This window comes from Marmota flaviventris, chromosome 19, assembly GCF_047511675.1.
Source record: "Marmota flaviventris isolate mMarFla1 chromosome 19, mMarFla1.hap1, whole genome shotgun sequence".
Lineage (NCBI taxonomy): Eukaryota > Metazoa > Chordata > Mammalia > Rodentia > Sciuridae > Marmota > Marmota flaviventris.
The window spans coordinates 33,826,723-33,953,238 of NC_092516.1; the positions used below are offsets into that span (position 1 = coordinate 33,826,723).

General features: G+C 47.8%; 3 protein-coding genes and 1 long non-coding RNA gene across 8 annotated transcripts; 3 read left to right on the plus strand and 1 right to left on the minus strand.

Annotated features, from left to right (window-relative positions):
• Window positions 1-2,350: 2,350 nt before the first annotated feature.
• LOC139702956 (caspase recruitment domain-containing protein 11) lies at window positions 2,351-74,984 on the minus strand. 5 transcript variants are annotated; one of them, XM_071605739.1, is made up of 30 exons: window positions 74,729-74,978; window positions 73,711-73,775; window positions 63,530-63,610; window positions 63,316-63,443; window positions 60,928-61,025; window positions 43,284-43,417; window positions 40,068-40,249; window positions 34,098-34,386; window positions 31,943-32,080; window positions 30,185-30,510; window positions 26,588-26,767; window positions 25,576-25,728; window positions 25,019-25,144; window positions 24,253-24,450; window positions 22,640-22,816; window positions 21,770-21,821; window positions 20,101-20,177; window positions 18,931-19,028; window positions 17,834-17,886; window positions 16,070-16,202; window positions 15,131-15,332; window positions 14,701-14,827; window positions 12,358-12,598; window positions 11,695-11,791; window positions 11,221-11,316; window positions 9,707-9,842; window positions 8,500-8,679; window positions 6,731-6,855; window positions 5,146-5,261; window positions 2,351-4,089 (listed from the first exon to the last, which is right to left on the minus strand). In XM_071605739.1, the coding sequence occupies exons 8-30, from the start codon at window positions 34,294-34,296 to the stop codon at window positions 3,885-3,887; spliced, it is 3,435 nt and encodes a 1,144-aa protein (XP_071461840.1). In that variant the 5' UTR covers window positions 34,297-34,386; window positions 40,068-40,249; window positions 43,284-43,417; window positions 60,928-61,025; window positions 63,316-63,443; window positions 63,530-63,610; window positions 73,711-73,775; window positions 74,729-74,978; the 3' UTR covers window positions 2,351-3,884. The 5 variants fall into 5 exon arrangements, with proteins under 5 accessions (XP_071461840.1, XP_071461837.1, XP_071461839.1 ...); XM_071605736.1 differs by having other exon boundaries at window positions 18,931-19,031; XM_071605738.1 differs by lacking the exon at window positions 43,284-43,417 and having other exon boundaries at window positions 18,931-19,031.
• LOC139702957 (uncharacterized) lies at window positions 58,887-60,932 on the plus strand. The gene is made up of 2 exons (XR_011705526.1): window positions 58,887-59,241; window positions 59,982-60,932. It is a non-coding gene; the product is annotated as an uncharacterized lncRNA (long non-coding RNA).
• Window positions 74,985-81,417: 6,433 nt separating the features above from the next.
• Window positions 81,418-91,667, plus strand: LOC114078713 (speedy protein E4A-like). Its single transcript, XM_071605500.1, has 7 exons — window positions 81,418-81,774; window positions 85,426-85,758; window positions 86,591-86,649; window positions 87,254-87,339; window positions 89,144-89,312; window positions 89,475-89,579; window positions 91,322-91,667. The coding sequence occupies exons 1-6, from the start codon at window positions 81,747-81,749 to the stop codon at window positions 89,532-89,534; spliced, it is 735 nt and encodes a 244-aa protein (XP_071461601.1). The 5' UTR covers window positions 81,418-81,746; the 3' UTR covers window positions 89,535-89,579; window positions 91,322-91,667.
• Window positions 91,668-114,218: 22,551 nt separating this feature from the next.
• Window positions 114,219-117,613, plus strand: LOC139702938 (archaemetzincin-1-like). The gene is made up of 3 exons (XM_071605618.1): window positions 114,219-114,363; window positions 115,218-115,394; window positions 117,068-117,613. The coding sequence occupies exons 1-3, from the start codon at window positions 114,271-114,273 to the stop codon at window positions 117,611-117,613; spliced, it is 816 nt and encodes a 271-aa protein (XP_071461719.1). The 5' UTR covers window positions 114,219-114,270.
• The last annotated feature ends 8,903 nt before the right edge of the window (window positions 117,614-126,516 follow it).

Here is a 126,516-nt window from a genome sequence, read left to right on the forward strand (position 1 = left end):
TGTGGCCCAGGGTGTGTCTCAGCCCAGGTGGGGGCAGGCCACCCCAGGTGCTGAGAAGAGGGACAGCGTGTGTGTACCCAGAAGCCAGAGGAGAGCAAGATGGTGGCGGGGAGTGGTGGGTGGCATGAAGGGTGTCTTTGTGGTCCCAGGGGTGGCTGGGGTTGGGGAAGAGAAGGGATGGGGCAGAGAGTTAAGAGATCAATCAATAGGGTGGGTGACAGAGGGTGACAGGGTGAGGCCTGGAGGGAGCACCGAGGGAAGGAGAGAGAAGGAGGGGAGCCTGGTTCTGGCCTGGGGAGCCACTGAGGGCTGAGCTGGGTGTTAGTGGGTGGACTGGTGTCCCTCAGTGCAGGGGAGGAGGAGGAGGGCTCAGTCTGTGTCTAGGAGAGGTGGAGGTCCCAGCCTCAACTTTTCACAGAGCTGGGGCCCTCTGAGAAACTGAGGCACCATGAAGACCCCCCTCCTCAAACCCAGATTCCTGTGATTAAGTCAGAAAGATTTCAGATGTGTCACTCAGAGCAACAGGCAGGGGTTTATTGAAGGGCTAGGAAAGGGGAAAGGGGACATTCTCAAGGGGGAGAGTGGGTCTTCTCAGAGAGGAGAGGGACAGCATGCGTCCCTTGCACTCCCATTTTATTGAGGATCCCAGAGAAGTTTCCAGAGAGTCCCTCCCAGGTCCACCTCTTGACTTTTGACTGACAGCAGGGTGACATCAGACTTTCAAGTCCCCACTGTCATGGCAACTCTACATCACCTTGGTCCACACTGACTGGTTCTAACAGGATTCTTAACCACACATTCTTACAGATTTTAAGGTTAAAAGGAACTACCCTTATCTCCCAGAGTTTCAGGATCTGGTCACCAAAGTCTCCCCCTTCAGGGTAACTTGGGTTCCTCTTATCAACGTTAATTTGGGCCTGCATTTCTCCTACAGTGAACAGGTAGTTTGCTGAGAAATGTGACATATCCTGTCCACTGAGGCCAGGCAGGGCTGCAGGTAAATTTCTTCTTGGAAAAGAAAGCATGTGGGGGTCAGCACCGTGGGCCCATTTTACAGAATTTCTCTCTCTCTCTCTTTGGTACCGGGGATTGAACTCAGGGGCACTCGGCCACTAAACCACATCCCCAGCCCTATTTCGTATTTTATTTAGAAGCAGGGTCTCACTGAGTGGCTTAATGCCTCACTGTTGCTGAGGCTGGCTTTGAATTCGTGATCCTCCTGCCTCAGCCTCTGGAGCCACTGGGATCACAGTCCTGTGCCACCGCGCCTGGCTATCTATGCATTTTCAAACAAGAACAAAATCTTGCCACCCCACCCTCCTCTCAGAGGTCCCCCATCCCTGCAGTTTGGGCTTTGTGACTTCTATGATGGAAGGGTGTGTGTTCCATTGCTGGCTTGAGAGATGACAGGCTCGATGTCCCCATGTCCCACAGCCACTGGGGCTGGGCTGGGGCAGGTGTCTACTTGTGGCTTCCTCTAATCTCATGACAGCCCCATGTGGTCAGAATCCCTCTCAGGGCCTCTCTTCTGCTTTCCCCAGCAACCTGCTGACCTGCTGCTGGGTGGGTGACCACAGCCAGGATGGGGGGTGGGGCGGGGGCACTTCCTGTTGCTCAGTTTTGGTTCCTGGGGTTTGAGGTGGAATCAGAGCCCAGGTTCAGCTTCAGTGGGGGCAGCGCCTGACATCTGCAGACCCTGCCGCCCTCTCCCCTTGCTAGGGTGTATCTGGCCCATGCCCTGCCCTCTGGAGCTGGAAGGCAAACCCCTCTGTCGTCTTTCCAGATCTTTCCCCAGCGCAGCCCCCCTTCACCCTGGGCCTCCCAAACGCTATGCAAGCCAGTTTAGCAATTCTGCACCGCAAGCCTGAGGACCCTGAAGTTAAATAAATAAATAGAAATAAATCAGCAGGCCTTTTATCCGGGTCTCTTTTTCCAGTCACGTCTGTCCCCCCCGGCACAGCTTCTAAGTGGAAATGCGATGGCCTCGGCTTGGGGGAAATTTACTGTTTAACTTCAGGCTTTGACAAGGCGCCTGGCGGTATCTAGCGCCTTAAGTAATTGCAGCTGGACCTCGGGGTCCCCGCCTGTGCAGACCCAGAGCACCCAGCTTGAGTGCAGGGGCTGTTTTGGAAAATGAAGCTCTGGCTGGCTGTGGGGGTCAGGGGGGTTGGTTTTGGTTTTAAAGGTCCCAGACTCAGGGGTGGAGGGATGGAAACCCAAGGAGGGAAGAGAGACCCAGGCACCCTCCTGCGACCCGCCCCACCCATCCATTCCCATCTCCCAGCCTTTGCAGGGCTAATTCGTCTTCTGAGAGCCAAAATGCCAGAAATTGCTGTAGGCTGCGCAGGACTGTTTTTTAGGAGGAGATATTTATTAATACAGTTCTTCTATGAACAAATCCCATCTTGATTATGTGGCAAAAACCTAGCAGAAGATCAACCCATGGCATTTGCAATCATAAAGAAAAGGGGGTTTCCTGTGTCTGTTCGGAATTGCTCTAGGCTACGGGTAATGGAGAACTGAAATAGCCACTTAACACAAGATAAAAATTGATTTCTGTCCCATGTAAAAGAAACCTGGGCAGCGCTGGGTCCTGGGCTCTCTGGTGTCACCAGTGACTCTGTCTCCTTCTATCTTTCGGTTCCACCCATTTACGTGGTCACCTCAAAATTCCAAGATGACTGCTGGGGCTCCAGTCATCATGTCTGCATTGCGGGCAGAAAACTGGAGGGAGGAACTCTTTGTCTTGTTTTTCCCCCAAATCTTTCCTTGTTTCCTTGATGAACCTTAGCTACAAGGACAGCTGGGACGTATGGATATTTAGCTGTGCACACAGATTCTCAGAATAAAATCAGGATTCTGTTAGGGAGGCAATGGGGATGCTGGGTTGTCTACTCGCAGTTGCTCCCCTAGTTCCTGCCTACTCCCTGCTCAGCCGAGGACACCACCTGGCCCGGTGTGGTTGTGCCCAGTCAGGTTCAGAACTGCAGGGCATTAGCTGCTGACAGTGATGGGAAGAGCTGCCCTCTTGCACCTCCAGCTCCTGGGCCCGGGGGGAGCAAGCCCACTGGAGGGCCTCACCCCCAGACCCCTCCTGAACCCCAGGATGCAGGAACAGCAAATGCAGAGGACAAAGATGCTGGTGGTGACTCTCTGAGGAGGAGCATGGCCTCAGTCCTTCTGGGCCACCTGTGGGAAGCTGGGTCCTTCCCAGAGAGGACCCTGCACTCTCCAGACCAGGATGCCCTGAGTCCAGGCAGGTGCTCTAAGTGAGGACACCCAAACCTGGCTGTGAATCAGGAGTGTCCAGGGGACAAGGCCACCGTCCTGCACCCAGTACCTGAACGCAGGGCCTGAGCCATTTCTGTGCCTATGCTGAGCTTGCTGGGAGTGGTGTTCCACTGAGGAAAACCGTGAGGGACTAACCTCTGAAACATTTAAATTTAAATTTTTTTTTAAATGAATAAAAGGACTAGAAATGTTAATGCAAGAAAAATAACCACGTGGCACATGTTGGCTCCCCCAGACCTGTCCTGCCCAGGAGGATGCTTGTGCCCAGGGCTGGCAGCCGCCCTGCTTGCCGGGCTCTGCCCTAGGGTAGCGCACCTGTCCCATGCGTTACGTATTACATTCACCTGCTGCTCTGGTTTCTGAGGGGCCTGCTGGCCTCGGGCAGTCCCTCTGCTAATGTCAGCAGGGCCTGACCACTGGGCAGGACGGCCTCGGATGGAACGGCTATGCCCTGCACCTCCCCAGCTGTGTCTGTCCTTGGCTGCGTCTGCACCCAGGGCTCCCTGGAGGGACACCAGCACACGGCCCCAGGCTGGGGCAGCGGGATGCCCCCTCGTCTCCTGCGGCACTGCTCAGACTCGGGGCGCTGGGCCTCACAGCTGGTCCTCGTCCACCCAGATGGTCTTGCGCTGCTCCTCGCCAATCTTGTCCTTGATGACGCGCAGCAGCTCCTCCAGGTTGCCCCACATCTCAGCCTCCACCGTGGCGTAGAGGCAGGGCAGGGCCTCCAGCTCCTTCTCCTTCAGCCGGCACACGCGCAGGAATTCCTCCTCCGTCTCCGGCCGGGGCAGCAGCTTCCTGGTAGAGGAGACCCACAGGGGCTGTGGGGGAGGCTGTGGGGCTGGATCCCCATGGTAGGGGACAAAGGCCAGCCCAGGGGTTTGCACAACTGTCTGCCCATCCCCGAGAGAGCCTCCAGAAGCAGAGAGGTGTGCGAGTTCCACTTTCCCAACAGTGAGTGATTCCTGTCTCAGCCATTCACTGATGGATCCTCCAGGGCCTGTTACTATGGTCACTAGGCTTGTTCTGCAGCTGCCTGGAGGCAGGCGGGGACCCTAGATGATGCCAGCACCACCCTGGCTTCCTGTCCAACCTCACAGCTGACCCTGTGGCAAATTCTCCAGGCTCAATGCTGGGCAGGATCCAGAATCACTTTCTTTGTTGTTGTTCTTTCTTTTTTTTGGCACCAAGGATCAAACTCAGGGGTACTTAACCACAGAGCCATGTCCCCAGCCCTTTTTATATTTTATTATGAGACAGGCTCTCCCTAAGTTGCTGAGGCTGGCTTTGAACTAGTGATTCTCCTGCCTCAGCCTCCCAAGCTGTTGGGATTACAGGCGTGCGCCACAGTGCTTGGCCACAGCCACTTTCTCGTCCCCTCCTGCCCAGAGTCTCGGCCCCCACTATCCTCCTGGCCTGGGTTATCCTACTGTGTGTTTCAACAGAGGCACGGAGAGGAGCCGTTTACATCCTGAATTAGACTGTCGGGCTCTGCCCAGAACCTCAGTGGCTTCCTGTCTCCCTCGGAATTAGAGGCCACATCCTTCCTTCTTGAATTAGAGGCCACATCCTTCCTTCTTGTGGCCGATAAGCTCCATGTGGTCTGGACCTTCTCCGACCACTGCCCACTCGCTAACTGTCCCTGCAGCTGCATAGGGTCTGGATGGCTCACCTGCAAGGTCTCCCTTGGGGGTCCTCCTAGTACCTGTCCTTACCAGCTGTGTCCTTTGCCATGGATTGGGGTCTTGTCCTGGATGAGGACTTACTGAAGGGATGTATGGAGGGACAGGGCATGCCGGGGAGACAAGGAGGTGGGGCAGGCTGTGAGGGAGAGGGGCAGGTCTCGGAGCCTACCTGAACCTCTTGGTGTTCTTCTCGGACACCCGGATGAAGAGCACGATGGGGTAGATCTTGCACTTGATCAGGTCTCGCACGCAGCTGATGCCCGCCTCCAGCAAGCAGTGCTTATTCTGTGAATGCAGCAAGCCGCCAATCAGCAGTGCCCCTTCCCGCCCGCCCAAGCCTCTATGGTGCCAGGAGCAGGGCCCAGGAGCAGGGCCAGGCTTCACTGGACAGATGCCAGGGCCATGACAGTGCTGAGCGCCACCGGCTGAACCAGGGAGTAACCAAGGTTACAGGGTGATGCACTGGCAGGGACCAGGACCCAGGATGGTTTCAACAAAACACCAGCCATGCCAGCCGGTCTTCCAGGCTGGGGGACACCGGAAAGGCAAGGTAGGAGCCGGGGGTGGTGTGGTGGTGCACACCTGTAATCCCAGTGGCTCAGGAGGTGGAGGCAGGAGGATCACAAGTTCAAGGCCAGCCTCAGCAACTTAACGAGGCCCTAAGCAACTTAGCGAGAACCTGTCTCAAAATTTAAAAAAAATCATGAAAAGGGCTGGGATGTGGCTCAGTGGTTAATCACCCCTGGGTTCAATCCTTGGTACCAAAAAAAAAAAAAAAAGTCCAGGCTGGTGGGTAGGAGCCTCTGAAGGGCCCATGCCAAAGGACAATCCAGGGCTTGCTGAAGGCATCAATCACCTCAGAACAAACACTAAATTCACATCTGGCTGGAATATAACTGCCCTAAGTGTGCAGTTTCACAACCTCGAACGTCTAGCATGCAGGGACAGGCACCCAGGCCCAGAGGCACCCGCAGCCCCATGCTCCCTCCTGGCCACTACTCATGTGCCCCTGTCCCCAGCACTGAGTCCTTGGGAATGGGATTGCCAGAGGACGTGGTGGGCTCAGCTGCCTGCCTGCTTTCTCTGTGCTCTGCTGTCAGAACTTCCAAAGCTGCTTGGCCCAGACTTTAAAAAACACAGCAAATCCCCCAGGCTGCCCCAAAACTCAGCCTCTGCCTTCCCGTGGGGTGGGCGCGGGAGTAGTAGCCAGCTGGGGGGTGGCGCTGAGATCCTGGCTGGGCTCCTGTCCTGGACCCCGTGGGCCCATCCACCAGGGCTGAGCCCGGCCCTCGCTGCTGCAGGCTGAGCGCTTTCCTTCCATCAAGCACTGGGAGGGGAAAAGACTCAGTGCTCAGGCCAACGAATGAAGGGCACCTGGCTCCCAGGGCCACACGGCCACCTTTGCTACCCTGTAGCCAGTGACTCTGCTGGTGGCCCATTTTCTCCCCGTCAGGTGATGTGACAGCTGTCACCTGTTGCTTGCCCTGTCTCACACCTTGACATGCTTGCTCTCTATCCCTGGCCCTTGTTACAATGACCAGACACACATGTCCCCAAACAATGCAGATCAGCTCACTTGCACCAGGACACCACCGAAGACAGAAGCCGAGTCCAAAATACAAAACAGGGATGGAGGAAAGAGGGAGGGGCAGAGCGAGGGACGTGGGGAGGTGACAGTGACCTGCACCCATGGTCTGGGGCCGCCCAGAGATGACCAGGGTGCCCCAGGCCCGTGTAGCAACCCAGCCCCTCACCTTGGCTGCCACGGCTTCGATGTTGGCGGGAACGATACATTCAAAGGTGTTGGGGTTCTTCTCCCGGGAGTAGATGATGGTTTCTGTCTTCTGCTTTTTGAGGAACTCATCTCTTGTGACAATATCTGCAGAGAGAGGGGCCAATCTTGAGGGTGGCACATGGTGGTCTTGAGTGGATCAGTCTCTTCAGGCCTTGCTGTCGCCCCCTGGACTCTACAGAACTTGGTGTCTGGTCCCTCTCCAGCCACACAGTTAAATGACTCTTGTCTCCTTCACTAGACTGTGAAGCGTCTTGAAGACAGAGCGGGTGTTTGGCTCCTCGACAATAAACTCCACTGCACAAAAGAGCTCAGGTGCTGGGTGCAATTCTGCCCAGCAGGTGCCAATCATGAAGAATCTTGCACATTGATTCATCTACCCATCACCTATCCATTCACCCACCTACCAGACACCCATCTATCATCCATCCATTCATCCATCTATCTATCCACCCATTTGGCTGTCCATCCATCCACCTTATTCATCTACCCACCTACCATCCATCCATCCACCCATCACCTGACACCATTAAGGGGTACGGGGAAGGGGTATAGACAGGCTTCCTGGAAGAAGATAGGCTTCACCTACTTGTTGGGTGACCCTGAACATGTCTTTTATTTATTTTTTTATTTTTGGCAGTGCTGGATGTTGAGCCCAGGGCCTCCTACATGCTAGGCAAGTGTTCTACCCCCGGGCTACATCTGGAGTCCTATTTTTATTTTATTTTATTTTTTGTTTTGAGACATGGTCAAGTTAAGTTGCTGAGATTGGCCTTGAACTTGAGATGCTCCTGCCTCAGCCTCCTGAGTCGCTGGAATGACAGGCCTGTGCCAAGGTGCCTGGCTCTAAACATGTCTAACTTCTCTGGGTCTCAGGTTCTCTGTTTGTGGAAGGAGGAGCATTAAGTCAAGTCCAGGCCTAGGGCATCCCACACCAGCCCCCAGGGTCAGGCTGTAAACTTGGTACAGGAAGTTGAGTGGGAGAGGCCTGGCCTCCTGCCCAATGAAGACACCAGGGGAAAGATGGGATATGTCTGCAGAGGTCAGGGCTCAGTGGGATCTTCAAATAGGACACAGAGCCTCCCAGTGGCTGGAGGTCAGCTGATAAGTGCTTGGGGAAGGCTGTCCTTCTCCTCAAGCCTGTCCTTGGAGGGGCCTGTCCCAGGGGTCAGGTGCACACCCTCAAAAGGCTGCAAGGCCCAACTGCTGGGCTTTGAAGGGAGGCACCGGGGCCTTGCTGGGCGAGGAGGTGCATGGCCAGTGCTCAAAGCTGAGTGGACCCTTAATGCTCCACCTGGAACCTATGCTGGGTGCTGCTTGAGGGCCAGCTCTGTCCATCCATGAGCCTCTGTCCTCTGGGAGGAGCAGCTGCCATTGTCCTGGTTTTACAGATGTAGCAACAGAGTTTGGTACCTTATCCTGGATCACAGACAACAGATGAAAGGGAGGCACCGGGGCTGGGATGGGGACCGGGGCTCTCCTTAAGGTGACCCTGCCCTCCTGCCAGTTTCTGTCTGCAAGATGAAGAGCTCTGGATGTGGAGATGGCTGCACAGTGTGGATGTGCTAGCAACGCCTCTGAACTGTGTGCTGGGAGACAGCTAAGACGGTGAGGTCTGTGACGTTAATTTAAGGAAGCCCTGGACATCTGACATTAACTGGTCCTGGGCAGGCCTGGACATCTGTGCTTTAAATACAGGTGACTGCAGCGGCAGATGCCGTTAGGGCTCACCTGACTTGCATATCGTGAACTCCATGGCGCCCCCGGAGTTGAGCAGCTTCTGCACCAGCGTCTTGGCCAGTATGGTGGGCGTGAAGAGGACGGGCCTGCGGCGCTCGCAGTAGAAGGCACGCACCAGGCTGTAGGGGATGAGGCTGAGGCCCTTGCTGAGCTCGCTCTCGGGGTCCATCTCTGGCAGGGGACAGGAGGGGCTGGCATCAGAGCCCCACCCTGCCCACCAGGGGAAGTGTAAGGGAGGCCCTAGCACCCCTGCTGGCCCCACAGAGCCTAGGGGCCCCCTGGGGATGTCAGGACACCTGGGGCTGTTTGCACGGGCAACAGGATGCTCCAGGAACCCAGGAACCTCTCCCAGGAAACTGTGCCCCTGCGGGAGGTAGAGGGGTGTGGGACATACGCACGAGCCCTGGTGGTTTATGACATGGCCTGGTTCTGGAGGAAGGGATTGCTTTAGCAGATGGTCCATGATGGCATTTTGGAGGAGGGGCATGGACTGGGACCAGGAGAAGAGCCAGGGCATGGTGGCCTGGGCAGAGGGAGGGTGAATGCATGGGAGAAAGGGAGACCACCAGATGGCAGGAGGGCAGGGTCACTGAGCAAGACCTTGGGGGTCTCTGAGAACTTGGGGAGCCTTAGCCTGCAGGCAGAGTGACCACACGACCTCAAATCTGCCTTCTCCAGTCCTCTCTAGCCAAGGTGTGGGAGCAGAGCAGAGCCCCAGGGGCGGCTGTTGTAAAGCCAGCTCCAAGCAGTCTGAGGACCCACTTCTTGAAACCAAACACCTGTCCCTTTCCTTTGTCCCCTGGCCTGGCCTGGCCTGGCCAGCCTGGGGAGGAGCCCTGGCTTTTCCCTGATAACATGCATGGTAGCGTTGGCCTCCCTTCTTAAGTGAGGCTGGCCTAGCGGGGGAGGCAGTGAGGGGCTGGGGATGGGCACGGGGTCCTGGTGGCCCCTCACGGGCCTGACGAATGGCGAAAAGCATCCAGTGGGGAGAGGAATTGATCAACACATCCCAGCAAACAGCTCCGATTAACATGGGCATCTGGGTGGACGTGACCGTGAGGAGGGTCAGCCACAGCTGGGCTTGGAGGCATCCTCCCCAGAAGGCCGCTAGGTCCCCTGTGGGGGGGGCAGTGCGCCTGCACGGTGCAGACCCAGGGCTGGCCGGGCAGCAGGGTGGGGCCTGGCGGTCTCCACGCACCCTCGTGCTTTTCGGTCAGCAGCTTCGAGGCATCCAGCGAGGACCGGGCCAGGCTCCCCATAGGGCTCCCCGAGATGATGCGGACGCGCTCGTTGCTGTTCATCCGCTTGTACTTGTTTTCTGACCTGCTGACGAACTGCAGGGACAGAGGGAGGGCGGGGAGAACCATCCCTTGGCTTGTGCTTCTGGCTAGACGGACAGGCAGACAGGTGTGCAAACCCCGGCTCGCCAGGGGCCCAAGCGTCCTTCCCCTTTAGAAATAGGACACACCCCAGCAGGTGGCAGGATCCTTCAGCTTTTGGGTACGTGCCCTTAGGCAGTGGGCAGATGCCAAGTTCTCCCCACCATCTGGGGACCCATCCCACTTTCCCCCGCGGAATCGGCAGGCAGCCCCTGCTGGCACTCAGGCTGGCCTGCTCCAGCTGCCGAGGAGCCCTGGACCCTCCCTCTCCCCTGACACTGTGCTCCCAACAACCCTCAAGCCTTCTGGGGAGCGCTGCTTGGTCCACAATTCCCAGACGCCCCGAGGTGAGCACAGAGGCAAGCTCACATCGTACTCCCAGGACTCCTTAGGGTCTCTCCCGCCCTTCCCTCTGCAGGGACACAAATCCAGGGGGGCTGGCAGCTAATTTCAGGTCCTTGCAGATGTGTGGACACAATGGTGTGCCATCTCACAGGGTCTTGTCCTTGGGACCGCTCAGATTGGGCCTCCTCCCACCTAGCTGTCTCTCTGCTAACCATTTCTGAGTCTTCTCTGTTCCAACATCAGGATGGAGCTGTGGGCCCCACCATCCGTCCCCTGGGGTCTAATCAGGCAGCACCTCCACAGGAGAGTGTCTGGTGCTACACTCTACTATCATTCTCTTTGCTTCTGTCAACTGGTGACAGAAGAAATAGTCACGAGGTGTGCTTCTGTATTTATGTGAAGTCACCTCTGAAGATATCACTCAGTGTGTTGGTCAGGATTCCTCACATAATGATCTAGGTGAGAATTTTATTTTATTATTATTATTATTATTTTTTGAGATGTACAGGGACAAATCTTTTCTGGTCCTGAAGACCTGAAATGTTTCCACAAATGGATAAGGTTTAAGAACCTACTGGGGTTCTCTTTATTCCTTGGCTGCCAGGATGCTCAGATAAATTTAATGCTCAATTTGAGGACCTGAACTGGCTGAAATATTTGGAATGATTTTCTTTTCCTGATACATTACTTCTGAGTTTTCTATTCAGGTTTCGACAGCCAAGTTGCTTAAGCTCCTTTCGGCCATAAGTTTCCTGAAACCTTTTTTTTTTTTTAATAAAAATGGGAATTGCTTCTAAAAGAAGCAGAGACTGTTTACTGACCTGTCCCCAAGAGGGCGAGCTGGGATGGGAGACGTAAGGCACCGTGAAAAATCGCACGTGATGTAAAACCACGAAGCACAGCTATTTGGGGACAGGCCTTTCTTCCTAGGGGGGAGGCAGAGCCACAGCAATGACCGGAGAGTCGGGAGGCACCTGGTGACCCTCACCTGAAGCAGCTGACCAAAGAGGAAACTGGCTCTGGAGAGGCGGGGGCTGACCCGGGGGTCGCTGGTGGCCAGTGGCTCCTCGGGCTGCAGGGTGTTCTGAAATGAGTTTATCCATCAGTCAGACCCAGCCGGGCTTGGCAGTATGCGCAAGTGTAATGTCACTGCAGAGAGGCAGAAACCTGTCCCCGAGCCCCATCCCTGTCGGGTGTCGGGGAGCAGATGGGGAGGCTCAGGGAAGGTGACCTGCTCCCACAGAGACCAGAGGCGCAGAGCAAGGGCACATTCCAGCAGCCACCCTCCTCCCCTTGAACGTGGGAACTCAAGGCGGGCACAGGAGGTGGGGCTCCTTGGCTGGGGGTGATGGTGTGTGTCCCTCCCTGAGGAACCCAGTCCCTGGATTCATCAGTAATGTCAGGGGACGCTATTAGAACAGGTGGCCATTCCTGCCACCCTGCAGGGCTGTGCCACACCTACCCGGAGCGCCCTCAGGGTGTGGTGGGTGGTGTCCGGCTCATCTCGGCTGCCCCGGTGCATCAGTCGCTGCAGCTTGACCAGGAGCAGCTGCTGGGCCCTGGGGAGGCCAGACAGGAGGAGCCTCAGGGGCTAAGACAGAGTGAGGGCCAGCTCTGGCTCTGGAGTAGGGTGTGCCTAGCCCTGTGTGGACCACAGGGGCTGAGCCCGAGGGACCCCTGGGAGAGCATGGGGCTGGTGCTGTGTGTGGACCGTGCCTACAGGCCCAGGGCTCCTGTCTCGTCTGGTCTGCTGATGGCCACCTTGCCGGGCTGGCCTCAGAAGCTGTGCTAGAGCCTCAGGAGTCACAGGAGGGGACTGCAGTGCTGAGGCCTAAGAGGGCAGATCACACTGCTAAGGAGAGGATGGCTGTCAGGTTGTGGCCCGTGGGACAGCAATGAGGAGTGATTACAGGAAAGGGCAGAGTGTGGTCATCACAGACTGAAAGAGGGCGCTGTGAGGCTCCGTGGAGGGCCAGAGCACAGAGGGGCCCCACGGTTCAGCAGGCAAAGGGGGGGTCTTCTCATCTGGAGGCCCAAGCCCCTTGCAGATGATCATGGCAGTGCCAGCCCTGTCCACGCCTCCCCCTGGGCTGGGAGCAGAGGCCCCGCCAGGCTCAGGACTCACCGGCTGTAGCTGGGTATGGTGCCCGTGTCCAGGTCATGGTCCGTGAAAGGGTCGACCCGGGCACACAGCCACTCGTGCCTGTCCTGGTACATGGTGTCCCTGACGTGCACGACGTCGTCACACCTCAGGGACATGGAGCAGGCGTCCAGCTGGCTGCAGATGTTCAGGTTCAGCCGGATGTAGAACGAGTCCCCCGAGGTGATCAGACCCTCCTCCATGTCTCTCAGTAGCTTCCGGTACCCTAAGAAGCAGACATCCCAAATGCAGCAGATTTACTTCCTGCCACCCCCTCAGACAATGTGCCTGTGTGGCACCCTCCTCTCAAGAGCTCCTGGCTGGGAAGAGCCCTACTCCCTGGGCATTGAGCAGCCTTGGCATTTATGGGTTTCCTTCATTGTCTTGGCTGCTAGGGAGCTCAGAGCTACAATGTGTGCCAAGTTGCAACAATTATCTATAGTAGCTTTCTGCTACAATCTCCATGCCTTCCCCACCCTTATATGGTTCTTTTTTTTTTAATCCTTTTGGTACTGGGGATTGAACCCAGGGGTGCTTTACCACTGAGCTACATTCCCAATCCTTTTTTTTTTTTTGAGTCAGGGTTTTGCCAAACTTGCCATCTTGCCTCAGCCTCCTCAATTGTTGGGATTATACATGTGTGCACCATGATGCCTGGTTTTATTCTTTATTTTTAAATGATGCATAACTTATATACAGTAAACCACATGTATCTTTAATTCAGTACATTTTCACAAATGTACAACCCTCTCTGTCAATACTTTTCCTAAGGTTTATCTTTATCTTGAATGCTAACACCATTGCTAAGATGTACCTCATTTCATATCAACAGAGATTAATAGTATAAGTTCTTCTGGTTTAGCCACTATGCTCAATGTTATGTCTGTGAGATTCATCTGTAACGTCACAACATAGCAGCAGTGTACTGGCTGTATACTATTCCACACTTCCTCTTTTCTCCATTCTCTTGTGTGCAGTTTGGGCTATTATGAGTAACTGCTATGAGTTACTCTTATACATTGCTTTTGGTGGACATATGTACTCTCTTCTCTTGGAAATCTACTTGAAAGTGGAGTTATCAGGTAGCTACATATTTTGTATCTATATATTTTGCTTTGGTAGATACTGCCAATAGGTTTTCTAAATTGGTAAGACCATACTGCATGCCATTTCGACCTTATTTAAATGTCACTGTCCTTCTGAGTAAATTTTTGCCAGTGCAGTAAGCGCTAAGTGAATATCCATAATGTAAGTCCATGATGTAAATCTCTAAATCGGCTCCACAGGCAGATGACGAATAACACAGTGGAAGCTAAAGCCGTTCTAACAGTTCTAACAGCCAGGCCCCGGGGAACTCATCAGGTATCTGCATCACAAATTCCAGGGACATCTCAGCTGGCTGGGTCAGCATCCTGCTGAGTGGGCACGGTGGGGCCTGGTCTCATGCAGTGCATCTTAGAGCCTGCTGCAGTGAGCCAGCTCTGCCTGGAGTCCCAGGCTGCAGGACACCCCTGTGCACAACTTTTAGGGGCGCGGCTCCCAGCGCACTCTGTGGGGCTGCTGGCCAGTGCACAAGGCACAGACTTTCTGTGGGGCTGGCCAGGCCACAGGACCGGAAAGGAGCCTGTCCCACATGTGGGGCTACTTGGCCCTCTGTTTGGGGACAGCATCATCGACCCCCGAACTGGCAGGGCACTCTGGGAAGGGACGTGACAGCGGCTGGAGAAGCTGGCTGTTTATGCTCTGCTGAAACATTCATGAGCCTGCAGTTAAAAATAAGACCCAGCTGCAGAGATAATCATGCAGGAAACCTGGAGGTGAGAGAAGAATTCAGACTCTGGGAAAGACAAAGCTGAGCTTACCCTGCCCAGGAGCATGGCCAAGAGGTGCCGTGGTTTAAACCACTGGGGCCACACCAGAAGGGAGGTCGAAGCCCGCCTGCCCTGAGGCTGGGGGACCACGGGCACAGGGCCGGGGGGCTGTGATGTGCTCCAGGGCCCTGCCTGGCCCAGCAGAGCCACCCCAGGGCTGCTACCTGTGGCACAGCGGGAAGCCCAAGAGATGAAACTTCCACCCAGAAGGGAGGGGCTAACTGGACCAGGCTGGGGCTGCCGTGTCCACCCTGATGGGCAGGCATCTGGAGGTACCCCAGGCAGGTCATCTGCTGTCCCTGCCTCCTCTCTAAGGCCTGCCCATCAGACCCTCTGATGGTGCTAGGAGGGGCTCCTTCTTCCCAATGCACCAAAGAGCAAGTAGAATGCTGGGGGATGAGGTCACTTGCCCAAGGTCAGGGGCCTTTGAGTGGAGCTGGTCCAGCCCAGACCTCACCTTCTTGGTTGACCTTGTAGTGCAGGGTGACCGGGCCACTGCATCTCTGGATGGTCCAGCGGGCCTCCTCCTTCGTGCACGCGTCCAAGGGGACACTCTGCCTCTCGCCTTTGATGCAGCCTTCCAGCTAGGTGGCAAAGACACATGAGTGGAGTCACGGGGCTGAGACTGCTCTACACAGGACACCAGAGCACCCTCCCCAGCTCAGGGCCAGTGAGGGGGAGAAAGCACGAGGGGTGCATGAGCCTCTGTTAGCTCCCGGGAGCACAGCGAGCCAGTGTGCACAGGTGACCAGTGAAGAGTGGGGAGGAAAGGGCTCGAGATCCTGACAGCATGGCCTCCTTCCCTCCAGCTCCCTGTTCCCAGCTCCACCCAGGCCCGAGGCACCCCTGTCCCCTGTCCACACAGCCCTGAGCACCCAGCCCCTCACCAGCAGCAGCTGGTGGCCCTCGCGGAGTCCTGCCTTCTCGGCCAGGGAGCCCGGCTTGACCGAGTGGATGAAGCTGCCGCGGGCGTTGCCCCCCAGCAGGGTGAGCTGGGTGATGAGGGTGTCTCCGTTCAGCGTTGTGTGCTGCACTGAGGGTCCAGGGCCCCGCACGTGCCCCACGGATGTGACCGAGGGCCGGAAGGGTCTGGGGTTAGGAAATGAAGTGGGGGTTAGGGTTGGAGGAGGGGGACCCTGGTGGCATAGCTGCTGGTGTCTGTCACATACTGGGTGTTGCATGTTGTGGCTCCAAGAGAGTCGCCACTGAAGCCACCTTGCTGGCCATGTCAAGTGAGGGCTCACCACTGGCCCTGCTGGAGACGGTGGTGCACGCCTGTAATCCCAGCATCTCGGGAGGCTTTTAGGCAGGAGGATCATGAGTTCCAAGCCAGCCTCAGCAACTTAGTGAGGCCCTAAGCAACTCAGTGAGACCCTGTCTCTAAACGACATACAAAAAAAGGGCTGGGGATGTGGCTCAGTGGTTAAGCACCCCTGGGTTCAATCCCTGGTACCAAAGAAAGAGATGCAGAGCTGAGTTGCCCTCTGTGGAACACAGAGAGGGTGTCTCTGGTGAGACATTGTCCAGGGCCTATGGTGGCCACCCTGCCCTGCCCACTCCTCACCACCACAGGAAGAGCCCTTTGAGCCCTGCTCTCTGGGCTCCAGCAGGTCACCCTGGGCCCCAGGCAAGCCCTTCCTCTGTGGGCTTGGTTTCCCTCCCTGGACAGTCAGGGGGTCACAGGGGGTGATTTCTGACTTGGGAATGCTGTGATTCTAGGACTAGATCCCAGGACAGGGGGTAATGCAGGTGGTGAGGGGGGACAGATCTTTATCCCATGCCCACCCGCACACCCCTGGCTTCCCCTTTGCTGCAACTGTCTGTACCTTTCAAGTGAGAATTTCCTAAACATGAGGTTGACCTGCTCCAGGTCATAGGCATCCAGGCCTTCAGACTGGTGGGACGAGGAGGAGGAGTGGATGGACGGTGGACCAAAGGAGCTGCGCTCATGACTGTCGTCTGCAAAGGAGCCAGGGCTCATCAGGAGTGGGAGCAGCCAAGAGGAGCCTGGAGGGCTGCCCCGGCCCCCTGGGAGGGCTGAGCAGGGGCAGGTCCAGGCTCTGGGGCACTCAGAGCCCCACAGCCCTGCTTATGCCTCAGGCTAAATGGTCGAGTTCTTGCATCCTCTCTAATGTAGACAGTCCCCTGCCTCCAGGAATCCTCTCTTATTGTGAAGCCTCACCAACTATCATTAGGAATCCTGTCTTATGTCTGCAAGGGCAGTGTGCCATCCGGTTGGTAGTTTTACTTTGAAATTGGCTCCCTGGGTTTTCATTTTGGGGCCCTCCACCCCTGCTGAGGTCTCCCTATCACCCACCAGTATCACAGACTGTGGGACTGGGCTCCTCCCTGTCTCCCCACCTCAGCAGGACCCTGAAGAGCCCGGGAAGACGCCCACTCCACACAGCACCAGGTCACTGGGTGGAGGGATGCCTAGATCCTGCTCTGGGCTGATAACAAAGGCTCTCTGCATAGGGAATTTTTCCCGACACTGCAAAATACTTTGGACAGATGCCCAGGATTCTCTTCCCAGCGTCCCCTTTCCAAAACTCTTTCAATTCTTCTCATTATCCAGCCTCGATTAGGTGCTAACCTCTCTTTAACACTTGATAGCTTCTGATGGTCCCAATTAAGAGGGACCACTGATCTTTCCGTTTTATCTGCTGGCAGCCTCTCCTGGCAAGGCTCGGAGGCAGGGTTGGGGAGCCCTGGAACAAAGGGGGCTGGCAGGGCACACCCGGAGGATTCTGAGCCATGGTCTCCCAGGCTGCCAGCTGTGCAGGGGCCTGGGGATGCCGTCACATTTCTGGGCCTTGGCGCTGTCCCCTGCGAGGCCATCTCAATGCCTCTTGCTCCCCTTTCCCTGATGTTCCAGACTCGAGTTTGTGGGTCTGCGTCCATCCACCCAGCTGCTGCAGAGCTGGGACCACACAGTCTTGCCAGGCAAGGCCTTGGGGACTGGAGTCTGTGTCCTGGGCACCAAGCACAGCCTGGTGAGGTGTGCTGGGCTCAACCAGACTTCCTGGCTGGGAGAGGGTGGCTTCTGGGAGAACCTAGGTCTGCAACATCTTCCTAATACTGGCTCTGCCCACAGGGGTACTTCAGGACCATCTCACAGCCTGGGTACCCCATGTCTGCCTGCCTGTACCTGCACCTGGATGCTCACCCTCACCGTTCTAGCCCCCCTTTATGCATTCTGTGTAAGGTGGGAACAGCATGATACATGTCTCCAGCCCGGCTCCACCTACTGCACAAGACGATCACAACTGTATTTCTGAGGACAGCAGCAGAGATGAGATCGAACTGGCCGGGTGCGCAGGGCGTGGCTACGATTCATGAGAACTATTCTTTAAAAACCCAGATCTAATTCCAACCCTTGCTTTGCACCTGGGGGGCCCCTGAATACCTACAAGGTAAGCACTAGACCTGGGCATTTCCTTGCCACAGGTGAGCTCACCTGATCTCCACGCCAAGCCTACTCTCTGAAAGCACTCCACACATTTCCTGAGGCCCTACTGTGTGCCAGGCAGACCTTGCAGGGGACCAGGTTGCTGCACCTGTGAAACGGCTCAGATCCGACTGGTACCTACCGTCTAGGTCCAAGGCGTCGAACCCGCCACTGTCGTTGTCTTCTTCGACTGTGCTGCGAGACACGGGGAGGGTTGGGGAGGGTAGTCGTGAATGTGTGTGCAGGAGGGCCAGGGAGGGGGAGGCTTCTGGAATGTTCTGGCTTTCCAAGAGGGCAGTATAGGAGGGAGAGGAAGATCAGCAGGCAGGTAGAAGAGATGGGCCAGGAACTGGGCTGGGAGGGTGGGTGGCCCAGTATCTCCAGCAGGTGAGCAGAGCCCAGGGGCCCCTCCTGCCGTGCATTTCCCTCTCAGCTTTGGACATGGTGAGCACCTGACATCCCTTTGTGCTTGGATGACTCTTGAGAGAGCCGAGCGCCCTCCAGATGAGAGTGGGTGGGCAAACCTCAACTGCCCCCAGCTCTTGGAGTAGATGACAGGTACAGGTGGCTCCCTCACAGCCGCCCCACATGGCTTCCCCAAGTCCCTCAAACACCTCTCCTAGATGGAGTTGAGTACCACTGTGGAGACAGGTGATCCCACAGCTGGGTGGACAAGGCTGGGGAGGGACCCAGGTGGTCTCTGGAGCTGCCAGCACAGGTGGCTGGCGAGGTCCAAACCTGGCCCCACAGAACTGGGCTGTGAATCCAGCTCCTGGGGCCATGTCTTCCTCTTGGCCCTGACACGTGAGTGTGCTGTGTGCTGGCCTCGGCCGGACTAGTGACCCCCGTCTGTGAGTGCACCTCTACTGTGGTTTTCCTGGTCAAGCGCTCTGGTGAGTTTTGGAAGATAAAGAAGATGGGGACAGGAAGTGTGGAAGCCATTTTGGGGGTCTTTTGCTCTTTGGCAGAAAGAGCCCAAGCTCTGGGGTCACAGGACCTAGGAACCTGATTTCGGGCAGCATGGGGACAAGGGACTCAGGCTTTGCCATCTGACAGTTAGCAGGTAGCCTTGGGAAGAAGGCTGCTTCCCTTCTCTGAACTGTGGCTTCCTCATCTGTACAGAGGGTCCCTCCTGCCCACCTTTCGAGTTGGCTGCAAGGACTGCTAAGTTAGCGAGTACACAGTGGCCTGGAGACGACTGAGGAGCTGGCCGCGGCCCCTCCTCAAACTGCCACTCACCTGCGGAGCGGGGCATCCTCCTTACAGCGCCTGACGATGGAGTCGTTTCCGGGGGGCTCGGCAGTGATGGACATGATACTGCTGCGGCTCCGATGGGGCTGCTTCAAACACACGGAGCAGAGGTGTCATGGGAGGTGGGGAGCTGTGTGCTGATGCCTCCGCCGGCATCAATGTTGTATACACAGGGACGGAATCTAACTCGGATTTGTTCTCGTCCCCAGCTCAGGCAGCACAGGCACAGCAAGCTGGTCCTTAGCGGCGACCTTGGCCAGAGGAGGCCTGTGCTCAGCCCGCGGCGCCTGCTGAGCTTGAAGCACATCTGCTCTCACATCTGCTCACGGGAGGATGCTGGCGGGAACCACAGAGGCCGGGAGGCCAGGGCGGGGCCTCACGACCCTGCATAGACTGAGCTCCGTGTCCCCGGATTGTGCCTGCTCTGGACATGATGATGATTGTGGGCTGAGGAGGGTGGGGACAGCTTGGGGGTGACCTGGGAAACCAAGCCGGCAGGCTTCTGGCAAAGGCTGCCTCAAATATGAGCCTTGGATTCTGTCCCCAAGAGCTGCCACCAGACAGGACTCATTCATTACAGCATCTCTGCCTCCCCCAGGGCCTGATTTGGGAAGCTGCGCTGACAAGCTTCCTGGGGCTTCCCTCGGGGTTAGAATTTCTAATCCTGCGCCTTCTGCTGCCTGGCTGGGGGTGAATGACATTGGATCTAGTGGCTGGGACCCTGGCGGCTCTGCCCAGGGGGTCTACAGCCAAGGAGTGGAGGTGTTGGTCAGGGGAGGGGTGCAAGCATAAGTAGTTCCTGTCCTGCTCACCCTTCCAGGCTACACAGCTCACCCCGCTGCAAGGTTGCGGTGCGGTGCGGCGTTCTCAGCCCTCGCTGTGCTACAGCCCAAGGCCCAGCTCCTCCCCCTGCCAAGTGTTAAATTGGGGAAGGAGGTGCAAGAGAGTGCAAATCCATTGTGAGGCTGTAGAAACATCTTTAAATAAACGCAAGGAAGACCTGGGCTGCAGACCAGGGTGGACAGGGACTTAGCTACCAGGCCTGGGCTTGGGAAGGACAGAGAGGCGGGTTGGGGCCTTCAGGTGCATAAGCTGGCAGCCCGGGGGACAGCCTTCTGGAGGGGTGGGGGCTGACCAAGTGGAGCAGCCCGCACTTACCATCTTGGAGAAGGAGCTGGTGATGGGCAGTGAGTGGGAGGAGCTGGGGCTGGCATCCCTGTCTTCATGTCCCTTGCCTGTCCTCATCAGAGGGGCACCAGGGAGGGGTGAAAGGGTTGGAAGTAGAAACAAGAGAGGAGAGAAAAGGGAAGACAAGGGAAGTCACAGGCTCCGGCGGGTGCCCCAAACCTCTTGCCTCCTTCCCCTTGGGGACCTGCCCTCCCTTTTCTGGTACCTGGAGGAGCAGTGCCCCCAGTATTCTCATTTCCCCTCCCAGTTACAGGCTGCTGCAGTTGGGACCCGTCACCAACAGACCCTGCCCCCATCCAGGCCCGACCCAGATAAGGCTGAACAGTGTCACTTGTCCTTGAAGACTTTCATGGCATTCCCCACACGGGGTCCCTAGTGGGAGCTCTCTGTAGACAGGGCCCCCCTTAAGGAGCAAAAGCTTCGGGGGAGCCCAATTAGTCCTTCGTCCTGACGGATCACCATATCCTACTGATGTGGACCAAGGACAATGGGACAAGTCTGTGCCGCCCCTGGCAGCCCTTGTCTGACAGCTCTGCTACCCCATCTCTCCACCTCTACCTCACCGAGCGTGCACACAGATACACAGACACGCAGCCGGTCTGTGGCCACCTCCAGGGGAGGAACTGTGCACTAGGCCCTCATCAGGTCTGGTGAGGGACAAAGAAGCCCCATGACCTTGCAGCGCCCTTTCTCTTCCTTTGGGGGACAATACTCTCTGCTTGCTGCGGGCTCCAGGCCCAGTGCATGTCCCTTTAGATAAAGAAGGCTACTGAGATACCGGATGTAGTCACGAGGGACCTGGATCAGGCCTCCCCCTCCTCCCTCCATGCCCCAAGAGACCTGCCCAAAGCCCAGGTCTGAACTGTTCCCTCAAAGCTACCTGGAGGTCGTCACCAGGGCAGGGTGAAGCCCTTGGTATAGCCTGTGGGCCCCCTGGGGGTTCCTCTCTATCCTCTGGGATGGCAGAGCACCTCCCACACGGCACCCCACCTGGGCTCCTCCCCTTTCTCTCTGCTGCCCCTCTGCAGAGTGGTCCTTCCAGACACTGGGACCATCCACCCAAATCCTCCCTTTTCAAGGCCCAGTTGAAATGTCCCATGCCCTTAGCTGTCCCCCGGGTGGCCTGTGACGCTTCCTCCTGAATGTGGATGAGCTGTGGGGAACATCCCAGGACATCTTCCTGAACCTTCCTGTACATGGTGGGTATGCATTTGCCTAACAAACCATCCGCAGCTGATCATCACCCTGATGTGTGGCGAGGACAAAAGAAGGATCTCCAGTCAGTATGTCTGGGAGACCCAGGGGCTCCGGGAGGAACCGGCAGCCTCCCCAGCCTGGGCTCTGCCCAGCCAGGGTGTGGAGGAAGGCCAGGAAGTCCCCGGCTGGCAGGCCCTGAGCACAGATGCACTGGGTGGGGGAGGGAAACCCAGGGCGAGGTGGCGGGCAGGGCCCCTGTGCACTTTGGATAATGATGAACATTAATCACTACCTAATGGGCTCTCACCACCCTGAGACCCCCAAGGTCCCACCCAGGTCGGCCCTGCAGGGTTGATGGCTGCAGTGGGAGAAACAGATGGACCAGGAGAGGCAGTGCGACAGATGAGGCAGGGAGAGAGGGATCTGGGTGTCTCTCACTAACCTTGAAAATCTGACGCTCGCTTCAGGCTGATGGGGGATTTGGCTCTCTGCAGCTGAAAGAGAGGGGAGGGGAAGAAACAAGACAGAGGACACAAATCAAACAGGGCCCTAGACACATGTCATTGGCACTAAGAAAAAATAAAAACCAGGCAAGACTATCCTGCCTCTCAGAGCACGGTTGGCGTGGTTACTCAGGTCGTGGGTCTCCTGCCGCTGGGATGGGACACTGAGGGAGCTCCCCTGGGCTTTGACCAGGCAGGTGTTGGCCCAAGTTCCCCAAGGCCTGCCCCATAGCTCTCAGCGTGGCAGAGGAGCTAGGATGGGGCACAGCTGGGTGCACAGGGCAGGGGGTTTTAGAAAAGGATGAGGCTGCCCACCACCCTTGGCCCCAGGTGTTGCCGCCCAGGGGGTCATGGTGAGAGAGGCCAAGGCAGGTCAGGCCTGATGACATGGTCCCATTTGTTCATGCACTTTCTGGCTCATTCACTCTTCATCGAGTCAGCCATTTGAGGGGGACTGCGCTGGGCACTGAGCAATACAGTTGGGATCAGACTGTGACAGGCACTCAATGCTTATTTGGTAAATAAGCAAATGAACTTGAAACTAATGCTTACTTGACTTTCTTTTCCTTTCTTTTATAGGAGAAATGGGATCCGTGTAAACAAAAACAAAACAAAAATAAATAAATAAAAACCCTAACTTGGCATCATTTCTGTTTCCAGGGTTGAAACTCGTCAAGTGACACCTGGATGCCCAAGACCTAAGCAGAACCAGGCACAGCCTGGTGGGGGGGAGTCCAGCCCTGGCACCTCCCCCCTTGGGGGGGTCTGACTTGGTGCCTGCTCTGCTGTGGGCCCCTGCGCCCAGGTACCTGGATGCCCTTCAGGTTCATCCTGCGCCGGGGCGGGTGGTAGGGCAGGAAGTACTTGCTGTCTTCAGGTGACTCCTCCGAGGTGGAAGAATCATCAGCCTCTTGACCGTTAACCCTGGGGCTCGCGTCCCCAAAGTTCTGTGAGATGATGGTGGCTGGCAGGTTCCTGGGCAGACTCTGGAGACAGAGAAGCCAGTGATGGAGACAGGTGTGACGAGCAGCTGGCCGTCAGCAGAATAGTGACCAACGGCACCATTGTCCCCTCTGGCATCCAAGCTTGACACCCAACGGCTCCTCCTCTTTCCTGACCTGGCGTCTCCCTGAATGCCATGGGCGATATCCTAGCTCCACACTCCTCTGACCTTACCAGGGCCTGGGCCGGGCCCCCACCTTCTTATGCAGTGGTGAAGGGGTCACCTCTGCCCCTTCACCCCGGCCTCCCTTGCCTTCCAACATCTAGCCCCACGCCTCAGCTAAAATCATGGGAGTACCGCACAAGACCCCTCAAGGTCCCAGAACAGCAGCAAACCCCTCAGGACACTCAGGGAACCCTGACTTGACTGTGCTCTCTTCTGTCCACAGATGGCCACTTGCCTGCAAGGCCTCATGTCTGGGGCTCTGCTCATGCTGTCCCAGTGGCTCAACATGCTGGTCCTGCCCAGCATCATGCCTTGGGCAGGCACTCACCAGGGCACTAGGTTGGTGATGGGAACAGAGAGGGCGTCACTCAAAGGCCACATGAGAGCTCATCACAGGATCCTGGTCCCCCTGAGAGGGGCACTCAGCAACACCGGGAGGGGGCCTGAGGCTGTGCCGGGATCCTTCTGCAGGGGTCTTCCTATAACCTAGAAGGGACTCCTCCCTGGGCTCCCATGGCAACCTTGAACTTGGAATTCACAAGTTCTGTGCTGAGAAACCACGTCCCTGTATTTGCCTCCACTGGGATTCTGTCTGCTCAGGGGGAGAAGGGATTCCGATCAGTCTCCCCAGGGCTCTGGTGAGTCACAATGACTCAGCCCTTGCATCTTGGTCCCTTCCATTGTAAATAAGTACAGCTTCCCTGAAGGACAGTTCTGTGGGCTGCGAGGGACCTGCATTGCACCTGCCCAGGACCGTGCCCAGCAGGTTCTCACTACAGTGAGCATGATCTCATCTGGCCTGGTGCAGCATTCACTCATTTCTGGGTGCCTGGGGCCTGCTGGGAAATGCACTCTGCCACTCACCTGCCCATCAGTGGGTTTACTCAGGGGCACCGGCAGCTTTAACAAGAGCAGGGCATTTTAAAACTGAGGACTGTGCAGTTGGCAGAGGGAGCCCAGGGGAAGTGGACTGTGGTCAACTGAGAGGTGCCAAAGCTCCTAATGGTGGAGCTGCCTGTCTGAGCCAGGATTCTACCCTCTACCTTCAAGATGAGGCGAGTGGCTTCTGCTCAACACTACAGAGACACACATGGAAGGTTCAAGGACATAGGTTATTCTATGTGGGAGGGAACCGTGTACTTCTGCCTTCAAATGGACAAAAAGCCCCTTCACAGTGGTGGTTCCCTGGCCAGCCATCCCTGGTGTCAGGAGGGCAGCTGGCGGCAGGTTGAAGCCGCAGCCCGCCTGACCCACCTGGTCGAGGCTGCCGTTGTCCTTGGAGAGGCGCCGGAGCTTGCTCTCCAGATTGACGATGCAGGCTTCCCGACGCACCATCTCGATCCTCATCTCGTCGTTCTTCTCCTCCAGCTCCCGGATCTGTTTCCGGTACTTGTCTTTCTCGATCAAGCACTGCGAGTACTGAGTCTGCGCTTCGTCTCGGGAATGGAAGGCCTGTGGGGGGAGGCGAGACAGGGGCCACTTGGGTGCCTCATCCTGACCCAATCAAAGTGGGCTGTAATGTCCGTCACTTCTTTCCTGGCCCTGACTCTTGGGTGTCGTCTCTGCCCTCTTCATTAGTGCCATCCCAGGGCCGTCTGTCCTGCCTATGCTACGTGCCGGCTCTATGGGGCGGTGCTGTGTTAACAATTCCCCTTTTACAGACAAGGATGGAGGCTTCAGCGGGGCAGCTTGCCTGTGGCCACACATCTTATGAACGATGGCTTGCCTCTGAACCTCTCCTCACTAAAGAGTCCAGGCATTTGAGCACCGTATTATGGGGCCCACTGGACCTGGCTCTCTTCCCTACCCCCTGCACCCTGGTCACCAAATGCCATGGATCTCAAAGCCTCTTGGGATAGAATTCATGTTTGGAACAGAAGTAGGAAAGACAGAGTCATGAGTAACTCCCCATGTAGTCAGTGACATTACACTGGTCAAAACTCTCTGATGGACCCCAGTGGCTGGGCCGGGGGCCTATAGTGCAGCCTGTGGTCCCCCACTCTCTGGGTGGCACTCATACCTGGTCTCGCTCCCGCTCCACCTCTTCTAGCTGCAGCATGACCGTGTTCATACGGTGCTTGTACATTTCACAGTCTTTCCCCAGGGTCGAGCACCTGAGCTCCAGGTCTTCCTTTTCCTCCAAGTACTGTAAGCAACGTGGAGAAATCAATACACATATCGAGCAATCAATAGGTCAGGGCCAACAGCTGTTTCCTGGCTGCACCTCTCTGAGCTGGTGTGCTCAACCTGTCTTTCTGGGGTCTAGCGATCTGACTGAAAGGCACCAAGCTAGGCCAGTCAATCAACTGTGGACTGCTGAGGACCTACTATGTACCAGGTATTATGGGGGAGGACATTGTGGACACGGTGCCTGCCTTCCTGTGGCTTCCTCGCTCAGGAAGGGGAAGACAGATGCTAGGCTAAGCTCATACTTAAAACTCATAAAGGACTCCAAGGGAGCAGAGGAACTTTATACCAGGGGCAGATCCAGTCCCTGGAAAGAAACGTGGGGCTCCAGGTAGCACTCATTGGTGCACCCTGGTAAGGAGGGGACGCTGCCATGGCCTTGGCTCCCACCTTGTCCCGCAGCTCCTCTGCCTGGCGGACCTCCTCCTGCAAGTTGTAGATTTTATTGACGAGCTCCTGCCGGTCCTCCAGTGCCTCTTTCCGGTCATGCTCCAGGATGTCCAGGATGGCCTTGTCTGAGTCTGGCAGGCTGCGTTTGCCGGCCTGAGCGGACAGGTAGCAGGGGTTTGATGGTGTCAAGGTTAGGGGCGGGGAACAAGGTGGACACGGAAGGCGGGGACGACAGACTCAGCCACAGATGCTGAGAGAACAGAAGGTTCTGTTTCTGCAGGAAAGCAGAGGCAGGCAGAGATTTCTCTTGGGGTCTTTAAGCAGCTTATCACTTAAAGAAGTTTATCACCTGGAAAGAAGCGTAAGACCCACTTTTTCTCAGGAATACCCTGAGCCTATTGTTCTCCCAGCTCTTATCAGAGCCAAGCCGACACTGGCTGCTCCTCAGAACACTTCAGAGCTGACAACAAAGGGAGGCCACTCTGCCTTCCAGACACCACCCTGGAATTATCAACTCTGCTCTGATAAACTGGGCTAAGCCTCTGCTCGGAAACAGAGCCCCAAGCCCTGGGTGGTAGTCCTGGGGGATCACCCTAGAGAGAGCAGGGGGGATGCATTTTTTTTTTTTCCTTCTCTGCAGATGCACTTTGGAATATGATTCCTCAGTGATGCCCCTCCTCTGTCCAGACAGGATTCTGGGATGACCAAGACAGGAGGTGCATGCACAGAGCGCATGGTTGAGGTTTTTGGAATCTTTAAGAGCAGGGAGGTTTTTTGATATGCTCTTCCCTCAGCATCAGGACACTGATTTCCATGTGGCTTTCACAGAGTGCTTCCAGGAAGGAAATGTGTTTGTAAGTATGATCTCCCATAACAGGACATCTCTGACGGGGAGTGGCTTCGTCACTCCCACCCCACAGAGGAGGAGAGGGTGGTGCCTGGGGATGGCACAGGTCATGTGCCGTCAGCAAGCCGAGGCTCTGGACGCACACCCAGGTAGGCACGCCCTCACCTGGATGATGGACTGCAGCTCCTGGATCTTGGTCTTGAGCATCTCATTCTCCCGCTCCAATTCCAGGACCTGCTCCTTCTTGGGCCGATTCTCGATGTCATTCTTCAGTTTCAGCGACTGATTTCTCTCCAGCTTACATTCCTCCTCCATCTTGTTCAATCGGTGCTTGAGTTGATCGATCTGAAACGCCCAAGAGGGTGAGGGGAGAAGGCCGTTGGCAAGAAACAGAAGAGGCAACGCTTTTCCAGATCCCACTGGGCTTCCAGCACCAGCTAGGTTCTGCCCCCTCCTCCTCCTTCCAGCTGGAGGTGGGGAAAGGCTCACAGAAACTTTCTGCAGGAAACCATATCATCATCTCCTTTGTGATGGAGAGTTCCTGATGAGTTAATTTTTTTTTTAATCTGGAATTTTTTAAATTGATTTTTTTAAAAAACAAATGACAGTGGAATGCATTATAATTCTTATTACAGCACAATTTTTCATGTCTCTGGTTGTATATAAAGTATGTTGACACTAATTCTTGTCTTCATACATGTACTTTGGATAATGATGTCTATCACATCCCACCATCCTTGCTAATCCCCTGCCCCCTCTCTTTCCCTCCCACCCCTCTGCGCTATCTAGAGTTCGTCTGTTCCTCCCACGCTCCCCCTCCCTACCCCACTATGAGTCAGCCTCCTTATATCAGAGAAAACATTCAGCATTTGTTTTTTTGGAATTGGCTAACTTCACTTAGCATTATCTTCTCCAACACCATCCATTTACCTGCAAATGGCCATGATTTTACTCTCTTTTATTGCTGAGTAAAATTCCATTGTGTATAGATGCCACATTAGAATACTTCTAAAGAGCTATCGTCCCTTAGAAAATTCTCTCCGAGAAATTTGTACGATAGAACAGGTTCCAGATTAGGTTACCCAAGCGGGTGTCGCCCTAGCATCTGCTACTGATTTCAGTGGCCTTTTATGATGGGTTTCAAACGGGTCCTTGGAACTCAGGGCTTCCCTTGGAGAACCCCAGGGTGATGGATGGGAGGCAAAAGATGGCCGAGAAGCCAGGGATCTGGCCACCATCCTGACTTCAGTCCTCAGAGCAGCTCTGCTCTTGGATGAGTCTGTCCTCTTGGAATCCACACCAGACTTTATTTGAACACACTGCACTACTGCTAAAGACAACGAAACAAAAAGCAGCTTGAAACTCAGGGGAGTCTAAGTCTTCGGGACCTCTGGCCTGAAGGACCTGTCTGGATTTAGTATCAGGAAGAGTGGCCTCCAGAAGAAGGCAGCCGCTGCGTCTGAAAAGCATGACTGCAGCCATGCCGAGCGTCACCCTCAAGAGTTTAACATCAGGAACTGGGCTCAGCAGGTATCTTGAGCCTTTGTGGCTAAGCTTCTCTGCTTCCTCAAGCTAACCGACCTTGCGCTGCACTCAAGGGCTGCAAGGAAGGGAGACGCCAGAGGAGCAGGTGTCATTTTTCAAATCTAGGCTTGTAGGGAGAACAGCCTCAAGAAATCTGTCAGGTAGCAAGGAAAGGGTGCTACTGCACAGTGTGGCCTGAGACACAGGAGAAAGGGGTACACAGGGAAGCAGCCTGTGGCAGAGAAACGACCTAGGGACTCAGCTCACTGGGTGTTCTTTCAATGCTACACACACTTTCTCATTATTAATATGTCTTCAAGGAAACATTATACAGCAGGAAGTTCTAAGAGAGAAACTTTCTAAGTTCACTTGCTGCAGGTTAACTTCCCCCTGGCCCTGCGTAAAACAGCACAGAAAGCTCTCCTCCTGGTCATGCAACAAAATTCCCCTTTGAAGACCAACTGAAGCATCCTAGGCTGGGGCAGATCCCCAGTCTCACAAGTACAGGGCTTACTCTGCCAAAAACATAGGGTGCAACACCTCAACAATCCCAGGGCACAGGTTTTATCTTCTTCTTCTTTTTAAATATTTTTTAGTTGTCACTGGATCTTTATCTTACTGATTTATATGCGGTGCTGAGAATCGAATCCAGTGCCTCACACATGCTAGGCAAGCGCTCTACCACTGAGCCACAACCCCAGGCCAGGCTTTATCTTCTTTATCACTACTTACAAATAAAAACTGAGGCCAATAGCCAAGGAAGTGGGGGAGCCAGAAGCCAGAATTTGAACTCAAACCCATAGGACTTCACAGTTCACGTTCTTAACTGAAATGCCCTATCGCTATGGACTCAACTCCCCTGAATTCTTGAGGATTGTTTAGTGATCTGTCTGCCTCACTAAATTGTAAGTGACCGGGGCAGAGCTCAAGTTATTTATACCCATGTCCCCCACTGTGCTTAGCACAGTGCCTTACACATGGCAGGTGCTTAATAAATATTCTGAGTCTATTTTCCACCCAGAAGCCCGAGCGATCCTTCTAAGATATAAATCAGCTGTTACTCCTCAGCTCTCAATCCTTCAGTGGCTTCCTATCAGAGATGGAATAAATTCCAAATTTCTTACTATGCTCCTATGATCTGGACCCTGGCCACCTCTCCCACCTTCTTTTTATTATACCATTTGCTCATCTGGCTGCCCTGCCCTGCTGGCTCCCTGATGTCACTCAAAACAAACAAATAACAACACCACCACCACCATCACCAACAAAAAAAACTGCCAAGCTTCTTCTCTACTTCAAATTGGGACCTTTGCATTTGCATTTCCTCTGACTTTCCAGGTTCCTCCCTTTCTTAGGTGTCCCCTGCTCAGAGACCTTTCCTGACCACCCTAGATAAAACAGCTCCACCATTCTCTATCCTCATTCTGTCTTCTCCATAGCACTCAAACTATTTATGTATTTGTTTGCTGATTATAATGTACGTTCCATGACAGGAGGACCTTAGTCTTGAGATTTATATTTCTGGAATAGAGCAGATGCACAGCGGCGCTCAATAAATAGAAGAAATGAATGAAGCAAATTTCCTTTCTCTTTCTGCATTTAGGAGACAAACTTCATTAATCACGTCAATCATGTGGCTGGTGGGTCGTTCACTGGTACATGCACTGATTTTCCCACTATGCCAGGAACCACGCTGAACTTTGTGGATACAAGCATGATGGACAAAGAGTCCTAGCCTTGAGAAGTTCATTCCCTAGGAGCAGGGGCTACGCTCATTTCGTTACTAATTTCTCTAAGCATCATAATCTGGGGCCTGGGTCTCGTATTTCTCCTCTTGCCACTGAAACCCTAGTTTCCCATTTCTTTTCTTTCTTTTTTTCTTTTTACCTTGGGGGCGTGGAGCCTGTGTGCACATTTCTGCACATGTGCAGAGCATGCACAGTGAAGGTCAAGGTTGTACTAAGCTCTACTGCGTCATTATGCGCAAGTCTGAATATACACACAGAGGATTTAGTTGGCTGAGCCCGAGGCATCAGTGGGTGCGAGCACGCATGCACATGGTGGATCTGGGAACCTGGAGCCACTGGCCCCTTGGTTCCCTGTCTCCCACCTGGGCATGAAGCTCTGAGGGCGTTGTGGGTATGTGTGCACATGCATGCGTGTCGGAACGTGCCCGCTGGGGTCCTGAGGCCCAGCTTCCCCTTGGCTCAGCCTGGGAGGAGCCCTCCGAGCCCCTACCTCGAGTTGGAGGTCCCGGCTTCGCATCACCGCCATGTTTTTCTCTTCGCTGAGCTGGGCGTAGCGCATGGCCAAGGTGTAGTTGTCGTCCTTGACCTTGACCAGCTCCTCGTTGTAGCCGTCCCGCTCTTCCTTCATCTTGTAGTACCGCTCCTGGAAGGTCAGCAGCTCCACCCGGGTCAGCGTCAGCTGCTTCTTCTCGTCCTCCAGCTGCCGCGCCTTGGCCAGCAGCTCGCAGCGCTGGAGGTCCTTGGCCTTCATCTGCTGCTGCAGCTTGATCACCTCGTTCATCAAGAAGTGCGTGAGGCCCTCGTGGCCCTCCTCCACTGCGCAGAGGGGCACCCAGTCAGGCCCGAGGACCCGGCAGGGCACGGAAGAGGTTCCCGACGGGGCAGGTGACATTCGCTCACTCATTCACTCACCAACATCTTGCTGGCTCTTACTACCCATTAGGCACTGGGGACTCAGGGTGAGCAAAACAGTCGAATGATCACACACAGGTGTCACTAGAGTCAAGACACAGGCAGCCCTGAGAATTTATAATGACCGACCAGATCCAGGCTGGAAGCTAGAGGGGGTGGAAGGTCCCTGTTGGCCAAGCCGAAATGTTCAATTCAGGAGGGAAAGGTATTCTAGGAAGGTGGAACAACATTGCCAAGGCCACATGGGGAGGAGAGAAGGTCTTGGCATGTTTCAGGAGCTAAAGGAAGACCAAAGTGGCTGAGCCCAGCCGGGCTTGGTGGCGCACACCTGTAACCCCAGCGGATGGGGAGGCTGAGGCAGGAGGATTTCGAGTTCAAAGCCAGCCTCAGCAAAAGTGAGGCACTAAGTCATTCAGTGAGACCCTGTCTCTAAATAAAATACAAAATAAGGCTGAGGATGTGGCTTGGTGGTTGAGTGACTCTGAGTTCAATCCCCAGTCCATAAAAAAAAGTGGAGAGCCCAAAGAGAGGGGAGAAGAGGGCAGGCGAGGGGAGGAAGAGGAAGAGGAGGAAAGAGAAGAAAGGAGAGAGGAGAGGGAGGGAGGGGCAGAAAAATGAGCCTGGGAGTCTCAGCAGGGCTAGAGTGTTAGTTAGGGTCCTTGTGAGTCCCATTAAAGACCTGAGTCTTTACAGAGAAACAATGGAAAACCACTGGAGAATTTTAGGCAGGGGAGGGTGGCATGAGACTGGAGAGAACATTGGAGCAGACTGAGAATGGATGAAGGGGGTTGATGGGGCTGGAGGGTCTGAGACAGGGAGAAGACTGATTTAAAAAATGTTTAGGCAGGGGGGCTGAGGTTGTGGCTCAGAGGTAGAGCACTAGCCTAGCACGTGCAAGGCACTGGGTTTGATCCTCAGCACCACATACAAAAATAAAATAAAATAAAGGTATTGTGTCCAACTACAACTAAAAAAAAAATTTTTTTTAAATGCTTAGGAAGGAAGATGAAGAAGATGAGATGCCCAAGGACCCTGGGACATTGGAAAGGGAGCAGAGAAGACAAGGAAAAGATCTCGAGGGCAGAGTGGACTTCTGACCTGCTCCCATACCATGCACGGGGAGGCTCCACCAATGCTCACTTCTCTTGGCCCCTGCTTCAGTCTGTCCCTGTCATCTACCTTTCATTCCCAGGCAGATTGTGTGATGGATAGCCCCAAATCCCATATATCACAGACTTGCAGCTTTAAAACTGTCCTGCTGTGGGACACACACATACACACACAAACACACACCCTTTCTTAGAGTCCAGGTATCCTCGATGGCCAAGTTGCTTACCCACAATGGTGGAGAACCTCCGGGTGGGCTCCTTCCCCGTCACCAGCTTGTACAGTTCTGGGTAGTAAAACTCCAGGCTCTCCAAGAAGACCACATAGCCTCTTTGCCCTTTGGTGTGTAGAATGTCCAACAGTCGGCCTAGAGGAAAGTCCAGATCATCCCATGAGAAGAAGAATACATGTCTGACTGGACACAAGTCTCCATGGCCAGTCTTATCCTGGACTTATGTTCCTCAGTAAGCTCTAAGAAGATGCTCACCAGGTTTGGTCACTCCTGGGTTGTATCATGGAATCCATATAATGTCTATAAAGGGCCAGACCCTCAGCAGGGATAGAGTGAGTGCCCCCCTTTCCTTTCTCTAAAAATTGCTAGAACTGGGATGAAGGGAATTGCAGCCACATGAAACCCGCAGAACTCCCCAATGGACCAGCGTTAAAATGAACCATATGGGTACCAGCCTTTCTGGGTGAAGGAGGGTAGAAGTATAGGGAATCATGCAGGCTTCTCTGGGATTCAGAGCAGGAAAACAACTTGGTGGGTGGGAAGCTTTTGGAGAAGTCATAGGAAAGAGGCACTGCTCCCTGTTCTTCTTTGGGATTATCACACAGTCTGGAAACATCTTTATCCTAGATGGAATCTGCTAGCAACTTCCAGTTTCCATCTAATTTCTGTGGTTTGGATGTTGTTTGTCCCTAAAGGGTCATGTGCTGAGAGCTTGGTCCTTGGTGTGGAGATACTAGGTGGTGGAGACCTTTAAGAAATAGGGCCCAGAGGTCAGTCCTTAGGTCATTTGGGGGTGTGCTCTTGGAAAGGATTGTGAGATCTCAGTCTTTCTCTGATTTCCTGCTGGGCATTGTGATCTCTTCCTTATTTACTCCTGCTGTTATGGAATGTAGCCAAGAGGGTCCTCCCCAGAGCTGAGTTGATGCTAGTGCTCTGCCCTCAGACTTCTAAAACTGCAAGCTAAATAAACCTCTTTTCTTTATAAAGTTGTCCTATGTCAGTTATTTTGTTGTAGTGATGAAAAAAAAAAAAAGGCTTAAGACAGTAGTCATTCCACTTATTGTTTATACTTCCTGTTCCTTCCTTAAATGTTTTATTTTCAGATATTTCTTCCATTTAGGCCCTAAAACTCCATCTTTTCCCTAGGACAGATATGATAAATACATTTCATCTTGTGTGAATCCTGATGGTTTGAGGAAGCTGCCTGGAGCACTGTGTTGAGAAGGATTCCAAAGTTATATCCAAGCTCAGTGGGAAAGCACGCTGTGATTAATTAAGGATGTCTGCTGTGAATGCAGAGGAGAGTCACAGCATATGAGCCACTTATCAGCCATGCTGTGGGACAGGGATTTCCAAGCTTCTTCAACTGTGATCCACAGAAAGAAATACATTTTACACCACGACCTGGCAGGGCCCACACACAAGGATGAGTACAGAAGCATATGTGTACATACAAACAACTAAAACAAGTTCCAGAAACACACCACCTTTACCGAGTATGGTCAAGTCCCGTGCCCCTTCCCCCTGCCAGGCACTTTAGAAAAGGCTGAGGATCCCTTTCCAGAATAATAGTTTTAAGCAAATTAAATACCTTGGGTTACAAAGGAAACCAATTGTAATAAAATCCAGGTATCAAATATTAAGGAAACCAATTGTAATAAAATCCAGGTATCAAATATTAAACACATGTGTGATTTAGTAATAGATGTATTTCTTTGTTAATGCATTAAATAACAAGATCTCTTGGCAGGTCTCATAACTACTGTAATTTCAACAAGAGAGGAGTGCAAATGGTATTTTAAAACATCTGCAAAGCTGTAATGTGACATAGAGATACCTGTAATTTTTACTCTTGACAGAGTCAGAGGTTACCTATGGCTGCTGCGGTCACCTGCTGTCATTCGTAATTGAAGGCAAGGCTAAATTTCAGTTGAAGTTTATAAAATCAAGATGTAATTCCATCCCTTCCCCAAGTTCATGGATCCTCGGAGTTTTATACACAGACAGGTTCGGGAGGGGACAGGAGTGGGCAGCGGCCTCTGGATGTCAGGATTTTCGAACCCCACTTTGGCCCAGTTAAGTGGAGGGTAAGTCCTGGGGCAGCCTGGCGGGATGGCCCGGCCTCCTCCCTACCAGCCTCCTCCTGCCTTACCGGCCCGGTTGATCTTGGACGGCAACATGGGAGCGTTAAGCACTTCATCTTCGTCTTGCTCATCGATGACCTTGCACTGGCGCAGGTAGGGGGTGAGCTTGGCCGGGTTGATGTAGCGACTCAGCATGTGCCGGTTGCACTCCACGTTCTCCCACAGGGCGTCCTCCTCGTCCTTGAGGGTCTCCATGTCGTCATCCATCCCCGGCCAGCCTCCTCGCCAACATAAACCCCAGCGAGGTCAATCAAAGAGCCTCCCAGGACCGCTCTCCACGTGCTTCTGCAGTGGTCTCTGGAATATATTAAGTTTAAAAAAAAAAACCAGTCAAGTATATATGGCATATTACCTTTTATCTGAGAACAGATATGAATATTAATATATTAATTAAATTATTAATATAATATTAATTATTAATTAAGTATATTAATGTTAATTCCTTATATACTAAACATAAACAATGGAAGGATAAGCCATAAAAATTTTAAAAGGTTGTTTATAGGGAGAGTGAAAATGCTGCCACTGGAGTTACACCTTTTCTAAGCTTTTATCTTACTAAGAATATATTTTTCTCAAAAAGACATAATACTATTTATTTTTTTAAAATTTCACATAAATGATAGGATAGTGGTATAGTGTTTGCTTTCTTTCTCCTCTTGCCTTCTCCCCGCCCCCACCCCATGTTGCCTTGAGATTTATCTAGGTGGATACATACTGATCCAATCCATTCACTTTAAAAAAACAGTTTTAATGAGATATAATTCACATACCATACACAATTGCCAATTTAAAGCACACATTTTTTTAATGCACTCATGGGTTGTGCAGTAATCACCGCAGCCTAATATTTTAGCATATTTTTTTTCCTCTGTAAAAGAAACCACAGATCTATTAGCAGTGGCTTCTGATTTCTTCCCATCCTCTCTCTCACTGGCAACCACTAATCAATTTACTTTTTCTTTATGGATTTGCCTATTCTGGACATTATATATATATACATACACATACATACATATATATATACACACACACACACACACAGACTCATATAATATGTGATCTTTGTGACCAGTGTCTTTTAGCATAATATTTTCAAGTTTTATCCACTTTCTTTCACATTTTTAAAAAACAGCTTCATTGTGACATAATTCACATGGCTTACAATTCACCTTTTAAATGGTTCACAGAATTGTGCGAATGTCTCCACAAGCAATTTAAAAACATTTTCATCATTTCAAGGAGAAACCTCATAACTTTATCAGCCATTCTTCATTTCCCTCCAGTACCCTAGTCCCCGGCAACCACTAATCCAATTTCTGTCTCTATGGATTTGTCTTTCCTTGATGTTCCATACCAAAGAAATCACACAATTAGTAGAGTTGTCTTTTTTTTTTTTGGTGTGACTGGCTTCTCTCACTTTGCATAATGTTCTCAAGGTTGGTTCATTTTGTAGCGTGAGTCTGTATTTCATTTTTTAAAAAAAATTGCCAAATGATTTTTCCTTCTGTGAATATGACACATTTTTGTTTATCCTTTCATTGGTTGGTGGCCATTTGGGTTCTTTTTGTCTCTTATGAACAATACTGCCGTTATGGTTTGGATGTGAGGTGTCCCCCAAAGCTCATATGTGAGACAATTCAAGAAGGTTCAGAGGACCCAATCTGTGATTAATCTCCTGATTAACTGAGTGGTAACTGAAGTGGTGGGGTGTGGCTGGAGGAGGTGGGACCTGGGTGTGACTTAGGGATATATATTTGTATCTGGCAAGTGGAGACCCCTCTCCTACTTTCTGATCTTCATGTGAGCTGCTTCCCTCTGCCATACCCTGCTGCCATGCTGTTCTGCCTCACCTTGAGCCCCAACGAATGGAGCCTGCTATCCTTGGACTGACAGCTTTGAAACCATGAGCCCCCGAATAAATTTTTCCTCCTCGACAGGTGTGCTGGTCGGGTCTTACAGTCACAGCAGTGAAAAAGTTGACTAAACAACTGCTATGAATGTTCATGTCCAAGTTTTCATGTGGGTATGTTTTTATTACCCCTGAATAGACAGATAGGAGTGCAATTCCTAAGCCATCTGGTGACTCTATGTTTACACTGAGGAACTGTTAAACTGCTTTCCAAAGCTGCACCATTTTACATGCACACCAGTAATGTCTGAGGGTTCCAGTTTCTCCTGCTTCTTGTTAACACGGGTTATGGTCTGTCTTTTCCATTGTCACCATCCTATTGGATGTGAAGTGGTATCTCACTGTGGTTTTGATTTGCATTTCCTAATGACCTATGATATGCATCTTTTTATGTGCATATTGGCCATTTGCAAAGGGAAATATCTATTCAAATCCTTGGCCCATTTCAAAACTGTTCACTTCTGTTTTCATTCTTGAGTTGTAGGAATTCTTTATATATTCTGAATGCAAGTCCTATATCAGATATAGGACTTGCAGATATTTCTCATTTTTGTTACTTGCCTCTTCACTTTCTTGAAGACAATTTTTGTAATGCAGAAGTTTGAAATTTTGTGTAGTTCAATTTTTTTTCTTTTTGCATTTGTTTTTGGCATGCATCAAAAAAAATCACTGACTGACTCACAGTGGGGAAAAAGTGATGAAGATGTACTCCTATTATTTCTTAGAGTTTTATAGAGCTCTTATAGTCAAACCTATGATCCATTTTGAGTTAGTGTGTGTGTGTGTATGTGAAATAGGGGTCCAAGTTCATGTGGACACTGAGTCATTCCAGTGATATTCTTTCCCCAGTTAACGATCTTGGCACCTATGTTTAAAAGTCAATGGACCATAAATGTAAAGGTTTGTTTCTGGACTCTCAATTCTATTCTAATGATTTATATATATATATATGCTAGTAACATGTTGTCTTGATTACTGCAGATTTGTAGTATGTTTTGAAATTGGGAAATACACATGCACCAACCTTCTTCTTTTTCAAGATTGTTTTAGCTATTAGGTGCCCCTTTACAGTTCCATGTAAGTTTTAGGATGACTGTCAATTTCTGCAAGACAAGGCAGCTGGTATTTTGATAGTGAATTCACTGCATATGTATGTAGATTGGTTTGGGGTGTACTGCTATCTAACAATATTAAGTCTTCTGTCCATGAACATGGGATATCTTTCCATGCATTTAAATCTTCTTTATTTTTTTTTTCAGTAATGTTTCATAGTTTTCAGTGTGTGCTATAGTTTGGATGTTGAGTGTTGCCCAAAAGTCTTTATATAAAGGCTTGGTCCCCTGGGTAGCATTACTGGAAGGTGCTGTGGGCCTTTAGGAGGTTCTTAGGTCACTGGGGACATGTCCCCAAAAGAGATTTTGGGAGCCTGTCCATCCTCTGTTCCCCTCTCTGCTTCCTGAATCAAGAAATTGCTACTCATTGGGACATGCACTTCCAACAAGATGTGTTGTCCTCATGGGAGGCCCAAACCAATGGGGCCACCAATCTTGGACTTGAACCTTAAGAACTGCATGACATAACAAAACTTCTCTCTCTTTACTTCATAAATAGCCTGTGTCTTGTTTTTTTGGCCCAGCAGATATCCTGGAGAGTGTTTTATGTATGTGCTTGAAAATATGAATTGTTTTGCTGCTGTTAGATGGAATGTGTTATAGATATCCACTAGGTCTAATTTGTTTATAGTGTTATTCAACTCTCCTGTTTCTTTTTTTTTTTTCCTGCCTAGTCATTCAACCCTTTATTGAAAGTAGGGTAATAAACTGTCCAACTATGATGGCTGAATTGTGTATTTCTCTCTCCAATTCTCTCAGTCTTTGTCTCATGTGTTTGGGGCACTGTTAAGCGTATATAAGCTTATAACTGTTATATCTCCCTGGTGTATTGACCATTTTATCATTATGAAATGTTCTTCTCTATCTCTAGTAATATTTTTGTTTTAAAGTCTATTTCGTCTGATATTGGTAGAGCCATTTTAGTTCTTATGGTTGTTGCTAGAATGATATATATCTTTCTGTCTTTTTACTTTCAATCTTTTTACATCTTTGAGTCTAGTGTGTCTACTATAGACAGTATATAGATGACCTTTTTAAAAACGACTTTTTAAATCCTACTTGACTATCTCTGACTTTTGATTGGTTCATTCTTTTTTTTATTGTTATACATTATTCCATTATAAGAAAACACTATTTATCCATTCCCCTATTGCTGGATATTTAATTTCCCCCAGTTTTTCACCTGAACATTTAGCACTATTTGAAATGGGAAAAATCGCAAACAACCTAATTATTCAGCAGGAGACATTACTGATCCTTTTATACTGTACTAGACCACCTTTTAAAAGGAGGTAGTGATGCGAAGACACCCTCAAGGCACGTTGTTAAAAAAAAAAATTAAATTTCAGAATATATACAATATAAAATCAATTACGTAATCCCAAACAAAGCAAGATTATAATTATAATTATGTGGTTGTTTGTGTATAAAAAAGAGAGGGGGGGGGAAACAGAAAAGAAAGTGAGAGGAGAAGAGAGAGTGAGAGAGAAAATTTGAAAGGATCTGGGAAGAGGAATAAGTTTAGAGGTTAGTGGTCAACACTCCTCCAATGTTTTACAAAAGAGCACGTATTTAGTGTAGTTGGGGAAAAAAGTCATCAAGGGCAAAAGCCATGTCTGGGGCAGCTGATCTGCCCGGGTCCAGTATTAGCCTTCCTACAATTGTCTCTCCAAAGGCCACAGCCCTGATATCTTGTTGGAGCCAAATAAATCCCCTGGCACCCTTGGGACCAAGGAGGACCAATCCACAGGCTGAGAAAGCAAAGGCTGGATACCCAGACCCAGGCCTGTCATATGGGGCCAAAGAGAGTTGGAGGGGTGGGTGCATGTGCTATGGGGGACTGGGCTGGGAGGTGACACAGTGGCCGGGGGGAGGGTACTACGGAGGCTGAGCTGGGTCCTGGGGAAGTAGGGAGGTTGAAGCTATGGGGTAGAGAAGGGGTGAGTGTGCACAGGAAGCCGTTCAACTGAGTGAGGCTGCAGTGAGACATGTGGTCCCATGAAGTGGGGACAGAAGTTGCCATCCCAGGGGTGTAACTCAGTTCCCATCCCCATGAGCCTTGATCTTGGCTCCTGGCTTGTGGTATCTGGTATTTGTTCCAGGCCTTAATAAACTTCCCTTTAATTGAGCTATTTTATGGGACTTTGTTCTATGCAACCAGAGAACCACAGGATACCTGTGAGCTGTATGAGCAACAACCACATCGACAGTGATGGAAACGAGGATTCTGTCTCCATTCAACTTTGCTCCATAGACTTCAATCCTAACCTCTACGAGCCCTTTCTTATTTTTATTTGGTTTTTAATTTTGTACCAGGAATTAAATTCAAGGGCACTTAACCACAGAGCCACATCCCCAGCTCTTTTTTGTATTTTATTTAGAGATGGGGTTTCTCTGAGTTGCTGAGGGCCTTGGCTAAGTTGCTGAGGCTGGCTTTGAACTTGCAATCCTCCTGCCTCAGCCTCCAGAGCCCCTGGGATTACAGGCTTGTGCTAATGGCCCCTGGCTTTATTTTTATTTTTGACAGATTCCTTTATGGTGAAAACATTCCAAATCCCTTTTTCCTAGCTTTTCTGAAATGTGCCATCCATAATGATTATCTAGAGTCACCCAGAACCTTCTGCTGCCACCTAACCCTAACTTAGTATCTGTCGATCAGCCCTTCTTCAGCCTCCCTCCCCTGTGCTCTGCCCAGCCTCTGGTGACCACAGTCTACTCTCAACCTAGATGAGATCAATGTTTTTGGATTCCACGTATGAGTGAGGCCACGTGGGCTTGTCTTTCTGTGCCTGGCTTATTTTCCTTAATGTGATGACCGTCCATTCTTTATGAGTCCTTTTGTTAACACCTGGCACCACCTGGGTCACCTGAGAGTCTGCCTCCGTCTCCCATAACTCCCCACTGCAGCAGCTCACTTTGAAAATGCATCAGGACACAGAGGAAAACGTACTGACCTTTATTCTCTTCAAAGAGTTGACATCCTATGAATGCGATTCAACAGTTCTTTCCCAAGCGTGTGGCAGACACCGCTGTCACTCATCGGCACCATGCCCCTGCTCTTCCTGCTAACAGAATCCCAGTTTTTTTTCCAGGAATCGGGCACCTCATGCTTCAGGGAGGCCGGGCATCTTCTGAGCTGAAAGAGTGGATCTTGTTTGATCTCTACCAGTGTTTTGGGAATCAGCACGGGAAGCATGTCATGGCCCGTGCAGCCTGTATGAAAGTCTGCTCGGGGCAATTGGGGTAGTTTTCCTTGATCTTTGACACAAGGAAAAGGCACCCTGTCACTGAGCTTGCAGATGTCAGTATGATGCTCAGTGTTGCTGCTGTGACATGAGGACTCACCAGAGGGCACGGCGAATACCCTCAGGAGCACGGAGTTGAGAGGAGAGATGGATGTCCTTCTCCCCAAGCTACTGACCTCATCAACCCAGGACCTCCAGCGCCCCCAAGCTCTGTCATGCATATGGTGGGACTTGCCTGCAGCCAGGTGGAGCTGGGCCTACCCCCGTCGGCAGCCCAAAGCCTCCTGTGGTAGATGCATCTACTTTGTGCAAAGACTTGCTGGGCGCTGTGCTCGCTGCAGAGAACTGAATGGTGCTGAAAGCTACGCCTCGTGGGGGCTCAGAAAGCACAAGCCTAGGAAGCACTGCTTCCCAGCCATGAGTGCAGGAGCGCTTGGTGCCACAGAGATGCTCCTGCAGTCTCGGGGTGGCAGTGAGGCCACCCAGGCAGCCATCAGCAAGACAGCAGATGATGGGGGTGAAACTTGCATTGAGAGCACCCTGTGTGCAGAGCTGCACAGCCACAGAGGGGAAAGTGGACCACTCAGGAGCATCGCAAGCACCATGCAGGGCACAGAGGGTGCAGAGATGGGACCCACATGGTCCCTGCTGCCTGAGATGCTCAGAGTTCAGCTGCAAGGGTCAGCCACCTACACAAACTGTTAGTGTGCAGAGTGAGAGTGGCACCCGTGGCCAAGAGAGACATGCAACAAACCCGCTGGCGGAACTGGATGTGCCTGCCTTGGGTGCCACTGTGTGCCAGGCACTGCGTCCAACCCTCGACCCTTTATTTGCCGGGTGCACACTTGTAATCCCAGCGGCTCCCAGAGGCTGAGTAGGAGGATCCTGAGTTTAAAGCCAGCCTCAGCAACAGCAAGGCCCTAAGCAACTCTGTGAGACCCTGGCTCTAAATAAAATACAAAATAGGGCTGGGGATGTGGCTCAGTGGTCAAGGGCCCCTGAGTTCAATCCCTGCTACCCTGCCCCTCCCCACAGCCCCAAAATCATTTCACTTAATTATCACAGTGGCTCTGAGAGGAGGATGTGATCAACCCTGTTTTGTAGACAGGGAAACCCAGACAGTGAGCCAAGTCAAGGTCATACTTAAGGCCACAGAGCAAGTGTGACCTGGGATTCCAGTCCAGGCCTCCCCTCCCTATGGTGCTCCAAGGTTCCTCTCTCCTTGGAAAGCAGGAAGCATTTTGAGCCAGTGTGCTGGGCAGAGGAAGAGGGAAAAGAATGCAGCTGAGCCTCGGAGCAGAGAGGAAGGGTGAGAGGACCCATCTGCTCCCACCTGCAGGCACAGCGCCTCTTTGTCCTGCGGGGCTCGCCCACAGACCTTTGCTACTGGTTGGACAAAGCTTGAGGATTGAAAAAACGAGTCCGCTGTGCCTTGGAGGGTAGAACACACACACCACACAACCCAGGTTTCCTTCCGAGGGACCAGCCCCACGTGCTTCAGGAGGCCCGGGCACGCCTCTTGACTGCAGCCTCACACACTCCAGAAACCAACACCCTAACACAGTGGTGGGATAAATAACCCGTATGTTCCACAGTGGCCTACTCTACAGCAGTGACAATTTAAAAAGCTACAGCTGTATGCATCATCACAGATGAACCTCAGGAACATAATGCTGAGCCACATGCCAGTCTCAGAAGGGCAGGACAGGAGGCATCGAAGCAAAGGCAATAAACAGGGCATGGGCATGGTGGGGAGGCTGGGGCAGGAGGATCGCAACTTGGAGGCCAGCCCCAGCAACTTAGCAAGTCCTTAAGCAACTTAGTGAGGCCCTGTCTCAAGATTAAAAAAACAATCAAAAGGGCTGGGGATGTGGTTCAGTGGTTATGCATCCCTGGGTTCAATCCCCAGGACCAACACACCCCTCCCCCCCCCAAAAAAAAAACATAGGTAATGAAACATTACAGCTAAGGATATATGGGGACTCTTCACTGAGAAGCAAGGGACTGGTAAAAGTCAGAATGGCCCCCTGAAGAGGACAGTCAGATGGCTGGCTGTGACCTGGAAAGGCACCCAAGGGACGTAATAATACTGCTCTGGCTGGGGACATGAGTGTGGTATTGTTCTTTGTCTCATGGATTCACATTACACACGTATTTTTAAGTGTGTGAAATATTTCATGGACAAAGACGACGGGTAGTGTAGTGAAGCTCAAAATAGAACAAAACATCTCTGGGTTTCAAACGTGTTTTCTCTTCCACACACAGCATTGCAACTCGGCCTGACTCAGACTTGTCACTGGGACCAGCTCAGTGGTGAGGGTCAAGCTCTGGGCAATGTCTTTGAAAATCATTTGCCCAGAAATGCACACGTAGATATGGAGGCTCTGAATCTGAACTGCCTGCCGGGCGGACGGTCCATCTCTGACCTCAGTCTCAGCCAGGGCTTCTGACAGCCTTGACCCAGCACTCAGCAGGGCCTGGCTTCCAGGCTGAGTCAGATCACACTGGTTTCTCTACAAACAACCGAAAAACAAACCCAAGGGACCTGAGCAAGTCTCCACGGGAAGGGCCACTCAGCTCACCTGTCCCTGGGAAGTCACGACCAGGTGGATGCATTACCTGTGCCCAAACTCCTGTGAGAGCCCTTTGTTCATCCAGGACATTTATCACGTGGCTTTCTCTTGCTGTTACAATAAATTTCAAAATCTTGATCTTGACCTCCAAGGCCCTGCATGATTTACGTTTTGCTGGCTGCCACAGTCTTACCGCAGCTGTATCCCAGGCTGAGTGGGCTTTTGTCTGATTGTCCATCAAATGGGCTTATGTCAGAACCTGCTCCCTTCCTTCCCAACCCTCACCAAGTCCCAGGTACCCCTCCCCACTTTCTGTTTTTTCAATATAAAAGAGATAATATACATTGAATACCTGGCATGCAGTAGGTGTTCAATAAACAGGAGCTGCTAAGCTACTATTAAAGTCTGCTGTTTATACTTTCTGGCTGGATCTTGTCTTCCCTCAAGCCAGTCTCCCGATGGATCTGGAGTTGAGATAGCTGGGATCTGAAAAGGGAACGATAACCGTACTTGGAGCAGGAAGCGGAGGTAGAGAGGAAGGAAAGCATCTAAAGGCTGAAGATATGTTCTGCACAAAAAGCCAAGGATGTGAATCTTGAGGTGCATGTCTCTCCAGGTGACAGTGACCAGTGGCCCATCAGTGGGGCAGAAGGGCTTCTGTTCTGTTCAGTGGAGAGGCCACTGACCACAGTTTCCAAGACCTCCAGGATGGAGCACAAGGGCAGGTGGTAGCCCTGGGTAACTCAGGGCAGTGTGTGTGGGGGGGTGTCCTCACAGTGCTCTGACCAGAACCTCTTCAGGATGGAGATGTTCTAAGTCAGTTATGAATTCTAAGGCAGCAAACCACGTCCTGACCCAAAAGAGTTCCCTTCACTGTGAATCACATCCTCTGCCTCTATCTTGCCATGGGTCTGGGCAGAAACACGCCATGACTGCATACACTCGGTAATTTCCCAAAGGTGACATTCCTCATGGACCCTGACAAGGCCATTCCTAACACCCAGCCACACGGCTCCAGGAGCCCAGCTGTGGTTGTGAGCTTTTGGGGGAAGGAACAATTCTCCTCCCGGGCCTGGGAGAGGGAAGGTGGCGTTCAACCCTGGGAAGGGGATGAGAGTCCTGCACCTGACCTGGCAGCTGCTCCCAGGGCTCTCTACTTGGGACCCTGGGGTGCTTCTGTTTAATCAGGAACTTGCTTGGTTTTGGGCTTTCAGGATTAATCACAGGTGACATCCGCTCTCCCAGGGCTGACAGAAGCTGCTCCTGTCTGCTGTCGGCTCAGGCTGGAACAAGCTGTCAGAGGCCCTCAGCCCCAGGGAGGTGGCAGGGACATGCATCTCTGGAGGACACCATCTCCTTGGTCTCCCTGCTCGGTGGTGCCTGGGACAGGAGCAGCAGCACGGCATAGGGAAGGTGGCTTACCTCCCTAGGTCAGGGAGCAGGGTCCAATCCCCTGGTGGTATGCTCCTTCCTATTTGGTCACTCTGAGCACCATCCCATTCATCAGTCACAGTGAGACCCCTCCGGGCTTTCCTGGCCACTCTCCCTCCCTTGGGCTCTGCATTGGTGGTGTCCTGACTTCCTCAGTTCTGTCCATGCCCACACTCCTGGGAAGTGAGTCTTTATCGTGGCTGTAATGGCTGAACATACACCTGGTCCTACAGTTCAGGATTCTCCCTGGGCTGAGGTTGAGGTGTGGGTAGGCTGCATTCCTTCTACAGGCTCTGTGAAGAATTTCCCTCCTGCCATCTAAAGCTTCTGGGGGAAACTGCATTCATTGGCTTGTGGACCCTTCCTCTATTCTCCAAGACAGCAATCAGCTCATGTCTTTCACTCTGACCTCTGGATAATGCAGAATAATCTCCCCATCTCAACATCTGCAACTGCACATGCAGAATCTCTTTTGCCATATGAGGTGCTATGTTCACAGGACCCTGGAACATTGCAGGCTTTCAGCTGCCTATCCCTTCCTGAGGCTATTGTGGCACATCCTGAAACCCATTTTATTAGCCCAACAGCCTTGTCAGTGTCCCTGCTTGGCTACTGACAGATCTCAGTTCTGCCAATCAGATCAGCTCCCATGACCCTGGAAGAAACAGCAACCTGAGAAGTTACTGGCCCAGAGGTGCATACTACCTGACTCACAGGCTCAGCCACAGCCCTCAGACCATAGCATGTGGCTGCTTTGAGCTTTCATCTTCACAGCAGATGTTGCTAGCTCACATATGGCTTGGGAAGGGCTGGTCACAGACAGGAGAGGACAGGGCTTGCCTGCCCTGAGCTGGGGCAGGGGATAGGTCCCAGCTACCTCCTGACTTGCAGCCCTATCTCCCCCGATGGCATCCTTTACTTCTTGAAGAAAAAGCTGGGTGGCACACTGTATGTGTGGGTCTCATGCTGTCCTACCTGTACCCCCATGAGACCTGCAGATTGACCTTCCCAGGTTCTTCCCAGGGCAAGTGAGACAGTAGAAGACTGGGTACTTATATATGATGGATAATATCAACTCTCTCCTTTTGGAAAACTTTTTTTTTTTTTTTTTTTTACTTAACTATTGTAAGTAAAATAAAATGCCATACAATTAATACAAAATTTAAAAAAACAGAGAAAAATATCTAAGATCTAAAGAATGAGATAGTAAAAAAATAGCCTTTAAATTCCAAGAATTATCCTGTTAAGAGTCTCATTTTAAAATAGTAGGCAATCTATGTCCTCATTTTTGGCTCAAAGGCAGGTTTTATAAAGTAATTAATTGTAATAGTTCTCTTTTGGAGATAAATGGCGCAGATCTGTAAAAACAGTCCCACATAGCTGGCCCTCCAAGCAAAACAGAAAACAATACCCCCACACTGCCTCCTGGAGAGCTGGGACCCTCAATAAGAATATGTCCTAACACTGTCCATCCTAACACTATCCAAAGTCCCTGGGCTTGAAACACCTAGTGACAATGCCTACAAATGCTGCATTAATGCAGAACGCACACAGACAAAAAGTAAAAGTGGAGTGCTTCAGATCAAGGTTCCAGGAAGACATGAGGCACTGAAGAAGACACAAAGCTATGCAAGCCTTGGAAGGCATCTGCATTTGCACATTCACTTTCCACTTGAGATAAAGAAGCAGAAGTGGACCTGGGGCCTGTAGTAGGTGCCAGGTGATGACCCCCTACCAAGGAGCACAGCTGTGTTGCAATGTCCTCACCAGTCTTCCTCAAGTGACCCATAGTCCTACATCAGGTACAGCCACTGACAGCAGAGCAACAAAGATCACAAAATTGTGGATGTTTCTGGTTCCTGCCGCCATTTTCTATGGCTAGAAATGAGCAAGAGCTCCTGAGGCTCAAAGGCAGAGGAGAAGAAAGAGACGTCTCTTCATTAAGCCAAACATGGTAAATAGCAGCCCTCATCTGTCAAGGGCCTTCTCTATGAGCACATGATAGCAACGAGAATGAACTGTTTCTAGTTAAACCTCTCACACAGGGCCAACTACAGCACCTCATCTCAAATCAAAAAAGAGCCAGGCAGAGTGGCACATGCCTATAAACCCAGCGACTTGTGAGGCTGAGGCAGGAGGATTCCAGGTTCAAGGTCAGTCTCAGCATCTTAGACCCTATCTCAAAATAAAAATAAAAAGGCTTGGGGATATGACTCAGTGGTAGAGCATCTCTGGGTTCAATCCTGAGAGCCACGCACACATGCACACACAGAAGCACACAAAATAATAGAAAAAGAAATGACTACGATAATATCAAGAGTATTCCCATCAAATACTTGCTCATATATATTTATAGAAAAAGAGGATCAACCTTTTGAACACAGATAATAGAATTATATTTGTTCCAAATGCTCCCTCTACAACTTGTGATATTTCTTTTATAGAGAAATATCAACCCAAAGCTAAATACATTGTCTTTATGCTCAAATGATGAATTAATTATTGAGAGGTGACTAATAAAACAAAGGCACAATGGAAATTATACACGTACCAAGAATTACCAATGTGTTAATTATTTTAAAAAAGCAGACTTGAAAGTAAAATTTATAGGGAAAAAAACCTCACTGATTCAGTGAAGGTAACACAAGTAACAGTTAAAAACTGCAAATGGGTCAAGTTGATAAAAACTCCATTTTAGGACTGAGTGGTAGGACACTTGCCTAGCACGCAAAACGTCTGGGTTCCATCCAAAGTACCACACAACAATGATGATGATAATGATAATAATAAATTAAGTTTTAGAACCTCCTCCTTTCCCTGAACCCTAGTCCTCAGTTACTTTTTCTAGAAATAACAAGTAGCTGTGTCTCCTTCCATGGAAAGTACATAACATTACATATTATATTCTGTTTAGAAGACCAGCAAATGACATATGATGTCTTGTACCTTAGCCCACACGAAATCACCCTTTACTGTTCACAACTTATTTTCTCTTTCTTTTTCCCCCCACCACTGTGCAACCTGTTTCAGTGCCAGCAGCCTAAAGGCAGAGGTCAGGCAGAGCTTCTGGGCTAGTGTGCCCTCGGCTGGACACTATCAGAGGCACAGGGGAGGGGCCTGCCACAAATCCATATCCAGGAATCACTTTCTCACGTAAAGGTGCACAGCAGACCATGAAATGGATGAAGTAGGTTCACCTAATCAATGAACTTTGGACACACATAGTGTTTTCTGATGTTTTATTTCTAGGAACAGCACCATGATGAAGATCCCTACAAGAGCTCCTTTGCACACGTCAAATATATAGGAAAAATGGGTGTATACAATCCCAAGGGATTCAATTAATTTACTTTCTCACCAACAAAATGAGCTGCCTGAGGGCTAGGGACCTGGCTCATGGCAGAGGACTTGCCTGGCATGCAATTGCCCGGGTTCCACCCCTGGCATTGGGGGAAAAAAAAAAAGAGCTGCCTATTTCTACCCAGCCTCACCAGAGCAATGTACTAACAGATTTTATTTTGTAATTGAAGCTAAACATTTTATACATTTGAAAGTCATTTGTTTTCTCTACTGCTCGTGTTGTCTGCCTGTCTTTCTACTGCCTGTGGGTTCTCTTCGTAGTCACTGCAGAAGACATTATATGCTAAGGACACTGCTTCCTTATTTAAAGTGTTACAAATACTTTTTCCTACCTGGATTTTTTGTTTGCTTCTTACCTTTTCCACAGTATTTGTTGTTCTTGTTTTAGATATACATGACAGTAGAATGCATTTTGACATATTATATATACATGGACTCTAACTTCCCATTCTTGTGGTGTAGAAGGTGAGAAGTTAAAGTGATCATGTATTCTTATATGAACACAGTAAAGTTATGTTTGATACATTCTGTTTTCCCTATTCTCTCACCCCCACTACTCCCTCCCTTCCTTTCATTCCCCTTTGTCTAATCCAATGAACTTCTCTCCCCACCACCTTATATGTTAGCATCCACATATGAGAGAACATTCAGCCTTTGGTTTTTTGGGATTGGCTTATTTCACTTAGCATGATAGTATCCAGTTCATCCATTTACTGGCAAATGACATAATTTCATTCTTCTTTAAGGCTGAGTAATATTTCATTTTGTATGTATACCACATTTTCTTTCTCCATTCATCTGTTGGTGGGCATCTAGATTGGTTCCATAGCTTAGCTATTGTCAATTGAGCTGCTATAAACACTGTGTGGTTGCATCACTACAGTATGTTATTTTAAGTACTTCGGGTACATGGGATAACTGGTGGTTATCAAATGGTGGTTCCATTCCAAGTGTTCTGAGGAATCTCCATTATGCTTTCCAGAGTGGTTGCACCAATTTGCAGTCCCACCAACAACGTAAGCGTGTACCTTTTTCTCCACATCCTCACCAACATTTATTGTTACTTGAACTCTTAATAATTGCCATTTAATTTGTTTTTCTCTAATTACTAGAGATGTTGACTTTTTTCATCTGTTGACTGACCATAGACACTTCTATGGTCGCAGAAGATCCTCTGCCTATTTATTGATTGGGTTATTTTATTGGTGTTCAGTTTTTTCAGTTCTTCATATATAGGAAGATTAATGCTGTATTGGAGGTGAAGGTGGCAAAGCTTTTCTCCCAATTCTGTAGGCTCTCTCTTCAGATTCTAGGTTGTTTCCTTTGCTGTCGGGAAAATTTTTAGTTTGATATTTATGATCTTTTGGGAAAGTAAAAGGTGCAGTTCCTTAGAAGTTTGGCAGTTCCTTAAAAGGTTAAAGGTAGAGTTACCAAATGACCCAGCAACTCTACTCCCAGGTGTGGGAAGCTATCCTCACACGTGATTTGAGTTACCTCCCTGGCTGGGTGAGAGGCGCTTAGACACAGCTGTGTCAGAGCTTTCCCCACCCTTTTCCAGGTCCGAGGGCTTGTCCGTGCAGAGGCGTATCTGGCCCCTGACCTTGGGATGCTGCCCCCCCTTAACACTTCATTAGATGGGATTTTCCCTGCAATTTCTCTCTCTCTCTCTCTCTCTCTCTCTCTCTCTCTCTCTCTCTCTCGGTAGCCTCTTTAATAAACCTCGCTACCTCATTAGGTGGCTGGAGGCGGGAGCTAGGAGAAGCCGTCCTGGAGCTGGTTTTAAAGGTAATTAGAATCTTATCTCTTTAATTTAAAACTCCCTAGCTTTTACTCATGAATCGAACCTTCTTTAATGAAGCCAGTGCTGGTCGTGTGGCAGACCCAGGTACATACCTGGGAGAAATGAAAACACATGTCTGTACAAAAACTTGTGTGCAAATATTCATAGAAGCATTATTAGTAATAGTTCAAAAAGGGAAATAGTCAAATATTCACCAACTGATGAGTAAAATGAGTCAATTCCTTCAATGTAACCTTATTCAGCCATAAGAAAGAATGAAGGTCTGAGCATGTAAAATAACATGGATGAACCCTGAAGATTTTACACTAAGAAGCCAGTCAAAAGGTCACATAGTGGATAATTCCACTTCTGCTATGTCCAGAATAGGCAAATCTATGGAGACAGAATGGAGATGAGAGGACGCCTAGGGCTGGGTGAACCGGGGGGAAATGGTGAATGACAGCTAATGGGTACTGACAGGATTTCTTTTGGAGGTGATGAAATATTCTGAAGTTGATTGTGGTGATAGTTGCCCAACTCTGATGTGTACTATAAACCCCTGAGTTGTACACTTTAAATAGGTGCATCACAGCGTATGCAAATTACATCTCAATAAGCTATTAAATAAAAAGGAATAGGTGTCCAATAGAAAAAGCTACTCTTTAACCTTTCACACTGACACACACAATGGCCCAGATAGCACTTATAACAACTGCCAGGAGGACCCTGAGGAAGATCAAATAACTGCTGAGCAGAATTCAAAAGGTACATCAAATCTCCCTTGCAGCATGACATATGAAGTCAGAATGCCAATTCACCTGTCCACAAACAGGGAGGGTCAGAAACAGAATCCAAGGCATGGCTTTGTTAAACATGATTCAAAGAAATAAAGGGAGGCAATATTTTCCAAAACAAGTAAGGCTGACAGTGGAATATAATTTTCATCAATAAAATATCTACTATGTCAACTAAATATTATGGCTTTCTTTTTTTTTCACTTGCTATATTTATATCATTGTTCTTAGTCTACGCTTGCTATATTCCATTTAAATGCGTTTAAAACCATAAACAAGCAAGTATAATGCAAACCACTATGACTCAGAAATATGCAACCAGTAAACCAATAACTACATGTTTGCTAAATTACTAACAAGAGAATTTGTACATCTGTGGATTAACAAGATAATACACATTAAATCTGAACAAAGAGGGAAGGCACTTGAACAGAGATGCAAACATGCTCATGGTGAGCACTGATAAAACTCAAAAGGAGAAGTCCTGTGGCCTATAACTATGACTTTGTAACTCACTGCAGAACAATGAAAGTCAGCAACAAAAAACACAAAGTCATAATTGTAAGAATAAGACAAGGTGGGCAGCGACCAAAGGAGGCAGATTTAAAAAGGCTGCTGAACAAGGCTTTATTTGAGATTCACTCCTGGGCGGCAATTCATCAGACCCACAGAGTGGACAGGAGAAGGGTGTGAGGAGAAACCGCATGGGAGCTCCACCGGACTGGGATTTTATGGGGCTTAGGCAGGAAGGGAAGGGCTTGGGACAGGAAAAGGTGTTTTTAGAGTCCCTTGTCCCTCTGGAGTTGGTTGCAGGAAGCTGGTTGAACCCCAGGATTGGCCAGGGGATTCTGCTGACTGACAGGCGATTCTGTCGGCACCTGATTGATGTTTTTTTCCCAAGGGCAGGCTGCTTCACTGCCACCAACCTGACAATAATGACTCTGGTCCATCCCTACATCCCTATTTTAGCAAAACATAGCACATCACTTGGCAAGACTGTCCTATTAAAGATTCAGGTCCAGGGGGCTGGGGCTGGGGCTCAGCAGTAGCGCACTTGTCTGGCATGTGTGAGGCACTGGGTTCGATTCTCAGCACTCCACATAAATAAATAAAATAAAGGTCTATCAACAACTTAAATAAATAAATAAATAAGAGAGTCAGGTCCAGAACCTTTAAGAAGTAAAACTAGGGCGTGGGTTGTGGCTCAGTGGTAGAGCGCTCGCCTAGCATGTGCAAGGCCCTGGGTTCGATCCTCAGCACCACATAAAAAAATAAAATCAAATAAATAAATAAATAAATATTTTAAAAAAGAAGTGGAACTAGGGGAAGGGGAATTTAGCTCAGTGGCAGAGTACTAGTGTAATTTTCATCAGTTTTGTGGTATCAAGTCTGCAAAAAAAAAAAAAAAAAAAAAAACAACCCTGGGAACCAATCTCTGAAAAACCTGACTCTGAACACTAGGAAGTGCTTGGAAGGCAGCTCATGAAAGTCCTTGTTTTCAAATTTCTTTCCCCTTCAGAATCTACTTTTTCAGAACCATTCCTTGCCCACACCCTTTGTGAGTGGACTTCATGCACCAATGCTGCTCCCCACTGGTTCCACCCTCTGGAACAACACATAAATGTGGAGCCTTTCCACTTCTTGAGAAATTTGCCACCTCTGGCTCAAGAATGTCCAGAAGGGCATTGTTTTCCACTGCCCGATTTCTAATTCTTTAGGATCCTTGCTACTTTCTCCAAACAGATATTTTGAAATTTTAAAGACTCTAGTGAAAACACTGTCATTCCCATTTGTGGGGAGCTACTCTGAATGACCCATGCCTTCCATCCTGAACCAAGAGGCTCTGAACAATCACTTGGTGACTTGGGCATTGCCCCAGCCCAAGAAGTAGAAGGAATGTCTTCAGGAGCTATACTCAGCTATTCCTTTGTTATACTACACCTTTGCCCTGTTTGGAATAGAATGGTCAACGAAAATGCCCTCTGTGTGTCCCGTTCTCTTGCTCTGCCTCTGGGTGTGGCCTTCGTAGATATCAGTCAATCTGCTGACAGCAGACACCACAAGCTAGACTCAATGCCCGGTATCTCTGTCGCTTGTGTGGTTATTTCCTGCAGCCCAGTAAACTCAGGAGTGACCCTGAGTGTTTCAGTACTGAGAAATACGACACCCATTTAATTAGAATCTGTGAGGACTGCCCAACAAACTGTACTGTAGTGATCCTACATGTCACCTTATGCTAAAAGTGGTATTTGCAAAGCACAATGATTCACTCTGTTATCTCCCCAGTATAACTATCATTATTGTTGCATCAGACTATATCCATAGAAGGAAAAAAGTTGTAGAGGTGAAGGTACATTTCAAACAAAATCTGCACGTATTATTCCATTTTAAAACAAGGTAATCACATATATTAATATGGACTGTGCCTGCTATCAAAGAACACAAGCAACAATAAAGGTTGGCAAGGATATGGGGAAACTCATACATTGCTGGTGGGACTGAAAATTGGTGGAACCACTCTAGAAAGCAGTCAGGAGATACCTCGGAAAACTTGGAATGGAACCACCATTTGACCCAGTCATCCCACTCCTAGGTTTATAGCCAAAGGAAAATCAGCATACTACAGTGACGCAGACACATTAATGTTTATAGCAGCTCAACTCACAATAGCTAAACTATGGAACCAACATAGTTGCTCTTCAACAGATGAATGGATAAAGAAACCACGGTATATATACATGGAATATCACTCAGCCTTAAAAAGAATGAAATTATGGCATTTGCTGGTAAATGGATGGAGCTGAAGAATATTATGCTAAGTGAAATAAGCCAATCCCAAAGAACCAAAGGTCAAATATTTTCTCTGATATGCAGATGCTAATTCCCAATAAGGGGGTGTGTGGAGAATAGAGGTATTTTGGACTAGACAGAGAGGAGTGAAGGAAGGGGAAGGGTCATGAGGGTAGGATTGACAGTAGAATGAATGGGACATTATTACCCTATATGCAGATATGATTATATGACCAGTGTAACTCTACCTCATGTACAACCAGAAGAAAGAGAACTTATACTCCATTTATGTAAAATGTATTCTACTATCACGTGTAACTAATTAGTATAAAAAATGTAAAAAAAAAAAAGAGGATGAAATCTGCCTAACTGCATGCAGCATGTCTAGACCAGGTGGCCAGCAGAGATAGGAAATGCAAATTATGAGTTGAATTTGGGCCAAAATTATGGGGACTTTTAATTTGAACAGAATCTTCTCACACAGTCATGCATCATTTAACGCTCAGGATAAGGACTGAAAAATGTGCCCATAGGAAATCTGACTTTGGGGGGCGTCACAGAGTATACTTACAGAGGCTAAGTTGGCTCCTATATCAACAGGCGATACTATCGTGTGAGATCAATATCATATAGGTGGACCATCACTGACCAAAACATTATCATGTGGCATGTGGGTGTACTTGAAGGCTGTCCACTACAAGGGAGAGTGTGAACTTCTGATTTGCTATGAGAGAACCCAAGCAGCTCTGATGCTTAAAGACATCATGGGGAAATCGAATAAGCGGAGCATCTATGCAATTGGTTTTCCACAGCAACATGACCTGCTTCCTGACAGCCAGGACCTGAGAGAGAGCTGCCAAGGAACTCATGGTCACTTGGAAGGCTGCTGGGTGCTCATTCAACTCTGAACATCCAGGGCTGCAAAACTAGGTGGACACTCACTCTCAGCTGACAACACAAATCAACCTGCATTTACTCCTGCTTGGAATGGGGTCATCAGAATCATGTAAGACATTAAAATGCAAAATAAAACTTCAAGCACAGCATGAATAACAAACATGATCTTGTTGATAAGGTCCAACAGTGGCAAAAGAAAGTCTTGCAGCTTAAATATGGAATCAACCCAATGCCCACTGAGGGATAAACAGAGGGACAAAAGATGTTATCTTCTCTTCTGCTATTCAGCCTTAAGAAAGAGGGAAATTCTGACCCCTTCTCCAGCAATGTAGGATCTTGAGGACAGTACACAAAGTGAAATGACCCAGACACAGTGGGACACATACTGTATGAGTTCACAGTCTTCAACACAGATGAGGTACCGAGGGTTTTCAATTTCATAGAGACAGAAAGTAGAATGGTGGTCAGTAGGAGCTGTAGAAGGAGAAGTAGGAATTAATGCTTCATTGGTAAAGAGTGTCTGTTTATGGTGATGGAAAAGCTCTCCAGATGAGTGATGCAGGTGGTTGCACAACAGAAATTTAAACTCATGCCCTACACGATGACGTTATGGCCAACGATGGAACCACATACATGAATTTGTCCCACAGTATGACAGCACAGTGAAATTGTAGCCATCTCAGTTGGTGTAAGAGCACTCTAGGATGTTTATACAATGATGAATCACCCTATAACACATTTTTAGGAATATATCTCCATTATTAAGTGAGACATGCATGTAATTGACACCACTCACCCTCTACACACCACAATGGGTAACATGGCAAGTTTTCTACACATTTAAACACATTTTGTGGACAGAAAGATAAAACATGGATTGAATGCCCAGCTGGAAAGCAAAAGGCTGAGTTAGGACGTTTGGAAGCAGCTTCCCAGTTCCACTGGGTGCTGGGTCACATCCCATGCACTTCCCATCTTCTCAGCAAATATTATTCTCTGTCTTCAATGGGAAAATCTCCCATTTGTTTCTTCTTTCTACATGTGAGACTTTCCATAGGGTGCATGGGTGATAATGAAATATGCAGGTCAAGAGCAATGTCTGTGCTCCCAAATATGCTATGTAACTGAGAGAGATTGATTGGAACTGAGAGGCTAACCTGAGGTGATCCATAGACTCCCAGAAAGTGTAGACACTCTGGGAAAACCATGAGCATGGGTACAATTTCCTATGATTTTATGACCTCAAAAGGAATCCTTGTGTCAAACATGCCTAAGTGCAGAGTGTGTGTCCCCTTAACAGATTTCTGAAAACAGTGAAGACCAGTGGCACTTAGCAGATTAGATTTGCTAAACTGAGTGTTTCCTTTTAGGGTTTTCAAGTGATAATTCAGTGTATGTGGGTTCTTTTGTACATACTGAGCTCCTTCTTGGGAGGTCATGTCATTTCTGCCCTCCTCCTTCTTCCTTGCCATACTCCTTAATCTCCCACTGCACTGAACTCTGCAATGGAAATGCCCAGAGGTTGGGTATCTAACATGTGTTGAGAATGGAGAGAAGAATTCGTGTCTAGACAGAGTGAAAAAGGGGTCAGAGACAAAGTGGACAGAGTTTGGATCAGTCACAGCAGAGACTATCTCCTCTAGAACTCTAGGACAGGTGCACATACCAGTCTGACAGTTGCAGGTGTTTTCCTTCAAACTGGTTGCCAGGTTGGAATGAGTGATGACATCAGAGGCTTCCAACCTTCCTGATTGGAAGGGACAGACTCTGTTGACCACTGGCAGTGCAGTGGGCAACAGTTTGTTCTCAGTACTGTTCTTCACCTGGTTTCTCCCGTTTGGAGAAGAGCGAACAGACTCCTATTCAACCAAATTCTGGAAGAAAGATTTATCTTAATAAGAACCTAGGTTTTGTAGAAGGAAGACAGAGTATTGGAGAACTTATGGAGGATCAACAAATCTCCCAGTCTGAGCAATCGCCTTCCCTGCCAAGCACCTCAGAATCCCACCTGGAGGTGGTGGTAGATGATGAGGTGGCAGGTCCATCAGGTGAGGGAGCTAGAGTGAGAACTGATTTGACATGATGACTGGTAAGGAGGAAGGGATAGAGCAGCCAGAAAGGTGGGAAGCCCACTTTTGAAGTTCAGAATAGGCCACGGGACAAGGAAGTCCACATGGATGGAAAATCTGCAGAGAAAGGAATTGGGCTAGAAGATGAGATCTAAGTTCAGGAAATGGGTACAGGGGATGTAAAAAGGGTCACTCCACCCATGAGAGAAAGTGTCCATAATGAGAAAGAGTTTTGAGGAACAGGGAGATGGGACAATGGTAAGGAGAAGACAGCTACCAGCCAAGCTAAGAAGGCAACAGTTGAAGGTCTGGGGTGTCGGAGGTGAACTGGTATCAGAGGATGAAAGGATGAGTTCCAAATACAGGAGCCTGACTCTGCTTCCTTTACTCAGGTCTGTGGGTAAAACCCTGCCTCCCATGTCGGTCCTCGAGGAAGAGAGAGTGGACCTCAGAATCTGAGGGAGACTCGGATGATGATCCCCCGGGGATTTTTGATTCAGTACCTTGGGTAGAATCTGGCCTCCTGCCTGAGACCACTGGCCTAAAGAGAAAGAGAGAGTCCTCCACTGAATCTGAGGATGAGCTGGAGGATCTGGAAAGTGAGCTATATCACCCCTGGGATGTGGAGTCACTGTGTGGCCTCAAAATGAAACTCAAAAAACGGCGCGTGAACTCGGTGCAACCAGAACACCATGAGGTTTTCAAGAGGCTTCTAGGTAGGGAGACACCCAGGTAGCGCCCTCCAATCCTGCTCTTTACACAAACAAGGAACTTACAGCCACTGCACTTTTCCAAAGAGCCCTGCTATCCCTGAGATCCCCATTCCTGGAGGACTCAGGACCCATGTACCCTGTGAAACTCTTAGATGATGGATGATTACATTACACCTGAAAAATGACCCTGCTTGGGATCACAGAGCTTGATTCCAATTAACCTCACTGATTGCAGACACTGTGGTTCTAATAGATTTCCTCCTCCCTGAGCGGTGCCTATCAAACTAGAAAATAACATAGAAACTCTAATTCTGAGGTGGTGCATTCTTGGGGGATGATGGGCCCTCGCGGTTTACTCCAAGTTCTTAGTCATACAGACGTCTATCTCTTACCCCAACCCTCACTCAGTTGTTTCCCTGGGGGGTTTCAGGGCAAAGCAGCTTTCCCAGGAATGTTCCTGTCCTTTTCCTATCCAACTGGGATATCGGGCTCTTTTGGGCTCTATTGCACTCCAATCCCACACCTTCTTCAGTGGAGGTCCTATTCTTCTCTCTGTTGTCTATCACCCATGAAGCCCCTTCTGGTTCCCAACTAACACCAGTGTTCTGTTCACAGAAGATCCTGTTGTCAAAAGATTCCTGGCCTGGGACAAGAATCTGAGAGTGTCTGACAAGGTGAGGTTGTTCTCTACTGGGCAGTGATCCTGCTCCAGCACAGCCTGGATGAGGAGGGATTTCTAGCCCACGGTCCTTCTGTCTCCATGTAGAACCAACAAGATGTGCCAAGTCCTGACCCTTTGTGACTTGTCAACATCTCTCTTCAGGGCCTAGCAGTTCCATGCAGTGAGGACAGGTGGACCTTGCTTCTGCTTGGGGTGTTGCATTCCTATCCTCCTCTCTCGGCTATTGTTACCTGAGATTTTGGGCGCCTCTCCTCTTTTATTTTTTTAAATATGTTTTAGTTGTAGATATACAGAATACCTTTATTTTTTATCTTTATGTGGTGCTGAGGATCGAATCCGATGCCTCACATGTGCTAGGCAAGCTCTCTACCACTGAGCCAAAACCCCAGTGCTCAACAGCCTTTTTTCTGTGATGCTAGGGATTGAACCCAGGGCCTTGTGCATGCGAGGCTAGCAACCACTCTACAGAGTGAGCTATATCCCTATTGCTGGGGCTCCTCTCCTCTTTGCACTTCTTGGGACCCCCTGTTCTCCAGCTTACCCAAGACCCTCCTCACCCAGCTGACCTACATGCCTTTCCTCAAAAGGTCCCCTCAGAGCTGATCCTACAGAACACACTAAGTCTCTTCTTCCCCCAACTGCTCTGACTGTCTCAGGTCCTTCCCCAAACCAGCAGGTCTCCTTACGTGGTGAACTTCTCTCAGGGGCACTCTTCACCCCAGACTCCCATTCCTGTCCCCTCTTTCCTCCTCTTCCAGGATGTGACCTCTCTCTGTGTTTTTCTTCTCTCTCCATCAGTACCTCCTGTCTATGGTCATAGCTTATTTTAGCCGGGCTGGCCTCTTCTCCTGGCAGTACCAACGAATCCACTTCTTTCTGGCCCTGTGAGTATTGGGTCTCCTTCATCAATCAGGACTCACTACCTGGGAGGGTAGGAGGGGAGCAGAGGGGCACTAACCTTTCTTTTACTTTTAGCCTCTTTGTCCTGTTTGCTCCGTGTTCACGAGATCACAGCACTGTAGTATAGTTTGTTTTTCTTTTCCACACTTCCCGAGTCAAAGCAACACACAAGCTCCCTAAAGGCCAGTTGTTAAAGAGTCAAGGAAACCTAAAGCCCACCTGAGAGGAGTGGAGGAGAGCATGGGCACCTCCTGTCCCTGGCAGAGAGACTGGAGGTGCAGCCACATCTGACTGCTCTTCCTTCCTGTATCTATACCAACATTGCTCTGTTTTCTGCCTCTGGATTTCCAAGACAGATGCCCAATTCCCAGCCTGGCACAGGTCCAGTGTAGGGTGGTCCCCTCTGGTTCTTCATACAGGAGTCTTCTCACATTTGTGGCTTTCTACACACACCCTAAAAATTCTTCCAAGATGGGTCCAACCACCCCTTAGGACTGCCCCACAACTGTGTTGCTCAATGCTTTCTAGAAAAGAGCTGGAGTTCTTCAGAAGGTGTGTGTCTGGCAGAGTCCTCTGGACCAAGGCATGGTCCTCTATAACACTTAATAGGGCTGGTGCAGTCCTGTCTGAAGATGGTCCTCTGGGAGTCCGTTTTGGGAAGCTGACTCCAAGGGGAGGTCCTTCTTGGTTGTGCCTCTAAAGAGCAACCTGGTTTCTTTCCCCAGCTACCTGGCCAATGACATGGAGGAGGACAACCAGGCTCCTAAACAAGAAATCTTTCGTTTCCTCTATGGGAAGAGCTACGCCCAGCGTCCCCTGTTCCACAAACTGCGATATCAGTTCATCTGCTCCATGGACTGGAACACTCGGGTTTCCAAGGAGGAGTGTGAGGAGGTGGGTGGTGCTGTGTGTGCTTGTGGGGGGAGAGGGATGGGCTGACTGGAGCGACACAGGAAGGTGGGTGGCTGCAGGTGGGCTCTGGGGAGGAGAAAGCTCAGGAGGGAGGGAAGGACTTCCTGGGCAGTCCTCAGTTTTGCATTTAACCATGTTACTAAGTATTCTTGATGGATCCAAGCAGAAATATTACTAATGTTCAACCACTATTCTACTCAAATCAGGGACAATGATAAAGCTTGTCTCTTGATAAAATCAACTTTTCAAATTTGATGGGAAGGGACACCAAAAGGATTCTATCTGTCAAAGCATCTTTACAAATGCTTAATTTATTTATCTGATATAGGAAAATATGCTCGATTTTTATTGAAAAGAAATCTGAAAAAATGTGTCCCACATTTTATATAACATGATCCTGATAAGTGTCGTCCATGTGAGTAATAGCTGAAATAATGTTGTGATATCCGTATATAGCTACTTCATTTGTCACCAGGCTAAATAAATCTAATAATTACACCTTGCTATGTCACCTCCTTTGTAGCTGACAGAACTTAGTTAATAGAATCAAGCCTCTCAACATTGTAGTTTAGATATTTGTACACTGTTGAATCACAGTGACTAGAAAGTCCAAATCAAGGTGAAGTAATTTTAAGGAATGGGAAAATAAATTAACCATAACTTCAAACCCCTCAATATCCGGTAAAGTCATCAGCTTTGGTGGGGGCTCTTTTCCTTTCCAGATTCAAGCTTATGATCCGGAGCTCTGGGTGTGGGGCCGAGATCGCACCCTCATTGCCTAGAAGTCCTGGAACTATGGAGACCTGAGGGGAGGGACAAAACTCTGTATCCCTGGCTTGATGACAGAGTCAGTGATTGTCTATTCAGGATGCTCGAGGATCTAACTTCTTGATCCAGTCCTGTCCACCTCCACCCACAGCCACCCTCTGAAGATGGTGAAATAGCCTGAATCTCCAAGTCAGCTTCATGGTCTCAAACTCCAACCACACAGATGACTCCCTAGAGGTGTGCTGGGTGCTCTGAGGCTACTCAGCCAGACCTGAGAGAGAACCGTTTATCATTCAGAATGTGCTAGAAATCCTTAACCCACAGCAATTGGGCCCACATGTCAGCTCCGATGAATGGTTGATCTTGGTCTAAAGTGAATATCCTTTAGCCATGAATATCTCTCTCCTCCTGAAAATTTCTTTTTACCTCTCCTTAATTCATCTTGGGTCACTTATCCTTTAAGGATACCAAGCATGGAGATGATTTATTTACAGGATTTTCACAGTTTTAGTACATATGATAAATGTTGTTTATTTTGAACTATGTTTATTTTAAATAGTTTTGAGATAGATGTTGTTCAGAAAATTGTTGTTTTTTATTGGTTTTGTGATTAATGTTATAACACGTTTGTGTACATAATTATTTCTCTCAAGATTTTAATCTTTTTATCTATTACTTTTATACCTCAGTAGTATTATCCCATAGTCTTATAAATATAGTTTTTATTTGATGTTCAATCACCATTATTGTGACTACTGAGCTGCCAGTATTTAACTTGCCTTGATATGTTTTCTGTCATTTTAAAATATGTATCATTCGAGAGCACATGTGTTATGTGCTTGTGAAGAGCACAGCACAGTGCATTTGTGAAAAACTGAATAAAGTTGAAAATCTCCTTACCTTAATGATACATATGATCATGTCATTCCAGATTGGTTGTTTGCTGTCAAATGATACTGCTGTTTAAAGTGTTGTTTTTAATTGACCAAATTTGTAACCTGTGGGGGAGAAAACCACCTCAATTATTTTTCATGTAGCAGAACAACAGAGAAGGTTGTAGAGTAAGCGATATTTGCAGATAGGTTTTTAAATTTTCAACTAATTAACAGAGAAGGAATAACAGAAGCAGGCTATCACCATTTTACAACCTCCAATAAAAACCAAATCTCAGTAACAATCATTAGGGCTAATGTCATGGGAGGCAAGCAGACACAGCACAGCTGCTGAGGCAATGCAACAGGAAGCACATCCCCACGATGTCATACGGACAGGAAGTGCACCCTGAATCTGATCAAATCCTTCAGTACCATTTTCAAAGAACTACAAACAACCTAGGTGAGATAGATAATGTTCAATGGCACTATGGATATATATCCAGAAGGGGACAAGTTCTTCAGCACACATGACGTGGTTTCTTCAACAAATACAGAAGAGAGGGGAAAAATCTGTACGTTAAAAGACACAGGTACAGCCGGGCACAGTGGAGCACGTCTATAATCCCAGTGGCTCGGGAGGCTGAGGCAGGTGGATTGCGAGTTCAAAGCCAGCCTCAGCAAAAGTGAGGTGCTAAGCAACTCACTGAGACCTTGTCTCTAAATAAAATACAAAATAGGACTGGGGATGTGGATCAGTTGTCAAGTGCCCTTGAGTTCAGTCCTTGGAACCCATCTCCCTCCAAAAAACGACAGTTGCAAGGCAAATGCACCATATACAATGTAAGAAACTTGTTTTGGATCCTAATACAGACAAACCAATTGTAAAACATTTAGGAGACAGCTGGGGAAATGTGATTCTATTACTAGATATTAAGAAATTATTAAAAAGAATTAAAGCTGGGTGGCTGGGTGCAGTGGAGCATGTGCCTGCAATTCCAGTTACTCAAGAGACTGCAGCTGTAGGATCACAAGTCTGAGACCAGCCTGGTCAACTTGGTGAGACCCCATCTCAAAAAATAAAAAGGGCTGGGGATGTAGCTCAGTAGTAGAGTGCCCCTGGTTCAATCCCCAGTTCACCCCCCAAAACAAAACAAAACAAAACAAAATTACCAAGCCCTTTATCTTTTCTTCTTTCTTTTCTTTTTTTTTTTTTTAGAGTTTTACAGTTACATGGAAATCAGTTTCAGTTTGTGATCCCCCTTTTCTCAGCCCCTAACCCCTTTATCTTTTACTTATATTAGGGTTATTTACAGATAAAATGATATGCTCTCTCAGATTTGCTTCCAAGTTAACTCAGCTGTGGGGGACGTGGGAAGTAGGGTGAAGGTACATAAAAAGATGAGCCATATGTTGATAGATTATTGTACTGAAGCTAATTAAATAGAAGCTCACACAATGAACTCTCTCTACATGAATTTTTGGGATGAGGTTTCAGGCCCACCTTAAACTCCTAGGCTCAAGTAACCCCCCACTTGCCTCAGCCTCGTGGTAGCTGGGACAACAGGCACATACCACTGCACCAGCTATGCTCCCTACTCTGAGTTTTTAATTTTATTTAAAAAATTGTAGGGGCTGGAGTGTAGCTCAGTGGTAGAGCACTTGCCTACTACATCTAGGCCCTGGGTTCCATCCCTAGCACTGGGAGGGGGGGAAAATAAAGGATCTTTTATCTCTTCACTTTTCTATATTTTCCCAATTTTCTATAATTAGGCACAAGGCCCTTTTTTATTCTCTTATTTTTTATTCTTAATTTGTCTTTTTTTTTTTTTTTAACTGTGGTACAATTAAAAAAAATAATCAGGGTGAAAGGTTACAGAGGACAGTCCAATCAGAATAATGAATCAGCAAAGAAAAATACTTTGCAAATTCATAAGAATGTCATTATTTATCCAGATCCATAGAATGTACACGTCCTAGAGACTCCCTAACACAAACTACGGATACTAGGTGACAGAGATGTGACAATGTAGGTTTATCAGAGGTGACAGGTGACAGCTGGGGGTGCTGACAATGGGGGAGGCTTGCAAGTGTGGGGGAGACAGGGACTTTCTGTACCTTTGCTCAATTCAGCTGTGAACCCAAATCTGCTCTAAAAAATAGTCTATTATAAAATGAATCTTGGATTTACATCATTTCAGCTCAGGAGGCTAAAGCGGGAGGATCAAGTTCAAAGTTAGCCTCAGCAATTTAGTGAGGCCCTAAGCAACGTAGTAAGACCCTGTCTCAAAAAAGGGCTGGGGATGTGACTCAGTGGTTAAGCACCTCTGGGTTCAATCCCTGGTTCCCCAAAAAGATAAGTGGACCAGACAGCTTGTGGGCAGCCCCTGTTAAGCGCTGGACAGCATGGCATTACCTTAACAGCCCTCGGGGCGGGGAGAAGGCATAGGCCCGGACTTGGGGGTAGGAGCTCCGGAGCATGATGGCCAACAGGGCAGCTGCTCCTGCGCCCAGGCTGTGCCCCACCACAACCAGCCGGTATTCCTGGAGGACGAAGAGCAGAGTGAGTAACTGCGAACAACAACACACGGCTAATGACAGGGGAAGGAAAGAACGAAACAGGATCTCACGGGAGCGATGCTGAATGCTTGGCTCAGAATCCCATCATTGATGAGTCGTCGGTAAATGTATCTGGCAGCCTGAGCAATGCCCTGAAACAGACAAGCAGGTCAGCACGGCTCACACACAGGACCCCACAGTGTGCACTCACTGCTGACTCCCTAATGACCTCCCCAAAGGGACCCGACCCAGTGGTCAGGGGCCCTACTGTTCTCTGCTGCCTTCCTGGCACCTGGGCCAGACCCTGGCATGAAACAGGTACTCACTACACACATAGTTTATTATAAAATGAATTAAAAAAATAATCAGGACGCCCCAGGTGTGGGAGGCCAACCTTACACGTGACTGAGTCACACTCCCCGGCTGGGTGCTGAGGTGCTCAGTCACAGAAATGTGGCAGAGCTTTCCCCACCCTTCTTGGGTCTGAGGGTCGGTGTCTTGTGCCTGGGTGTGTCTTGCTACAGCCCCATGAGTGAAGCTACGCTCACCTGTTCCTTTGTAATACAACCCCTTGCCCTGTGTTTTTTTTTTTTTTTTTAGAGAGAGAGAGAGAGAATTTTTTTAATATTTATTTTTTAGTTTTCGGCGGACACAACATCTTTGTTTGTATGTGGTATTGAGGATCGAACCCGGGCTGCACGCATGCCAGGCGAGCGCACTACTGCTTGAGCCACATCCCCAGCCCCGACCCCTTGCCCTGTTTAGGATAGAATCTTCCATGGAAGTGCCTTGTGTGTGTGTCCCCTTCTCTTATTGTACCTTTGGGTATGGCCTACCCAGATGTCAGTCAACCTGCTGACAGTGGACATCATGAAGATAGACTCAGCCCCCTGAAACCTGACCCCTTGCCTCATTTGAATAGCTTCTCCTCAGCGAGTGCTCTTGCTCTCTCTCTCTTTCTGCGGACCTTTAAGATCAGAGGAGCCATCACAGCGACCCCAAAGAAAAAGGTATTTGTGTCTCTTGTGTGGTTATTTTGCGCAGCCCAGTTAGCCCAGTCCAACTGGAGTGACCCCTGAGCCTTCTAGTCACGAGAACAGAAACCAGCACCCAGGAGCACCCTCCCACGCCTGCACATATACTTCTGCAGCTTCCACTGTGGCTGCCTGGTGCTTTGCTGTGCGGATCTGCTGCAGTTTACTTCAGCCAAGTTCCTGTGGTCGGTCAGATTTTGATCATAAATGACTGACCACTTCTGAACAATGTTAAAGCTTACAATACAGTTATTTTTTAGTTTTATTTTTGGTACTGGGGATTGAACCCAGGGATGCTTAACCACTGAGCCACATCCCCAGTCCTTTTTATTTTTTATTTTGAGATAGGGTCTTGCTAAGCTGCTGAGGCAGGCTGAGACTGGGTCTCAGCCTTCTGAGTCACTGGGATCACAGGTGTGTCATGTCTAGCTACAATACAGTCCTTAACCAATGACACTGAGTATTCCCTGGCTCCACAAAGGCCAAAAAAAAAAAAAGTTCGTCAAAAGTGAGTTCTAGGAAGTTCAGGTTTGGGCTTAACTTCAAAGAATAAATTTTAAAACTTTCTAACAAATACAGCTATTTAGCTATTTTACATCAGAGGCTCCTTGAATTATGCAGTCCCAACAGAGGAGACAACCCCGCTGGCCAGTCCACTTGTGGACAGTTTCTCTGCCAGGCCCCAGACAAGAGGGCCTTGCCCTGTCCTTGTGTGGCTCACAGTCTATGAGGAGGAGGGAAGGGGATCTGTTATAAGATGGGAGACTGATTGTGATCATCTCTACAACAGCTGCAAATACGATTGCGTAATGTGCTAATTCTGCAAGCAGAACACCACACAGGATAGATCAATTGGAAGCTCTGACACTCTGTGCCCTTTCAGACAGGGTTTCCTGACCCCAACTCCAGACTGCCACATGGTTCCCTCTAGGCACTGTTTATCAGGTTCCTACCCTTGGCTAGTTCTGCACACAGAGCCAAAGAGACCCTGGCCCACGGTGGCTGCGGGTGAGCATCCCTGGCACGTGGTAACAAGGGAATGCCGAGATGGCTCCCAGAGGCACGGGGCTGGGCTCTGACCACTGAGGACAGCGGCAGGGCCAAGAGCAGAGAGTAGGCCTGGGGCAGCGGTGCCCCAGCCGGAATACGAACTATACTGGAGATGGCAACTGGTGTGAGGCAGAGGCCTCTGCTTGGGGTCACAGAAAGCCTTTCTCTGAAAAGAGCCCATGAGTTCTGAAGGCCTCCTGGGCTCCCTGAGGTGTTCAAAGTTCTTTACACACACAATAACAGTTAAACTGCAGTCTTTTGTGAATTGATGTACAAAAGGACAGCTAAAGGTTAAAGAAAAAATTCCCACTGGGAGTGTCGCTCCGGGGCAGAGTGCTTGCCCAGCCCGCTTGAGGCCCGGGGCAGAGTGCTTGCCCAGCCCGCTTGAGGCCCGGGTTCAGTGCACAGCCCACACTCACACTCATACTCGTCGATTTTAAAGTGATGACTACAGAAGTAGCACCTGTTCATACCAAGGATATAAAAGCAAGTCAAGTCCTTGCCTTCCTCTGACCTTTGGAAGTAAGTCATCCCAACTTTCCCTAAATGTTAACAAACTGCTCTGCAAACATCATGAGTCATCAGGGAAATGCCAACCAAAACTACAGTGAGATGCCGCTTCACACCCCCCAGGACAGCTATCATCAAAGCCTGCAAATAATAAGTGCTGACAAGGACGCAGAGAAAATGTAAAATGCTGCAGCCACTGTGGAGCTCACTTGTGCTTCCTCACCTTCAAACACAGGATCACCACACAACCCAGCAACTGTGCTCCGAGGTACCAACCCCAAGATTGAAATGAAAGGAGGAACTTGAACAGATGTTTGCATACCCATGTTCACAGCCATACTAGTCACAACAGCCAAAGGTGGACACACCTCAAGTGTCCACGGGCGGGTGAGTGAATTGAATACTCTTCATTTTGCCTCCAGAACAAAACGTTAGTTCTCCCTTAACCTTTCTGGCCATTTTCCTTTTCAATCTCTTCTGCTGGTTCCTCTCTCCTTCAAGTAATCATAAAGTTGGAGGGCCCCAGGGCTCAGTCTTTGGTCTTTTACTCTTTTTATCTGTGCTTGCTGCTTTGATGGTGAGTCTGCCTAGCTTCTTGGCTAATTTAATTGCCATCTATACAATGACACTTCTCAAACTTACATGACCAGTTCAGGCCTCTATTCTAAACTCCACACAGATACATATGTCCCATACCTGAAATACATACTCACCACACCTGAAATTCAATTGCTATTCCTGATCAAGCCTGTACCTTCTCTAACCTTCTGAACCACTCTGCAGTATTTGCCACAATCACCAAAGCAATAAGCAAGCCAGTATTTGCCACAATCACCAAATACTCTGGCTTATGTTCTAGTTTTCTCTTTCACTATAGGAAAGTCCACAGCCTGCTACAGAAGTATCAGTAATAGCATGACTTGGTTTCTCTAATTCCCAGCTGGGAACCGAGAATTTCCTTTCTTTCTATTTACACATTCTAGGAGAGGAGAAGCACATTTCTGAGAATGGACAAACAGCCTACCAAGAAATTTAAATGTGCATCCTTTGAAAAAACTGTCCCACTCACAAAAACACACCAGCACTAAAACGGTTTCCTTTAGAATCATCACCTCTGCGATAAGATAATATAACATGGTCCCGATCACATACTGAAACATCAGCAGGAAACAGGAACTCCATAGAATATACTTGATGCAGCTTTGTGGACATGATGTGGACCTAGCAATGATGTCTACTGCCTATCTTACCACTTTTAGGTGGCTATTAAGTTTTATACACTTGCCAAGAAAGGATTATGAAACAGGTAAAAACAATAGTTCCAGTTGATTTCATCTAAATGGGAAAAGAAAGACTCCATCATGTTCAGGGGCCATGTGGGACACTGATAAATTTCTGATATTTCTGAATGTTTTGGCTTCTCCATGTGAAACCATCCACAAGGACAGGAAGGGTCCTGCTGGTAGGAGATACTGTGTTGTCTTTCAGTTCTATTTGCTAGGTGTCCAGGGACCAGGCTCAGGGGTCTGGAAGGGCTAAAGGTGGTCAGGGCAGAGAAAGCCCAACTGCAGATGGGACACATGGAGACAGAAATGGACCTCCCTCAGCCAGAATGACCTATAACATGCCTGCCCAGCAGGTGATAGAAAGTAAAGCATGGCTTCCAGAAGCTCTGCCCATACTCCATGCAGGCATCTGAAGACTTGACTTGGGGCTACCATGGTGAGGACCCACAGGGCCCATAGTTTGTACACTGCATCACTTTGCCTCACTAAGTGGACCTAGCAATGATAACTTACTTATTTTTTAGAAAAATAAGACTGGTTTCATTTACTCTGGCGATGGGTCCATGTTTAATTATCCACCTGATATTTACCAATACAGTCATGTGGATTGGATAACAATAGGCATATCACCAGCACAATGCCTTCAAATCACTCTTAAGGAGAAGAGGGGGCAATGTGGAGAAGTCATCAATTCAGGAAAATTCAGGTAAGGAAAGAGTCTTATAAATACAAAGTACATGTAATAAGACCATACATACCTATGACTATAACGAAGTGAACTCATAGAATCTCTTTTCTAAACCAGAACAGTGCTTGTGGTAAAAATGTCCTAGGGACATGCACTTTATCAAAAACACACTTAAAATAAACATACTAAACTGGATGTGGTGGTAATGCCTGTAACGCTAGCAACTAGGGAGATTGCAGCAAGAGGATCTCAAGTCCGAGGCCAGCCTTAGCAACTTAATAAGACTCCATCTCAAAATAAAAACTAAAAAGGACTGGGATATAGCTCAATGGTAAAGCACCACTAGGGTCAATCCCCAGTAAATAAACAAACACACCATTTCATTTACACGTCTCCTCTATAGAGCTTATTTGAGTCTTTCCCACTAAGGGAGTCTTAAAGTGAGTTTAAGAAGGAATATTTCATTATTTTCAGAAGCCCAGTATTTAGGAGAGTACTTACATTTATGAATGAATAAATTAGTGATTACTTAATTAATAAGGAATACTAACTGAGGTAAGGAAGGCTATTCTGGGGTCAAAAAAGTTAAATGGGCCTTGTATATTAAAAGTCATCACCAAATGCAAGAGACTGAGGGAACAGGGCATGAAGAAACAGTCAAATGTTAATGCACCTTATTTTAACTCTCAATTTGCTTTTTTAAAAAATTGCTTATAACTTTGCCTTATGAGGGAAATAAACAGTATATGATGAAAAAATTAGAGTTGTTTTTAATGCCCACAACATGCTGCTGGAAAACAGCATTCTCATGAATGTTCCAAACTGAGTTTTTTATTTGATGATGGCTTTCAATCATTTGCCTGAGTTCACTTTTATCCACAAAAGGAGAAATTTTATCCACAAAAGAAAAAATTTCACTGTTCCTACTCTGGCATAAAACAAAAAAAGTTTTACAATGAATAACTTTGATAAATGGGTTTCAATAAACCTAGATAAACTATTGTTAGAAACAATCAGAACTGTAGCATTTAAGGGCTTTAGGTCAGTTTTATAGGACAAGGGTACAATGTAATGTCTGCTTAGCCAGGTAGGAATGCCTGTTGTCCAGCCACTTGGGAGGCTGAGCAGGAGGCTCCCTTGAGTCTAGGAACTCTTCATCAGCCTAGGAAAGACCATGAGACCCCATCTCAAAGAAAAAGTGCTTATTAGATATATTATTCCAGAAATAGTTTTGTAATAATAAAACTCAGGACCGAATTATGTTTTCACCAAAGCCAAAGCAATGGGCCTGAGGGTGAGGATAATTTTGTGAACTTCTCAATGGACAACTTCCTCAGAGTTGGATTTCGGTGCAGGCAATGCTGTCCTCCACTGCTGCAGGGAAGGAGCCTTCTCCTTACCTCTCTGAGACTCTTTCTGGGAGTGGCTGGGGAGGATAGGAGTTCAAGGTAAAGCACTGGAACTCCATTAAGTAAACAATGAGAGAAAATGCATATTCCTCAAGACCATAAAATGAAAAAGACCAAGAGGAATTCAACAAATGGCCTGTTAGCTTGGTTGCCTCTAAAGGTCAGTGATCTCATGTGCATCACTGGGAACCAGATGAGGAGAGAACAGCTAAACCCTCCCAAGGCCAAAGGACTGCAAACTGGGGTCTGCCCAACCAACAAGAGTGCTCTTGTACATCATGCCAAACATTCTCAGTTTTACAGACTCAAGAGTGAGTCCATCAGTATGCACCTACACCCCAACCAAGGAACATGTCACATGCAGCACTGAAAGGGAGGGAAGGTCAAGATTCCCAGAAATGAGAACCAGAGGACAAACCCCTCCCACTCCCACCACTAATGTCACCTGTTTAAGATCCTGCACTGGAACACTGAAGGATAGGATGCTCTGGATCTGGGAAGCCCATCCATGCAAGCTTTCTCATTCTGAGAAATGTTAAAAAAGGTGAAATACTCCATTTCTCAAAATGAAAATATTTCAGAATATATGGTAATGCTGGAAAATGAAATATAAAGACGATCAACTTGGAAGAAAATGTTTACCAACATGACCAAACTAGAAAAATTTAAAAATGCTCAAGAGTACTCAGTAAACAAGAAAAAAGCAAAATAAAGTAATTTCATAATAGAAAGATCTGCATGGATGTTATGAGTAGGCATTTTACATAAATGGGCAAGTCTGAAAAGGCTCCTGTACAGTTCCATGATTTGACAGTCCAGAAGGGACAACAACATAGAAACAGTAAAAAGATAAGTGGTTAACAGGAGTTGACGGTAGGACTAAGCAAGAGACAACATGGGGCATAGGATTTTAGGACACTGTAACTGCTCTGCATGAACCTGACGGTAGTCAGTGGATACCACATTATACATTTTGTCAAAATCTGAACCAGAAGCCTCTGGGATAACTGGGACTACAGGCCTGCACCACAGCACTGCACCTGGCTCATTTTAGGAAATAATAAAGTATTGATACTAAATCATCAGCTATAACAAATGTATAACCCCATTCATGATTAAGAAAAACATCAGCAGACTGACATACCTGGGTCCGGGTCATGGAAACACCGTCACATTCCCCATCTGGCACTTTAGTTGGAAACCCGAGCCCCCTTGTGCAGCGCCCCCAGAACCCCCTCATGGCATCCTTTACACATTTCAGCCTATTTGTTACATCCTTTTATCAGACGACTCACTTTCCCAATTAAAAGGTTTCAAATTCTATGAAGGATGAAACCCAAACCTGGTACAGCACTGTTAGATCTTTCGTCAGTCTCAGTATTTACCTTCATTCTTGGCTCTGGAAGTGAAACTTGTTACTGGTCCTCTGGAAGCCTTGCTCAGGGCACCCATGCAGTCTCCTAAACCCCTTGACTGACCTCTATGACTCCTCAAGCCGATCACACTACCACCACAGAAATTCCTCCTCATCCCCTGAGCCTTTCCCCTCAGTGAATAACAGAAATGGCACCTTGACAACACAATAAACATGACTTCTGCTTTGCCATCACTTCAGTTTCCCAGGCATTGAGTACAGACCCCTTTTACTGCTACCAGTTACTCTATGGATTGTTCCTCAAAGGAGCATCTGGGCTCCTCAAGGCTAAGAAGTGCCTCTTATAACCCCATCCCCAAAGCTGAAGTCAAGAGACAAAATACTAGATGAGGAAAAGGGCCAGAAAAGCAAGCCTAAGTAAGCAGGAAGCTGCCTTTGGAAATCCTTCAGGAAACAGAGGAGAGAAAAGTGTCTGTGGGGGCAGGACTGGTCTCCACAGCATCCAGCTGAGAAGCATCAGGCAATGACAGGAGCACCCAAAGACCACACTACATCCACACTGTAAGAAATGAAATGACTTTTCCGGCAAAGGAAGGAAGATACCAGGAAGTCAGATGGCTGACCCTGTGTGCTCCCTCAGTCTGGGACTGCTCTCCCCCTAAACCTTAGCCTCATGAGCTAATTCCTAGAAGACAGAAAGAAGCACACAGGAATGTCACATCCTACCCCCACCACTGAACAACACCCAGAACATCTGCAGCCCAAGCCTGCAACGTGTCCCCTCTCACTGACTCAAGGACCCCCCACCATCCAGCCGTGCACCCCTCTCCTACATGCATCAAAGGTTTTCCTTTTTTAGTGGATCATACCCTTTTTTATTCCTCCCATCAAAACAAAACAAAAATCCTATTTTGACCTCAACTCCTACTCTAGTTACTGGCCAATTTCTCTTTTCCCCCCAAAATTTTGGGTCCAAATTCCCCACTCAAAAAACAAAACAAAACAAAAAACAAACAAACAAACAAAAACCAGGAATATACCAAATCTACCACTCTCTCTTAAATCAAATCAGATCTAGCTAAACAAATCCTCAAGGAGTCAGAGGATCTCCCCAGAATTGAATCCCATGGCCAGTTCTGTCTTTAGGCTTAACTATGAATAGCATTTGACATAGTTGCTCCTCCACACTCAAACCTTTCATTTCCTTGGTTTCTGAAACCTCGTGCTCCCAGTTCTCACTCTTGCCCCACCCAGTCCCTCCTTCGGTAGCAGACTTTGCATGTGGGAGAGTCCTGGACTCACCCCCTTGTCTACCTCCCAACACAGTTTTCCATGCTGATTCCCAGTCCAGTCTGTCTCCTAAAGTCCCAACACATGTCCTGCACTCTTGCTATCACCACTTTACCTCATGTTAACAGAACCAATTAAAAATGGCTAAAACCTAATTTTCTCAAACCTGATTTTCCCACCATCTCTCCATTTCCAATTTAACAGAAACCTTGTTTTCCTAGTCACTCAGGGAGCCTCTGAAGAGCTTTCCACATGCACACAGCCTGATCAAATTAAAGTTTCAGGAGAAATTCTCAAGGCAGAAAGTGCATTTGAGCTAGTGAAGGAAAGAAGTAGAAGCAGAGAAAGGGAGTTTCTCCAAGAGTACAAAAACATCCTCCCGCAAAATGTGATAACAACGGTGGCAGGGAGAGAGTAAGGGGAAAGGATAAAAATCTTAGAATATGAAATTAACATGCTGGAACAACTGCACATGGCAACAGAGATGGAGAAATTTAAAGGATCCCATTTTTTTCTGGACAGGGTCACAGATTGGACAATGCCTCAATGAATAAGTAGGGGCAAGAATAGGAGACATAGGTGGGCAGGGGGCAAAATTGATGATTTGGGGATCCACTGCATCTATAAGCTTGAGGTACCCTCTGGACACACCCCTTGGAGATTCTCTAAAGGCAACTGGACAGAGGCATCTGATCCCCTTGGGGAAGCAACATGGACTCAAGGTTAAAGCACTGGACGGTGAGATTAGACAGGAGTAAGGAGAGTCATGAGCTATAGGCAAAAGAAAAATATGTGAAGAGAGCAGGAGAACTCCTCAGATTCAAAAAGAGGGCAACAAAAGAAATGGAATAAAAAATAACAGGGGAGACTGCAGAGTGTCTAAGACAACGATGGGCTATTAGCCCTGGGTGTGCATGTTAGAAATACCCAGTGTACATTAGGTCACTGGCAACCTTCACCAGAACAGGATGAGGGAAGTGTCAGGCACAGAATGGAGACCGTGGGAGGCAGGATAAAATGGGAATGGGAAATGAGGACACCTCTGCCAGGGATTTCTACTGCATTGTCTGCTGTGCAACCCAGACCAACCTGCAGAAAGAACTGCTTAGACTCACTTAAGGGTGAAGCCATTCCTCCAGCTAATCCAGGCTTTATCCCTGCATGGAGCAAAATGTCCATATGGCAAAGTTTTAGTCACCAGAAAGATCGTGTGTGCTGAGTCCTTCCTGGGCACTATGCTGTCTGCTCACATGACAGAAAAGTAAGGTATCAGTGGCAGCAGCTTACAGGTTATTATTTGGGAAGGCTATTCACAATTACATCAAAGAAATGTTTAAAATCCACGAGAAAGGAAACATATCATTTATGGTCAATGTAAGTCAAGGAATGTACGATATTTATACTTTTTTGCCAAAAATAGGAGACATACATGTACTATGGTTTTAAGAACTCTTTAGGGATCATGCTATTTATACATATGAATATAGAAAATCTGCTGAGTGCTGATTGCTACCATTTTGATTATATCTTGACTCTTTCTATTTTCATGTTTTGAAGTTGGAACTCTTATTGCCTCAGGACAGAATAAACACATGAACAGAAAAACTCACCAGGGATTTACTCATGTTCTGCTGCTCTCGGAAAAATATGGAGAATTGTGAAAGCAGAGGCGGATCTGGGAAAGAAAAATGCAAGCAGCGTCATTATAAGTTATCTGACCTGTCACAGCAGGAATCTCCTGCATAAAAACCTACCCAGAAAGTTCTGAGGACACAATATGGAAGACTGTCTCATTAGGCCTTTTCAGAAGGGATTGGAAAATACTCAGGATGGTGCCTACCTATATGTTCGCAACCCACACATAATTAGAGGTGAATAAGTGTGAATTAACGTCAAATTTAATTGAAATAATGTGTTATCCTTAAATGTAAGCTAAAAAAAAAAAGGAATTCTGCTACAGAAAACTCATTTACTTTCTTACTTTTCAAACTACTGAAGATCAGAAAATTCATGAAATTCTCTGACTTACAGTCACCATGGTTGGGACTTTAATCATACAAATGTGAGTGGCCTGCTCAAAAAGATATCCTATTAAGAAATGTAGTAACTTATATGTAATACAGTAGAAGGAACCAGGCCTAGAAGTGCCTAAAAACACCTGGGTAACCTTTGTCAAATCATCCACCATGTCCTCCTCTATCAAACGAGGCAGTAAAAGGCTTTCCTGGATCCACACTGCATGACTCGACAAAGGCAGAACTAAGAGGCAAACGGTAAGGAACAGTGTTGCTGATGGACCTTTAGAGACATCTGGAGCACTACGAGGAGGAGGAGGAAAGGGAGTCGGGGTGGAGAAAGGACTACAGCCAGAAATCCCAGATGAGGCCGGTGTCCACTCCTCCTCAGGTACACTGTCCTCAAAGACCCACCCACCGAGCGTCTTGTCCCTCCTAGAGCTGCACAGCATCGACCCCGGGCGCGGGCGGTTCCCGTGGGTCTCTGCAGCTCCGGGATGTCCGCCCTCGCCCTCGCCAGGCCTTTCTGCTACTAAGGAGTCGGGGCTGGACCTAACGCACAACCTCGGGCCGCGCCTCCCTTCGGGACCCAGATCCGCCCCTTAGGACTCACCGTGCCGCGGAGCGCCGGCCCGGGTCGCGCAGCCCCTCTGCCGCCACTGCTGCTGCTTGATCCTCGGGCCCTCCGCCGCGAGCTCGGTCCTCGAGGTAGCGGTCAAGCCAGGGGGGACTCCGGGACACACAGCCTGCGCCCTTCGGCGATCACCCCACAGACTCCGCGGTCCTGGTCACCAGAGGCCCCAGACAGAAAACCAGGGCGGCGGTCACCTGGACGGACAGGAAGCCAGGGCGATGCCGCGGCGAGGCGCATGCGTGAACACGCACGCAGGGAGAACTGCACATGCGCAGGACGCTGCCGGAAGCCTGCGGAATCCCTGCTCGGACTCTATTTCCCAAAAGTCTGCGCGCCGCCGGACTTAGGGAATGATGCAAAGGTCTCTGCCTCGTCCTGCTGTTAAGAGGTGCTGTGCTAAGAGCCCTGGCCGCTGCAAACCCCGCGCTCGGTTTCGCATTTTTCTCCGGTCCCTTTCGGCTTCTAGCAGCCGGTTGTGTGGTTGGTCCCGGGAGCCCAGGTTCTCTCTTCCTCAGAGCCTTCGGTTGGGACCAATGTTCTGACAAACCGAAGAAGGGTGTGTCCTGCAGAAGTTTCTCAAAGGCTAGGCTACAGCAGTTGTCCAGCGATGCTCTCCAAGGAAGGGAAAGAAGACAGAAACCGTAGCTTTTCCAGATCGCACAAGTAATGTGCCCAAACTGCAAAAATACAGCGCACACCAACTGAAAGGAACCACCTGTGACTGTGCCTGTCCGAGAAGATCACGTTTAGAGTTAGGGACAAATGTCCATCCTCGAAAAGGAGACCATAAGCACAATGGGTTCTCACTATTTTGGGCTGAAATAATGCAACAGTTCTCTGGCCTAATTGGTTCTTAAAAGCTGGTGGGGGAAATAGTAAAAACAAAATCTGCCAACCCAGAAACTCCTCTGCACAAATGCAGAAAGTGAAGACAACCGTTTTTATCCCGAGGAAGCATTGAGCCAGACTGTGATGCGCATCCTAGGCGAACCACTAAGGAGACTGCAGGAGGACGCCTCGCCTTTCTAATACCAAGCAGGGACCCTCCAGCCCGCGCACCCGGGCTCAGGATAAACTGCAGCTGGTCCTGGGTGAAAGCACTTGACGCACCGTGGGCTCGCCATTCTCACAGGACTCATCCTGAGTTCATCTGGTAATCGAGGTGGTCGTCCGAGCTCTTGCCTTTATCCCAACGAAAAGCAAAACTTCTCACATCTCTATGACAAGCAGGTAGATATAGCTCAGAGTAGGGTGCCTGCACCAAACTCCCAAGGTGACAGGGACATAGAGACGCTGTCTTCCTCAAGGTTTACATCTTAGAGAGATGACTCAGGCTTAGAAATGCATTCCTGGCTGGAATGCTGGCAAGCAGCTTATACCACTTTTTTAAAGATTTAGATGTGAATCAAAGGGAGACAGGAAATATTTCTAGGACTAGTTCTCTAAAGGAGAACCTCTGCAAAGGGAGGAGAGAGACAATCTCTACTTTTTGTCAACAAGCACAATGTAATCTTTTATTTCTTATTTATTAAGTTCTTTATTTACAATGCTGAGGATGGAACCCAGCTCAGCCAGCACTCTACCACTGAGCCACGCCCCCAGTCCCATCTTAAAAAAAAACCCATAAGATGCTAATAACAATGTCCAAGAATATGGTAAAATTAAAGGTGTTAATAAAAATAATAACATACTCAGGATAACCAACACAATATATTTTAATATAAAGATGCACTTTCACAAGAATATCTAAATAATAAATCCATTTATGTCATAATTACAAACTACTCCAGAAGAGGTTTTAAAAAATATTACAACATAAAGTAATATTACATGCTCTTTAGATGGGGCAAAAAAATCAAATCCCACATACCCCACTAGGTTTTTATTAGAGAATGTCTTTATGGTGTTGGGTAAGTCAGGAACCTTTCTGTGATTTGCTTTCCTTTTTTACCTTAGAAACTTACAGTTGTAGGTTATTAAGTAGGCGATGATTGGTGTCACATTCTCCATACTCAGAGTTGCCACTGGCCATCTGGATAAGTGGGTTAAACCTTTGACCCCACTCCAGTGCCTTCTTGAGCCAAGAGAGCACACCTACACTCAGCACGCCAATGCAGGTGTGTCAGATGCTATAGAAACATAAGTCCTTGTTCAGGAGCTGGAATAGAGATCCACTTGGGATGAGCCAGCAGGGAACCAAGATGGGGCAACAGGTCAGGGTGAGGAATGGGAAAGAAAACCAGGCTCTGAAATGAGGATTTCCAGATGTGTGCTCTCATCTGGGAGAGAGTAGAGAGGGGCCACCTTGGAAGGAAGATGCAGAGCAGGTGAAGAGGGAAACCCCAGCAATAGACACACAATTCAGCTCCAGTTGTCACTTATTGCTGTGGGACTCACACAACTTTCTGAGTGCAGTTTCCTTGCCTAACAAAAGGAAATAATTTCTGATAATGAATCAGATTCCTTATTTCCCCCAGCATTCCCTCCAGACAAGGTTTAGCATTGTTGTTGTAAAAGGAGAGAGATTTACAAGGACCAACTCCATGATCACAGAGCAAGCAAAGAAGGTGAATTTGTAGCTGAGAGACAATAAATACATACAATATCTATCTTTATTTCTATTTCTGTACATCAGTGCATACCAGCATCTTGAGGCTGACAATATTCTGTCATGTAGATAACACTCATTTTGTTTCTGCATTCATCTGCTGATGGATATTTGTTTAGTTTCCTCTCTTTAGCTATGGTGAATCATGCTGCTGTGAACATATGTGTACAGATCTTTGTTTTAAGTACCTGTTTTCAATTCTTTGGGGTATATACACAGGAGTGGAATTTCTGGATCACATGGTGGTTCTTGTTGAATAACCACCAAGCTGTTCCATTCGAATTTCCACCAGCAATGTTAAGGGAGTTTCAGTTTCTCCGCATCATTTCCAAAATGTGTTGTTTTCCATTTTGAGTAATGTTAACATAGCCATCCTCAGTGAAATGATTTCTTATGGTGGTTTTGGTTTGGATCCCTGTTTGGATCCACTCTGGGATACAAATCAATCATTATTATTTTTATATTAACTATTATTAACTTTTCATACTTTCTAACATAACCCATTTCCCAAACAAGTTGGTAAAGTTTCTTTTACTCACATTCTTGAACTTTATCTTATGACATAACATACATCTCTTTGTTTGTTGCACTTGTTCTATTAATTCACTGCCACTTATGTTTATGTTTGTTCATAATTCTTAGTTTTATATGTCACCCAAATAATATGTCAGCATAAGTCTCTGATAATTTCTCCTTTTTCACTGTTAGTTTTTATATTTCAGATAATATTTCATATTTTTTGCCAAATTCCCTCCAAACGATTCCACTGATAAGATCGTAATGCTGCATTCTGTATCTGTTGAACAATGATTGTCTTTGTTCACCTGATTTCACAGAGATTTGTGAAATGGATCCAAGTTTCTGAGCTTCTGCTATCAAACCTCCCAAACCTGGATTCAAAACCTGACTAGATTTGCTTTGTGGAGAAAAAAGATGAGATGTAGTTAGGTTTAAGTAAAGATCAAACAATTGAAAATGAGACTGATTATAATCTATTACTTCTGAATTTTGTTTTATTTCTCTTTACTCATCTGCTTCTCTTAACCACAACACTCTCAACACTTTCCAAAGAGAAACAGCAAACAGAAGTCCAACACTCCATCTATATTCTTGGTAAAGGAGGAATCAAGAGAAACGACATTTGATTTTTTAGGCTGAAAAACATTTCCACACATGGAAAAACTCATGCTGAATGAGAGAGACACCATACACGCACAGTCGCAGACTTGCGGCTCCAGAGGCTCACCTTGCTAAGAGCCAGTGGAACTTTACTATTGATGGCACTTGTGTCATACAATACTGTTTTCCCTGTAATCCCCTTTTAGAGCAGATGTCTTCTAGCCAATCTCCATAAGGTAACTTGGGCTGATTGACAGATATCACCTGAAAAATCCAGCAGTTCTCAATTTGAAAAACTTTGAGTTTCTGTAATGATTTAAAATCAGAATGGACAAAGTGCAATGGTTTCTGTCTGGAGTGTTCCTCAACGGCCCACGTATTGAAGGCTTGTGTATGGAAGACCCAAGGTGGCTATAATTAGGCTCCCTCACTGAGACTTTCAGCCAGCTGTTTTAGTATGTAGTCAAGGTCATGAGTATCTTTTATGACCCTGATTCAGCATATGGACTCAAGGTCATAAATATCTGCTGTATGCATTCACCTATGTAACCTGTTGGCACTGCGCCTTCTTTGGCCTGCATATAAAAAAGGTCTATGGAAAGACTTGGGGCGAGGATGCTTCCATCTCTGGATAAAACATGTCTACTGTCCCAACTGCATCTCACATCTTCTTCCACTGCCAGGATCCTGAATCTGTGTCCTAGGGTCTGAGCCCCTGCAGGACCTTCCTCCCCAACCTGAGGTGCTATTGGGATGTAGTAGCTATATTAGGAGATAAGGCCTTGCTTTTGGAGATACTTAAGTTTATGGATGCCTTTGAAGGGATATTTGGACCCTGGCCCCTTCCTGTTTCTTTGCTTCCTGGTTGCCAAGAGGTAAACAGACTTCCTATGCCACCTGCCATAATATATATACTGGACACCCACAGGCCCAAAGCAACAGGATCAAGTGACATGGACTGAAACCTCTTAGACCATGAACCAAACAAACAACAAAAAACCCTTTCCTTCTTTTAAGATAATTATCTCAGGTATTTTGTCATATGTAGCAAAAATGGACTAACCACACTAGGTTATGAAAATAATGTTAAGTATGAATGATGTATTCATGTGTGAGTATGTTAATTTGAGTATGCTTGTGAGCTTAGGAGCAGGTTGTGTTTATATGGGAATGTGTTCATGTTTGTATGTAAGTGATTTGGTGTATGCATGTGAGCATGTTCATGTGTTTGAATAAATGTGTGGCTTCTAACAACAAATGTGTAGTCCTTGGGCACGCTGTGTGTCAATAGTGGATGTTCAGGCAGTCAATCTTTGGATGCTTGAGGGACACAGCCTGATGAAATGGCCACCATCTCAAATCCTGGTGTGCCAGAGAGAGAGAACAGGGCTTTTTCCACCTGTAGTACCAGAAATGGATTACTCTCCCCTGAAAGCTAAGCTCATGATTTGAATTCTCAACTCTCTGGCAGGAATTAGTCACTTAGTTTCACCCAAGTACAAGGGATCCATGAAGTGAAGCTCTACCCTAAAATTAGAAAGGAAGTGAATTAAAAATTTTGGCAATACCCCCACCACAAATAGAAAATCCCCAATAGGAACCACATAGTCTCTAGGTGGTCTTCTTATGCCTTAAATGTTGTAACCCACTGGCTCCTCACAGAAGTCCTTGGGGTAGATACTGTTGTGGTCCCTATTTTAAAGATGGAAAAAATCAAGGTCTGAAAAAAAAATCAAAGCTCTGACCATGGACATGCAAAATTCTGAACAGGGAGTCTTTCAAAAACTTGGTATTTGCCAAGTCACATTTTGGCAGTTCAATTAATTTAATCCTTCCTTTCTCTGCTCTAGCTTTGACACAATCAATCAAATATGGTGAGAATCACTCTCATGAAGGAAATAGCAATTTTCATTCAGAATCTGAGTTAAACATCCAACATTTATAATGGAGTCTTCCTTAAAATTGAGTTCTTCTCTGGGGCTCGGGATATAGCACGGGTTCAATCCCCAGCACTACACACACACACACACACACACAATTGAGTCCTTCTCTTCTTGGTCAAATATCTGTGAATTCTGTCTCTGTACAGGTTCCCTGAAAAAATAATTTTTAATTATTTAGTCATCTTTCTGTTCATGGTACAAAATACCTCAAATAATCGACTTTAAAAAAGGATAGGTTGACTCATTGCTTTTGGGGCTGTGAGGAGCACAGCATGGTGGGCATTGTGTAGAAGAGCAAAGAAAAGAAAGAGTTGGGATCCAGCAATCCCATGCTAGGGCTCAGCTCAGCCCAGTGACTTATTTCCTTCCACTAGGCTCTACCTTATAGAGGTCCCACGACTTCATACAAGTACCATGGTGGGGAACAAGGCTTTAACACGTGAGTCTTCAGATGATCTTCCAGATACAAACTTAATCAATAAAGGTCCCTAGGTCCTTCCATGTGTAAATATTCTCATTCAAGATTAGCTGAAAAATTGGGCTGGGGATGTGGCTCAAGCGGTAGCCCGCTCGCCTGGCGTGCGTGCGGCCCGGGTTCGATCCTCAGCACCACATACAAACAAAGATGTTGTGTCCACCGAAAACTAAAAAATAAATATTAAAATTCTCTCTCTCTCTCTCTCTCTCTCTCTCTCTCTCTCTCTCTCTAAAAAAAAAGATTATTAGCTGAAAAATTTAATTCTCCATCCTCCTTTCCCACCTCCATGCTGGGATCTGATGGATTACTACTTATGCTAAAGAGTGGAGGATAGAGACAGTTCACGGGAGGTGAGCCTCAGGACCTTATAAAAACTGTCAGCAGGACCATTTCAGCCCAAGGAGAAAACAGACCAGAGGCTGGTGTATCTGGTATGGAATAGCCAATAAACTTAATGTTTGCTTGTTATAAAAGTTCCTGTGACTACTCCATGTATCCCCTTCTGATTATTAAGATTATTCTATTAATAATCAATGGTCCAAAGTGTATAAAAATCCTCATCAAGTTTATGCTTTATACAACTTGACATTTGCTCTCAACTCGTCCATATCCACAGCAGGAAACTATATATTATTATAGCAGCACACAAAGTCATAGAGCATGCTCAGGTTAAGAATTTGGGCATTTTCCTCCATATGCTATCCCATGCCTTTATAGAGTGTTATCATGTCAGTCATTGAATTCCCCATGACTTTCCTATGCTTTAGTGACAAAACCTTGTATTAAATAGCCATCCCTTTGCAGGTAACCACATCGATCATTAGGCTGTGCAGTCTGCCATTGTGTGTCATGCCATCTAAATCCTACTACCTCAATAGTAAGTACTGGCTCATCCAAATGAGTGGGCACATAACCCATCTTGATATCTTCGTGCCCGCAGCTCTTCTATAGCATTCAACTCACCCTGCACAAATGTGAGCTTGTCCAGTTCTGCAGTCTAGAAGGGATTGGGGGTGCTGGGAGCCTCTTGGCCAGCCTTTGCTGCTGCTGAGCATGACCTGGGTCTAAGTCCTAACTAAGGAATGAAGTTGACAATGCTGACACAGAGACTGTAAGTCCAACTTCCAGGGGACATTTCTCTGGGTGCTTCTTGGCATCATGTAGAGAATGGAAGCCACACTTTTACATCTAGGAAACCACATGGGGAAGAGAACTGGAACTGGAATCAGCCAAGGCCTCAGTTCTTACCTCAAACTGTGTACCCACTTCACAAATCTCAAGCATGGGAGCCTCTGAACCATACTTCTCTGATTCTCTGCACTGTGACCTCCAGGTGCCATGTCTCCCTAGATACCCAACTCTACCCATTGTCCTTTCTGCTCAGGGAAAATGCTGGCTCCCCCACAGCCCCTCCTGCTCTGTGGATTGGAAACTGTTTATCTAAATAATGAGATGGAATTACCTCTCAGGGATCTAACTTCCTAAAGACTGCTATTCCATATATTTTCCCTCTTTTAAAATGTGTTTTAGCTGGGATCCTGCGAATCCATGTTGAGCAGAAGAAGCAAAAGTCTGCCTTTGGCATTCATTCTCTTTTTTCCCAAGGATTTCACTAGTTTTAGGACAGAAGGGGTAGTTCTCCTCAAAGTCCAGAGACCTTGAGTCACCAAAGATTAAGGGAAGGTGAGAGGAGCAGACTCAGCAAGGCTTGGAGAACCTGCTGGGGAGGAGGTGGGCAAAGTTTCCCTGAAATTTTCCTATTCACATGGACTCCAGGGTCAAGCAAGGGGGCTGTCACCCAATAAGAAGACTGCAGGCTGGTTCAGAGGGTCCAATCAGGGGAGGATCCAAGGCCTGTCAGAGTCTTACCCTGAAGAGCCCTGTTCATACCTCACCTACCCACAAAAATGTTTCCTGGTCATTTCCTTCTGTATTGATTTTGATTTCTTTAGAGGAGTTCTGTGGCCTTCTCAAACCAGAGATTTGAAATCTGAAATTATAACAGTGAAAATGTTAAGTTGGGTGGTGTCTCAGTCCATCAATAAGAATATTTAAGGCTAGGTGCCAGCAGCCTCTGTAGTGTAGTATTCCTCCCTGTTACCTTATGCTCTTATCTCTCCAGTGCAATGATAGTCATTGTTGTATCAGACTGCATCCATAGGAGGAAAACAGAAGTGGAGCGGCAATGGTCCATATCCAACAGTATCTGGGCAGTTTACTTAATTTTTGGCCAAAGTACCCACATTTTTTAAGAATGGGAACTGCTTAATTGTAGCATGTCTAGACCAGGTGGCCAGCAGAGACAGGAATATGCAAACTACAACTGGAATCCTGGTAAAAAATAATCAGGATCTTCATGGTCCAGAAAAGAAATTTTAGTGATAACAGAATATTGATCCAATAGTCATTCATCACTTAACGAGGAGGATAAAGAGTGAAAATGTGCCATGAGTCCATATATCACGTGGGAAGTCACAGAATGTACTTACAGAGGCTATGATGTCTCCTAAGTTGCTAGGCAATATCTTATATTGTGGGACCATCATTATATATGTGGTCCATCATTGACCAAAACATTGTCACGTGGCACATGACTGTACTTGAAAACTTTCTAGTAAAAAAGGAGTGTGTGAACTTCTAATTTGCTATGGGAGGACCCAATCAGTTCTGAGGGTTGAAGGCATCATTAATGGAAATTGTATAAACAGAGCAGCCAGACAATTTGTCTTCTACAGTAGAAGGACCTGCTTCCTGATGCACAGTATTTTTCCCATCAGGGAGAAATTCAGTGGGCAGCACAGGCCTGTGAGGGAGCTGCCAGGGAAATTGCATGTCATGTGGAAGATCTCTGGGACCTCATCCAACGCCAAACATCCATGACAGCCAAACAAGGTGGATGCTCATTCCCAGCATGTTCCATGAACTAACTTGACTTTACTCCTGTTTGGCCTGGGTTCATTAGCATCATGCAAGACATTAAAATACAAAATGAAACTTCCAGCACAGCACGAATAACAGATGTACTTCTTGTCAATATGGTCCAACACTGGCAAAAGAAAGACTTAGAATCCAAATGTGGAAACAACCCGACGTCCACTGAGGGATAAATAGATGTACAAAAAATGTAGTCTAGCATGCATGGGACTATTATTCAACCTTAAGAAAGAATTCTGACCCACCCTCCAGCAACGTAGGGTCTTAGAATAGTGCACAAAGTTAAATAATCAGGGGATAATTACACAGGGGCAAATACTGTATGAGTCCACAGTATGCAAGACAGATGTGGTACAGAGAGTTGTCAAATTTACAGAGACAGAAAGTTGAATGGTGGTCAGCAGGAGCTGTGGGAGCAGAAGTGGGGAGTTACACAAATTGGTTCCATTACATGATATCCCACAGTGATGTCACAGCCATCTCAGTTGAGTATTCTATCATGTTTGCACAACTATGAAATCAACTAACAGCACATTTCTCAGAACACACCCCAATCATTGAGCAATACATGGCTATACCTAATGCCACTGAACTCTACACTTTACAGTGGTTAAAATAGTACATTTTGTATATATTTAACTACACTGTTTTGGTCAGAAGCATAAAGCATGATTCGACTATCCAGCAGGAAAGCAGAAGACTGAGTAGGAAGTTCAGAAAGAGTTCCCCAGTCCCATTGGGTGCTGTGTCACATCCCATGCACTCTCCCTGGCTTTTCAGGAAAAAAATACTGTCTTTCATGGGAGATTTTTCCATTAGTCTCTTTATACATGTGATGTGTTCTTTAGGGCAAATAAGTGGTAGTAAAATTTCTAGATCAAGAGCAATACTGGTATACCAAAATTAGCAAGGTAGACTAGAGAATAATTGGAATTGAGAAGCAGACTACAGGTAATCCACAGGCACCATGACATTGTAAATACTATTTGAAGAGAGGGTGAGCAGGTATAGAATATTCTATGATTTTAGATCCTCAACATGTCTCCAGGTATCAAGGATGCCTAAGGGTACAGGATGTGCTCCCAGCACAGATTACTGAACACAGTGAAGGCCAATAAACATTCAGCAGAAGAACTTTGCCTAACCTAGTCTTCATATCCAGCCCACTCTTCAGTGTACCTGTGATCTTTTGTACCTATTTAGCTCCCTCTTGGGAGGTCTTATCATTTCTTCTCTCCCCAAATTTCCTTGATATTCTTCTTCCTTTCCTGCCAGACTGAGCTCTGAAAAGGAACTCTCAAAGGGGAGGAAAATCCAACCTGGGTTAGGAGATGAGATTCAAGCGGAGGAAGCTGGTGGAGGGAACATAGGAAGGATCACTCCTCTTTATGGGAGAAAGTGTCCATAATGAGCAAGAGTTTTTGAGGAACAGGGAGATGGGATGATGGCAAGGAGAATCAGGGACAGATGGTCATGAGCAAAGGAGAAAACAATAGTTGAAGAGGTTAGGGTTTCTGATGGGAGGTGGATTGGATGTACATGATAAAAGGCTGAATTCCCAAAACAGAAGCTTTACTTGGCTTTCTTTGCTCAGCCCCAACAGTAGAACCCAGCCTCCTACCTCAGTCCTCCAGCCAGAAGAGGAAGACAGAATGGTCATCAGATTCTGGGGAAGAGCTGGAGGAGGATCTGCCTGGCTTTTTGGACTCAAACCCCAGGGTAGAACCTGGCCTCCAGAGTGGGTTCTCTGGCCAAAAGAGGAAGAGGGAGTGCTCATCTGATTCACAGGAGGAACTAGAGGATCTGGATCCTGAGCCTAAGCACCCCTGGGATGTGGAGACACTGTGTGGGCTCGAGATGACGTTAAAGAGACAGCGTGTGTACCTGGTGCAACCAGAGCACCATGAAGTCTTTGCCAGGCTGCTAGGTAGGGAGATACCCCAATTAGCGCCCTCCGGTCCAGTTCTTTACACAAGAAGGAAACTTCCACTCACTGTACTTTTTTTTTGTACTAAATATTGAACTCAGGGGCATGTAACCACTAAGTCACATCCCCAGCCCTTTTTATTTTTTATTTTGAGAGAGAGTCTCTGCTTTGGGCCTCATTGCATTTCTGAGGCTGGCTTTGAACTTGTGATCCTCCTGCCTCAGCCTCCTGAGTTGCCAAGATGACACATAGTCACTGCACTATTCCAGTGGAAAAGATGTCATGCTAGCCCTGAACTCCCCATGCCTGGAGGACTCAGGACCCATCTTCCCTCAGAGATCCTTAGATGACAGAGGTTATTCTATCTTTGAAAAAGGTCCCTGCTTGGAATCACAGAGTTTGATTCCAATTGTCCCCCTGAAAGTGAACTTTTGCTGACATTCTGGCCCCAAATATCCTCATCCCTGAGAGGTGGGAAATGAAGCCAAGTTCCCACTCTGATGTGACTATCAAATGAGAAAATGACCTGAATAAGTCTCTAATTCGGAGGTGGTGCAGTCAGAGGTAATCCTGGGCCCTCAAGGTTTAAGTTCTTAATCATATTGATACCTGGCTGTTACCCAAACCCTCACTAAGTTGCTTCTCTGTGGAGTCTCAGGTCTAAGCCACGGTCCCTTGCAGGTGAATGTTCCTGCCCTCTTCTCATCCACCTTAAACATGGGCCCCAACCCTAAATATATATTCTCCAAGAAGGCCTGATTCCCTCCCCTCTATCTCACTCCCACTCAAGCCCATTCTGGTTTCCAGACTAACACATGAGCTCTGTTCACAGAGGATCCTGTTGTCAAAAGATTCCTGGCCTGGGACAAGAAGCTGAGGGTGTCTGACAAGGTGAGGTTGTTCTCCACTGGGCAGTGATCCTGCTCCAGCACAGCCTGGATGGGGAGGGCTTTCTAACCCCTTGGTCCTCTATGCTTTCTCGTAGTTCCTATGCTCCCAGGTCCTGGCCCCTTTGTGACTTATCAACATCTCCCTTCAAAGCCTAGAAGCTTCTTGAAGAGAGGACAGGTGGACCTTGCCTCTGCTTGGGTGCTTTGTGTTCTGAGCCTGAGGCCAGAGTCTTGCATGGCTGACCCTTCTTTGCTTGCAACCTGAGGTTCCTGGATCCTCTCCTCTCAGCTCTCTCTGGGACCCTCTTTTCTCCAGCTTACCAAAGACCCCCCTGACACAGCTGACCTAAATGTCCTACCTCAGAAGGGCCCCTCAGAGATGGCCATCCAGTGCACATCTAGGCCACCCCTCCTCCTGACTTCTCTGACTTGCCATCGACTGACATTGTCTCCCCGTACCATTCCCTGGATAAGCTGGTCACCCTACAAGGCACCATTCTCTGAATAGTGGCACTGTCTTCCCCAGCCTCCCATTCCTCTGTCCCCACATTCCTTCCCTTACAGGGTGTGATCTCTACATATTTTTTTCTCTCTCTCTGTATCAGTACCTCCTGTCTATGGTCATAGCTTATTTTAGCCGGGCTGGCCTCTTCTCCTGGCAGTACCAACGAATCCACTTCTTTCTGGCTCTGTGAGTATTTGGCCTCATCCTGTCAGTCAGGATTCATTTTCAGGGATGGTGGGAGGAAAGCAGAGGGGCAGGAAAGCAGAGGGGCACTAACCTGACCTGAACCTTTTAACCTCTATTGTTTTTGCTCTGGGTAAAAAAAAATAGCATTATAATAATATAGTTTTCTTACAATTCTCCAACTAAAAACAAACACTCAAACCACCTTAAGGCAGGTTTAAAAGAGTAAATGAAATCAAGGGAAACATAAAGCTCACCTGGGAGGAGGTGAAAAGGACAGCACATCCTGTAGAGAGTCGGGAGGGACGGTGATCTGACTACTCTCTGTCTTTCTTCCTACATCTACACCAACATTTATCTTCTGCCTCTGAATTTCCAAGAAAGATGCCAAATTTAGGTCTTGTCTGCACAGCACTGGTCCACTGTAAAATTCTCCCTGTGGATATCCCTCAGCTCATAGTTTTCTATGTATTCCCTGAAAATCTTTCCAAACCTGGGTGCAACCCCCTCTTAGTCCTCCTCAGCAACTGTGTTGCTCATGGCTTTCTAGAACAAAACTGGAGTCCTCGTGTGGCATTTAGCCTTCTCTATAATCTCTCCATCATTAAATCCTTTTACCATTAAATTCCTTCTGACTTTCTTTCACTGTTCCTTCCAAATTCCCTCTTCTCTCCCATCACCTTGTGTTTCCTGTCGAGCTGACTCCACACATTTGTACCTAAAGAAAATGAACTATCCTTCAAATCAACTAAAACACTGAAACCTACCTGGGTATGGTCTTGCTCACTCACACTCCTAGCTTCTTAGAAAGCACAGGTGGGAGGAAACTGGAGCCTAGGACAGCAGCCTGACAACAGAGAGAGAGATTCTGTCTGAAAAAAAAACAAAAGAAAACACCACAGTCTGTGCTGTGCTTCCTGATCAGTAAGCTACTGCACCCTGGAAGTGATTAAGGCCATAATATTTTATTTCAGTTTACACTTTCTTATCTCCCCTGTTCCTTGCCCTAATGCCATTGGATGGAACACCTTAGGAAGGCAGGGTCCTATCAAAATATTCATACATTGTTAAGACACTCAGCTCAATTATCTTGATCTTGATCTTGCAAGAATTTATTTTATAGCATTGAGTCTATGAAGTGGTCATTATGGCATTTATTATAGATAAAGATTTCATTCATTCGTCTGTTCAACAGAACATTATGAAGTGTATTCTCTGTGGCCAGGAAGAGGGACCTTGGGAAGAGAGAGATAATAATGTCTTGTTGAATTAAAAAAACATATGAACCAGACCCTCTGCTAGCCAATTGGTAGGAAAGGAATGACTAGAGAAATTATCCAGAGTCAGGAACAAGCCTGGATACTACCTGGGTATGGTGTGCTCACTCACACTCCTAGCTTCTTAGCCAGTCAGGATTCATTATCAGGGATGGTGGGAGGAAAGCAGAGGGGCACCCCGCTGTGGTAGGGGACATAGATATGAGCACATGGAAGAAACTGAAGGGAGGGGGATGAAGATAGAGATGTGCAAACTGATGTCAACTGCACTGGGTGTGGGTGGCAGGAAGGAGCCTCAGGTGCTCCAGCATCAGGTTTATCTTCAGCCTCAGGGTGTGAGAGAGGCCCCCCCTTCAGAAGGCTTCTATCAGGGGCCTCTGGACCAAGGGATGATCATCCATAACACTGGATAGGGATGGTGCGGTCTTGTCTAAAGATGGTCAGCCTGGCCTTGTTTGGGGGAATCTGACCTCAGGAGGAGGTCCTTCCTGGTTGTATCCCTGAGGAGCAACCTGATTTTTTTTCCCCAGCTACCTGGCCAATGATATGGAAGAGGACAACCAGGCTCCTAAACAAGGCATCTTTCATTTCCTCTATGGGAAGAGCCACGCCCAGCGTCCCTTGTTCCACAAGCTACGCTATCAGTTCATCCGTTCCATGGGCTGGAACACTTGGGTTTCCAGGGAGGAGTGTGAGGAGGTGGGTGGTGCTGTGTGTGCTTGTGGGGGGAGAGGGATGGGCTGATAGGAGAGACACGGAAAGGTGGGGTTTGCAGGTGGGATCTGCAGAGAAAACTCTGCAGGCTGCACAGGGAAGGAGTGGGCAGCCTTCAGTTTTTGTTGGGGTTCTTTTTCTTTCCAGATTCAAACTTACAATCCGGAACTCTGGGTGTGGGGCCGAGATCGTACCCTCAATCCCTAGAAGTCATAGGTCCATGGAGGCCTGAGGTCATTGGCCTGAGAGGAGGTATGAAATTCTGTTTCCATGGCCCGATGACAGGGACATTTATTGTCTATGATAAGAGTAAGATCCAATGGGCTGGGGATGTGGCTCAAGCGGTAGCGTGCTAGCCTGGCATGTGTGCCGCCCGGGTTCGATCCTCAGCACCACATACAAACAAAGATGTTGTGTCCGCCGAAAACTAAAAAATAAATATTAAAATTCTCTCTCTCTCTCTCTCTCTCTCTCTCTCTCTCTCTCTCTCTCTCTCTCTCTCTCTCTCTTAAAAAAAAAAGTATTAAAAAAAAAAGAGTAAGATCCAAGGAACCCAACTGCTGACCTACTCCTGTCACCTCCCACCCACAGCCACCCTCTACACACCATGCAACAGCACAAACATGCACACACAATCTGAATCTCCCGGTCAGCTTCACAGCCTCAAAGCCACAAACTACAGATGTACTAGTGGGTGCTATAAGGCTGCTCAGCCAGACCTCAGGAAAAAACAATTGTTACAGAGGCACACATGTGCTAACAATCCTTAACCCAAACCAGTTGGGCCCAAATGCCAGCTTTGATGAAATATCTCTGTCTAAAGTGAATAATATCCCATGAAATAGCCACGAGTTCCCCTCTCCCCCTATAAATTAATTGCCTTTTTGTGTGTATGTGTGTGCTGGGGATCAAACCCAGGGCCTTGTGCATGCAAGGCAAGCTCTCTACCAATTGAGCTATCTATATTATATTCCTAGCCCTAAATTAATTGCCTTTTTACCCTCTCTTTTTAATTCATTTTGGACCATTCATCCCTTAAGGATACCAAGTATGGAGTTTTTTTTTAGTTCTAGTTAGACACAATATCTTTACTTTATTTATTTATTTTTATGTGGTGCTGAGGATCGAACCAGGATCCCGCACGTGCGAGGCGAGTGCTCTACCGCTGAGCCACAACCCCAGCCCCCAAGTATGAAGATTAATTTAGAACAATGTGAATGTGCCCCGTTAGGATATTCCATGCAACTATTCACATATTCAACAATGAAGATAATTTTCATTAACTCTATTTTCATCCCAGTTTGCTTTCAAACAAATGGCTTACAGACAGAACTAACTCCTGAAGGTATTCTGTCCACTGATTCACTGCTTGGGGGATGAAACTCTCCTCTCCCACAAAGATATCATTCCCCCTCAAGTTCATGGTCAAGGAAGTTTGTCAGAACCACATCAGGTTAAGAAATATCAGGGCATCTTCTTACAAGCAATACATCAGAGTTACAAATTTGGGTAAAGCATAAAGCAAAGATTTGGTTTAAATCATGTGCAAGCAGTCAAGTTAGGAGCAGACATTATCTGGAATTGTTAGGGATTAGATAGGGATCAGTCAACTGGTACCCTGGTCCTCGATGTTGATATGTTATTGATTTTCAGTTCAGATGTGAAGTCATTGGCAAGGACCAGGATGTGACTTATGGCCAAGTCTCCGTTAGTGTGCTCTAATCCACCAGCAGAATCAACTCAAGTCTTTGCAATGAAGCAGAACTCTGGGCCTGACCATATGAAACATATGAAACACCTTTTAGAGTTGGGGTCAGTAAAGTATGAGAACCAAAATTAAAAAGATGGTTCAGAGCTGGTGTCAAGAATGGAAGATCAGAGATAAAGGTTTGTAAGTTGGTCTAAGCTCTAGTTAGGGCTGGCTCAGTGTGTAACTCACCTTCACGTCTAGAGAACTGGGTCCATGAAGTCTAACAACTCCTTCTTCCTTCCAGATCACTGGGGGAGACACATTTTCAGCAGAATGTCTATGGGGACACAGGGAGTCATGAGAAAGGAAGAGAAGAACCTCTGTATAGATAGTCCAGAAGAACCAAGACTCTTCTAGAACAGCTGCATGTTTGCTAGAATTGTAATCCTGGGAGCTGGGGGTAGGGGGGATACTTCCCCTGGGAATGATGAGAAACTGGTTTCTTCTGGTTCCATGGTTTCCTGAATCACTCCCTACATTTTAGAGTGTTGAATACAAATCATCCTTGAGGTAAAATGTCAGAGTCCTACTTTTTATATACAGTTACTACAGTCTAGGACCATTTGAAGATGGCATGCAGGGGTTCTGGTGGAGAGGGAATTACTTTTAAACAAGAAATTAGAACCATAGTATTGTTATACTTTTGCTACATATTTTGCATTTTATTGGTTTATTTTGAATACGTTGGCTACTGAATTATTACTCTATTGATTTTAAATAATTTTAAGATAGTTATTGCTTTGAAAACATATTGTTCCTAATCAGTTATATGATGGGTGTTTTATCTGTTATATGTACCCAAGTATTTTCACTTTTTAATAGAGATTTTCCTCTTGTTATCTTTTTCATTTATATATCTATTATATTTTAGTTCAGTTGTAGTACCCGGAATTGCTGTACATATAAAGTTTCATTTGATGTTTAGTCTTCATTATTTAGTTGTGAACAATGAACTGTCCTTTTTCAACATGCCTTGACACAATTGTCCTTCATTTTAAAGAGGGTGTGTATTTTAGGAGAACACATGTGCTTCATGATTTTGAAGAGCACAGCACAGCACGTTCTTGGGGAAACTTAACATAAGATAAACACCTTCTCACCTTCGTGATGCATGTGATCATGTCAGTCTGGACTGCTTCTTTGCTGTCAAATGACACTGTTGATTAACGGGGTTCTTGTTAATTAACCAAATTTCTTAACTCTGAAAATGAATCCTCAGTTGCTTTTCATACAGGAAAACAACAGATAAGGTGGCAAACCCTAAACTAGAAACTAGAAGCAGAAACAGGGAGGACTTTGAGGGAGACAACCCATTTCAGAGAGATGACCCTCAGGGCTTTCAGAAGCACATTACCAGCTGGAATGCAGGCAAGAAGCTTATTTCGCTTTTCAGGGACAAAGAAATATTTCAATCACTGGTTTTCTCAAGGAAATGCTGTAAAAAAAATGGAGAGAAGAAAAGGTCTCTACCTATTGGCAACATGCTATATTTAATCTTTCATTCATTATTTAGTAAATAATTTCCTGATTTTTAGTGCTTCAGATGAAACCCAGCTGGACCAGCACTCCACCAGTGAGCACACGCCCCCAGCCCAATCATTTTTTTTTAATTCAATGAAATTAACAATATCTGGGCTGGGGCTGTAGCTCAGTGGTAGAGCACTTGCCTCGCATGTGTGAGGCACTGGGTTCGATCCTCAGCACCACTTAAAAATAAGTAAAATAAAATAAAGGTATTGTGTTAATCTATATCTAAAAAATATATAAATAAGAAATTAACAATATCCAAGAAAATGGTCAAGTAACTGAACTAACCAACAATAACGCACACAGGATAATGTCACACTGTATTTTAATATAAAAATACATTCTCATGAAAAACCTAGAGAAGAGAAGAATTTATATGATAATCACTTCTGCTCCAAAGGGGTTTTAGAAGAAAATTAAAATGTGAAATAATATTAGCAAGCACACTGAAAGGGACATGCTCTTAAGATAGGACAAAAAATACCCCCCCACCCCAAGACCAGCAAGTTTTTTGTCTGTATGGTGTTGGGCAAACCAGGGAGGCTTTTTTCTGTGATTTACTTTCCTTGTTTGACATTAGAGACTCACAGTTGTAGGTTGTTGGTAGGTTATGACTGGTGTCAACCTCTCCAGGCTCAGTAGCTGGATGGGTGGGTCAAACCTCTGACCCCACTCCAGTGCCTGCTTGAGCCAAGAGAGCTCACCTGCCCTCTGCACACCAATGCAGGTGTGTCGGATGCCATGGAAACAAAAATCCTTGCCAGGAGCTGGAAAAAGGACCTGGATGGGATAAGCCAGTTGGGAACCAAGATGGAGTGAGAGATCAGGGTGAGGAACCAGAAAAGAAAACCAAGCTCTGGAATGATGGTTTCCAGATGTGTGCTCTCACCTAAGAGGAAGTGGGGAGGGGCCACATGGAAGGGAGCTGCTTAGCAGATGAATTTGGGGACCCCAGCAGCAGACCCAAGCTTCAGCTCCAGCCGTGACTTATTGCTGTGTGTGTGTGTGACTTGGGCAACATTCTGAGCCCAGTTCCCTTGTCTAAAAAGAGGGGAACTAAGTTTGAAATCAAACTCCATATCTCTCCCAGTATCCCTTCAACCCAAGATTTAACAGAGCTAGGATTGACAAAGCAGAGAAAACTTATAAGCACCAACTCTCACAGAGCAAACAAAGAGAGTGAATTGGCAAGTGAGAGGCAATAAAAGCATAAGGAATGTATATCTATGCATCAGCACATCCAGAACTTCATTTCTTCTTTAGACCAAAAATATTCCTTCATGTGAATAAAACATATTTTGTTTACACATTCACCCACTGATGGAAATTGGTGTAGTCTCCCCTCTTTGGCTGTGGTGAATCATGCAGCTATGACCGTGTGTGTACAGATCCTTGTTGGAGTACCCTGGGGTATGTATGCAGGAGTGGAATTGCTGGATCACAGGGAGAGTTGTGTCCAGGAGCCAGGAAACTATTTCCTACTATTTTACATTCTCACCACAGTGTTAAGGGAGTTCCGGTTTCTTCACATCCTTGTCAGCATTTGATATCATTTCTTTTGTTTTAGCCATCTTGTATGTGTGATATGGCTTCTCATGGTGCTTTTAGTTTGTATCCTGCATTGATTTTGTCCCTTCCTCGCAAAGAAGTTGTCCACTCTGAGATACTGAATCAATTCCCTATTGTTTTTACACTAACTTTTATTAATTTTAATTTTTTCTAACATAAAATCTATTTTTCCAAGCAAGTTGGTAAATAGTCTCTTTCAGTTCACAGGCTTGAACTGTATCTTGTGACATAAACATGCACAGTTCTGTTGGTGAGAGATTAATGGACTAGCACCTTTATTTATGGTTATTCATAGCTTTTTAAAATTTATTTCTATCACCTAATATCTGTCAGCATCCATCTTTGATATGCCTCCACATTTAAAGATAAATACTGTTAGTATTTATATTTCAGATAATCTTTCATACTTTGCCAAATTCCCTTCAAAGGAAACCACTAATAAGATCATAATGGTGTATCATAAGTCTGTACCTCTTGATCAAAACTAGTATTTATCCAAATGACTTCACATGAATTTGTGAAATGTATCCAAGTTTCTGTTATTCAGACTCTTAAACCTGAATTCAAAACTTGATTGGAATTGCCTCATGGGGGGAAAAGACAATATTTATTGAGGTTTAAGTAAAGATCAAACAAGGGGGAATTGGATGGGTTATAATCTATTACCTCTGCAGAATTTATTTTCCTGAAGTCATCTGCTTTTCCTAACCATAGCTCTCTCACCACTTTCCAAAGAGGAACCGAAAATATAATTCTACCACTCCATCTATAAGCTTTTTAAAAAGCTGGACTCAAGAGAAGTGACAAGTCACTTGTTAGACTAAACAAAATATTTCCACACCTGGAAAAACTCATCCTGAATGAGAGAGACAACACACAGGCACGGTCGTAGACACGAGGTCCTAGCAACTCACCCCACTAAGAATACAAGGTGAAAACAGAACCATTTCTAACATGGCTCATTTTGGCCATCTGCATAGTACAGTATTGTTTTTCCATGAATCCCTCCTCAAGAACAGATATGTTCTAGCCAATCTCAGAAAATTAATTTGTGCTGAATGACAGTCAACACTTTAAATTAAAACCCAGAAATTTTGCATATAAAAACCTTTTGAATTTCTGATAGAGATCTAAAATCATGATGCACTAGGTATAGTGGTTTGGATCTGCAGTGTCCCTAAAAGGCCCATCATTGAAGGCTTGGTCTCCAACTTGTCATGCTAGTAGGAGGTGGTGGGAACTGTAGGACATGGGGCCTAATTTATTTAAGAGTTAGCATGCTGTTGAGGGCATATTGGGACACTGGTCCCTTCCTGTTTCTCTCTCTTTCCTCCCTGGCTGCCATGAGGTAAATAGAACCTCTATGCCACATGCTGCAGCCATGATGCCCTAAGCAACAGGACTGAGCAAGGGTGGATTGAAACCTCCAAGACCGTGAATCAAAATAAACTTTTCCTTTTTTAAAGTGGATTATTTCAGGTATTTTGTCACATGTAACAATGCACTAGATTGTGCAATGACAACATCTCAGAAATCTTAATGCCTTCAAACAAGAAAAGTATACTGTGTGTACCCTATGTCCTCAGTAGACGTGCAGACAGTTTGTCACTGGGTCCTTGAGAAACACGGGCTAACGAAATGGCCACCATCTCCAACCTAGGTGGTTGTTGCACCAGAGAGAGAAGAGGGCTTTCTCCACATCTCACACTGGAAATGGATTATTCTGTGTTAAAGTTCATGAAGGTGATATTGGCTATCAATGTATTCATATCTACAGCTGGAAAATATACACTGTTTTAGCAGAGGCATAGAGCATGCTTGGGTGGAGAATTTAAGTATTTTCTTCCGTATACCACCCCCATGTCTTTATATATGCTGTTATGTCAGTCCTTGAATTCTCCCACAAACTCCTCCCTATACTAAAAATCAGGGGCTGCGGTTGTGGCTCAGTGGTAGAGCGCTTCCCTAGCATGTATGAGGTACTGGGCTCGATCCTCGGCACCACATAAAAATAAATAAATAAAATAAAGGGATTGTGTCCATCTACAAATATATATATATATATATATATATATATATATATATATATATATATATATATATATATATATATATTTTAAAAATCCAGTACCAAAGCCTTGGATTTAACAGCTGCCCTTTGTAGACAACCACACGGATAATTCAGCTGTGCACTCTGACACTGTGTGCCATCACCATCTGAATGATCTGAATCCTTGTTGAGGGAGTGAAAGTGACAATTGGTGACTGAGAGACCACACGTCCAACCTCCAGGAAACATTTCTCTATGTGTTTCTCTGCATCAGGTGGATGATAGAAGCATTCTTGGATGTCTAGGAAGCCATGTGATGAAGAGGGGCAGAGTCAGAATTTGCCTGAACCCCAGTTCTCACTTCCTACTGTGCACCCACCCTTCTCAGCCCAAGACGGGGGGGGGGGGGGCTCTGCACATTGCCACTCTCTAGTTCTCTGCACGATGACCTCAAGCTGCCATGTCTCCTTATATATCTGACTCTGTCCTGTCTACACTGGGACAATGCTGGATCCCCCATGTCCCCAGCTCTGTAGATTGGAAACTCCCCATCTGGGAAATGAGCTGGGCTGGCCTCTTTCTCAATGATCTAAATATCTAAAGACGGATGTGTCAAATATTTTGTCCTCTTTTAAAACTTGTTTCATCTGGGACAGTGAATCTGGACTTTGTGCATCCATGTTGAGCATAAGTGACAAAAGTCTACCTTTGGCACTCATTCTCTGTTTCCTCCAGGATTACTGGTTCTATGGGTCACAGAAGGGGTAGTTCTCTTCAAGGTCCAGAGACATTGACTTATCAGAGGAAAAGGGAAGGTGTGGAGAATCTGCTCAGGAAGGTGTGGAGAATCTGCTGGGAAGGAGGCAGGCAGAACTTCCTGTAAAGGCTCCTATTCACATGGATCCCAGGGCTGAATGAGGGTCTGTCACCTTCCAGGAGGACTAAAGCCTGGTTCAGAGGGTCCCACTCAATGGAGAACTCATGGCATGTGACAATGCTGCCCTGTCAAGCCCTAATCATACCTTGCCTCCTACCAAAATGTTTCCTCTTTATTTCCTCCCAAGGTGACTTCAATGTCTTTTTTCTTTTTATTGATTTTTTAATATATAACAGTGAAATGCATTACAATTCATATTATACATATAGAGCACAATTTTTTATATCTCTGGTTGTATATAAAGTATATTCACACCAATTCGTGTCTTCATACATGTACTTTGAATAATGATGTTCATCACATTCCACCATCATTTCTAACCCCCTGTCCCCTCTCTTCCCCTCCCACCCCTCTGCCCTATCTAGAGTTCATCTGTTCCCCCCTGCTCCCCCTTTCTACCCCACTGTAGGAGACAGGAATCCTAAAGAAATTGAAGTCGCAGGTAAATGGATGGAGTTGGAGAAGATAATGCTAAGTGAAGTTAGCTAATCCCCCCCAAAATAAACACTGAATGTTTTCTCTGATATAAGGAGGCTGATTCATAGCCTATTCATTTACCTGCGACTTCAATTTCTTTAGGATTCCGGTCGCCTTCTCCAAACAGAAATATCCAATCTGAAAATACAAAAGTGAAAATGTTCTCATTCCCATTTAAACAGAATTGATAAGGCTAGACCCAAGAACCTGTTCTGTAGTGTTCCTCCATGTGACCTTATGCTGAAAGGCTGGTATTTGGAAAACATTTCTGTTCCACGCTGATATCACTCCGGTATGACTCTCATCATTATTGCATCCGACTGCATCCATAGGGGGAAAAGAGAAGTGGAGAGGTGAAGTACATAGCACAAAACCCTGGGCTTGTTACTCCATTTTTGGGCAAGGTACCCACAGATCTTAAGGCACTGTGTAATTGTAGCCTGTCTTGAGCAGGTGGCACTAGAGACAGTCTACCAAGAGACAGGAATATGCAAACTAGACCTGAATTCAAGCCAAAATAATTTTCATGGTCCAGCAGAAAAATTTTAGTTGGGACAAAATAATGATCTCTCACATAATCATGCAGCCCTTAATGACAATGATGAGCTCTGAAAAAAAGTGCCATTAGGAAATCTGTCGTTGTAAGAAGTCATAGGATGTACTTACAGTAGATATGACGTCACCTATGTCACTAGACAATGCCATCATGTATTTTTCAGTGTACATGAGATCTTTGGTACGTCCTTAGTTCTCTCTTGGAGGTCTTGTCATTTCTGCCCTCCCTACTCTTTCTTGCCATTCTCCTTCCTCTCCCACCACACTGAGCTCTGAAATGGGAATGTTCAGAGGGAGGAGAATGCAATATGTACATAAAACAGCCTGGCAGTTACAGGTGTTTTCCTTCAAACTGGTTGCCAGGTTGGAATGACTGATGCCATCATGTTCTTCAGCCTCCTTATATCAGAGAAAACATTCAGCTTTTGTTTTTTGGGGTTGGCTAACTTCACTTAGTATTATCTTCTCTAACTCCATCCATTTACCTGTGACTTCAATTTCTTTAGGATTCCTGTCGCCTACAGAGATGGGCAGAACTATGCCCATTTGTCAATCATTCTCCCAGTCTGAGGACCAGAATTCTCCCCTTAGCATGTCAGAGTGCTGCCTGGAGGTGGAGGCGGATGATGAAGTTCTAGGACCATCAGGGGAGGGAGCTCTGGAATGAGAAGTGATTTGAGACAGTGATTGGTAAGGAGGAGGAAGAAGTAGGAAAGTCAGGAAAGATGAACTCAGGAAACTGATCTTGGAGAAGGAGAGAAAAGGACATGGGACAAGGAAGTCCACGTGGATAGAAAAACCTTCAGAGAAAGGAATTAGGTTAGAAAATGTAATCCAAACAGAGGAGAGGGGTGGAAGGGATACCAGGAGGGTCACTCCCCTCACGGGAGAAAGTGTCCATAATGAGGAAGGGTTTGGGGGGAACAGGAAGATGGGACAATGTTAAAGAGAGTCAGGGGCAGACGGATATCTGTGATTGGGAGAGATGAAACACTAGCTCAGAAGAAGGCAATGGTTGAAGGTTTGGGGTGTGGGAAGTGATGGGGCTTAGATATTGAAAGGCTGAATCCCCAAAATAGAAGCATTACTCCAGTTTCTTTACTCAACCATGTGGGTAGAATCCATCCTCCCATCTCAATGCTCCAGTCAGAAGAAGAGGGAAGGCTCATTTGACTCTGAAGAGGAGCTGAAGGATCTAGACCCTGAGCCTAAGCACCTGTGAGATGTGGAGACACGGTGTGGGCTCGAGATGAAAGAGAAGAGACAGTGTGTGTACCTGGGCAACAGTGCACAGTGAGGTCTTTGCCAGGCTGCTCAGTAGGGAGACACCCCAGTTAGTGCCCTCCGGTCACATTACTTACCCAGAGAAGAAACTCCTAGTCACCGCACCTTTCCAATAGAAAAGATGCCCCTTCTAGCCTGAAGCTCCCTGTTTCTGGAGGACTCAGGACCCGTCTCCCCGCAGAGATTCTTAGATGATAGAGACTTATGCTATACTTGAACAAAATCCCAACTTGAGATCACCCAAGCTTGGTTCTAACCATTCCCTTGAAAACTAAGCTTTTGAAGACACTGGCTCCAAATGTCCTCCTCCCAGAGGGATGGGTAATGGAGCCCAGTTTACACTCCAGTGTGACTATCAAATGAGAAAATGACCTGAGTAACTCTCTTGATTCTGAGTTGGTGCATTCATGAATAATGCTGGGCTCTCGTGGGTTATTCAAAGTTCTTAAAAAGAGAGATATTTAGGGCTGGGGATATAGCTTGGTTGGTAGAGTGCTTGTCTTGCATACACAAGGCCTTGGGTTCGATCCCTGGCACCAGAGAGAGAGAGAGAGATTTGATTATTTTCCCAACCCCTCCCTCTGTCGCTTCTCTGTGGAGTCTCAGCTCAAAGTCACTGTCCCTTGTCTAGTGAATGTTCCTGTCATCTTCCCATCCACCTAACCCTGGGCTCCAACCCTGAATCTTCTCCAAGAGAGGCCATGGTTTTCCACCCTGCTACCTTGGTCCCATCAAAGCCTGGGATGGTTCCAACATAATGCCTGTGCTCTGTTCAAAAGACCCCTGGCCTGGGACAAGCATCTGAGGGGGTCTGACAAAGCGAGGTTGTTCTCCACTGGGCACTGTTCCAGCAGGACGGAGTGGGGAAGGAGGGGCTTGCTCACCCCCACAGTCCTTCTCTGTACTTCCACCTACTCCAATGTGCTGATCCCCAGGTCCTGGCCCCTTGGTGACTGTCACCATCTCCCTTAGGGCCTAGCAGCTTCTCGGAGAGAGGACAGGTGGACCTTGACTCTGCCTAGGGTGCTGTGTGTTCCGAGCCCGAGGCCAGAGGCTTGCATGGCTGTCCCCTCTTTGCCTGTTGCTATTTGAGAGTGCTGGACCCTCCCCTCTTAACCCTCTCTTGGGACCTCCCTTTCTCCAGCTTACCAAAGATTCTCCTCACCCAGCTGACCTAAATGTCCTCCTCAAAACAGCCCCACAGAGCTGGTCATCCTGTGCACATCTAGGCCACCCCTCTCCTGGACTATTGACCTCAGATTGCCCTGTCCTTCCCCAAATAATTAGATCTGCATGGCTGCCTAAGTTTCACTCTCAGGCCCAGCCTCCCGTTCCTCTGTCTGCTCTTTCCTGGGTCTGACCTCTCTGGGTACTTTTTCTTCTCTCAGCATCAGTACCTCCTGTCTATGGTCATAGCTTATTTTAGCCAGGCTGTCTTCTCAGTACGAACAGATCCACTTTTTTTCTGGCTCTGTGAGAATTTGGCTTCATCCTGGAAGGGTCTGAATGGACCCATGCGGCTCTAATCTGTCCTTTACCTTTTATTTTTTGGGAGGAGGTACTGGGGATTGAACTCAGGGTCACTCAAATACTGAACCACATCCCCAGCCCTATTTTGTATTTTATTTAGAGACAGGGTCTCACTGAAGTGCTTAGCACCTCACTTTTGCTGAGGCTGACTTTGAACATGAGATCCTCCTGCCTCAGCCTCCCCAGTTGCTGGGATTACAGGCATGTACCACTGCGCCTGGCTGACCTCTGCCTTTTAACTTCTTTGTCTTGATTACTCTGGGCAGAAGAAACCATAGAATTACAGTGTAGTTTTTTTCACATATCTCCTAGTAAAAACACACACACAAGATTCTTTAAGGCCAGTTTTGTTTCTTTAAATAGAGACAACAAATGGAAACAGAAATCCCATTTGAAAGGAGAGAGGGAAAGCAGGGGCACATCTTATCTCTGGTAGAGACTGGAGGTGCAGCTGCACTGATCTGCTCAGTCTCTTTCTTTCTGATCTATACAAACCTCATTTTGCCTTCTGTCACTGGATTTCCAAGACAGATGCTCAATCAGGTGCTCCCTACATGGCACAGGTCTGCTGTAAAATGCTCCCTGCTGGTCTTTCTTATAGGTGTCTCCCCAAGCCTGTGTCTTTCTATGTGTTCTCTGAAAATCCTCCCAAACCCATACAACACCCCTCAGGCCTCCTCAGCAACTGTGTTGTTCATTGCTTTCTAGACCATGGCTGAAGTTTTCAGGTGAAATTCAGCCCTCCTACCATCTGCCCACCGCTAAACTCCTTTATATTCTACCATTTTGTCCTTTCTCCACCACTCCTCCAAAATGCCCTTCTCTCTGCCTTTCTCAGGTCAGGGTCAGGCCCTACCCTCTGGATATTGACCATGTGGTGGGGGACATAGGTGTGAGCACACAGAAGAAGTTGAGAAGAAAGGGGTAAGAACGGAGATGGGAAACAGTTATGTCAACTGCACAGGGTAAGGGTGGCATTCCAGAGGGATTTTTCTTCAGCATCAGGGTGTCTCTCCAGCAGAAGCCTCCAGACCAAGGGCTGGTCCTCTGCAACTTTGGATAGGGTGGTTCAGTCCTCTCTGAAGATGGTCCATCTAACCTCCTTCTTGGGAATCTGACCCTAGCGGGAGAGCCTTCTTGGTAGTGTCCCTGAGGAGCAACCTGATTTCTTTCCCCAGCTACCTGGCCAATAACATGGAAGAGGACACCCAAGCTCCTAAACAAGACATCTTTATTTTCCTCTTTGGCAAGAGCTATGCCCAGCATCTCTTGTTCCACAAACTGCGCTACTAATACATCTGCTCAATGGGCTGGAACACTGGGATTTCCAGGAGGAGCCTGAGGAGGGGGCTTGGAGAAAGAGGGGGATGGGCTGAATAGGAAGGTGGGTGGTTGTAGATGGGATGTAGGGAGGAGAATGAGAAAGCTCTGGAGGTTGCACAGGTGGGGAGAGTCTTCCTGGGTAGCCTTCAGCTTTTGAAGGGACTCCTTTTCTTTCCTTACTCAAGCTTACAATCTGGAGCTGTGGGTGGGGGGCCGAGATTGCACCCCCATTCCCTAGAAGTCCTGGGGATCATGGAGGCCTGAGATCATCGGCTCGAGGTAGGGTATGAAATTCTGCATCTCTGACCTGCAGGCAGGATGATTTGGGGCCCAACTGCTTGAACCATCCCCATCCATCTCCCACCCACAGCCTGCCTTCGCACACCACGAAAGAGCACAGCCACGCACACACTGCTGAACTCTCCCAGTGAGCTTCACAGCCTCAAAACCATAACCACAGACAAGACTTCCCAGAGATGTGCTGAGTGCCACGAAGTCACTCAGCCAGACCTCAGGAAAAACAGCTGTCACAGAGGTACAGATGTGCTAGAAAGGCTTAACCCAAAGCAACAAGGCCCAATATCAGCAGGGAAGAAAAGTTGATCTCTGTCCAAAGGGAACATCCTTTAGTTATGAATATGTCTCCCCCTGTACACTGTCTTTTTATCCTCTCCTTTTAATTCATTTTGGGCCATTCATCCCTTAAGGATACCAAGTATGGAGATTTGTTTATAACAGAGTGAAGGTACAGTAGAATATCCCGTGCAATGATTCACATATTTAACAACAAAGATGATTATCCTTAACTGTATTTTCCTCCCAGTTTGCTCTCAAACAAATGGTTCACAACCAGAACTCACTCCTGCGTGTCCTCTGTCCACTGACTCCCTGCTGGTGAATGAAGCTCTCTTCTTGTACAATGACACTTTCCCCCTCAGGTTCATGGTCAAAGAGATTTGTCAGAACCATAGGAGGTTAAGAAATACTAGCTTCATGGCAGCTTCTTACAAGGCTCACGTTAGACTTATGGACTTGGGCAGAGGATGAAGCCAAGATTTGGTTTAAACCTTGGGGAAGCAGCCAAGTTAGGAGCAGGCATTATGGGAAATATGAGGGGACAGGGTAAGTATCAGGCATCTTGTCTCCTGGTTCATTATGGTGATATGGTAGTGATGTTTGTCACATTAGTTCAGATGTGAAGTAAATGACAAGGACTATAGTGCGTATTAAGTCCAAGGTCCCATTCTCCATATGCTCTACTAGCAGTATCACCTCAAGTTCTTGCTTTAAACCCGAACTCTGGGCCTGACCATAGGCTTGTGAAATTATTTTTGAAGTCAGGGTTAGTAAAGTATGCATGTCAAGGTAAGTTGAAGAACAGCAGCTCAATGTTCACAACTTAATTTGTGTGTGTGTGCGTGTGTGTGTGTGTGAAGCTTTTTGAGTTCTTTGTATATCCTGGAAATCAATGCCTTATCTGAGGTGCAGGTGGCAAAGATTTTCTCCCATTCTGTAGGCTCTCTCTTCACGCTCTTGATTGTTTCCTTTTCTGTGAAGAAGTTTTTAGTTTGATACCATCCCATTTATTGAGTCTTGATTTTACTTCTTGCGCTTTAGGTTGGGGAATAGGAAAGACAATGAAATGATTCTGACATAACTTCTTACATACATATATGAATACACCACAGTGAATCTCAACATGGTGTCCATTCACAAAACTGGGGTTCTAATTAGAATAAGATATACTCCATGTTTGTATAAATACATCAAAATAGACTATATGGAGAGTATAATTAAAAAGAACAAATAAAAATAAAAGGAATAAAGGGTCAGATAAAGTTGGGACTGTAAGTTGGTCTAAGCTCTAGTTAGGATGACTCAGGGTGTAACTCATCTTCACATCTACAGAACTGTGTCCATGAAGTCTACCATCTTTCTTCTTCCTTCCAGAGCACTGGGTAACGGGGAGAGACATTTTCAGCAAGATGTCTATGGGGACCCAGAGAATCACGAGTGCCGAAGTCTGGCTGCAGTAGAATAACCGGGGGGTGACGAACAACTTGTGTACGTTGATACAGCAGGAGTAGGACAGGAGCGGTATTTATACATTCCACACAGCTTATCTAATTAACATAAACTAGATACAGCAGTCAACCAATAAGGAATCTCCACACTTAATGGCATTAACATAAACTAGATACAGCAGTCAACCAATAAGGAATCTCCACACTTAATGGCATTAACATAAACTAGATACAGCAGTCAACCAATAAGGAATCTCCACACTTAATGGCTTGCTGGAGTTACTTCACAAACCACTCCCTCTGGCAAAATGCCAGGCGCCATCCAGACTTGTTTATAGACTCTAACATTTGCCAGGCACCATCCTGACTTGTTTACAGACTCTAACAATGAGGAAGGAAGAGAGAAGCCTTTTGTACAAATAATCCAGAAGAACCCCAACTCTTTTAGAAGGAGATGCATAGACACCATATTGTAATTCTGGGAGCCAGGAGTAGATACACTATCCACATGGAGAAGATGATAAACCTGGGTTCTTTCTGGTTCTCTTCTTTCCTCAGTCATCCCCAAATGTTAAAGCACTGAATTCAAATATGCCCTGAGGTAGAAGATCAAGGTCCTGTGTTTTATATATTTAATGCTATAATCTATGAAGGTGGCATATAGGGACTCAGAGTGAGAAGGAACTACTTGTAAGCATGAAATTAAAACCATAGGATTGTCCTCGAGAAGTTTACTACATATCATACATTTTATTGGTTGATTTTGAATGTGTTGGTCATTGAATTATTACTGTATTTATTTTAAACAATATTAAGGTAGTTTTTTTAAAACATGCTGTTCCTAATTAGTTTTCAGTTGAGTGTTATAATTGGCTTATGTACCTAAATATTTTTCCTCTTAAGAAAGGTTTTTGATGTTTTATCTATTTATGTGTCTATTATATTTATAGCTCGGTGGTGGTATTCCTATGTCTTGTAAATATAAATATTCATTTGATGTTTAAGCATAGTTGAGTTGTGAACATTGTTCTTCAAATTATCTTGACATGTTTGTCATTTTTAAAGTGGATTTACACATAAATAGGTCCCTCATACTAGATAAAGTTACCAAAAACATACATTGGAGACAAGAGAGCTTTTTCAACAAACGGTGCTGGGGAAACTGGAAATCCACATGGAGTACAATGAAATTTAACCCCTATTGCTCACTTTGCACAAAACTCAAAGTGGATTGTAGACCTAGAAATTAGACCAGAAACTCTGCACATACTAGAAGAAAATATAGACCCAACACTCCAACAGATTGGCAGAGCTGACTTCCTTTAAAAGATTCCTAAAGTGAAAAAAGTAAAATAAGTAATCAATAAATGGGATGGCATCAAACTAAAATGCTTCTTCACAGAAAAGGAAACAATCAAGAGCGTGAGGAGAGAGCCTACAGAATGGGAGAAAATCTTTGTCACCTGCACCTGAGATAGGACATTACTTTCCAGGATATATAAAGAACACAAAAATGTAACACCAAATAAAATAAACCAATCAATCAATGGGCAAAGGAACTGAACAGAAACCTTCAAAAGAAGGAGTACAAATGGTCAACAAATATATGAGAAAAAATGTTCAATATCTCTAGCAATTAGAGAAACGCAAAGTAAGCCTACACTGAGGTTTCATCTGCCAGTCAGAATGGCAATTATCAAGAATACAATTAACAACAATTGTTGGTGAGGATGTGGCAAAAAAGGTACACTCATAAATTACTGGTGGGGCTACAATTGGTGAAACTGCTTTGGAAAGCAGTATAGATATTCCCAAAAAACTAGTAATGAAAACAGCATTTGACCCAGTTATCCCCACTCCTCAGTATATATCCAAAGGATTTTAAATCAGCATACCGCAGTGGCATAGCCACATCAATGTTGATCGTGCCTCAATTCACAATAGATAAGCTATGGATAGAACTAGGTGCCTTTTGAAAGACGAATGGATAAAGAAAATGTGGTATATATACACAATGGAGTATTACTCAGCAATAAAGAAGAATGACTGTGACTTTTGCCAGTAAATGGATGGATGTGGAGATTATCAGGCTAAATGAAAGAAGCCAGTTCCCAAAAGCCAAAGGTCAAGTGCTTTCACTGATATGAGGAAGCTAACCCACAATAAGGAGGGGTGGAAACTAGAAATTCAGTAGATTGAACAAAGGAGGATGAAGGGAAGGGAGGGGTGGTAGGAAAAGGAAAGACAGTGGAACAAATCTGACATAATTTTCCCAAGTACATATATGAATATACCACAGTGAATGCCACCATTATGTACATCCATAAGAATAGAGTCCTAATTAGAATAATATATATAGCATTCTTCTATAATTTATCAAAATATATTAATATACTCATGTATAACTACAAAGAACAAAAAAAGAAAGTACTGTAAATGATTGACATTCATGAATATACATATTAGGCATATATTCAGCACCTCTAATGAGCATCTAGTAATTTTAAACTGAGACTAATTAAATTCTGATGGACAGTCAAAAAATAAAGTATGAGAGAGAGCTAATGTGTTACATGCTTCATTATTATTTCTTGGGGAAATAATAATGAAGAGGAACCATCTTCTCACCTTTGTGATGTGTGTGATCCTAACAATCTGAACCGCTTATTTTCTGTCAAATAACACCGCTGTTTAACAGGGTTCTGGTTGTTTCACCAAATTTCTTACCTGTGGGGGAAAAAATCCTCAATTACTTTTCATGTAAATAAGGGCAGAAAAGCTAACAGATCCTGATCTAGAGACTGGAACCAGGAAACACAGGGAGGACATTGTAGGACACAACCAGGAAGAGCAGAAAGAAGAAAGAAAATTCCAGGGAGTCGTCAAATAATCCCAAATCTGAAATCAGAGAGAGGCATCTAAACAGGAGGTGCCCTCTGGCAATGGTCCAAGGCAGGGGGAAGCACAAGGAAAGGTCGTGTTTACCAGGTGAGTCCTAATGGGACTCTTTTCCAACACTCTAATTCCAGTTTTATATAATGAAGAAAATCCAGAGGGTTGTGATGAAATACAAACACACGAACAACAACAACAACAGCAAAAAGGTAATGGAGAAGGATCTGAGAAAAAATAAGGTGATCCGAAGAGCTGAAGCTGCCAAACAGGTGCAGAGAGGAAAGAGCTAATGGTGTGGGCACCGAGTGATAGAAGAAAGGCATCTTGGGAGATGGGAGCATCTGAGACTATGGGAGCAGCTGGAGTCAAGTATCAAAGCCAGAACAAAGCCCAAGGGAGGTGACAACAGAGCAATAGGCTTCTGAGAAAAAAGAGTCACTAGTGACCTGTGAATGGGGTTAGAGAGAAAAGTGGCATCAATGTTAAAGAGACTGGAAAGGACCAATGTGACACGAGGTTAAGGTTGGGTGGTTGTGTGGAGAGGGGGATGGTGGTTGAGTGAGTGGAACAAATGAAGAGGTGACAGATCCATCAAGGAGAAGCCAGAAAAGATGCTGCAAAGTTGGTGGTTCTCACATTTTACTTAATAATTCTCTGGAACAACTCACTGAACCCAGAAGAGCATGAATCTTGCCATTACTGTCGGACACCAAGTGAGACCAGCCAAAAGAAGCTGACACATGGCTTGAGGTCTGGGAGGGTCCCAATGACAGCTTTCATGTCCTCAGGATGGGTCATCTTCCCAGGACATCCATGTGTATCACCAACCAGGGAAGCTCCCCTTGGTTCAGTGTCCTGAGTTTTGATTGGAATTTCAGAAAGCAATTAGGAGTGGATGAGCAGAGAGTGAAACCAGGCTCGGGTCCTGCCCTGTGGTTACGTCACAGAGAGTGGGGGAGACAGGTGAGTGTCCAGGAAAGAAGACAAGGGAAGGGGGTGTGGATAGAGATGGAAGAATCACAACGTCAACTACATAGTGTGAGGGTGGCACCAGGAAGTGTCTGGGTCTCCAGACTGGGTTTTTCTTCCTGACCACCATGTGAGAGGCACCCTTCAGAAGTCCCTGACCAGCAAAGCCCTCTCAAGGAAAGGCCTGTCTTGGCCAATGCTGGGTATGTAGGCACCGGACTCCGACTTTTGGGCCCACGGGAAATTTGTCTTACTGGGCCCACCGAAATTGGCAGAACTCACTGGAAATCCGTGATCCAGAGCCCACGGCAGGTCCCAAGGTAAGTAGTAGGACTCTCTTTCCCAAGAGTCTATGCACCCCATTTAGGGACCCTGTGAAACGTGCCTCGTCTGACAGTTCAGAGGAGACTGTCTGTGAGCATTGGCTGCCCATAGGCCTACCAGCCTCCCAAATTCCAGTGAGGTTTCTCCTTAGTTCAAAGGACTGTTTAAGGAAATGTCTAGAATGTCTCTCCTTCATATGGTGTTTTTCCTGATTGCATATGGATTCAGTGAGGGTTACAAAAATCTATACACGTAATAAAATGACTCTTGCATAGATGACAATTTCCTAATGTGAATACTATCCTTTAGTCTTGTCGTATGTCAGCAGTGGGGGACATTGGATGAAGGTATGTTGAACCTGTGTGCACTGTCTTCACAAGTTTCTTGGAATGTACAGGTATTTTGAAAGAAAAAGCAAAAAATTCCAAACAAGCACTTACATTGACTGAAACTTTCAGAGCCTGGAGAGCGTTGTATGATTCTCATTTTATGAAACTGTGGGAAAGACAGGGGTCTGGGCTCTGTTAGGCTTTTGAATATCTATGTCATTATTGTGGTGGGAATGATGGTTCATTACATTTCCCCAAAACTGACAATAGATACACCTAAAATGAGTGCTTTTGTTGTACATAGTAAATATAACTTACACTGATTTTCAAATCAACAAAAAATGATCCTTCCTGGGCTGGGGCTGGGGCTCAGTTGTTAAAGTGCCTGCCTTGCACCAGTGAGGCACTGGGTTTGATCCTCAGCACCACATTTAAAAATAAATAAACAAAGATATTGTGTCCATCTACAACTAAAAAAAAAATTAAAAAGGATCCTTCCTGGTTTTTGAACATTTTATAGAGAGTTTGACAGATAGAAATGACAGGGAATCTTTTTAAAATTCATTCTCCCCTCTTTCTTTTTATTAATGCCACCGCTATTTTTATTTCTCTCGCCCTACAGGTGATGTGGATATGATTAGTTCAGGCAAAAGACACACGAAAGCAAAGAATCTGAGTAATCCATAGGTGAGAAACTGAGAGGATGGGATTAGCTGCAGTGACAGGTGTCCGTGGGTGGCCTGCTGGGCTCTCTGGTGTCACACCTATTGCTTCTTTCTAGTTTTTTCCACATTTTGTCCTCATAAAGCTGCTTCCTGGGCTGGGGCTGGGGCTCAGTGGCAAAGCGCTTGCCTCATATGTGGAAGGCACTGGGCTTGATCCTCAGCACCACATGAAAATAAAATAAAGGTATTGTGTCCATCTACCACTAAAAATAAAATTTTTAAAAAAAAAGCTGCTTCCCCTTGTTTTATTCCTTGCTTTTAAACTATCCCCGACCCCCGCTCCCTCACTACAGCCCCTTCTGTTACAGCCACAATTTTCTGGGCATCCTACTCATCTTCTGAAGTCCTAAAGACGCATTTTCTCCTCACATAAAATTCTGCTTGCCTAAGTTTGTGCTGTGGTTTCAACTTTCTCATCTGATCCATTCTGTATAAGTTATTATCACATCAAACCCTTGTTTCTGGTTGCCTCTTACCTTTCTACTTTTAACCGCTCATAGCACCATTTCAAATACTCCCCACACTTCTCCTTCTCATTGCTCCTGCGTTCTCTGAGACTCACATTCCTCCTGCCATCACAATGCATTTCCAAAGCGACTCCCTTGATTCATTTTCCTTCCCAGCTTTCCGTGGCCTCCAGCCCTCTCACTTTCTCAGCTGGTCCATTCTCTTCATCCTGGGAGTGGTTTGAGCTTTCCCCCTTCCCAGTGGCCTCCCCTCTCTTCAGCTGGACTCACTGCAGGCTTCTCTCTGCCCCTGGGCTTATACCACAGCCTTCTTCCCCAGTCTTTCCAAATGCTCCCACCCTGACCCTGTAGCCTGGCCACCTGACCTTCTCACCCTATCTGTTACTGATAGATTGTTCACATACATTATTGGTTTCCTAGGTTACCCCTTTTCATTCAGCTCTTTTCTCATCTTAGCTGCTCATATGTCCTCTTCTACCCACGTCTGCCATCCTGAGTGGACCTAGAGCTACTTCACTACCTGTGGTTCCTATGTGTCTCATAAACAGGATCTGTTTCCAAGCTGCCCTCACCAGACCATTTCTCCTCTTCATTTTCTAGCTATTTCAGCATCTGCAGAGCCTACAGTTCATGCTGCTCTTCAACTATCACCTTCATCCTGCTTCTGATTGCTGCCCATCTCCTGGAACTCCGATTTAGTACATTATGTGTTGCAATAAAGAAATACATGAGGCTGAAATTTTTATTAAGAAAAGGAATTTATTTACTTACTTTTGAACTACCAGGGATTGAACCCAGGGCTGCATGCCTGCGAGGCCAGTCTTGTACTGCTAAGCTATAACCTCAGTCTTCAAAACGAAGTTTATTGAGCTCATAGTTCTGGAAACCCAAAAGCATGGTGCTGGAATATTGGCAGTCCTCCTGCTCCCTGGCCATATCACAGTGTGGTTTAGAAGTAGGAAGGAAACAGGCCAAGTACAAAGGAGGCCAAATCCATTAACAACCTGTTCTCATAACTCAGTGTGTGAGACCAGCATTAATACCTTCTGAGGAAAATGTCCCCATGATCTAATTACATTCCATTTGATGCCACGTATTAAAGTTTCTACCACCTCAACCCTGCCACATTTGGGACCAAGCTTCCTGCACCTGAACCCTTGTAGGCACATATCCAGTCACAGCAAGCTGTCTTCATGTGACTGTTCTGCTCCTTGTGACTCCTTGGCTTTGTCAGCTATACTATCTGTGTTAACCAGTATTTGAAAATTTCTGGGTGACAGAAGATTCTATTACTCATAGTGGGCCTCTGGGACTAAATCTGAGTTTATGATAACAAGGTGATCCCAAAACAGCCAGCCACAATAGAAAAGTTACCACATGACTGTGGGGCGTGTGCAACTTTGAGCTTCATATCAGCTAGTACTTAAGGAAGGAGAGGAAGGCAAGAGATTGGGTTCCACTGCAAGACAATTGAAAAATCATGCCTACCTAATGAATTCCAATAAAAACTCAGAACACTGAAACCAAGGTGAACTTCCCTGCTGGGTGTACACATCACTGTCCTGGTAAGATGATATATCCTGAGGACATGGAAGCTTTCAATGGGACCCTCCAGACCTCAAGCCATGTGTCTGTTCTTTGGGCTTGTCCCAGTTTGGGTTCTAACCTTGGGGTCCGTGTGAATAGGATGTTTCCAAGGAAACTCCACACACCTCCCCAGCAGGTTCTCCACACCTAGCTGAGTCTGCTCTTCTCACCTTTCTATGTCCTCTGGTGAGTCAAGGTCTCTGCATCTCAAAGAGAAGTTCCCTTTGTGACCACAGATCCAGTGATATCCTTGGAAAAACAGGAGCATCAAAGGTGGATTTTTGTTGTTTCTGCCCAATATGGATTCAAGGGTCTAGTTTACAGTCCCTGCTGAAACAAAATTAAAAAGAGGGCAAAATATATGGAGTGTCGGTGTTTAGGAGTTTAGATCCCTGAGAGAGAGGCCAGTCCAGAGAGAGCCCAGCTCACTGGCCAGATAGGGAGTGTCCAATCTAGAGAGCAGGAGGGGACATGGAGTCAGCAGAAAGGAGAGAATATCTAAGGAGACATGGGAGCTAGAGGTCATAGTGCAGAGAACTGAGAGAAGCAAAGTTTAGGGGCTCCCAGTCTTCCAGGCTACACAAAGTGGGAACATGGTAAGAGGTGAGAACTGGGGTCCAGGCAGCCTCAGGTCTATCCCTCTTCAACATGTGGCTTTTCAGAGATTGGAGGACACAGGCCCATGCAAGGGACACAAGAATGACCCAGGAAGGGAATGAGGAGGATCAGAGGTAGGTTGGTGAGTGTGCTTTGAGCATTCCAAGTGCAGGTGGCCTCAACATGGCAGAAGTGGTGCTGGGCTTTGGAGAGGAATGACAAGTTTCTGTTTGAGACATTACTGTGCCATGTCCTTCCCCTGAGGCTGGCATCTGGGTAGTGAGCCTCTAAACGTGTCCTACTTACAACTCTGGGAGCTCTCCTCTCTGACATGTGGACACCTTGCTGAGATGGGTGGGAGGTCTGGAGTGGCCAAGGAACCTGCATTTCTAACAACTCCAGGGTAAGGCTAAGGCAGTTGGTCTGGGGACCTTGCAACCACTCTCACAGCCTCCATCCTCCATCCTTGGTCTGTGTCCATCTGTCCTTCTAGTATGCCATCTTGTTGTGTCCCTCCCTCCAACGGCTCCTCCCTGCTCTACCAATTTGATGCTCCCCAGCATAAGCCCACACCCCTGTTTCAGCCAGGCTGATTTTTCATCTGAGAAACATGCTTGCTCCTGCCACCTGTTAGAGGGCCTCACCTGGTCAGCTTACAATGTTCTGGTGTCCCTGCAGAAGTCCCTGCCTCCCCGGGTTTCACATGTGACAACAATTCCTGTCCTTTGTTTTTGTTTCTTTTTCTTTTTAATACTAGGGACGGAACCTAGAGGTGCTCTACCACTGAGCCCCAGCCCCAGCCTTTTGATATTTAATTTTGAGACAGGGTCTGGTAAGTTGTCCAGGCTGGGCTCGTACTTCTGATCCTCCTTCCTCAGCTTCCCAGATAGGTGGGATTACAGGACTCTGCCACCACACCCGGCTTAGTTTAATCTTTAGAAGTATCTATGCCTTGGGATGATAGTTTTCTGTAGAGAGGATTTTCTTTTCCCTCTGGTAGTTTCCACCTGTGACAAAGATGTGACCCTTCTCTGGGCAGCTCTAGGGCCCCCAGGGATACAGACTTCATCCCTCCCAGAGTATGGCACCTCAGGATGGCAGCCAGGGTCACTAGATCACACTGGCTCCTCATTTCAGGAGCAGTGCAGCTCTGTTGCATTGAGCTCCAATCCTCCCCGAGTCCTGGTTCCTCAGAGGTTTCTGATGGATCTGAAATTTACTGGGGTATAGTTCAGGCAGGAGGTTCTTCCTCATTAGTGTATCGTCTGAGTCTGGGGGAGTATGTCTGACACAGCCATCCCTGGTCACAGAAAAGGAGCAGCCCTGCCCCTGAATTTCTCAGTGGCCCTGCAGTAAGTGCTCCCCTCTGGAGGTCTTGGATAGTGACTGTGATCTCACTGTTATCTGCTGAGGGGAGGGGTGGCTTACCTCCCTAGGTCAGGGAGCAGGGTCCAATCCCCTTGTGGCACGCTCCTTCCATGACCCAGCCTTCCTGTTTGGTCACTCTGAGCACCATCCCATTCATCAGTCACAGTGAGACCCCTCCTGGCTTTCCTGGCCACTCTTTCTCGCTCCCTTGGGCTCCGCATTGGTTGTGTCCTGGCTTCCTGAGCTCTGTCCATGCCCACACTCCTGGGAAGTATCATTCTTTATCACCGTTGTGACTAGTGACCATACACCTGGTCCTATAGTTCTGTGGGTCAGGAGTCTCCCTGGGCTGAGGTCAAGGTGTGGGCAGGCTTCATTCCTTCTCCAGCTTTGGAGGGAATCTGTCTGCATTTCCAATTTCTTGGGCATCTTCATTCATTGGCTTATGGCCCCTTCCTCCATCCTCCAAAACAGTAGTGCAGCAGCTCAGATCTTTCACTCTGAACTTGACCCTCTTGATAATGCAGAATAATGTCCCCATTTCCACATTTATTAGTCTGCCCTCAACAGGAGCTGGAAATGAGTCACTAGCCACCTCCTGACCCCCAGCACTCTCCTCCCAGATGGTATCCTGTCCTTAAAGAACAACAAGCCAGATGACGCACTGTGTGTGCTGGGCCTCACGCTTTCTGACCTGTACCCCCACGAGACCTGGAGCTTCACCTTCAGCAAGTCCCTCCCAGGGCATGGTGAGCTGGGGCCCTGCAGTTTCCACCTAGAGGGAGCCTGGCATGTGCTCTTGCTCCAGGGGAGGGTGATGCACACCTGTGGAAACAGCTGCGTGATCTTGATCCCCCACATTTTTGCTATTCCTGGGCAAAAGGCTGGCTTGGCTGCTGCCTCAGGGCCGGCCTTCATGTGGGCATAATGGCAGGGCAGGGTCTACTTGGACTGCTCATCCTCAGGCCATGCCTAGGTTGCAAGAGAGGATGGGCTGCTTTCATTCCGGGCTCCCTGCATCCGAGGCTGCCCACTGAGTCTCCTTGTCCTTCGCTCTCCCCAGAAGGGTGCATCTGTAGCTTCACCTGGTTCTCAGGGGAATTCTCATAGGTGGGGCTCAGTGACCTTGATCCAGCTCTACCTGAGGCGGTGGCAGGACACAGGCAGGAACCAGTGCTTTAGTACCATGGGGGTGGAACAGTGCTGCAGGGTGGGCATGGGGGACAGGAAGAGGGTGGGTGGCTGGGCAGCTATGGATGTGTCCTCAGAGGAAGGTCATAGTGGGCTCTGGCTGAGCCTTCTGCCTGCCCAGTTATATTGTCCAGTTCTCTCCAGGAAGAGGTCAGTCCCTCACTTTACGGAGTGAGGAAATTGAGGCTCAGAGATGCCAAGTGTTTTGCCAAAGGCCACATAGCTCTGGGGGACGGCTAGGATCTGACCTACGATCTACCTGGCTCCCAAGCCCCATGCTGTTGGCTTCCCCTGAGCCCCAGAGGGGAAGGTGTGCTTGGACCATTTGCCAGCAGTCTGTCCTCACCAGGGGTTGGGGGTCTGTGGGTAGAGGGAAAGGTTCTGAGGCAAGGCTGGTGGCCTTCCCCCTCAGGTCACATGCCACAATCTCTGCCACCTCCTGGGCCTGGGGAGCTGCCGCTGGTTCCGCTGCCTCATGAAAGGGGCGCTCAGCCTGGATGAAGCCCTGCAGTGGCCCCCAGACCTCTGCCCCATCTGCCTGAGGAAGCTGCAGCAAGTCCTGAGTTTCCGGCTCGCTGAGAGGTACAAGGTGAGCGCTGCCCTGGCTGCCGACTTGGCCCAGGGGAAGCCACACACAGGCAGAGGACCTGTGCTGTGTCCTGCTCCTCCAGGACCTCACAGATCTCCCTGATGGCAGATCCAGTCCTTAGCAGGTGCTTGACAAGTGGAAGCCCCCAGCACTTTGGGGCACTTTGGCTGACTTGTGGGTCACTAGAAGGAAGAGGGAACCAGACCAATCCAGTCCTCAACAGGAGCTCCTGCCTCTGGCAGTGCTGGCAAGGGGTATGCTGCCCTCTGTTGGTAGTATATGGCATGGCCATAGAGCACGGTCCCCTTTCTTATTTCCATGGGAAGATTTGTTTGTAAACTCAGAAACTTCACTCTCTCTTTATTTCTCTTTAAATCCACCTTTGGCTGAAAACAAATTTTCAATGGAGGCACAGGACCTATCAATTTGAAAACCAAAACTTGTTGTCAGAACTTCCCTGGGTTTAAGGCCGGACTCTTATGGTTCTGGGGAGTCCCTTCCTCATGCAGGTTTCTGGCAGGGTAGTGGCTCTCAGCCTGCCCTGGTGTCACAATTCCCTGGTGGGATGGGGTTCTCACCTGGACGCATTAGAACAGTCCCCTGTGATGCTGGAGGCCTGAAGTAGAGGCCAGGTATTTTCAGATTATAGCACTGACTCCCCTGGGAGCAGAGGGACAGCTCTTCCCTAGTGGGGAGCCAGGAGCCTGTGTCGCTGCAGAACAGGGCAGCTGGTGTGGTTGTCACTTGTGGAGACACCCTGCATGGGCCAGCTGCCCAGTCACGGGGGCACAGGCAAAGGGCTTGGTTGGAGGCAGCTCTTATTGTCCTGGTGAGGCTGAGAAATGGGAATTGAAGACAGCTCTGGCTGTGAAAGGGTTTGATTTCTTACTTGTGTCCTTCATCTGGGGCTCATTCAACCATCTGATGGGAACTTTTAGAACTTTACCCAGTTGAGGGCGGGGGTGTGGTGTTCAACAGACCCTGGGTGAGCTCTGAGGGCTGAGGTGGTGGGTGCAGCCTCTCCTCCCATGGTGCTCCCTGAAATGGCTGGGCCATTGGGGGCAGCCAGTCCCCTCTTAGGACAAGGCTCAGGGACCTGGTGGGCCAATGACTGTAGTAGGTGGGGAGCTATGCAGGAGATTTCCCACATGTCCTGGGATGGCCCAAGGACTCTAAGAGCCATGGAGCCACCCAGGGCCAGTGTCTCTGCTCAAAGAAAAAGCCCAGCTTTGTGGTGCCGGCCAGTGTCCACTGATTGACTGAGCAGAGCTGGAAAGTGCTGCTCATTGTGATGCCCATCCTGCAGACATGGCACACACAGGGGACCTCAGGAGCACAGGTAATGGGAGGCCATGGTGAAACATTTAGGGGTGATGTGTTTTGAGTGTTTCTTTTGCCTTAACATTTTCTGACTTTAATCATCAGCTTTGAGGAAGGGCTGGGTTAGCAAGAGGTGCCCAGTTCCTGAAACGTGAACAGCAGGCTCCTGGGACCTGGAACGTCTGGCTGTGGCACAGCCTGGACTCCAGTCCCCAGCAGTGCTGGGCAGCAGGGCCCAGGTGGCATCAGCTTACCACGGGCCTCAAGGTGACTGAATGCAGCTGGGTCCTCGGGCTGCTCGCTGGCCAGACAAGTGCCCACCAGAGAGAACTCAGCCTGTTTCTCCCTCGCAGAGACTCCACACCTGGACCCAGGCAGCAGCAGGTTCGTGGCCCTGCCAGGAGGCAGGAGAGCCATCTATGTCGGAGGACACCCCACCCTTCAGCGCAGACTCTGGCATGTGCTGTGAGAGCGACTCAGAGCCTGTCACCAGCCTATCAGAGCCCCTCACCCCTGACGCATGGAGTCATGCCTTCCCTGAGGGACCCGAGGATGGGCAGAGCTCCCTGGTGGCCTCAGAGGCTCTGCCGAAGCTTGAGGGCCCTGTGGAGGCCATCGAGGAGCACGGACGGTGGCTGGCCACAAGTATCCAGGCCCTGGAACGGGAAGTGGCCGAGGAGGAGCTCGCGCAGGTGGACAGGGCCGTGGATGCCCTGGACCGGTGGGAGATGTTCACAGGGCAACTCCCGGCTACCAGGCAAGACCTGCCCTGTGTCAGGGACAGTGCAGGGCTGCGCAAGGCCCTGGGGGACAAGCTCTCCTCCCTGAGGCGGCGGCTGAGCACACGCAGACTCCCCAAGGCCGAGTCCTCCCTCTGCCGCTGGGAGGGGGGTAGTTAGTGCAGCAAGATGGCCTGTCCCCTGCAGAAAAGTCAGCGCCTGACGTCTCTCCCCAGGACACCAACTGACCACTGCTGTCCAGCCACCAAGGGCATGGTGAGCCCAGCAGCGCTAACAGAAGCCCTCAGAATGAGGAGGCTGCTTCTAGCTGGCTCCTTGGGTCCCTGTGCCCACTGCTTACCCCAAAGCACAGCCTGGTCCCAGGGCCCCCATGGCAGAGTAGCCTGCAGCCTGGGGAGCACCCCGCCCCTCTCCTGGGCGCCACCGTGGTCTGAGGGCCAGGGGGGAGCTGTGCGCTTGCCTTCTCCCTGCAGGCTGGGCTTTGGGCCTGCTGCTCCCTCTGGTTACTTCCGGTTGGAGCTCAAAAAGTTATCCAGGCCAGTGGTGACCCTGGGACATGGGCTGTGCTGCTGCTAACTAACTGGGCTCCAGGGTCCCCTCAAAGTGGAAGCCGTGGGGTTTTGTTTTGTCTCTGAGCTTGAGACTCACGGGGGTCTGTCCTTTTGGACCCACACTGCGGGAAGGCAGGTGTCTAACCTGCAAGTTTAAGGGGCAGGAGGGTGGAGCCTCCTTATCCCCTGAGGTCGCCTGCTGTCACTCAGTGGTGAAAACACACTGCAGCCCCATTCTCGGGACTGTTTTCTGACCAAGGTGGCTGTGCTGTCAGTGGGCACTAGGCCGCGGTGGTGCCATGTGGGGTCAGTTTGTACTAGGCCACCAGGTGCCTGTGCTGGTGCCAGCAGGGTGCAGCTCATGTCTTCAGTGATGTCTTTTTGGCTGAGTTCTATCCCATTCCTGAGAGCGGTTAGGACACCGTCCACACGTGGCATTGTCTGTGACCCTTTCATTTTTTGGTTCCAGGGATTGAACCCAAGGGTGCTTAACCACTGAGCCACATCCCAAGCCCTATTTTATTTGAGATGGGGCCTCACTAAATTGCTTAAGGTCTTTCTAAGTTGCTAAGGCTGGCCTTGCCTTGAATCTGTCCTCCTGCCTCATTTGATTCCCACCCCCTCAAAGTGACCTTTTTATCACTATCAAATGTCCCAGCCTGAGATAGTAGGATCCTGCAGAGTGAAGCAGGTGGGGTCCTGGCTTTTCCTCACTGGAAAGAGGCAAGAACAGGAAGCTTAGACAGTTTCAAATTGTTTCTGAGAAAAAACTACAAATATAGACCTAGAGGGAGTCTGAAGCTGCCTTGTGACTGTGACACTACTGCGGGGCAAAGGGCAGGTCCCAGGCCCAGAAAAATGCAAAGGGTTAAGGTCATCTGAGCTTGGAAGCAAAAAGCTCTGACGCAGTATCGGCACCCTCCCCAGGCCCCCAGGCCATTCTTGCCATCTCATACAGGTGTCCCATGGTCCAGGTTGTCCTTGCAATGAGATGAAGGGACTCACGCTACGGCTCATGCAGCTGCCCGTGTCTGCCAGCAGGGAGCACAGCTGGGCCTCGACGCCCAAGCCTTGGGTAGCTGTGGCCTTCCTAAGGCAGGTGGGGCTCTACCTAAGCCTCATGTCAGAGCCTCACCCTGCTGGGCAGTCACTGAGGCCCCTGCAGGTCCCTCGGAGGGACACAGACACCACCTCTGAATGGAGGTGTGGCAAGTTTCTGGAAGGACGTACCACTTGGGGAAATAACATTGTGGCCATTCATGAGAAGCTGGCCGTGGTTGGTGTTGGTGGCCTGGGTTTCACTATCATGACGGCCACATGGTCTTACCTGAGGCCACTCTTCTGTCCTCTGCAAGAGGCGAGTTACTGGAGTGGCGGAAGATTTAATGGGGGTGACAAATAGCCAGGTGTGGATGGAGGGCAGGAGGCCATCAGGGTCATCCGCCCCTGGCCTTTGGCTCCCAACTGTCATGAGTCCCAAGAGGGCACGTGGAGGTGGGAGGCAGCAAACCACTAAAGCCAGAAGCTTCACCCAGAGGCTTTTGAAGACTGGTGTTGGGAGGACGTTTTGAAAAGCAGCTTCCTCTGCCATGTTTCCCTCCTCACACGCTGGCCCAGGTTCTGTCCTTGACAGGCGAAGGGTAATGGGACAGTCACCACAGGAGGAGGGTAAGGAGAGGAGAAGCCAAGTGGGGCTCACAGACCTTCCTAAACTCGAGCTGGAGATGTCGCAGCTGTGGTGTTGACAGGTGTGGTCTGCAGGGTCCCGGGGCCATGGCGTCTAAAATGTCAAAGAAACGCACAAGCTGACTCAGCTGCTCCTCACCTGCTCTGTCAGGGGTCCCTGGGGTGCATGAGGACAGGTTGACAGATCCTCCAAGAGCCTGGCACGTCTTGGTCAAGCTGGAGGCGCTTGAGAGGAACTAAGTAGTTTGGGGTCATGACACGTCACCTGTGTCACTAGGACATAGAGCCCTGGGTCCACATGTTCCTTTCCAGGCTCAGGGTCACGACATGTCACTTCCATAGAACATCTAACCCCTGGCTGCACACGCCCTTCCCCAGGCTTTGACCAGGGGCCAAGTTGGAGAGGCCCTAGACAGAGGGAGCAGATCCCTCTTTCTACCCAAAGCCCAGACTCGCCATCCAAGGAGGGGAGAAGCATTTCACTCCTGCCCATGGTGGGAACCCTCATAGAGCAGGAGAGCTAGTGTAGCTCTGCACCCCATTTCCAGGGCTGAGTCTGAAAAGGGGTGCTGTCCTGTAAGCCAGCCCATGGGACATCTGATACAGACCCCTCTGTGATGAAAGAACTCTCCAGAGGGCTTAAAGCACAGAGAAGCACTGGCTGAGTCAAGAAACTAATGGTGGGGCTGTGGTTGTGGCTCAGTGGTAGAGCGCTTGCCTAGCTTATGTGAGGCACTGGGTTCAATCCTCTATTTTTATACCTTTATTTTATTTATTTATATAAAATATAAATAAATTAAATAAAGGTATAAAAAACACAATAACCCCAGCAGCTCGGGAGGCTGAGGCAGGAGGATCGTGAGTTCAAAGCCAGCTTCAGCAAAAGTGAGGTGTTAAGCAACTCAGTGAGACCCTGTCTCTAAATACAGTACAAAATAGGGCTGGCGATGTGGCTCAGTGGTGGAGGTTCCTGAGTTCAATCCCTAGTACCAAACTAAACTAAAACAAAACAAAACAAAACTCCCCCAAAGCCACAATAACATTATTAAAAAAAAAAAAATAATGGCAAGGCTCTGTTCAAATTTAGATGCCACCAAGTTCAAAGGGCATGCTACAACATTCAAGGTATATGCCCACCTATAGAAGGTCTACCCACAATCCTAAGACCAGCCACTCTCCAGACCCAAGGGGCAGGGACAGCCAGGCCTCAGAAGGATCAGCTGCTGATCTTCCACCTCTTAGCGGTCCCTCTGAGGACCAGGGGATATTGCATGCCCATCACCCTCAATTCTCAAAACAGTGTTGGCACATGTCATTGTTGACATCTGCTCTGTGGCTGTGGAGGCTGAGATGCAGCTTGGTGACCTGCCCAAGCCTCAGTGGTGGTGGAACCAAATTCAGGCTCCTTTGCCCCAGAGGGAGCCTCTTCGTTTCCCCACCATGTTCCACAGGCTCCTTAGGGAAGGAAGCAAACTGGATGTGTCTGAGCAGGAAGCAGAGTGGGGGTGGCACAGGCATCTGGGGGGCTGCACCTCAGCACTGAGACACTTCCTGATATCACCAGGAAGCTCCCCAAGGAACATGGGGTGGGTGGCAGTGCTCTTAGGTGCCAACCACAACAGAGCCCGGGGTGCTGTGGCTCTGTGGACTTGCTTCTAGAAAGAGGGTGAATCCCCAGGAAGGATGCCGCCACCCAGTGGATGGAGCAGCAGGGTTTCCTGAGGACGTGCTCAGATCTGCAGGATGGAGGTCGCTTTCTCTGTGGCTCCCCTGGAGCAGCTCCAGCCAGGCTGGAAGGACACAGGTGCTGTCCGGGGAGAGGCCTGCACAGAGTGGCTCCCAGAACTGGTTTTATTTTGTGAGCCCATGAGCCTGATCCCAAAAGATGGGAGAAACACAGAAGGACCTGGTTTCGATGAAAAACCAAGGAATGAACAACAGGCTGCCAAAGACACACACACTCCTGAGTAATTGAGGAATCAGGGAAAGCCCCCTGCCTCATGTAAAGGACCTCAGCTTTCGAAAGCTACTAGAATAAATGCAGATAGCCAGTGGGAATGGCTGACTGTCCTTTCCTCTCCCAGCATCACCTCAATCCACAAGAACCCAAAACAACAGGCTTATTTTTTAAAAATATTTATTTTTTTAGTTGTAGTTGAACACAGTACTTTTACTTTATTTATTTTTATATGGTGCTGAGGATAGAACCCAGGGCCTTGCATGTGCTAGGCGAGTGCTCTACTGCTGAGCCACCACCCCAGCTCCCAACAGGCTTATTTTTGAGCTTAGCTTCTTGGTAAGAAGACAACAAAAATAAGCTTCAGTCAGGGGTTTGATTTAAAAACGAATTTCCAAGAATTATCTAGGAGTTACTGGGTTTTCAGTTAATCCCTGACTCCCAGACTCCCAGTGATGGTCAGAGGCAACCAGAACACTCACAAAAAACTGGCGGGCTGCAGAGACCTGCTTCCTGCAAGGAACAGCTCCACCAGGGTAACTTACCAACCTGTCCACCCTCAGACCCTCTCCCAGATGATCCCAACTCTCCATTTTAACCATAAAGCAGAGCAGCCAGGCCCATGAGCAAGGCCACCCCAGATGCTACTACCTGGGCCTGCAAGTGAACACTGCACTCATTCTGACATGGGCCAGGCCATTGCACCTGGGCTCTCCGCTCCTCCTCTGGCCCCAGCCACAATGTCCCACCCCTCACGGCATGTGCTGTCTTACACTGTGTCCCACCCAGGCCCCTTCCTGGCATAGGGTGCCTGTCTCCCACGGGTGCCTGGTTTTCTGGTTGAAGCACAAATGCTACTTCTTGGCAAAGGTGACGTGTCTGCCCGCTTTGCCCCCATGCTCCACATGCACCTTCTGTTTCTTTATGAACTTTACCACCATCTGTAGTTTGTTTCTGGGGCTGTTACGGGTCTGTGGTTAGCAGGAGCTCACAAGGACCATGACTCTTGGGCACACACACCCACCTGCCATGCAAAGCAGCTTGGATCAATTGGAAGCCACTCCTCCTCAGGGGGCCTTTGGGGAGCAGGAACATGACTTCCTGTTTCTTCCAACACCCGCCTACAGGAAGGCCATGTTGCTGACCACTCTCGACTGCTGGCCGTTTTCACCTGAGGAACTGATTTCACTGGGCTTGCTCTGTGGTCAGCGCCCAGCTGGGCCCACAGTGCGGAGGCCAATCAGGCCCAGCGGTGGAGGTCCCTGTGGTCAGCCCATCAGTGCTGATGCCCTGGAGGAGCGTGGCCTCATGGGCAGGCCTGTTGCCCTGGTTTTGTTAAACAGGGAGTCCCAGAGACCAGGAAACAGAGGTTGTCAAAGGGGCCCCTGGGAAGAGGGGACAGCACATGAGGGCCCAGTGGAGAGAAAGCACACTTTCCCTGGGGGTCACTGGAATGACTGGCAGGGGTGTGGAGGGTGCCAGTCACGGTCCAAGTGGGCAGTAGGAGAGGAGTAGGGCGGGAGCAAACATGAAAAGGTTTTGTTTTTCTGAATGAGATCGGGCCTGGGAGTGACCTACGGCATTTCCTTCATGTCCCACCAGGGGCTCCACAGGTCCCTCTAGTGGATGGGCAGGGCAGGGCAGGGCAGGGCTGGTGTCAGCATGGCACCATCCAGCTCTGAAGGGACAGAATGGAAGCTGCTGGGGCTGTGAGGGCAGGGGTCTAAATGTCAAGACTTCCCTCTCATTCCTGCTGCTGCTGCCTTCCCGTCACATCTCCCTGAAGCAGTCACTTTACATGGGGCTCTTGAGAGTCATGGACCCCAAGCAGGAGAGGTGCTCATAAAAGGTGGTGGTGGGGTGTCCCAGGAGAAGTCCCCTGCCCTGGTTGCAGCACCTGGCTGTGACAGGCCTCCTGTGGTGACGGCTTGCCTGCTCACAGGGCACTGTTCCTAAGTCCACCTAAATTCAGGAATCAGTACTGAGACCACAGGTGACTGACACACAGCATGTTCTCTTATCAGATTTTCTAGAGTGCTTCCCTGTTACATCTCAATACTGCTGTAAGCCCAAATCAGAAGTGTAAGTGACATGGGAGAAGTCCTCATTTCAGCTCAGTCAGTGCTTCCTGTTTGGAATGCCAGGCTCCCACGGGAGTCCCTCTACAAGGTGCCATTCCTCCTGCTTGTGGCAATGGATGGATGGTCCACTCGTCCCTGTGCAAGGCCTCCTCTGAGTCACTCTTGCTGTACTGCTGAGGATGGGCTGGGAGCCCTGGCCACGTGTCCTCATGGACATCCATACATTGAGTGACCAGCAGGCGCCTCCCATCTTCAGTCATTTGCTGGAAGTCTTAGAAAGACCTATTAAACTGTCACTTCATCAGTGCTCACGTTTCCATATTTTTGAGCCAGGGTTGAGGCTTTTGATGTGATTTAACAAAAAGGGGCATGTGTGGTGGGGGACCTCATATGCTTGCGCTCTCGTCACCGGGAGCATTTTCCCCTCGGCCCTGCCGGCCCAACCGTCCTGCTGACTTCTCATACTTCGCCCACACCTACAGGCCTGTGCTTCTGAGGGCTATTAAGTTGAAAAATGGCTGACTGTCCCTGAATAAACACCGGGTAGGATGTGAGACTGCTCCAGGGCATGAGGAAGAGCCAGTGTTCAGCACCTGGGGGGGAAGGCGGCAGAGCGAAGGAAACACAGGAGAGGGGCTGGGTCAGAGCTGGGCACGGGGCACCCGCTTACCTCACTTGCCCACGCATGCACCTGACACATGCACTCTGTCCACGGTGAGGCCACAGACACCTCTGCTTCAGGAGCGGTGTCAGACCGAAGATGGAGATTTACCCCAAAGTCTGTGAACCCAGCTACACCTGCACTCAAGATCCACCCAGGTCACTGTTCGGCTTTGACACAGTCAGTGGATGGTCACATTCAGGGGCACGCTGTACGGTAGTAGCCTGTGGGGTGGCAACTGGCTGTTTGATGGGAGGCGACCCATCAGGAAGACACATGTCGTTTAAGGAAACTTTTAATAGATTCATCAAAATGACATCTACAGAACCTGCTAACTAACCACCAAGGTAGGAAATACACTTTTTACCTGTCGCAGTGCAGTGGCCCCATCTGGGCAGTTCTGGTGCACATCGGTGCTTCCCAGGGAGGAGCCCAAGGCAGAGCATCAGGCTCTCAGCACTTAAGACTCCTGACAGCTCCCTGCTGTTTTGTCATGAATGCTTAGGTGCCAAAGCTACATGCCACCCCCACCTCATCCCACACCTGGGGCTTCAAGCTTCCAGCATGCACAGCTGCTCTCCATGGGTGACAAACCAAGCACGGAGAAAGTGGGCTCAGGACTAAGTGGTTCTGAATGGGGTCTGGGCATATCAACACTGAACTTCCTGATCACCTGGGGCCACAGCCAGTAACAGGCCAACTGGTTTCACTTAGTTCTAATGGAGTTGAGAAGGATGTTTAGAATGCTTTAAATCAATTTGCATAAGGTCCAAAGGTAATTCTCCAAGGTTCTAGAGAGTCACAGGCTCCATGAAAATCTATCTCTAAGTTTCTCCTAACTAGGCCTGTTGAACCCTGCAGGTGAACTCCCCATGTGATGGTGTGTATAGGTGAATGGGTTCCCCCGGCCCCTGGCCCCCAGTTCAGCACCCTTCACCCACCCCCAGGGACTGATGAGCTTCTGGCTGCCAACGTGCAGGTGAACCTGGGAACCTTTTTCAGCCCGACAGCTGGTATGAGCAGAAGAGGCACAAGAACTGACTACTGCTCTGATATTGAGGTACAGGTCACTGCAATTTTTGACGTCTGAGTTGCTAAGCACACCTGAGGTTCTTTAGAGAGAATGGCACCAAAAATCTGCAGGGCTGCGACACACAGAGAACTACTCATTTGCAAGGGTTTCCTATGGTCACACCCAGTGAAAGAAAACCCACCTTCCTCCTGAGGCAGGCTGCTGGCCACAGCCAGGGGAAGGCTGGGTGGGTAGCAGTCCTCACTGTGCTAATCACAGTTCCACAAGCCTGGAAGGAACCTCAAGTGTGTGTACTTTTGTGGCCCTCAATCCTGGCTTTGCATCTGAATCTCCCAGTTCTCCAGTAGGAATCCATATATATGATGTTTGAATCTGGGCAGCCGTGGGCAGTGCCCAAGTGCATCCCACAGCCACCTGGACAGCCCAGGACCCAGTGTGCTCCTGGAGGGAATCCCTCTGGGAAGTTTCTGCTTTTCTCACTTGTGGTCAGTTCCAGACACCTGGCCACACACAGACAATGGCATTGAGCAGCAGCCCCAGTCCTCTTTCTAGAAACCTGCTTTTAGGGCAAGAGACAATTAGCGGAGAGCCAGTTATAGTGGAGTCCGGAGCACAAGAAAGCTCTGGCTATGAACCATACTGATGACCTCAGCGTTCATCTTCATGAGTGGTCACCCACAGGGTTCCACCTCAACACTCCCACCCTGCCATTCTCTGGGGCTTCTCTAGTCAGTCATCAAATCCCTCCCCTTGGGGCTTCCAGATCTTGCACAGTAGGGTGTCTCACTCTGATGTGCTGCCTTTATATGCTTTAAAGTTGTGCCCAGAGGCTTTAGTTCAGAGCAACATTTATGGCTGCTCCCCTATGTGCCAGACTTGGGATGTGGAAGTAAAACTGATTAATAAATAGCATTCTTCAAATGAAATTAGGATGGGAGTTATTTGCTCTGAACTTCTGGGATTGAAAAATTAAAACTAGTGTTGGTTTTGAATGCTGAGTGATATTTTATATTCAGCAAAAAAACTTTAGAATTTATTTTAACCAAATTCTAGAGACTAGGGTCTTCAAGGCAGACCCTGCCAGCAAAGGCCA

Bases quoted from the DNA above. Each gene is read 5' to 3' on its own strand.
- LOC139702956 (XM_071605738.1), bottom strand. From the start codon at position 34,296: ATGGATGACGACATGGAGACCCTCAAGGACGAGGAGGACGCCCTGTGG. The intron at 19,032-20,100 runs GTAAGTGCGGGC...GTGTGTTTGAAG, and splicing joins CCAGCTCCTTCTCCAAGATG to CAGCCCCATCGGAGCCGCAG. The intron at 6,856-8,499 runs GTGAGCCCTAAC...CTCTCTCTGCAG, and splicing joins GTTCACGATATGCAAGTCAG to ATATTGTCACAAGAGATGAG.
- LOC139702938 (XM_071605618.1), top strand. From the start codon at position 114,271: ATGACGCACTGTGTGTGCTGGGCCTCACGCTTTCTGACCTGTACCCCC. The intron at 114,364-115,217 runs GTGAGCTGGGGC...CTTCCCCCTCAG, and splicing joins CAAGTCCCTCCCAGGGCATG to GTCACATGCCACAATCTCTG. The intron at 115,395-117,067 runs GTGAGCGCTGCC...TCTCCCTCGCAG, and splicing joins GGCTCGCTGAGAGGTACAAG to AGACTCCACACCTGGACCCA.
- LOC114078713 (XM_071605500.1), top strand. From the start codon at position 81,747: ATGCCATCTAAATCCTACTACCTCAATA. The intron at 86,650-87,253 runs GTGAGGTTGTTC...TCTCTGTATCAG, and splicing joins AGCTGAGGGTGTCTGACAAG to TACCTCCTGTCTATGGTCAT. The intron at 87,340-89,143 runs GTGAGTATTTGG...TTTTTTCCCCAG, and splicing joins ATCCACTTCTTTCTGGCTCT to CTACCTGGCCAATGATATGG.